The sequence below is a fragment of the Gobio gobio genome (assembly GCF_949357685.1).
Source record: "Gobio gobio genome assembly, chromosome: 9".
In the NCBI taxonomy this organism is placed as follows: Eukaryota; Metazoa; Chordata; class Actinopteri; order Cypriniformes; family Gobionidae; genus Gobio; species Gobio gobio.
Genome location: NC_137115.1, coordinates 8,990,092 through 9,134,270, shown reverse-complemented (window position 1 = coordinate 9,134,270; position 144,179 = coordinate 8,990,092). Strand labels below are relative to the sequence as shown.

Sequence of the window (144,179 nt, the reverse complement as noted above, 5' to 3'; positions counted from 1 at the left end):
ATTAAGCTTTTTAAACCTTCTAAATGAACACTTGATGTTTCTATCTATCTATCTATCTATCTATCTATCTATCTATCTATCTATCTATCTATCTATCTATTTACTGTGTAGCCTTTTGGTCAATATGCTTTGTAAATGGCTCAACATTTTTTTTGTAGGAGTCGAATGGCCTCTGTTGTTACAGTGAAGACAGAGAAGCGTCCTTCCCCTGACTCTGAGGATGGCGACACAGTGTCTAAGAAGGCCAGGTATGAAAACAGCAAATTCTTTCATATTTCATATTCATGTCAGACAGTTTCGAGTCTTGCTTTGCTGCCAGCAGCACATTCCCAAGGCGAGCCAAGTATTCTTCACGCAGCCATTCCCTGTTTGCAGATCTGCTCTGGCAAACTGTTTTTTCGAAGAACCTCCTGATAAGGATGATTTCACCTGGACCTTTTTGTCATATTCGGTTACACTTAATAAAGTTTCATTAGTTAAAGGTGCAGTAAGCGATTTTCTGAGAATAGCAGTTGAAAGTGGGTTGGACCAAGCCGCAGTAGGGCCCGTGTACACTCATAATGGGGGAGGAGAGAAAGTGAGCAAGAGGGAGATGTGAAAAAAGACTGTAGAAAGCGAGATGGCTGAGAGACATTACTAAAAAGAAAAGGTTAGAGGAATGTAATTGGTAGAAGGATTATGATCAGGCAAGAGCTTTAGGACAAGGGATTGGACGATTACCGGTTTCATGATAAACCACAATAAAAAGGTTAGTATTATCGTTTAAAATTTAATTATCATTAAAACCGTGTTTGATTATCGCAAAATAGCGGAAGGCAGTGACATTGGTCGGGAGATTCTTCAGACTTCTAAAAGGACCAAATCTGAGGTGCGGTCATATTTTGGCTTATACAAAAGTCCTGAGGGAAACTTAATCGAGGATGGTCACCCTGTCTGCACAACATGCAAAAAGAAAGTCGCAGCAATAGGGGGAAACGCAAATATGCCAGTCGTCTTCATGACCATCATCTCCTACTGTTGTATAGCGAACGCAAGGCAAGTGGACTTTGACCTCAATACCAAAACTACGACTGGAAAATAATAGAACATGAAACGTTTTTTTTGTTTAGTTGTTGAAATATTTTATCTCACTCACTTGAAATTAACGTGAAGCTTCCACTAAGAAAAGTTTGCAGCAAGTGTCTTTGCACCAAAGACGAACAAACAAGTTCAGACAAGACTATTAAGGGTGATATTTAAGGGATAATAATGGATATTCATTGTACACTTATTACACTTTTTTTTTTTTATTTTTTTTTTACCACATAAATAAATACGGGGACATAATGAATTGAGATTAATGTTTTAAATCTTATCTGTTTATAAATAAATGTTGTACAGTGTACAAAATAATCGTCCAGAAAAGAAGATCAGAACAATATTATAGTAGTATTAATAGTGAAGTCCTCTGATTTTATTTTCAATACAATCAAAAACGGAGACGCAAGACGGCAAGTTGCATTCGAATGAAAAGAGAGAGTGCGTCCATTGTCATACATGGATGTGTGCTGTTATAATGCATTGCTATTGACGATGGTCATTATGAGGATGGAAATGCCACAGAATAGAAGCTTAAAAAGTGCATAGAGCTGCTTGTTTTATTTGTTGTTTGTTGATTTTCAAATATAAAACTTGTTGAAATGTTTTCAGTGTGTGCATCTGTTCTTTTTGAACACTTTCATCTCATTTGAACAAAACCGTGATAATATTGATAATCGTGATAATTTGGGTCTCTATAATTGTGATATGAAATTGTCACACCGTCCCATCCCTATTTAGGACCCGTGTTAATATTAAGCTTTCCAGCGCTGGAGAAAGGCAGACCGAGCCTCCCCAAACAGACGAGGTGTTTATACTTGACGCGCTTGCTGTTGTACTATTCTTTCAAACAACAGAGGGCGACTCGGAGTAATTGTTACATAAACCATTAGGCGAGAAGTAAGGTACACACTAGGGGTTGAACGACTTTCGATTTTTTTCAAGTCGACATTTATGTGATGAAAGTCGAGTCGACGTCGACTAGTCGCCGATGACATCATTAATAAACGAATAACCCTGAACCTTGAGCTGACGCGAACACGAGTTTTCTTGTGCACTGGACAGCTATGGCATATGTCACAGCGCTGATAATAAGGTTATTGCTCCTACTACAACAGCTTTTGTCTTTGGGTCGTTATATTTCTCATAGATTTCTGCTCGTTCTGAATCAGATACAGATAAAGTAGCACAATAAAGATTACATGTATATGAATGCATTAGTGGAGCGATTGCGTGTGAATTAATTCTACTTGCCAGCGTCTCTCTACTAATAGTGAAGCTGTGAGTTTTAGTTACTAAGAAATATGTTATAACTTTTCAGTTTCTAAGCTATTTTAGTGATAAATCACAGAACAGTGTTGATAGATTTATGCGCTATTGAATGGTTTTGTGTAAGGCGCGATCTCCGCGTGATGTGCGAGCTATGTGTGTGTGTGTTACAATGCAGCACGCATTTAGAACGGTGATTAACTGACCTGTACAATAAGCGTGCATTCTCCCGCTCAATTTTGAGCTTCCAGATGCTATAATCAAGCATGTCTTGTGGAGAGCTCTCTGAGTATGTATTTATTTGTCATTTTTAACTGTTGGAAACAGAGCCTGTCAGGAAATGGCTTATCCTGTTGCGCCCTCTATTCATAGTTTTCACGTGTCGTCACGCTTATAGGAACGCCCACCTGGAGGGTAAAACAAGGCTCTCCTCCATTGCCCGCTAGTCATTTTTACCAGGATTGTAGTCAGTATTAATGCAGTAAGACAGTGATATTAAAATACCAAATTCAATATACATCTTATTGATGTTGCATACTTTGTACAGGAAAGCAAATGAACGCAGAATATTAGTGCAACACAAGGTTTCTCGTTAGGTTTTTTCCCCATCGAAACCCATTATAAAGAAAACATGTTGCATTCATATTCTTGCCTCATCTACTCGCCTGTATATAGTATGCATCATCAAAAAGGTGTAAACTGAATTTGATCTCTTAATATCACTGTTTTAGTACATTACAGCACTTTAAGGGTGGGTTGCACTAATGATTCTTTAGCCTGTCGTCAGTTCACCCTCCGCCTTCTGCTTGATCAGCTCTATAACGTTTTACTGCGTAATTAATCTGTGTTTAAAATGAAGTAGTGCAACAACTCGATTTAAAATAAAACCCATATCAACAAATGCTTTAAACTTTGCTTAATTTAATCCTTATTGGTGCAGCTCACCCTATAGTGTTTTTCACGTTAAGCGTTTTAAAAAACGTCCCGCTGTTTTCAGTGTTTGAAATACTGCAGCAGGTGCTGTATATGGATCATAAGTGCCCAAAACGTGCATCTTGTTCACATATTTTTGTTTGAAGATGGAAATTTGTCAGGCTTGTGCTGTAGTTCTATGGAGTTCTATGGCGGTTTTGCCCTCCAAGGCTCCGCGACAGTCACGTGACTGAAAACTATGGATAGGCCAGCGACTAGTCGACGTCTTAAGCTTAAAGCGTCATGGCAGAGCATTAAAGTCGACTAGTCGGTGCAACCCCTAGTACACACGTGATGTTTATTTTAGTACACTTCACCAAACACATTGCAAAAGAATCGGCTAAAACCCAGGAAACCTTGAGATTATTACTTGTGACATTAGAACAAAATATTGATAGGAGAACATGGATACAACTAAATTAACGATTTCTTAAATATTTTCACCAATTTAAATTAGTTTCATGAAAATTTTTATTGAACATGGATCTTTATTTTCATTAAAAGGGCTCATTTCTGCTTTTGTAGGCTCATTTGGTAAACATAAGCAACTAATTTAGACGTGCAAACTGGGTGCCAGTGTGGAGAGCTGTACTGCTCGGCTAGATTTGCCTCGAAGTCGTGCATCTTCGGATGCGGAGCCGCACACAAAGTTACAAAGTTTGCACCTTCGCGCTAGTGCGGACACGCCGAGTTAAACCCAGCTTAAGCGGGAAGGCCTGAAGTTAAGTTGTTTCTGCCCCATACATGAGTTACATTGGTTACGAGAGTGTTCAAATTGCTGACTGCATTAATCGAGCTCAAACTTTCAACCCTATTACACAAATAAAACTTATTTAACAAATGTTTTTTGTTATTTTATGGGACATATAAGTTTCAACATCAGTAACAACAATACCACATTTGGTCCCAAATTAAATGTTCCCTTCTGAGTGACAGCTGAACGTAGGACAACATTTGCAACCTATAACATGCATTTACAAAATGGATTGGGAGAATTTTAATTTCCTGCTGACTTTAATTTTTATTCAATCGCACAAACCTGGGTTTTTAATTGTATTCTGATAAGTCCAACAATAATCGCAAGCATAGAGAATGAATTGAAAATAAAATGACTCATGAGGTTAATGGACCACCTTTTACTGAAATATTTTTTTCAGGTCCTATTTTTTTAAGTCAGTTTAAGCCATGCATTTGCATACAGCTCTGCTGCGTAGTTTGGTCCATATGCATGTTTCCTCTGACCTGATTACATTTCCTCCATCTCTGCTGACTATAGGAAGTTGTTGCCTAGCCTGAAGACCAAACGTGCCCCTGAGCTGGTGCTGGTAATCGGCACAGGGGTGAGTTCAGCCGTAGCTCCTCAGGTGCCCGCACTTCGCTCCTGGAAAGGTCTGATCCAGGCGCTGTTAGATGCTGCCAATGACTTTGATCTGCTTGAGGAGGAAGAGAGCCGCCGCTTCCAAAAAAGTCTGCAAGAGGACAAGAACCTGGTGCACGTTGCTCATGACCTTATTCAGAAACTTTCACCGGTAAGAATCTTTCACCAGTTTTTCTTATATGTGTTAAATAAAGAGTTAAACTTAAAGGGATAGTTCACCCAAAAATTAAAATAATAATTTACTCACCCTCAGGTTGTTCCAAACCTGGCTGAGTTTCTTTGTTCTGCTGAACATAAAAGAAGATATTTTGAAGAATGTTTGTAACAAAGCAGAGAGAAGCAACCATTGACTACCATAGTAAGGAAAAAATACTATGGTAGTCAATGTTTGTTCTATTTGCTTTGTTACAAACATTCTTCAAAATAGGAGGGTGAGTAAATGATGACAGAATTTTCAATTTTGGGTGAACTATCCCTTTAAGTTTTTAAGTTTGAAGTGTTCATGGACATGGTGCATTTATATACATGCGTTTGGCTAAAGAACCTGATCAGTTTTTGCATTCTCTGGGAATCAAAGCCATAACCCTGCTGTTGTTAGTGCTATACTCTATTTTTGAGCTACAGTACTGTTATATAGGTTAGGGATGCACCGGTTGACCGGCCAAAAACCGGAACCGGCCAAGAAACGGTTTTCTTTTTCCGATTTATCTGGAAGTGCGCCCGCGTGCACATACGCCTATATTGCAATCATTCACGAACATGTCACTTGTGTGTTACAAACGGAACCTGGAGAACTGAGGGAAGAGACGAGATACGCTGAAGGGAATGAAGAGCCGCTTTCCTGCGCGAGCTGAAGTTGCGCGAGCTTACCTCTCCACGCCCTGCACAAGCGCAGATAGTGAGCGTTTGTTTAGCTCAGCTTCTCACGTGTTAGATCGGATGAGAACGAAACAGACTAACTTGTGAAAAAGCCGAAATACTTCTTTTTGTAGCCTAAAGAAGAACATCCATGCACTTTAGAAATGAAATACTATTAGTTCTGTAGCCTGTAGGATGATCATTTATATTTGGTAACACTTTAGAATAATGGTCATTAGTTAACATTAGTTAACTACATTAGTTAACCTTAACCAATAATGAACTGCACTTATAAAGCGTTTATTAATCTTTGTTAATGTTAATTTCAACATTTACTAATGAGAGATTACTGCATTATTAAAATCTAGTTAACATGCACTGTGAACTAACATGAACAGCTGTATTTATATTAACTAACGTTAACAAAGATGAACAAATACAGTAACAAATGTACTGCTCATAGTTAGTTCATGTTAGTTAATACATTAACTAATGTTAACTAATGACCATTATTCTAAAGTGTTACCTTTTTTTTTACCTTAAAATTACATTGACTTAATTTGATTTAAAAAGCACCTGCTGTAGCATCTTAGTTTTTTTCGTTGCACTAAACATTATTTGATTTAACATTTTGGAACAATTATATACTTTGGTTTTATTGAATTTCACTGGTAAAGACTTTTTTTCTTTACACTGAATTTAAAAACAAATGCTGATTTAATTAACATCTTTGTTTGGATTGCAGAATATGCAGTTGTTGCCTTTCATTTCACCTTTCAGCCTTTTAATTTCCAATCAAATTTCCTGTTAATTTCCGATTGCGGACTTGTTTTCATTAGCCAAAAGCCAATTTAGCCTGTTAAATACCAAATAAACATCTTGTTCATGTATACTTTCATTATTTTATTGTGTAAAAAAAAATCGGAAATCGGTATCGGAATCGGCCAGTTTTCTTGAAAAAAATCGGTATCGAATCGGCCATGTAAAATCATGATCGGTGCATCACTAATATAGGTCTGTTAATTAATGTAGATTTTTATTAGGGCTTATTTTATTGACACAGATTTCACAAATTGATTTTATTTAGACAAGCTTTTTATTTGATTCAATTCCAATACAATACAATTCAAATCCAATATCAATTTAAAGGGATAGTTCCATAGGCGTCGATTTCGGGGGGGGCGGGGGGGACGCGTACCCACCAGATTTCGTCATGAGTCCTTTTGTACCCACCACTTTTTTTTTTTTTTTTTTAAACCTCGAGTTCAATTTTGCGGTGAAGCATTACATCTTTTCTCATAATAACGAGATCTTATGCCGTTTTAACGACATCTTTTGTTGTAAAAACGTTTGAAAAGCAGAAGCAAGCTCCGTAAAATAGGCTCTTCCGCTGCCTGTATCAGTGGCAGTGCCCATAACACGAAATTGTTGTAATGGATTGATGTAGCCTATACAGTTCTTAACAGCCATGGGTAGCAGGTGCCATGGACCGCTCATGATTTAGCGTAATGACGGACCCCGGTGCAGCCACAAATATCATAATTATCTATAGGCTAGGCCTACTGTAATTGAGACATTCAAGAAATGTATTAAAAAGAAAGACGCTTTCAGCCTTACTCAAAGTAGAGCCCTACATTTCTGCCCGAGCCCGACGGGCCCCGACTTTTTTACGCCCTAGGGCTGGGCTTCGGGCCAATTTTCCAGTCATAGCCTACCTCAGACGCGGGCCGGGCTTCGGGCTTTTTTAGGCTATAGGACGGCGCTATGCAACACGCATCGCCGCAAATGAGTAAAGCAAGCCAACACGCAAACTGCCACAAGTGAAACTGAAAATAAGCTAAGTTTTAGATGCTCAAAAGCACAATCATCTTCATTAAAATTAATGAGACTAAATGCTCTTACCAGTGTTTAGGTCGCTCGTTCTCATAATGCGGTCTTTGATGTTGAAATGAGCTGATGAATAAAATGCTCATATCGGTTGATTTCGTTGACATGAACTCCGTTATAGCACGGGAATTGAAGATCGTATATATATTCATTTCGCGGAGAGGTGTAGCCTAAGGTAAGACATGTTTTTTATTTTTAATTATTTGTTTAGATTGTGTAGCCCGTTTTGTTTGCGCGCGCCGTTGCGATCTGCCTGCCTCATCTTGTCAAAAATGCCTTTTTACTGTGATGGTGGTGATAATAGGCTAAACGTTTAAACGATGCTTTAAGTGTTTTTTATGGATTTAATAAGCAAGACAAGTCAAGTGTTGATTTCAGAGGCTAAAGTGTTGGGTTAACTCACTGTCGGCCGCTGGCCGCTTGGTCGTCACTTTAAAAAGCAAAAACTTTAGTTTAACAAACATTAAATGCTTTAAACATTTTTCTAAATTAACTTAATAAAGAAACAAAACGAAATATATCTACTTTGACATTAAAAACAAAACTGAACTATTTTAATGGCTGTAACTAATGTGTAATAGGGAGGATAAAAAAAACACGGGCTCCAGTGGGACTCTGATAATGAAGTGGTAAAAAAAATTGCAAAAATGAAAAATATTAAAGAATTCGCGGGGCGCTTTCGTCGGCATGAGTAAGATAGGCTATAAGACCCGCAAAATGTCTCTCATCTGACATTTTTATTTATTTAGGCTACATTAGTAAGCTGCTTTCAAAACATGACCTGCGCGAAAGAGAAAAAAAAATGTACCCAGCACTTCTGAAAATGCACTTCTGAATGCGTCTCTGTCCCCAGCACATTTCAAACCAAACTGACGGCCATGGATAGTTCACCCAAAAATTATCCCATAATTTACTCTCCCTCAAGTCATCCTAGGTGTATATGACATTTTTCTTTCAGACGATTACAATCAGAGTTTTATATAAAAAAAAATGTCCTGGCTCTTCCAAGCTTTATAAAGGAAGTAAATGGCAGCCCAAAATTTGAAGCCCCAAAAAGTGCATCCATCCATTGTAAAAGTAATCCACACGGCTCTGCGGTGGTTAATAAAGGGCTAATAAAACTTGAACGACACATTGTGAGACACTGTTTATGATTTGTGGGGAATATAAAAAAAGGAGTGGGTGGATTTTAACCATTATAGGGTGGTTGTGTACACACACTGCCGTCACACATTTATGTTCAAACACTATAAAAGTGAATTTTGCATAATACCGTATAATATTGAAGGTTAAAATTAACAACAATCCAAATTAAATTGGTATTTATTTTAAGAAATATTCAGCACTCAAATATAAACGTAAAGTTTAATTTAAATCGTTGCATTTAATGATGTAATTATGTTTCTATATTTCGTGCGATAGCCTAACTAGTAGTAAAGCGGAAGAGATGATCGGGTCACGTCTGCTTCTTGCTGCTGCTTGATCTGATGCGGCTACAGTGATCTGTCACGCCACATTAAACGGCAAATTTGTTTCAAATTTCGTGATAAAATTGACAATTTGAAAACTAGGACTTTTTTCCTATCAAAAGTAACAAAGCACCAAGCTTATTGCGATTTATTGGATGTCAGGCGTACTACAAAGAATGTTTTGTTTACGCAACAACAGAAAACAACATAGATTAAAAAAATCGATCTTGGGATTTAATAATCAATATCAGTTCATAAAAAAAAAGATGTGTATTGTCTGTATTGTCAACCCAGCACTATATTTTATGGCTTATGTACCATAAAAAATATGGGGTCAGTGAAAATGTTGGCATGGCAAGGAAAATCCTTATTTTAGAGCCCTGAAAAACATGGATCATGAGCACAATGCTAGGCAGTGCATGGAAGAGCACAACTTTGAGTTTTTCCCGTCATTAGTCTGTTCCTTTCTCTCCGGCCAGAATGAGGCATAGAGCCACATGCCACCTGTGTTGTTGTGTAAAAACAGCTCTCAGTGATTTATCCCTGTTTTTCATTGTCAAGCCCCTGTATCAATTGCAACCAAACCCACCAGTGTCACTAGAGGATTTAGATGGCATTAGGCCTGTCAAAGGGAGTTAGGTAATGAATTTCAGCACCAATGCTGGTGTTTCATTGCCTGGAATGGTTGTAGCTGAACAATCCACATCAACAAATCAACTCTCCTAGAAAAACATCAGCAATCACGATCACATAAAGTACCCAGTAAATTTCTAAACTCTCCAATGTTCTGGAACAAAGGCTAGGAAAGCCTAGCAATAGCAAGCTAGCTTTGAAAACATAAGATCCAACCCTCCCTTTCAGAGCGTCTCCAATGCCACACCTCCGCCAGAACACATGAATGTGCACAGCCAGAGAAGTCTGCAAAGCGCCACAAGTGACTGCGTTAAATTACCTCATGTCTCAAAGCACATAACATTACAATAATAATGAACCTAAACAACTTGCAGAGCTCTGACTTGTACCACCTGATTGCTGCAGATTCAGGTCCTGTTTACACTAGTGCGTTTTTAAGAAACGATCTCTGTCTACACTGCACGACCAAAAACGCATGTCACATGACCGCTCATGCACGTACAAGTGTAAACAGTTGGCTATTGTGCATGTAGGCAGCTGCAGTATTATACAATACAGCGTTTAACTGAACAATGGCTGCTAAAAGGACCACAAAGACAGCAAGTTTTTTGTAGTGTTAACAAGCGTAACCGTACCAAAACTTATGCGCTGATTCATTTCGGCTTAGAATGTTATGCCATAAAAAACGTATAAATCCGAGTCTGAGAACGTGAACAGCTCCAGGTAGAACGTCGTGGGTAGTCATCTTGTAATTCACCCTTCGCCGTGAGTTTGATTGACAGGCGATCTGACCAATCACATCGCCAAATCTGCTGTTTTGTCCGACAAAGCAGTCAGGAGAGTTAGTAATGTCGGTGGACTTGAACTTGAAAAACGGTGTGTACTGACGTCTCTCCGCGGTTGAAACGACATTTCTTTTAGTGTTCATACATGTTAATTTGATGCTTATCAATGAAGGAGGAGAACTAGAAGGAAGAGATGATCGGTCGAGGTGCTACAGCGACCACGACACATTAAAGGGCCATAAAACAGTATTTGTTGTTTAAATTTCTTAAAAAAAAAAAAAGACAATTTTAAAGTTGAGACTTTGTTTCATATCAAAAGTAGCTTGCTCTGTCCTGTCTGTCGGCATGTTGTCAGTATCCTCTTTGTTCTGCGATGTATTTTCTCTACGTGAGAACGTGTGTGGTGTGAGAAAGCCAAGGCTTGTCGGACATAGCAACAGTAACTAAAGTGGGCGGGTCTTTGTGAACGGTCAATTACGGTTACGACATGGCGTCAACTGTAAAGGTGGCTGCTGTTTGTTTATAGCTGGGTGACTGTGTGTCTACAACTCTGCATAGCCTCATTGTACGCGCTGATGACGTGGGATGTTTGCGCGAGCAGGGTTTGCGAGAGGATGGAAATATGCATGTTGACAGGCAAGTAGGACATTGGACGAACAATTTTGATCCTGAGACTTGATCCTGACACAAAAGATATATACATTTAATATTTAGACCTTGGATTATTGATTGCTAGGAGGATGTGAAGAGAGTTTCAGCCAGTATAACAAAAAGTGTATATGTAAAACATTGCCTACCCTACCTTTTAAGGTCTCCACAGGTCTTTTAATGGTTTAACCTACGTGAGTTTTGAGCCTTACGTGAGCAGAGCAGGCCTCTGTAGATCAAATGACCCGTTGGAGATCGGTGCAAAAAAATGAGGCTAATCTGAACATGCATCCAGGATTCACACCTCCAGAACAACATGCCATTAGCTAGACGATAATCCAGTCAGCTTTGGCGTTAAATATTTCCTTAGTTATGCATACTTTGTAATGTTCTCTGCAAGTCGGAGGATGCCAGTCAAAATAAACATTCACATGTTTGAGCATGAAAGTATGCCTGAGACATTCAAACTTCTGTTTTGATTCAGACATCAAAGTTTTTGAGTTCCTGCATGTTGATAAGCACAAAAAAAGTCAAAACCTTCCAATTATGATTTGAGTGAGTGTTCATCTAATTTCTCAGTGCTTGTTGTTCAATTCCATTATTAGAGTACCCAAATCAATTTTACATGGATGAAACAAGGCTGTGATAGATTTACAGTCTTTATAATGCATGTGCTGTATCCTAGATCACGTCATTTAAAAAACTTTTTTGGAAAGATGTTTCATCAGATGAACAATCTGTATATTGTTAAACAACAGTACAATCCATTGAACAAACTGTACTTCTATCCGTCAGCTTCATTTTCATTGCTGTCCATAATTAAATATGCCCTACACTGACTAAGGTCATGTAAAAAACAAACAGCTGCTGATTTTTGCACCATAAGAATAAACTTGCGTTTTACATGTTTTGACCACTTACAATCATCAAGTGTCAACATTTCATTCATTTCTTTCCACTGAAACTTCTCACTTTATCATGTCAACACAAAAAAATTATGTCATGGGCAACTCTATACAGAACTCATAAAAGACATCACATACATTTATATTGCCTGGAGCCCTGCAAATCTCGTTTGAGTGGTTTATATCTGTATTTAGCACTGACCACATGTGATCAGATGCCCGAGACAGATGTTAAAGGGTTAGTTCATCCCAAAATGACTAACACCCAAAAAATTATCCCATCATCATCCCAGAGGTTACATTTCCACTGGAACTAAACTCGCGTATGGCCGTTACTGGAAGCCAGTGATTATAGTTCATAAAGTTAGAAATATGTACATTTCTCTTTTAAAAAAATGCCTGGCTTCTTAACACCCTGGGAGCCAAATGGATTACTTTTATGATGGATGGATAGATTTTGGGCTTCAAAATCCATAAACCCATTATAAAGCTTGGGAGAGCCAGGATATTTTATAATTTAACTCTGATTGGGTTTGGCTGAAAGAGGAAAGTCATACACACCTCGGATGGCTTGAGGGTGAGTAAATTGTGGGATCATTTTTGGGTGAACTAACCCTTTAATACCAGGTGTAAACAGTTGAAAGGCACCTACACCTCTAAGTTCAGAGGCATTAGTTCACAGCAGGTGTGGAGGTGCTGATAATTAGCCTCTTCCTGAGAAAGTGGATTCTGCAAGCTATTCATAGCAGCCTCTCTCTCTCTCTGGTTTTCCATGTGCCTCGGCCAAGCTCAGAGAATGAATTCAGCTCAGTGTAATGAGATTGAGTCTGACCAGGACAAGGGCATTGCTGTCAGAACGACTCTATTCTCAGCAATCTCGCCACGATCTCTCACATACTTTCCAGTGTTTGAAATCAAATCATGTACAGTGTCTAATGAACACTTCCAGACTGAAATGTAAGTCACTTTAATGACTGAAGTACTTCTATTTCTTATGAGATTCCTGCTATCAGAAGCTTGCATGGATGAACCACCACAGAAAAAGTAAAAAGCAAGCTAATTTAATTGCCTACAATTTTATTAGTGCCCGGCCGATATGGGTTTTTGGGGGCCGATACCAATATTAGGGAGTAAAAAAAGTCAGATATCGCTATATTGGCTGATATTCTTTATGTGTATATTACAGTACAGTACCAGTCAAAAGTTTGGACACACTTTCCCATTGTTGTGTCCAAACTTTTGACTGGTACTGTGTATATATATATATAATACAATATATACATAATATACATACATTGTTCATAAATACAACCAAACAAACATACAAATGAAAAAAATATATTTTCAGGTTTTTCATGTATGTCTAAACTAGATTTCAGGTAGGCTACAGAAGTAATCAAATATCACTTCATAGTGTTCACTGTATAAACCTATATTAAAGTTATTCAGTCAAGAACAGTGACTGATTTCTTTTTTCTTCTGTCTTTTGTTATGTTGTCTTCCCTGCCATTGACGAGATTTTCCGGCTCGCCGTGTCTTCACTGTTCAATAACGCGATCATCAACATTAAACAGCATATAAATCAAAACGGCTATATTAATGAATGAAATATCGACCCAGGACGAGCTGTAGGACTGTGCAAGCATTTGGGGTGTTGATGGACTCGATCTACTCCATCTGTGTTTTCACCGTTCTGAATCCCATCTGGAGTAGTCTTTGACAAAAATGTTCTCAGCTTTTTGGTTGTTGCTTTCTTTCATGAAACTTAAGCACATTCACATTCAACATTCTAATGTTGATAAAAGCTCTATGCAAAAAGCTCCGGCGCACTCGCATCATTATTCCTTGTGTCTGATTTACATGTTTCGCGGTTGAGCAGCACGCGTCGCGCATGAGCCTGATTAATCGATGATCGATAGGTTTTACCAAAGAAATGTATTTTCGACAATCAATCGATCATCGATTAATCATTAACATCCCTTGTGTCCATACTGTATGTATGTGCATTTGAGTAGGAGAGGGAGCAGTAGAAAGAGAGTATTTACTTCCTGTACATAATAAAACGTAATTTTGTGGCAAAAACATGGAAATAATTTGTTGTTTTTATCCTATTGTTTACTATATTTATTTGCTTGTTCAGTGTCGCTGTGGGTTTTGGTTCTTTTGCTGTTGTAGGCTGTAAAGACCTTTGAAATGGCTGAAATGATTTGGGGAAGTGATACAGAACTGTAATGTGGTCAAAACCTGCTTGGAACTACTTTAGCCACACATTTCCCTTAAATATAATTGCACACCTTATAATATTCGTTAACCAATCAGAATCCAGCATTCAACTGCCCTGTAGTATAAGTACTTAATTACCTTTAATGTGTTCCTTAGAGCACAGATGTTTATATTCCCTTCTAGAAATGCTATGGTTCACTCTTTGTGACATTGCCGTACACTCCCAAAAGAGTTATTTAAATACTCCTGAAGTAAATCTCAGATTTCTTTCTTTTCACCCGTAGCGGACGGGAAATGTACGCTCCACCTTTTTTAAAGACTGCCTCTACGAGGTGTTTGATGACCTGGAGTGTAAGATGGAGAACGCTGGGAAGCATCTCCTCCGCTCTGTGCTGCAGCTGATGGAGAGTGGTGCTCTGGTCCTCACCACCAACTTTGACAACCTGTTAGAGATCTTCGCTGCCCACCAAGGGACCAAGCTGGAGTCTTTGGATCTCACAGACGAGAAGAAGGTACCTGCTATGTTTCCTAATGAACTCAATATAAATTAGGTCATTTAGCATTACAGTTAAAACTACCTTATCATGCGCTTGCAATGTTTTATATTTGAATAGTGAAGGAGGTGCAACTTTTTGATTTGGATTCGGTCAATGCATAAATGTAGCATCAATGAAAGAAGATACTGTAATAATGTAAACGTCTAAAGACGTTTGCTTTCTGAAGCAATGATATTAAGTAAGGGCTTAGTTCAAAATCGTGTAAATAGTATAAATTAACCTGTCAAAATCATGATTATTATTACATAATACAACTGAGACGGTAATCATTATAATAATGATAAATTACTATTAAGTTGTTGTATAATTTATAATGGTAATTAGTTCATTTTCAACCGCACCGAGATATACCGGTATTAACAATAACCGTGTTATAAAAAAGCTAAATATCGTTTTTGACAAGCAGGACGGGCGAGAGCCGTCACCTGCGCGTCACAATCGTTATTGTGTTAATTGTGGCAATATACTGCTATTGCCGATATCCCTGTTATTTCAAATGAATAGTACATGTATTGTAATATGGCTTTTTATATTAAAAAAATGACAAGGAAATGCAGTTTTTACATATGTAAATCGTAATTCTAATTCTAGTTTTGTTAGGTCATTGGGATCTCAAAGTCCATCAGCAATGTAACATCATATAGGGCGCAATTATTTAGTCTATGATTGAATTGCATTGTTTATGTTGCATTGTGTGATTCCCCTTCGGAGTTATAACAGTCCCTGACAGATACAGAACTGCATAGAAGAAGAGACCATAAGGACTTTTACAAAAATACTTGTCTTCAGATCAGTTGCTTTAAACTTCAAAATAATGACACAAATTTGTGAAATGATGTTCTTCAGATGTTCAGGGCACTGGGTTCATCTCTGTTTGCTTTGGCCATAAATTTCCTTCTGCACAAAGCAGTGAAAGCTTCAGCTATTAGTCATAAAATTAGTCTTATGGTCCCCGACCAAGCGTCATGTAGTGCATTAGTGCATGTAAGCTCTACAGCAGCTCACCTGAAGGGCCCTCTGAAACACAAGTGACTGCATGTTCAGTTCTCTGTGTCTTTATTAATCAGGCCGTGTGTGGTTTTCCATAGTGTGGCCTTTAGGCTGGGTGTTTATGCACCTTTTCCATCGAATGCCTCTTGATTAGAACCCACAGTCATTAAAAGCAGCTGGACCTAGTGGGAACCGGATTGGGCTCAGTGGAGTATGAAATGCGTCTGTGTGCATGTGTGTGCAGGTTCTGGAGTGGGCTCAGGAGAAGAGAAGACTAAGTGTACTCCATATTCACGGCGTTTACACCAACCCCAGCGGTATCGTACTGCATCCTGCTGGCTACCAGAATGTTCTGAGGAACACAGAAGTCATGGTGAGTAAAGGTTTTTTTCTCTCAGGAGAAAATGTAGTCACCACTGGAAGTTGATAATTCCCTGGGGTGAAGGACACAGTGAAGCAAAGCATTCTGGCCCGAAGAGACTCCCTTTTGTAGCAGTTTTTGTTGCTCTCTGTTCAGTCCTTGAACAAACTGTTAGGACCGCATTATCAACATGAAGCTGATAAAAGCTTCACAAAATAATGTTATGATGGTCCTTCACGTACTGCATTTTTTTGTCTGGATCAGTTGATTTGTAAAAGAAAAAAAAGCACAAAATAAACAATTCATACAGTCATTTGAATACACCTCTTCTATGATGTGCATGTATTAATTTAGACATTTGTTTTGAGGGAGCATAAAGTCAACATTTTTTTATTTAATTAAATATATGCACTGCGTGTTCCGGAGAGAAGCATGACTCTGTTCTTACACAATGATAGCGGCTCGGTTCACAGGAGGGATGTGACAGTGACGATATTTTCCCACCATCGATGTGTGACAACGCATCGCTTATTTGAAAGCGAAAGTAAAATGTGCACGTCCGCACAGGCATTCATAACGGGTGCGTGTTTAATTAATTCCTAAAGAAGTTGAGCTTCCTTGAGAAAGAACTGAAAACACTCGCTCTTCTCACTCAGCGCCAGTGGACGTGCACCGTTATGAATGCCTGTGAGTTTGAAAAACTTTTGTCCACCAAATCAGTAATGTGTTGAGACTAACTTGCATAATAAAATAATAAAACAGGAAATTCTATCATAGAGACCCCTGCAGACTGTCATGACTGCATCAAGGTTAATAAGTCTATAAAAATATCAGATTATTTGACCTTTTATGACAAGTTAAGGTCAGTTCAGATTGTAAAATGTCATGTGGTGTGACTCCCAAAAACTGAATGGTAGTTATCAAAATTCATGATGTATGTAAAAAATATGTATTACCTTGAAAGCTATACACTATATTGCCACAAGTTTTTGGACGTCTGCCTTTACATTCAAATGAACTTTAATGACATCCCATTCTTAATCCATAGGGTTTAATGTGGAGTTGGCCCAGGCTTTGCAGCTATAACAGCTTCAACTCTCCTAGAAGGCTTTCCACAAGGTTTAGGGGTGTGTTTATGGGAATTTTTGACCATTCGTCTAGAAGCGCATTTGTGAGGTCAGACACTGATGTTTGACGAGAAGGCCTGTCTCACAGTCTCCGCTCTAATTCATCCCAAAGGTGTTCTATCAGGTTGAGGTCAGGACTCTGTGCAGGCCAGTCAAGTTCCTCCAAACCAAACTCGCTCATCCATGTCTTTATGGACCGACGCTTTGTGCACTGGTGCGCAGTCATGATGGAACTGTTCACACAAAGTTGGGAGCATGAAATTGTCCAAAATGTCTTCCTTTCACTGGAACTAAGGGGCCAAGCCCAACCCCTGAAAAACAACCCCACACCATAATCCCCCCTCCACCAAACTTTACACTTGGCACAATGCAGTCAGGCAAGTGCAGTTCTCCTGGACTCAGACTCATCCATCGGATTGCCAGACAGAGAATCGTGATCCGTTACTCCAGAGAACACGTCTCCACTGCTCTAGAGTCCAGTGGCGGCGTGCTTTACCCCACTGAATCCCACGCTTTGCATTGCACTTGGTGATGTAAGGCTTGGATGAGCTGCTCAGCCATGGAAACCCAATCCATGAAGCTCTCTACACACTGTTCTTGAGCTAATCTGAAGGCCACATGAAGTTTGGAGGTCTGTAGCTCTTGACTCTGCAGAAAGTTGGCAGCTTCTGCCCACTGTGCGCCTCAGCATGCGCTGACCCCTCTCTGGGATTTTACATGGCCTACCACTTCGTGGCTGAATTGCTGTTGTTCCCAACTGCTTCCACTTTGTTATAATACCACTAACAGTTGACCGTGGAATATTTAGTAGTGAGGATGAGGAACTTATTGCACAGGTGGCAACCTATCACAGCACCACGCTTGAATTCACTGAGCTCCTGAGAGCGACCCATTCTTACACAAATGTTTGTAGAAGTGACTGCATGTCTAGGTGCTTGATTTTATACACCTGTGGTCATGGAAGTGATTGGAACACCTGAATTCAGTGATTTGGAAGGGTGTCCCAATATAGTGGTTTTTAATGGTTTTTTGAAAATAAAATCAGGTGTTTACGCTTTTATTGAAAATGCTATAAGTTTTTCAAAACCATATGAAATCAACAGTAACTTGTTTTAAATTAGAAGTAACTTGTTTTATTTCTCAGTGATCCATAAAATGTATCTGCCATCACTCCAGTTATGTTGTTTTTGCAGCGGGAGATCCAGAAACTCTACGAAACCAAGTCTTTTGTGTTCCTGGGCTGCGGGAGGACAGTGGACGACACCACCTTCCAGGCACTGTTTCTCGAGGCGGTCAAGCACAAGTCCGACCTCGAGCATTTCATGCTGGTGCGGCGAGAGGACGTGGGCGAATTCAAAAAGCTTCGAGATAACATGCTGGACAAGGGCATTAAGGTCATCTCGTACGGCAACGAATACTCTGACCTGCCTGAGTACTTTGAGCGGCTGGCCAATGAGATTTGCAACCGGGAAGTGGACCGGGACGTAGTGACCAATGGTTGGGGTAAGCTCTGGCTTTACTATTTAGACACATCACATACAACAGTTGGCGTTTTTCACCCATTCATTTGCTTGATTTGTTCAGGATCTCCCATCTCACAAGGCGAAGAAAGTCTAAATGGTTTTACGACCCAGAAAAACCTCCTGCAAGGTTAGGACTGCTTTCGTGTTGTCGGCCGCTTGCATGCTAAAGGCAATTTGGGCATTTGACTGAAGCATGTCGACGGCTTTCTTTCTCCTTTTCCCTTTCTTTCCTTCAATGCATGCTTCTAGAACGCTAGACTCGTAGACCTGAACGCAGCACAAGGGCTTCTGTCGTTGTTTTAAACTCGCTGCACCTTTCCACTGTACTCTTCTGCTCCTGACCCCATGTGCGCTGTGGCTTCCCGTGATGAAATCTTCCTGTTTTAACGAGATCTTAATTGTAGCTCTTCCTGTCTCTCTGTCCAGACTACCACTCGTGACACAAGTGGCAGTCTGAGAACATTTCCACAGCTCGGCCGACCCCCTTCCACTCGGGTCTGGTATGACCAGATCTTCACGCACAACAGACTCGTTTCTCATACTTGAACCGAGCGCCATCAGTACCGGTTCGCCTCACACGGGAAAGGCGTCTGTAAAAACACCACCAAGCAAACTGTGAACTCCTGCAACTCGGAAAATGTTTATGAAACTCTTCATGTGAGTGAAGGAGAAATTTGTGGAATTTTTTTCAAATGTGGTAATTGAAGCGTGGACCAAGAATGATGTTCAGGGCCAGTCTGATCTTAAACATGAGCTGTCACATGTAGTAGTTTCTCGCGTCTCATTTTTCACATCAGCAAATGCACCAGCAGTATTTCAATAATGTGTGAACCAACAAAATACATGTCCTGGGTATGTTTCACCCCAAAATTAAAAGGGAAAAATAGAAAATGCATTTTGAATAAAGACCATTAACGTGGTACACACACACACATACGAAGTCTCATGCACAACAAGGCTTTTATTTTTTATAAAAAATATAGTCAAATATGATTACAATTTAAAAGAACTGTTTTTGTATTGTAATATATTTTATAATTTATTCCTGAATTTTCAGCATCATTACTCTTGAGTGTCACATGATTCCGCAAGGATGCATTAAAGAGCACCTATTATGGCATTTAAAATGTTCCAAATATTGTTTTAGAAGTCCCAAACAACAGTTTTGCATGCATGCAATGACAAAAAAGACTTTAGTTTTCTTATAATATGCATTTATTTTTACCTGTTTTGACAGCGATTCTCAAATGATTCCTTTAGTGATTCACTTTTCAAAACCCCGCCTTTACGTGACACTAATCTGCAGTGATTGGTCCGATGACCCAGTCAGTTGTGATTGGTATAGTCTGTGCAGATATTTTCGGAAACGGAACGCCCATCACCATAAATGGTTTTCGGTTTAACCTCTTTACTGGATTGGATTGACATTCGTCCTCAAGCTTTATTTGTTTAAATTAGCTCAAATGACTGTCAGATGTAAGTAATTACCATGACAATCTATACATCATTTAAAAGATCTAAGAGTCAAGCTTCCATTTTTTACCTCTGTTTTAGGGCGTTTTCACACCTGAAAGTCCGCACCAAGGTCCGAACCGAAGTTCATGTTTTGATACTTTTTATATATTCGGTTAGTTTTGGTTTGGTTTCACATTGCAATTATGTGAGCGGACTAAAGAACTTTACATGACGCACTTGCGTCCACTCGTCATCATCTATGTGGGCGGCATCTGGACATTGATTGGTTTGTAAACGGACGTGCGTCTGACGTCAGCGTCTTTGACAAGTTGAATGAACGGACGCATATCGTTGCCACTATTGAACAGTGCGCATTGCTTGACTATTTTTTTATTCGTTACGTTTAAAAAATGACATTTCAAGCTTTATATACACATATTTCTCATGTTTGTGAGGCAAGTAGCCTGCTGAGTTTCGGTTTATTTGAGACCCGCTCCAGTTCATGTGCAAAGCATGTGATCGCTCCCGTGATTATTGCTATAGACTATTTGCTTCTTATTTATTAAATCCAGGCAATTATCTGATTAAACGTTGATTAAAATTAAGATACAATTTATACAGAACGAAATTCCCATTAAAGAAATGCTTTCTAAGCAAAATCATACAAAATTTAGTTTCAAAATTATTTCTGACTTTCTGTCTACTGACATATTGCGCATCTTTTCACTTTTCATAATCAATGTAGCCTAGATTGAATTTTAAAATAACGTTATAATATTTAAACATAAACAGGAACTTCCTGTAAATGGTCTGAAAGTCCGAACCATACAGAAAATGCTTTCACACTAGAAACGAACCGAACCTTTGTTCAGTTTGATCCGGACCGAGACTACCTCTTTTCGTCGGACCAAATTTCGTCTGTTTGGTCCGGACCGTGGTACGGGGGAGGTTTCACACCTGCAATTTTGATTCGGACCAAACTGAAAAGTCCGAAAATCCGGATCAAACAAGGTAGGTGTGAAAACGCCCTTATTCTCAAAGTCTTATAGTGACAGTAATTTGTTAATATGTGTCAGGAGTTATGAATATGAAAACCGCGTCGGTACCGTTTGATTGTAATATGAGCCTCAGCTGATCTCATTCATAAAAAAACTCCTCTATTCTCCTCACGAAGACTCGCGACAAATCAACATCCCTCAGGGCTTTTAGTTCAAAAATGTGCAGATGAGGAGAAATATTGATAGATTCTCATATATCTGTGTCAAATTTCTAAACAGGAGTATTTTTTTATTCAATACTTCCTCAAAATGCACAGATGTAGCCTAAACATGAGCGATTGAGTCTCTTATGTGTTGTTTTCAATTCATACTGGCAGCCAGAGGGCGCTCTGTGCACATGTAGTCCATATATGGTACAGACAGACGAAGAAGAACCATGTGCCATAATAGAAGTCAATAATAAAAGCTTCCTGAGATCGCGAAACATGCAAATAGAGACATTTGAAGACTAATAAACACACAATCGCGACGATGTATGGTTTTCTTCAAGCCACTTAGTCTTCAAATGCTCATCCTTGGGTAGAGGAAAAAAAGTTTGCTTTTGAGTCGCACTTCAGAACACAGCGTCTCGTCTCCATGATGTTTTCTAGTTTTCACTGGCGTCTTGGAGCGCAATAAGTGGGCTTATCGTATTCAAATAACTTGACAAGTTGACGTCATCTAGTCAGAGAAAAAGCTTCGGTCTTCTAACGATTCTTAAAAATGACTCCGAGTCGACTCTTACTTTTGAAAGAAAATAACTATATATACAGTGCACTGTCATATTTCAAACTTTGCAGGATGTTTTCGTTCACTTAGATCGATGTTACACACTACATGAAAGGTACATTTTAAAATTCCATGATAGGTGCTCTTTAAATTGATCAAAAGTGATAGTAAATACATTTATAATGCTACAAAACATTTATATTTGAAATAAATGCTGTTCTTTTAAACTTTCTACTCATAAAGGAATCCTGAAAATGTTATTGTTTTCCACAAAAATATTAAGCAGCACTGTTTTCAACTTTGATAATAAACCATTATTAATAATCACATACCAATAATTGAGTATATTATGACAAGTTCTGAAGGATCAAGTGACTCCGAAAACTGGAATAACAATGCTGAAAATTCAGCTTTGCGTGAATTAATAAATTACATTTGAATATATATTCAAATAGAAGTTATTTTAAATTGTAATATTTCACAATATTACTGTATTTTTCATCAATACAAATATAGCCTTGGTGAGCATCATATTTCCGAAACATTACAAAACTGTAGCGTGTACACACATACACACTTTTTATTCTATTAATTGGTTGAAATATAACTCGGGACATTTCTGTTACAACTAAATCTGGCCTGTAAGAAGAATGAACTGCAGTGAACACATTGTAAAGGGGGACTGAGGTGGGAATCAAAATGCTTGTGGTTTCTCAGGCTTCGAAGCATCTCCGCTTCCACGAATCTACTTGAACTGATATAATGCCATCATTCCTCCTCTCGAGCCACACAACTTTCAATACATTGTATTGCACTTGGACCGTTCCCATTTATAGTCTTAAATGCTTGGCCAGTAATGCTTTAAAAGAGATACGTAAACAGTTGTTTATAAACCTTTTGTATTTGAACTCCAGTGGTCCACTGTTTTATCATCTCTGTCCACAAATGTCTTTTAGGTATTTATATGCTATTTTAAAATAAAACATCTGTTTGGTACCAAACGTGTTGTTGTCATTACTACATGCAAATAGAAGCTTTGAGGAATTACATCCATCTATCTTATTTTGAACATAAGAGTGTATGAGGCCATTAGTAACTTGCTTCCTGTGCTTCCTGTGTCCTGTGCTTCCGAGCAGAAATTAGATGTAAAGCTCTCTGCTTGCAGTATGTCAGTGACGCTCACCAGGAAAATGAGTGAAACTCACACACACACATTTTTATAAAATCATACGTCATTAATAGCGGTTCACTTCCACGATTTAGTACGATTGCGTTCACATCAGCAGCAACACCCTTTTTAAGCGGACCCGCGGGTGCGCACGATTCTAAGGGCCCACACACTTTTGGGGCCCCCAGAGATTGGTTTATTAGTAGTAACAGTACTAGTTGTAATGTATTATAAATGTATAATCTACCAAAGAGTTACAAATATAAAAAAAGATGGCTTATTTCTGCATTTCCGGCAAAATCCAGCAAAATGCTCCACTCGTGAACTGTTTACGCTCAAATCCCACTCCGACATGAAGTTTCTCTGTACTATAATTGTTGCAGCCATTAAGGTATTTATTTTTACATTTATGTTGAAATATTATAATTTAAATTTTTTATGTCCATGTTGACAATCTGTGTCGATTATGAAAAGTGAACAGCATGAGATGGGACACATCATAAGATGCGCAATGCAAGGAGACATGGAGTGGGTCAGACATGATTGTGACGTCTTCATTAAGTTTTGTTTTGTAAAAATTGTATCTTAATTTTAATCAGTGTTTCATCAGCCAATTGGGGCATTCTGGGTTGAGCAAGCAGAGCTTAAAAATACACTGTGTGATATTTTCCCCCATCTAGCTATCCACCCATCCCCCATCTAAGGTATATGACCATCCAGTGAATATTAGTTTCTGTTCCTCTCAATTCTGATTTCGTTTTAACTCCTACGGTGGCCGATTTTGTCCAAGATTAACATGGCTTCCAGTTCGACCTCGTCCACATTCGACACGGTGCCATCGAGTGTTAAAACGCGAAAGGCGAAGCTTGAATTTACGGGTATGTCCCTCTTTGGCTAATGTACTTTCAAGATGGAGGGGCAACATGGCAACATTCGAACCCCTCACCCGTATGTATTTTCAATGGCATATTATAAACTTACGAGAATACTTTATTACTTGAAAGAAGTAAATATACATTAATGAGCACATATATTTTTGAAAGAACTAAGTGTTTTTAGCTAAGAATAAACTAAAAAAAGTTACACCGTGTAGCTTTAAACGGTCAGTATTATTAAATTGCAGACAGATTTTGGATAGCTAGGTTGGTGTGGTAGAGGGCCCAAAATCATATTCTTTCATAGGGCCCAAAATTGCTAGCAGCTCCTCTGGTACAAACAGACATTTTTATTTGAAAAATGTATAACTGCTCTGTCACAAACATCCAGTCAGATTGTCTCAATGACCACCCTGATGGATTTGCCGAATATAACGGTAATTGATAACTTGTGAGTTTGTGAATCTTTTTGACTGATATATAAGAACCGGTAGCCTGACCCACATCAAGATGTTGGGTCTGGAAACTCACCATTGACAGGCCTCAATCCGAGGGGCGGGGCAAACGGTTGTCTTTCAAATTCCCTCTGCATGCAATTGGATAGCGCCATGACCGCCACAACCAACCAGAGGAAAGAAGAAGGTGAAGCCGAGCTAACGTTAGTTGATATACTTTGCCGTTTCCGGTCGGCAAAACTTTGAACATATCTTTTCTCAAAAAAAAAAAAAGCTTAACTCCAAGTCTTCCAGAGTCGCGGCCAAAGCCGATTCAAAAGACCGCTGTTTGTCAGCTTTGTTTACGAGTAGCACGCAGAACCTCCGCAACTCTGCCGTGACGTGCCGTCATTATGTTGAGCCCGCCCACCGACTCTACACACACTGTGATTGGCCTGACCAGAGTTTGGTTTTTCCAGCTCTCAGGTCTACCGAGAGTTGCTAGGCTACACTCGCGGCAAAATACATTTTCTGCCGGTAGGGCGCGTCTAGATTTCTAGGCTAAAGAACCGGTCTATAATAGTTAAGATTTAGGGAATCGGACTCCATCGGTCATGTTAATTTTTACAAGGCAACAGGCATTTCTATTTGTATTATTTCTTTAGAAATGAAACGCAGTGGTGAAAATACCAGTACTGTACAGGAAACAAACTACTAGTGTGCTACCAATCAAAACAGGTCATTACCGGCTATTATAGCAGCTTTATTTAAGAAATATTACACATTCTCAAAGTACAACATTTTCTCGATGGAGCTCTCCAGTCTTGCATTTGTGCTACCGCAAATTAATATGAGAATTAAGACCTGACTTTGTTCTAAAATAAAGCATGAAGGGATCTGAAAGAAAAGAAAAATGACAGTACGGTTACTAATGAATTAAAACAAACCATGTAAATTTGCAGGGATTCAGATAGTTTGGTATACGCAGCATTTTCGAACTCTTTGCTGAGGTGCCTTCACTCAGACCTCGGCCTTCAACCCTCAAGCACCAAATCTTTCCATACCTTTTAATAACTTTCATATCCAGTGACATGAAAAGCCTGAGTAAAAAAGGAAGCATGAGGAAAGGCAGCATTTGTACGGAATTGTTTTGGGAGAACTGAATGTAATGAGCTGAGGCACTATGGTAGTGAATTCATGAGACCGTTTGGGTTGCGGGCCATCTTCTGAATGTACCTACGTTAATCAAATAAAAAGTAGACAAAATACATTTAGAATATATTATATTTCTTTTATAACATTTGAATGACACCTCAAATCCATCTTCTTTTTGTTTGTTTGTGGGGAAGTACGTATGAGAACACTTGATCGTAGCGAAGAGAGGCAGAAAAGTGCAAAAATACTTTCCTCATCTCATCTTGAATAAAAAGATCTAAATGAAAGCGTTTGTAGCTGCTGCTCTCTGATTGGCTGTGTAGCATATCAATCAAAAATGGTTGCTGAGGTGAGATCAAGTCAAATGTTATTCCTTCCACTCATTAAACTGAATCAAACACTTTTTCTTCCTAGAACAAAACACAAGAGGGATCCTAAATATGAACTGAATTTCAGTTAGACCTGTAGTAAACCAAAAAACACCTATCATTTGAACACACAGGCATGTCTGCATTCACGGGACGCTGAGAGGGGTCACGGGGTCTCATATCTAGCTGTAGTGAAACCGTGAAAGTGGCTCAGGCCTTCATGAGCGTGCTGACCACAGCCCTGGCGTTGAGGCTGCGAAGATCGCTGTATGTCTGCCCGGTGCCCACAAACACGATGGGCTGTCCCGTGATGTAGGTCATGGAGATGGCAGCGCCCACCTACAGGAGACATGGGTACGTTTCTCTTAACCAAGGTTCATTTCACAAGAGGGCCATGAACAATGGGTTCAGACAGTCATACCTTGTCATCGATGGTGTCAAACTTGGTGAGCACGATGCCATCGATAAGCCTGGGTTTGTCGGTCTTGGAATGATCAGCCAGGGCTTGATTAAATTTAACCTAAAGAAATGCAGCAAACATCCATGCATTACACACTGAATATTAATATTAACAGACCTGAAATATTCGTTATGAAGGGCAGGACTGGTTTCTTGCATCGATTTCCAAAATTCAAATCGATACAATAGAAACAGAATGGTAAACGGCATGTATGAGGATGACCGGAAACTGGGTGGGGCTTAGAAGCCCAGACGCTGTTTTTAATTGGTTGAATTATCCTGCTTTAACTTTTCCTTGTGTATGTTCAATTTAATTCGTTATTAAATACCTTTCTCGAGGCGGTAAAGATGGACCAATCACATTATTGTAAATATATATAATTTAGATTTTTAAAAAATGTTTTTGATGTTTGATCACTAAGGCTGCCTTTATTTGATCAAAAATACAGCAATATTGTGAAATATTCTTTACACTTTAACCAGTGTTTCCCCTACCATTGTTTTGGGGGGCGCCCCGCCCTCCAAACGACCCCCGCCCCCTGAATGAATGACAAAAAATATTTGTCATTACGGTCGACAATAAGAATTGCCCGATGGTTCAGTGCCAGCGTGAAAGACACTCGGGCCAAAGCTGCATCTTCACGGAAACTGATCATTTGCGCTTTTTTAAGCCTTGCCAATTTAAATATTCAAGCGCTCATAGACGAGAAAGTGTGTCTCTCAGTTTGCTCGTCGCGAAGGGCAGCAACACACCCCCCACACACACACACGCCCACGCGTCTCAGTGCGCGAATATTCACACAAAATTATATCAAAATGACTGTCTTGTTGAGTATCATCGTAAACATAGTCGGTTAGGTCTTTTAAAATGAACGTAAACATGAAATTTGCCAGTCACCGCCAGCATTTATGGTCATTTTCACAAGTTTTAATGGTCCACAGAATATCTAAACATGCAATATATCAAAGAAAGAACAGACCCACTGTTTTATTCCAGCTTCATATATTATTTTTTTAATCAACACTTGAATGTTGCAAGTTTCATGAAAAAGCAACATTTTGAGCATAAAGCTGAAAAAAATAAGTTTTTGTAAAAGACTAACGTTACGTCTGAACGATGAACAAAACACAGATGTTGTAGATGGAGTCCATCAACAGCCCAAAGCTTGACAAGTCCTATAATTCGTCCTGGGTTGACATTTCATTCAATAACATTAGGCAGTTTTGATTTATATGCTGTTTAATGGTGATGATCGCGTTATATTACATATGCATCTGCTTACACATGATATCGCACGTTGCTTCTTCGGCATTGTTTTGATCAGGAGATTCTGTTCTCGTGCAGGAAATGCGCTACAGCGCCCCCTAAAGTATAACAGTGAAAACATGGAAAGCCGGAAAATATCGTCATTGGCTATATAAATATTGAGATAACAAAAGACAAAAAAAAAATCACTCACTGCTCTTGACTGAATAACTTTTAATAAGGGTTAATCTGTATTTATATGCAGTGGCATATCATTTTATGCAGATTATGCAGTTATATTTTACATTTGATTACTATTTTTGTACCTGACAATCTAGTTTAGACCTACATGAAAATAACTGTTTATTTAATTTGTATATGTTTGTTCTGCTTTATTTATTTGTGCTTTTGCTCATAATTTGATTATTTGTTCTTATTTTATTACTGACGGTCTTTAACAATATAAAAAAAATATATGAGTTAGGATTTTAGTTTTTAGAGTCATAACCTTATTTATTAAGCTTATATGGCTCAAAAACAATACTAGGCCCATTTTATTTTATTTGTCTTTTTTTTGTGGTGGGGTCAGTGAAAATTCTGACAGGGCAAGTAAAAATTTGAACCCCTGAAAAATATCCTTAGCATTGAGCCCTGAAATATAGTATATATATTGTTTATATTTATTTACCAAATTAATTAATTTATTGTCTATGGCAACACCACGTATCCGTAACACTCCCGCTCCGCGACACTGGTAGTTTCGGGAGGTCCCCCCCCCCAAAGCTGTAAACCTAGGGGAAACACTGTTAACAATAATAGAATTTAAAAAAAAATGTTTTTAACCCTCTCCTTGAACTGTCACCTTATCGTGGTGGAGAGGTTTGAGTACCCGAATGATCCTGGGAGCTATGTTGTCTGGGGCTATATGCCCCTGGTAGGGTCACCCAAGGCAAACAGGTCCTTGGTGATGGGCCAGACTAAGAACAGTTCACAAACCCTTATGCTCACAATCACATCAAGGACCGTGACGTCGCCCGGCATGGCGCAGCCGGGGCCCCACCCTGGAGCCAGGCCCGGGGTTGGGGCTCGTATGAGAGCGCCTGGTGGCCGGGCCTTCCCCCATGGGGTCCGGCCGGGCTCAGCCCGAAGGAGTGACATGGGGCCGCCCTCCTGTGGGCTCACCACCTGCAGGAGGGAGCGTAAGGGGCCGGTGCATAGCGAATCGGGCGGCAGTCGAGGGCGAGGCCCCCGACGATCCGATCTCTGGACACGGAATCTGGCTTTAGGGACGTGGAATGTCACCTCATTGGCGGGGCAGGAGCCTGAGCTTGTGCGGGAGGTACCGACTAGAGATAGTCGGGCTCACCTCCACGCACAGCTTGGGCTCTGGAACCACACTTCTCGAGAGAGGCTGGACTCTCTACCACTCTGGAGTTGCCCATGGTGAGAGGCGGAGGGCTGGAGTGGGTTTGCTTATAGCCCCCCAGCTCAGCTGCCATGTGTTGGAGTTCACCCCGGTGAATGAGAGGGTCGCTTCCCTGCGCCTTCGAGTCGGGGATAGGTCTCTCACTGTCGTGTGTGCCTATGGCCCAAATGGCAGTGCGGAGTACCCGGCCCTCTTGGAGTCTCTGGGAGGGGTGCTGGAAAGTGCTCCGACTGGAGACTCCGTCGTTCTACTGGGGGACTTCAACGCCCACGTGGGCAGTGACAGTGACACCTGGAGGGGCGTGATTGGGAGGAACGCCCCCCCTGATCTGAACACGAGCGGTGTTCTGTTATTGGACTTCTGTGCTAGCCACAGCTTGTCCATGACGAACACCATGTTCAAGCATAAGGGTGTCCATCAGTGCACGTGGCACCAGGACACCCTAGGCCGGAGGTCGATGATCGACTTTGTGGTCGTGTCATCAGACCTTCGGCCATATGTCTTGGACACTCGGGTGAAGAGAGGGGCGGAGCTGTCAACTGATCACCACCTGGTGGTGAGTTGGATCCGATGGCGGGGGAGGAAGCTGGACAGACCCGGCAGACCCAAACGTACTGTGAGGGTCTGTTGGGAACATTTGGCCGAGTCTCCTGTCAGAGAGATCTTCAACTCCCACCTCCGGCGAAGCTTCGACCAGATCCCGAGGGAGTCTGGAGATATTGAGTCCGGGTGGACCATGTTCTCCACCTCCATTGTCGCTGCGGCCGCTCGGAGATGTGGCCGTAAGGTCTCCGGTGCCTGTCGAGGCGGCAATCCCCGAACCCGGTGGTGGACACCGGAAGTAAGGGATGCCGTCAAGCTGAAGAAGGAGTCCTATCGGGCCTGGATGGCTTGTGGGACTCCTGAGGCAGCTGACCGGTACCGGCAGGCCAAGCGGACTGCAGCCCGGGTGGTTGTGGAGGCAAAAAATCGGGCCTGGGAGGAGTTTGGTGAGGCCATGGAGAAAGACTATCAGTCGGCCTCGAAGAGATTCTGGCAAACCGTTCGACGCCTCAGGAGGGGGAAGCAGTGCCCTACCAACACTGTTTACAGTGGAGATGGGCACCTGTTGACCTCAACTGGGGATATCGTCGGGCGGTGGAAGGAATACTTCGAGGATCTCCTCAATCCCACCGACATGTCTTCCGTTGAGGAAGCAGTGGCTGGGGACTCAGAGGTGGACTCGTCCATCACCCGGGCTGAAGTCATCGAGGTGGTTAAAAAGCTCCTCGGTGGCAAGGCACCGGGGTTGGATGAGATCCGCCCTGAGTACCTCAAGTCTCTGGATGTTGTGGGGCTGTCTTGGCTGACACGCCTCTGCAACATTGCATGGCGGCCGGGGACAGTACCTCTGGACTGGCAGACCGGGGTGGTGGTCCCTCTTTTCAAGAAGGGGGACCGGAGAGTGTGTTCCAACTACAGGGGGATCACACTTCTCAGCCTCCCCGGGAAAGTCTATGCCAGGGTACTGGAGAGGAGAATTCGGGCTGATAGTGGAACCTCGGATTCAGGAGGAACAGTGTGGTTTTCGTCCCGGTCGTGGAACACTGGACCAGCTCTATACCCTTTCCAGGGTGCTGGGGGGTTCATGGGAGTTTGCCCAACCAGTCCACATGTGTTTTGTGGATTTGGAGAAGGCATTCGACTGTGTTCCTCGTGGCATCCTGTGGAGGGTGCTCTGGGAGTATGGGGTCGGCGGCCCCCTGCTTAGGGCTGTTCGGTCCCTGTACGACCAGAGCAGGAGCTTGGTCTGCATTGCCGGCAGTAAGTCAGACTTGTTCCCGGTGCATGTTGGACTCCGGCAGGGCTGCCCTTTGTCACCGGTTCTGTTCATAATTTTTATGGACAGAATTTCTAGGCGCAGCCAAGGGCCGGAGAGTGTCCGGTTTGGGGACCACGCGATTTCGTCACTGCTTTTTGCGGATGACGTTGTCGTGTTGGCCTCCTCGAGCCAGGACCTTCAGCATGCACTGGGACGGTTTGCGGCCGAGTGTGAAGCGGCTGGGATGAGAATCAGCACCTCCAAGTCCGAGGCCATGGTTCTCAGTCGGAAAAGGGTGGCTTGCCCACTTCAGGTGGGTGGAGAGTTCCTGCCTCAAGTGGAGGAGTTCAGGTGTCTTGGGGTCTTGTTCACGAGTGAGGGAAGGATGGAACGGGAGATTGACAGACGGATCGTTGCAGCTTCTGTAAAAATTCGGTCGATGTACCGGTCTGTCGTGGTAAAGAAGGAGCTGAGCTGCAAGGCAAAGCTCTCGATTTACCGGTCAATCTACGTTCCTACTCTCACCTATGGTCATGAGCTGTGGGTCATGACCGAAAGGACAAGATCCCGGATACAGGCGGCCGAAATGAGCTTTCTCCGTAGGGTGGCTGGGCGCTCCCTTAGAGATAGGGTGAGGAGCTCAGTCACTCGGGAGGAACTCGGAGTAGAGCCGCTGCTCCTCCACATCGAGAGGAGCCAGCTGAGGTGGCTCGGGCATCTTTTTCGGATGCCTCCTGGACGCCTTCCCAGGGAGGTGTTCCAGGCACGTCCCACCGGGAGGAGGCCCCGGGGAAGACCTAGGACACGCTGGAGGGACTATGTCTCCCGGCTGGCCTGGGAACGCCTCGGGGTACCCCAGAAGAGCTGGAGGAAGTGGCTAGGGAGAGGGAAGTCTGGGCGTCTCTGCTTAGACTGTTGCCCCCGCGACCCGGCCCCGGATAAGCGGAAGATGATGGATGGGTGGAATTTGTTTAACATTTCTCATTTTTATTTAGTTGAACTAGATGTACTAAAATAAATCACTGAAATAAAAACAGACATTTAAACTAATAAAAAAACTAAAATTACTAAAACTTTCAAATTACAAAACAGGAAATATAAAAATAAAATCTACAATTGTATCTCAAAATAGCGTCACATGATAAAATGTGTCACATGATCCTTCAGAAATCATTCTAATATGCTGATTATCATCAATGTTGAAAAGAGTTGTGCCGTTTTTCTGAAAACAATTTTTTCAAGTTTCTTTGAGGAATAGGAAGTTCAAAAGAACAGTATTTATTTAAAATAGAAAACTTTAGTGACATAAGTCTTTACTGTCACTTTTGATCTATTTAATGCATCCTTGCTGAATAAAAAGTACTAATTTCTATAAAAAAAGAAAACCTTTACAATGTAATAAAAGTGGCAAAAAAAATCAGCGATAATTCACTGAAATACTTTGCTCCATCCAGTGAGCCATTAAAGGGTTAGTTCACCCAAAAATGAAAATTATCCCATGATTTACTCCCCCTCAAGTCATCCTAGGTGTATATGACATTCTTCTTTCAGACGAATACAATCAGAGTTATATTAAAAAATGTCCTGGCTCTTCCAAGCTTTATAATGGCAGTGACTTGTAGGTTTGTTTATGAAGTCCATAAAAGTGTATCTATCCATCATATAACTGCTCCACACGGCTCCGGGGGGTTAATAAAGGCCTTCTGAAGTGAAGTGGCGCGTTTGTGTAAGAAAAATATCCATATTTAAAACTTTATAGACTAAAATAACTAGCTTCCGGCGGTCAAATGGCGAAATGGCGGAGAATTTCGATATAAGAGAAGAGGGGCTTGAGTTTGTTGGCCAGCACTATCCGCGAGAGGCGTCAAAGCTTGCGATGCTCCTGTAATCGCGCCAGGGGTTACTCTTTCGCCGTAAGTCGACCTGATGACTGCCAGAAGCTCGTTATTTTAGTCTATAAGGTTTTAAATATGGATATTTTTCTTACACAAATGCGCCACTTCACTTCAGAAGGCCTTTATTTAAAGGAACACGCCGACTTTTTGGGACTTCACCGTATCCCCCAGAGTTAGAGAAGTCCATAAATACCATTCTCATCTCCGTGCGTGCCATAACTCTGTCTGACGCACCCACCGCTAGCCTAGCTTAGCACAAAGACTGGAGGTAAACGGCTCCAGCTAGCCTACTGCTCAATAAGTGACAAAATAATGGCAACATTTTCCTATTTACATGTTGTGATGTGTATAGTTACATCATGTATTAAGACCGACGGAAAATTAAAAGTTGTGATTTTCTAGACCGATATGGCTAGGAACTATACTCTCATTCCAGCGTAATAATCATGGAACTTTGCTTCCGTACCATGAGTGCAGCGGCGCAATATTACACAGCGCCTGAAAATAGGCTGACTTCCAACAACATAACCAACGTGACAACCTGCTTGCACAGAGAGCGTGCTGGGGGCTATTTTCAGGTGCTCCGTAATATCATGTAAATAGGAGAATGTTGGCGTTATTTTGTCACTTATTGAGCAGTAGGCTAGCTGGAGCCGTTTACCTTACATGTCTGCCTGCTGTGTCTGTTGCTCTGTAGAGCCTTGCTTACCTTTGAATCTTTATTTTGATATTTCCTCTTTCTTCTACTGCTAAATATAACTTACTCATCACCATACATTGTTTAAAAATAAAAATAAAAAAACCGCAACTTGATCCTACAGATTTAGTCAATTATAGACCAATCTCAAATCTACCCTTTCTGTCAAAAATACTTGAAAAGGCAGTGTCTTCACAATTATGTTCCTTTTTAGAAAGAAATGGTATCTGTGAGTAGCCTGGCGTGGCCATACTCAATTCTAGTCAGAATATGAGTCTGGTACCGCTCCATTGAGCTTTGATTATGGGGCGTGTTTCAACCGAGCCAGGAAAGACCTCAATTGGATAGACACACAACCAATCAGAGCAACGGAGCGACGCGTAACGTTAGTTGTCAAATGTCAACAGAACTCAACTGCACTGTGTTGCCAAATCCGTGTTTTTCTCCATGTCCGCGGGTTGAAGCGACCCCAATTATGTGACAATATAAACCCAAGAAAGCGAATTTTAGCAGGCAACCTTGCCAAAATAACATATTTTGCCAACCAAACGCCATTTTTTTCTGGAGAACCCCCCGGAAAGTTATTGTTTTGGGCTATAGTTTTGAGTAGCAATTGTGCGCGACATTGCAAAAACACTTGGCAACCCTGTCTCCACGCACGCTGGATTAAGTAACGTTACAAGAAAAAGATGAGTGTAAACGATCTTTGCCAGTAATAAAATAATTTAAGGATACACAGAGTACTTACCAACACGATCATCGTTTCTGAGAGAAATAGTGAAGGTGAATGCATATACAACAAGTTCTCCGTTTAGGATAAGAGCAAATTCAACCCAAGAGCCTTCAATGACGTGGATGATTACGTTACTTTTGATCATCTGTCCATCATCGTCTAAAGCCCGCCCTGACAATTTCATTGGTCCGAACAGTTTCTGTTCGGGCATAATTACTCCTCTATGGAGCGAGTCCAGACCGAATTGCCCGAGCAAAACATTTTGTGGGCGGGGCTAAATTCGGCTGGCATCCAGGCTAATCTGTGAGGATTTCCAGTCAGGATTTAGACCGTATCATAGCACTGAGACTGCTCTCATCAGAGTTACAAATGATTTACTCTTATCATCCGATCGTGGCTGTATCTCTCTATTAGTGTTACTCGATCTTAGTGCTGCATTTGATACTAGCGACCACAACATTCTTTTGAATAGACTCGAAAATTATGTAGGTATTAGTGGAATTGCATTATCATGGTTTAAATCATACCTATGCGACCGTTATCAGTTTGTAGTAGTAAATGAAGATATGTCACACCGATCGCAAGTTCAGTATGGAGTACCACAAGACTCAGTGCTAGGACAGCTACTCTTCACCCTGTACATGCTACCAATGGGAGATATCATTAGGAAGCATGGCGTTAGTTTTCATTATGCTGACGATACTCAGCTCTATATTTCTTCACGCCCTGAAGAAACTTACCAATTCACAAGATTAACGGAATGCATAGCTGATATAAAATATTGGATGACTGGTAATTTCCTGCAACTCAATTCAGAAAAAACAGAATTTTTAATTATTGGACAAAAAAGCTCCACAAGTAGTAACCTAGAATACTGTCTAACACTTGATGGCTGTCCTGTCAAGTCCTCGTCGTCAGTGAGGAACCTGGGTGTGCTCTTTGATACCAATCTTTCGTTTGAAAGCCACGTTTCTAGCATCTGTAAAACTGCTTTCTACCATCTTAAAAATATATCTAAATTACGGCACATGCTCTCAATGCAAAATGCTGAACAGTTAGTTCATGCGTTCATGACCTCAAGGCTAGATTATTGTAATGCTCTACTGGGTGGTTGCCCTGCTCGCTTAATAAATAAACTCCAGCTGGTCCAAAACGCAGCAGCTCGAGTTCTTACTAGAACCAGGAAGTATGACCATATTAGCCCAGTTCTGTCAACACTGCACTGGCTGCCTATTAAACATCGCATAAATTTTAAAATCTTACTTATTACTTACAAAGCACTAAATGGTTTAGCTCCCCAATACTTGAGCGAGCTCTTAACATATTATACTCCATCACGTCTACTGCGGTCTCAAAATTCTGGCCAGTTGATCATACCGAGAATATCCAAATCAACTGCAGGCGGTCGATCGTTTTCCTATTTAGCACCTAAACTCTGGAACAGTCTTCCTAACATTCTTCGGGAAGCAGACACACTCTGTCAGTTTAAATCTAGACTAAAAACACATCTCTTTACTGTGGCATACACATAAAACACTTTTTCAATGAAATGATTGTTAGGCTGCATTAACTAGGTCAGCCGGAACCGGGAACACTTCCCATAACACCAAATGTACTCGTTACATCATCAGAAGAATGGCATCTACGCTAATGATAGTCTCTCTGTTTTATCCCGAGGTTTACTGCAGTCAGCCGGATCCGGGCCGTATCCAGTTCAGATGGTGGACCTGCGCCCAAAGAAGACCAACACAGGACCCCGAAGTGTCTGCAGAGACCGTGATTAGACTCCCCCTGCAACTGCCTCATCGACACGGCATCTCAATAAACCCGTCTCCGGCGTGTTGACTCAGATTGTTCGAATATTACAATTAAATAATACTTAAATCGATATGTCATCCTCAATACACCCGTCTCCAGCGTGTTGCCTCCGATCATTCGAATATTGCACTTTAATAATTATTTAATCAACATCATCCTCAATAAACCCGTCTCCAGCATGTTGCCCCCGGTCCCTCGAATATTCTGATCTATTATGACCTCCGAGCTGTAAAGCTGCCAGAATAATAATAATAATAATAATAATACGCTGTTTGTTAATTGGCCAGAGGAGAACTGGCACCCCGACTGAGCCTGGTTTCTCCCAAGGTTTATTTTTCTCCATTAGGTCACCTGATGGGGTTTTGGTTTCCTTGCCACTGTTGCCTCTGGCTTGGCTTGCTCAGTTGGGGACACAAAATTTTTCAACTAAACATCGAAATAAATCTAAATAATAAACTAAATTAACCATTTAAACTAAATTACTGATCGAATTATTGATCTAAAGCCCACACTGTCACTGTATGATAATTGAAATGAACTGATGACATCAGCGTTTTTTCCAGAATGGCTAAACAGCTGAATAAAATTATGCTGCATTATTTTCCTGTTTAACACTGTAAAGCTGCTTTGAAACAATCTACATTGTTAAAAGCGCTATATAAATAAAGTTGACTTGACTTGACCTCCAGTCTTTGTGCTAAGCTAGGCTAGCGGTGGGTGCGTTAGAGTTATGGCACACACGGAGATGAGAATGGTATGTATGGACTAATCTAACTCTGGGATATACGGTGAAAAAGCTAAAGTCCCAAAAAGTTGACGTGTTCCTTTAACCCCCCGGAGCAGTGTGGAGCAGTTATATGATGGACAGATGCACTTTTATGGACTTCATCAAGTCACTGCCATTATGAAGCTTGGAAGAGCCAGGACTTTAATATAACTCTGATTGTATTCGTCTGAAAGAAGAATGTCATATACACCTAGGATGACTTGAGGCTGAGTAAATCATGGGCTAATTTCATTTTTGGCCTTTAACTGTTGCAATGTACTATTTCAGAACCATCAATCGCTCCCTAGTGCAAGACCACTTTTTGTCTCACAGTTATTGACCAGAAACATACAATTTGAATACACTATAAAACAGCGCCATCTATAGACTATATCTGGCATAACACCTGAGCAAAACCTACCAGCTGATCCACAGCCTCATTGCCCACAAGTGCTTCTCCCACAAACAAGACCAGGTCCGGGGTGTTGACCGCAATCAGCTTAGCCAGAGCCGTCATCAGAGGGGCGTTATCCTGCATACGGCCAGCTGTATCGATCAACACCACTTCAAAACCCTGGTTACGAGCTGTAGAAAGACGGATGCGTTAACCAATGAATCCTCTGAACGTTTCATTTCCTTTAAAATCACGTGCATCTTACCAAAGGCAATAGCTTCCATGGCGATCCCAGCAGCATCCTTGCCGTAGCCCTTCTCGAAGAGTTGTACGGCCGGGCGTCCGCCGTGCTTCTCCGGGGGGTGCAGAGAGTTCAGACGGCGCTGGTGAGTCCTCAGCTGCTCCACGGCACCCGCGCGGAACGTGTCACAGGCGGCGATGAGCACGGAGAACCCGTTCTCAATCAGCCAATAAGAGATCTGCATGAAAAGAAGTCACACGGCCTTTATATTATATTCATTATGCTGATTTACTGCTCAAGAAACATTTATTATCATTAAGCAAAAACTGCTTTCAATATTGTTAATGTTTTTACAGAAACCATGATACACTACTATTCAATAAAAATAAAAAAAAGTAATACTTTTATTCAGCAAGGATGCATTAAATTGATTAAAACTGACAGTAAAGACATTTATAATGTTGCAAAATATTTTATTTTAAATAAATGCTGTTAATTGAACTTTCTATTCAAAGAATCCTGAGAATGTTTTTATTGTGGTTTCTACAAAAATATTAAGCTGTTACTTTATTATTAATACTAATATAATAATTAGTGCTGTCAAATAGATCAAGAATAACATTATGACCGGTGAAGTGAATAATACTGATTATCTCTTCATCACGGCACCTGTTAGTGGGTGGGATATATTAGGCAGCAACATTTTGTCCTCAAAGTTGATGTGTTAGAAGCAGGAAAAATGGGCAAGTGTAAGGATTTTAAGCGAGTTGGACACATATTGTGATGGCTAGACGACTGGGTCAGAGCATCTCCAAAACTGCAGCTCTTGTGGGGTGTTTCCAGTCTGCAGTGGTCAGTATCTATCAAAAGTGGTCCAAGGAAGGAACAGTGGTGAACCGGCGACAGGGTCACGGGCGGCCAATATGGGTGAAGGCTGGCCCGTGTGGTCCGATCAAACAGACGAGCTACTGTAGCTCAAATTGCTTAAGAAATTAATGCTGGTTCTGATAGAAAGCTGTCAGAATACACACTGCATCTCAGTTTGTTGCTTATGGGGCGGCATAGCCGCAGACCAGTGAGGGTGCCCATGCTGACCCCTGTCCACCGCCGAAAGCGGCAACAGTGGGCACGTGAGCATCAGAATTGGACCATGGAGGAGTGAAAGAAGGTGGCCTGGTCTGATGAATCATGTTTTCTTTTACATCACGTGGATGGCCGGGTGCATCGCTTCCCTGGGGAACTCATGGCACCAGGATGCACTATGGGAAGAAGGCAAGCCGGTGGAGGCAGTGATGCTTTGGGCAATGTTCTGCTGGGAAACCTTGGGTCCTGCCATCCATGTGGATGTTACTTTGACACGTACCACCTACCTAAGCATTGTTGCAGACCATGTACACCCTTTCATGGAAACGGTATTCCCTGGAGCTATGGCCTCTTTCAGCAGATAATGCGCCTGACACAAAGCAAAAATGGTTCAGGAATGGTTCGAGGAGCACAACAACGAGTTTGAGGTGTTGACTTGGCCTCCAAATTCCCCAGATCTCAATCCAATCGAGCATCTGTGGGATGAGCTGAACAAACAAGATCCATGGAGGCCCCACCTCACAACCTACAGGACTTAAAGGATCTGTTGCTAACATCTTGGTGCCAGATCCCACAGCACACCTCCAGGGGTCTAGTGGAGTCCAAGCCTCGACAGGTCAGGGCTGTTTTGGCAGCAAAAGGGGGACCAACACAATATTGTTATGCCTCATCGGTAAATAATATGTATGTGTGTATATGTGTCACACACACACACACACACACACACACACACACACACACACACACACACACACACACACACACACACACACACACACACACACACACACACACACACACACACACACACACACACACACACACACACACACACACACACACACACACACACACACACACACACACACACACACACACACACACACACACACACACACACACACACACACACACACACACACACACACACACACACACACACACACACACACACACACACACACACACACTTATGTTAAATGTGATTAATCTATTTAACAGCACTAATAATAATTATAATCATAATAATTTTTACTTTTCAACATTGATAATAATAAAAACTATTATTAATAATTGAACACCAATAATAATTGAGCAGCAAATCAGCATATTAGAATGATTTCTGAAGGAACATGTGACACTAGATACTGGAGTAATGATGCTGAAAATTCAGCTTTAATAATAATAATTTGTTACATTTATATAGCGCTTTTCTCTGCATTCAAAGCGCTATACACATGGAAGGGGGGAATCTCCTCAACCACCACCAATGTGCAGCACCACCTGGATGATGCGACGGCAGCCATATTGCGCCAGAACGCCCACAACACACCAGCTTTGATCACAGGAATAAATGACATTTTAAAATGTATTCAAATAGAAATCTGTTCTTTTAAATTGTAATTATATTTCACAATATTACTATTTCTATTGTATTTTTAAATCAAATAAATGCCTCCTTGGTGAGCAGAACATTAAGAAATCGTGGTATATTTGTTTATTGTGCATGCAAACCACATACACATTCCTTTTTAATTTCAAGCACTTTAACAAAACAAGTTTTTCAGATATTCCAGACCTTACATTTCTAGAAGCACTTTTTTTTTTTCAAACGAACTTACCTTGGCGAGGTTGGTGGACTTGCCGACGCCGTTGACCCCACAGAAGGTGATGACGAAGGGTTTGCGCAGAGAACGAGCATCTAGCACGTCCCTCAAGATGTCCACACGGCGCTTGGGCTGCAAGATCTGCACCAGAGAGTCCTGCAGAGCCTGCTTCACCGTAGAGGCCACAGCTGGACAGAAGAAACCACAGGACGATTTAGAAGAGCAAAATCCAGGAAGGCCAGAAAAGACATGCACTCGATGTTCTGGGCGTGAGAACATGCACATGTCTGTGGGAAGGCTCTTGTTTGGACGGGCTGTTCAGCAGGTGTGTGCTGTACTCACTGGTGAAAGTGCCCATGACTTTGCCTTCCAGTTTCTTGGCCACAGACTCACAGAGCTGGGAGGCTATTTCAGCTGCTACATTCTTGGCTAGAAAAAGAAGAGACAAAATTCATAATATAGGCTGGGTTACACTTCATATTAAGGTGTCCTTGTTACAGAGTCATTAAGAGTTAGGGGTTGGTTTAGGGTTAGTTGCATGTAATTATGTAGAATGTACTGTTATTACATGTAACGTGTAACAAGCACACTAAAATAAAGTTTAACCATAGGCTGTAATGGACAGCATATCCGTTTCTACAAATTTGTATTTATCTGATTCTTCAAGCATTTTGATTTAGCCCAATTCACTTATTAATCATTTAGACTGATTTGTGAGAAAAAAAATATTCGCTCATGAATCAAACAACATTCAATTGTACAAATTATACAAGTTTCACTTTCCACAAGAGCAATATCTAGCTCAGGTGTTTTCAAACTTTTAGATGCCATGGACCCCCTATTATGATCATCCTCGTGCGAGGGATCCCATCTTCAAATCGAAAAGGCAGCTATATTTTTCATGAATAAAGACCCAATTTATACTGTGAAAAAATAATACTAAATGTGTTAAATATAATATGGAAAATCTTTTGTTTCTATTATGCTTTTTTCTATCAATAATACATTTATTTATTTATTTTAAAAGTGCACTATGTAACTCTTTTGTATTCAAAATCGACTAAAATGAGTACATCATGAATCCATCTTCCAAACAGTGTTTTTGGAAGATGTGATTAATATACTTTATTTATGATTAAATATACTTTAATTATATTTTTATGAAACCCCCCCCCCCCCACCTTTTCAACCTGTGTTCTACTTGTTAAATGTATTATTTATTTGTATATTTTTTATTAATTTATTTAAATCCATTTAACTTTTTATTAATTTATTTAATATATTTTCTTTTTTAATTTTACTAAAATTTTATTATCCTTTTTCTACGTATAGTACTGGTTTTAGATATAAATATTAATATAAATGCATATAAATATTTATTTATATCCATTTATTAATTTAATCTTTTCTAATCCAATTTTTTATTACTTTTTGCCATTTGTAAGATGTATTTATCATATCAATTTTAAATGTATTTTTATTTACTTTAATCATATAAAAATTGTTTACTACTTTTTCAACCTATATTCTATATAGATGTATTATTAATATTTTTTTTCCCCTTTAAATTTAATAATTTTTTTATTTTTTATTCTAGTCGTTAATATTTTTTACACGGATTCCCTACCACACCTTCGCGTCCTCTTGACAATCTTTTTTTGTTTTTTTGACAAAAAACAATCTTAAAACTCCTAAATATTTACAGCTTGACTGTAGGAACCCTGTAAAATTTCATTAAAAACTAATTGAAAAAATGTACACAAAAGTGTATTGAATGAGGTGCCATGGAGCAAGAGCGATGTCATACCAATGAGGTGGTCCCTCATCTTGTCCAGAACTGGCTCCATGTCTTCCTGAGTCAGATTCTTAGATCCCACCAGGCCTTTCAGCATCCCAAACATTCCCCCAAAACCACCTTTTTTAGCTCTGCAGAGAAAACACAGAATGTGGCATCTCCATATCTAAGGATTCAAATGAAGACACATTCAGCAAGTTCAGATGAAGAAAATCAATGTTTTGAGGCAGTGTTGAAAGGACAGAATAGAGATTTTCAAATGTTACCCTTTCTTGCTAAGGTTTGGCACCACAACCCTCTCCTCCTCCTCCTCCTCCTCTTCCTCCACTTCTTCATCCTCTTCTTCTGAGGACTCATAATCGACACCACGCAGGTCACCTTTCATTGAATCCACCTGGATCAGCTGAGAGGAACACAGAAAATGTAAAGCCATTATTGAATATGAAGAATCTGTGCATGCTAGAATAAAGATGCTGCAGTGAATTTGAAGACTTTTTAGTAGCAGTAAAGGGCCTTTCACACTAGACGCTATTTAGCCACACGGATGTGTCACAATGACGCTCTTAAATCAAAACAATAGATCCCTATGGAGCTATTCACACCGGACGCAATCAATCGCAGCGCGAAAAAAGCTAGATTTTTTCCAACCAGTGGGCCGATTTTTCCCCCCGTCGCCATGTGATGAAACGAGCCGTCCAATTAGATTTGTGCTTACCCGAGCCGCTACTGTTGCACAAGTGTGAGAGTGGTGGCGCTGTTTTGAAAGCCTGTGTAATTATTGAAGAAAAGTATTCCGGAAGAGAGAAGAGAATGGATGTTGAGTGTTATCATTTATTCTTGCACGTTCTTTATACAGATTATCATTTCTATTCATTTTCCACTGAATTATGCGATCTGAAGATCTTGAAATAGCGTACAGAGCGCTTTTTTCCGTGCGTGTCTGTTATGAGAGAGCTCATTCACTCTAGAGCTGTCAATCATATAATGTGATCATAACTCCTGCCCTTCCGAATGACGATGTTGTGTTCATTTCCTCATTCTGAGTTCTGCATGGTTCCTCACAAACAACTGAGAGAAACATTTCTACAGATGAAGCATGAAGCCAAAAAAATACCATTACGACGATACATGTTCTGTATGTGTTTTTCATGCTGCTCGGGGTATTTTTATAACAATAAAGAATGAGAAAACACTACAAATAACAATTTACTGTAGTATGTTGTTCAGTGGACGAGGTTAAAGCCATATGGGAAAACCTAAGAGATACATACAGTACATGACGAAAAATGTATTCTCGGTAAGCGCCACCTATCACGCAGGCGTGAATTAGCTGAAGGCAATCAATTGTTTCAGTGAAAGCTCCTTTCATCGGCAATTCGCTTAGCTTTATCGCGTCAGGTGAGGGACTTAAAGCCTATTCTACACAATTCTCGGCACGCAATTTTTGTCATCAGGACGGATAGCCGTATTTGAGTCTGCTCAGACTGCTTTTTTGCGCACAAAAACTATTGTCGTCGCATCGTAAAATTATTGTAGTCACTGTGGTGAGATGGACTTTGTAACGACGTTTTAAGTGCCTTTTAAGCGTCTTGGGAGTGTAAATGTACTGAATGCCAATGGAGGCCTATCTGAAGCCTTTCTCAGCCATCAGCTTTCAACAAAAATATCTTAATTTGTGTTCCGAATATGAACGGAGGTCTTACGGGTGTCGAACGACATGAGGGTGAGTAATTAATGACAGAATTTTAATTTTTGGGTGAACTAACCCTTTAAGTGTGCCATATGCATCAGATGTTCAGCCAACGGTCAGTGGGCGTGACATCTGAGGCAGAGACTAGGGTCCACTAGGTGCAGTATTTTACTCAAATTTTTCATTACTTTTATCATATATTTATGACAATTTTCTGCAGTTGAGTATACTTTGAAAGCTGTGCGGACACGTTTGTGTGCAAGTACACGTTTGCGAACGTTGTGTGAAGTACACCCGGGCCTTAAAGCTGGACTGCTCACCGGTTCAGCTGAGGCCTCATGGTCTTGGGTCTGTGCGTCACCGCTGTTGCCATTGCTTCCACTGTAATCCAGATCTCCAGTGTTCCTCCCACCCATATCCCACACCCGGTTTGCCTTCCCCTTTGGCTTCTGGTTCTGGGGTTTAGGGGACTTACTGTGCAATACAAAAATGTAAAAATGTAACTTCAAACAACCTTCTGTTGCCAAAATAATCAGATGGAATAATGTAGTCTAGAACTCAGGGTTAAAGCTGAAGTCATTTAGAGATCTGTGACACCTGTGTGATCAAAAGTGGCTCCATGAAAGAGGCATTTTCACATAATTCATAATGTCTCCTACCTGGTCTTCTCCACTTTTACGCCACCCAACTGCTTGCTGATGAACTTGGCACGGTTCCTCTCAATAATCTCCTCTGGGGTCAGACCATTGTTTCCATTCTCCACAGCCTTTTTGGAGGCGGTCTGTGATGCAGCTTTAGTCTGATCTCCTCCTGAGACACCCGAGAAGAGGTGAAAAAGACTAATTTGTTAGTGTCACACAAGAGATGCACGATACAAAATTTATCTGCCAATACCGATACCAATAGTTTGCTTTTCTTAAGGAATAAAAAAAACTCTCCCAAATAATGCTGCAAACTATACAGGGAACCATCTAATTTAAAACATTACTATAATATCAGAGGTTAAAATTAACAACAAAGCTATTATGGTAAATGGTAAATGGTAAATGGACTGCATTTATATAGCGCTTTTAACAGACCTACGGCCATCCAAAGCGCTTTACATTTTGCCTCACATTCACCCATTCATACACCGACGGCGGTGTCTGCCATGCAAGGCGCCATCCAGCTCGTCGGGAGCAGCTGGGGTTAGGTGTCTTGCTCATGGACACCTCGACACTTGGTCAGGTGGAACCGGGGATCGAACCACCAACCTTCCGGTTTGTAGACAACCTACATGAACCACTGAGCCACTGCCGCCCCTAGCCACTGCCGCCCCTATATTATATTTAACTATTATATTCAACTGCGATTTATTTTCAGATGCACCGAAATGAAAATTCTTGGCCGAAGCCGAATAATAATAAATACTTGGCCGAATGCCTAAGCCGAATACCGAACACTTTTTTTAAATTTATATTTTTTCCATTTATTTTGCCAATTTTTTCACATTAGCATAAATTAAATTGTAAAAATGTGCTTTTTACTATTTTGTCTTGCTTTAAAAAAAGAAAAGAAAAATCTATTTATTTTTTTAGCATTCCAGCAGACATTATACAAACAAAGCACTAAATAACAAAATAAACCTAAAAAAAATTTCATTTGGCCATCTTATCTTAGGCCTATTATGGTCTCATAATCAAATCACTGAGGGTGCTCTAGTAAAGTGCAGATGTAGGCTAAGCAACGGCTCCTCCACAGCACTAAGTGTACAGAGAGACATTTAAGATTATTTAGAACTTAAAAAATATTTTGCAACTAATATTTTTCTATTAATCTATTAGTCTGCCTCCACACTGCTTTAACGCGTTTCAATTTCACTATGTCACTGCCGAAATTTGCAGCGTGCAATTGGCCATTAATCCTTTTGCAACATGAAAAACACTAGTTTTATTCAATGGATTATATAGACTGTAGTCTCAAAAGGGAGACAAGACCACTCCATTTACGATCACGAAACGCTGTCACATGTCAGTTCATCGCGATCTCGCAAAGTTCAGTGAAGCTGCTAACAATGCACAATAAATATCTTACTTGCGTTGATTCGTGTCTACACTTTGTTTGTTTGTTCATGAGAGGTTTTGCGAGCCTGTCACCGCTGCAGAAACACGTTGTAAATGGATACATTTGACGTTCTACAGACACAAATATGCACTGGAGCATTTGCCAATATATTATTACAGTATCAACTGAGGGTGCTCTTGCTTGCATTTGAGGGTGCTTAGACAGTGTCATCAAACGGCCATTTCTGCGTCTATCTCGGACACTTTAATGCTTCCACACTTCCGACATGTTTGCTCTCTCTCACACGCTGGTTGCTATATTTGATTGCGTCATCAAAAATGTCATTGTTCGGTTAAATTTATTCAGTCTTTTCACTTATTCGGCCGAACACCGAAAGTGCAATTTTTGCTATTTTCAGCCGAATAATTACGGTTGCCAACATTCGGTGCATCCCGAAACTACATTCAAATATTTTAAAGTGTGTATGCAACTAGATTGCACAGGTAGTTTACATAAATTACACAAAAAAGTTACACTTGTCTCCATGACAAATTTATTCAAACATACATATATAATTAACATTAAATCTCTAGTCTTTTTGACAGCTAACTAAAGAACTGTGAACACAGGATAACTTCCCTGAGGTAAATTTTATTGCCGTCCTTCCGCGATTGAAACACTGATTAAGCGATTACATGTAACGTGATTCATTTCAGTAAGTTGTACAATATCTTTCGACATACCTTCTGATGTTCATGCATGTTTTTTGAGAAATAACTTCCGCTTACACTGCGGCATTACAGCGATCCGTCACGTCACATTTAAGACCATCAAAACTAGTGCTGGACGATATACCGGTTCATACCGAATACCGGTTTTTATTTTTGTTATGATATGAATTTTGATGATACCGCAATACCGGTATGTGTCACGTTCGGAACACGGCACAGCGCGTCACTGTTCGAGGGGTCACGTTGTTGCACTGTAATGAGAGCACAACTGAGATCGCATCACAGCCTATGGTAAGTACGAAATCCCCCCTAAAGCCTCATTCACTATTATTCCCTATGTTATCCACTTATATTGTTCACTTGAAGGAGTGGATGAAAACGAGTGAGTGAATTCGGACAGCCGTTGTGTGTGCATCAGCTGTACACTAGGGTTGGGCCGGTTACCGCATTACCGCAATACCGCGGTCACGTGACGCCTACCGCGGGTCTGAGATTGTCACCGCCATCACCGCAAAAAAAAAAAAAAACCTTGGCCTGCCCATGTGTGCACGTTGTGTCTAATTCCATGGATTAATTGATTCTAATGACATGGATTGTGTCTAATGACGTGTGTCTTATATGGATTCAAGGTTTTCTAAACAAAACCTAATCAAAAGATGGAGCAAATCCGACCTTTCGCGAGTTGGGGAGCGCAATGTTCCATTATAACATTCCATTTGTACCTGTGTAATGTCTTTTAGCCTATAATTTGCATTTAATTTTACTAAAGCATAACATACAGGCGCATAAGCAGGACGTGCACGTTTTAATTGCACGTGCTTAACACAATTCTCTCACATGGTTGCGCAGCCGACAATAGCGGGTAGGTAGATAGAAGTCATGAACGCAGAAGAAGAACGCACCGCCCGGGCCATGGGTTTGTGTCGAACGCTGACCGATTTCTCCCATAGCTGGCAAAAAAAAAAAAAAAAACACGGCTTCAGAAAGAACAAACTGAGCTGGACCTGCCTTAGTACTGGTAAGTTTTAACTCTCTTCCAACTCCGTTTGGGAAAGATTGACTACAAATAAGCTGTGCCTGCGAAATTTCATTCGATATAATCAATAAATAATCTATTGTAGGCAATTAAATATAAGTTGGCTATGTGATTCTGAAATTCCAATTTCATTAAAAGGCTATCGAAAAAGATATCCGTCTGGCAGGCTTACAAGCAGTGTGCGACACTTTGCTAAATTAAATAGCCTTCGTTAAATATTTGAACCACTGAGACAAAAGCGCACACGAGATATATAAATTAATATGAATATTTAAACATATATAATATAAATATATACAATCACGGTAGGCTAGTGTGAGCAGCGACACTTTGTTAAATTAAATAGCCTTCGTTAAATAGCACCACTGAGACAAAAGCGCACACGAGAGGCATATAGCCTATATATAAATTAATATAAATATGTAAAATATGCCTAATATAATATGTAAAAAATATTTATGTAGGCTTATATAAATAACAAATATAAATAATTATATATATATATATAGGTATAGCCTAGGCCTATATAATTATTTATGTAATATAAATAACATGTATAGGCCGAGATATATATATATATATATATATATATATATAATATATATATATATATATATATATATATATATATATATATGTATGTATGTATGTACCAAGCGGCAACCTCCCGCAGTTTCTCTTGAAGCCAATACGGAAGTGCCTCAAACTGCAATTCATCGACTGGCCGCTAGGGACAGGATCCAGAAGGGAGCAGAATCTCATTGAGCCCCATGTTAAAATGGTCAACTTTAGAGCAGAATAAAACATGTTTACAGCCTGGTACAAATTGTGCTTTTGGTCTATACGGCTCATTTTGCCCTTCATGACAACTGTGAGGGGGGTGAATTTTTTTATAGCTCATTCGTTTACATTATATAAAGCCTTAAAGTTCTGCATAATTAAGGGCGTGGCCACTTCGAGTGACTGGTGGATAGCCATTTATCTGCTGTCTGTTAGTCATCGCGTCACTTAAGCTCCGCCCACGTCCCGCCTTTTTGCCCATTTTCTGTTATCCGGGAGTGACGCGCGATGACACGCTGCCAAGATGGCAACGGCCACCATTGCGCTTCAGAACGGCTCATCAGAATCCTATGGGTGACGTCACGGACACTACGTCCATATTTTTTTACAGTCTATGGTATGTACAAAAGTATTCGTTAAATAGCCTTGAACCACTGAGACAAAAGCGCACACCACACGAGATACGTAAAATAATATATGTAAATGTTATAAAATATAAAAAATAAATATAAATAATAAATGTAGCATAATATACAATCAAGGTAGTGTGAGCAGCGAGTGACTACACTTTGTTAAATTAAATAGCCTTGAGCCTTCGTTATTCTTCATTACCACTGAGACAAAAGCGCACACGAGATGTAAATTGTAAATGTAAATTAATAGCCTGAATATTTAAAAATATGTAGGCCTAATATAAAAATATAAATACTATAAATATAAATAATATATTATATGGGCGGGTGTGCGCGCGAAAGTCATTATAGTTTAAGTGATTGTTTGATGACGACGACTGTAATCTGAAATTAAAAATATTGGAAATAAATAAACAAATAAATATATATTACTGATCAATACCGATAAATAAAAATGTGTTTGTTTGTCTTTGTTTATGCTGTTCCATCTTCAGATCTGTCAGTCGTGATCTGATCTGCTCTCTCAGCAAAATATGAAGGCTGGGATGTAAACCATGGTCTAGTCTAGATTTCGTTTTGCCAGCACTTTTTTTCAGATATCATTCCATTTCTGTTCTAATTGTTCCTGTTCTAAACGTGAAAAAATAAATGTAAAATAAACATGTTCCTTATTATGTTCAATTGCCTGCGCTGGTGTGTGCGGCTGTGCGCGAAAGTCGAGCGGGAGCCGTTTAAAGCGGTTTACCGCTGAACCGCGGGAATTTCTTGCTTTTCAACCGCGGTAAGAAAAAATCCATACCGTCCCAGCCCTACTGTACACTTGATATTGCGGTGCAATGTGAGATTGAATGAGTGCACTCAATAACGTCCACTATGGTTTCAGACACCACTAAAAATGGCTGTCGCCTCAAATAATGCCCTATTTGAGTTTATAGGGGGCAATTTCAAATTCAGCCCTTGAGGACAGCGGATAATTACATGCGCCGCGCGAGAGAGAGCAGTTTCTGCGCGGAGTTGAGATAAACGTTCTCCACATGGATCATATTATAGCACATATAGACCGGAGTGAGCGCGTTTAAGTTTTTTATGGACATATTTCATATACTCTAGAGCTCTAAACATAAACCGGCAGCGTGTATGCGCATATATTTCATCACGTCTTCTTCAAATGAAATGTAACGTTATGCAAAGGACACTGAACGTCTGATCACGACAGCGAAGACACGATGGGTTATTCTGCTACACGGAAGACGATGTAAGTTAATAAATAGACTGACAATTCAGAGAAAAATGGGCAAAAATGTAACTGTCTCCCATGTTAAATGTTAAACTGACGTGTGTCGTTTGTTCAGAGACTGTAGTACTTGCAAATGCATTGCATATATCCTTCGACCTTTTAAATGTTCTTCCTTGTTTCTCCCTCGTTTTGTCAATTTGTTGATATATAGGGTTAGATTTTTAAAATGCTTAAAGGGTTAGTTCACCCAAAAATGAAAATTCTGTCATTAATTACTCACCCTCATGTCGTTGGACACCCGTAAGACCTCCGTTCATATTCGGAACACAAATGAAGATATTTTTGTTGAAAGCTGATGGCTGAGAAAGGCTTCAGATAGGCCTCCATTGGCATTCAGTACACTTATACTCCCAAGACGGATAAAAGGCACTCAAAACATCGTTACAAAGTCCATCTCACCACAGTGACTCTACAATAATCTTACGATGCGACGACAATAGTTTTTGTGCGCAAAAAAAAAATCAAAATAACACCTTTATCCAGCTTGTTATTGCCTTCCGTGTGTGCCTCCACGACGCATGCGCGAGAATATGACGTAGCGCCGGGGTTCGGGAATCTATGAAATGCACACTTTAGCCCCATTTTGAGAACTACGCCGAGACCTAAAGCACGATCAATGTAGAATCCAACAGCTGAGATACGCGCGTCTTCCTCTGATTGTAAACAAATCACTTCTGGGTCATCTGTCCGAACGCCGGATCTGCGTCATATTCTCGCGCATGCGTCGTGGAGGCACACACGGAGGGCAGTAACAAGTTGGAAAAAGGTGTTATTTTTATTTTTTTTGCGCACAAAAACTATTGTCGTCGCATTGTAAGATTATTGTAGAGTCACTGTGGTGAGATGGACTTTGTAACGATGTTTTGAGTGCCTTTTATCCGTCTTGGGAGTATAAGTGTACTGAATGCCAATGGAGGCCTATCTGAAGCTTTTCTCAGCCATCAGCTTCCAACAAAAATATCTTCATTTGTGTTCCGAATATGAATGGAGGTCTTACGGGTCTCAAACGACGTGAGGGTGAGTAATTAATGACAGAATTTTCATTTTTGGGTGAACTAACCCTTTAAGGTGCCCTCAACTCTTTTTTTCTATCTCCATGGTCATATTTTCATAAGCATGTCTGTAATGAGTGTGTTTTATTGGTTGTTGTCTCCCCACAGCATCATTTTCTGGTGCTTTGTAAACCTGTAGGCCTAGTAATTCTAGTGTGAAAATGTTCTACAATATTCACTCGTCATGACAGTAAAATAGGGCATTCTAGTCAATCTACTGCAGTATTTTCTCTCTCAATCAGTAGAAAATGTTGTTAACACCCGGTCATGCATAGGGGAAAAAAATACCTTCATATACCGTGAAACCGATATAATTTTGAAAAATACTGTGATATACATTTTTGGTCATACCGCCCAGCACTAATCAAAACTGCATTTATTGTTTAAATTTCATGATAAAATGGACAGAATTTGAAAGCGGAGACTTTGTTTCTTATCAGAAGTAACAAAGCTCTTTGCAATTATTGGATGGGAGGCGCACTGGTGTAGGGAAAACTGCAGACCTGGCAACCTGGGCTTGAACTACAGGTGATTCATGGGATCAAATAGAGCCTGCTTTTAAGTAGCTATTTTTTAACTGTTAAAGCGTTATTGTCTCGTTTAACACTGCAACTGCAACTCTGACAAGTTTTTCCATACCCTTTTGACTGACAGGATACCATCGGCCCTGATCTTCGGCTGTTTTTAAGTGAAAATAATTGTTTCTACCAGCCGATGCCAATTATTGGCCGATACATAAGTGCATCTCTACTTATAAAGCACTGAAAGCACTCTTCTCTCACCTTCCTTTTTGGCATTTTTACTTTTCTTGCCTCCCTGCTCCTTGCTTTTGTCTCCATCCTTTGTCTCAATCATAGACTTCACAGTTTTCTGGGATTTCTGGGACTCTTTGAAAGGCCTCATAGAGACGGGGGCCTTGGCTTTGCTGCTGTCCTCCGCCTCCCTGCAACAAAAAAATTAATTGTAATCTTTTATGTAAATTATTTCCTTTTTTTTTTCCAAACTAAAAATTTGGGAAATACTATTTGGGCAAGCCATAATAATGTACCTGCAGGAACTGTATGCATACACTACCTTTAAATAGTTTGAATGGTAGTGTCTTCTGCTCTTGTCGGCTGCATTTATTTTTAATCAAAAATACAGTAAAAACTGTAATTTTGTGACCATATAAAGTCACTGTTTTCTATTTGAATATATTTGAAAATTCTTATTATCAATGTGGAAAACAGTTCTGCGGCTTCATATTTTTGTGGAAGTAAAAATATGAAACTTTAATTTTAAATTTAAAATATTTACATTTTTACCAAACTTTTGAATGGTAGTGTATTTATAACTGGATAATAATTGGATTTTAAAATGTGATATACAGCTAAAGAATATTTGAACCCACTTTATATTAGGTGGCCTTAACTACTATGTACAAACATTTTAATGAATCATTTGATACGATGCACTTATTGTGTACATTATACATAAATGTTTTTACATTGTACTTACATTTAAAAATGACCTGCATATAATTACATCTGTAATTCATTTCTGTAGTTACATTTGTAATTACACAGTTGACACTTCCCTTACACCTAACCCTACCCTTAAACTTACCCATAACACCACACCTGTCCCTAACCCTACCCTTAAACTTACCCATACCACCACACCTGTCCCTAACCCTACCCTTAAACTTACCCATAACACCACACCTGTCCCTAACCCTACCCTTAAACTTACCCATAACACCACACCTGTCCCTAACCCTACCCTTAAACTTACCCATAACACCACACCTGTCCCTAACCCTACCCTTAAACTTACCCATACCACCACACCTGTCCCTAACCCTACCCTTAAACTTACCCACACCAACACACCTGTCCCTAACCCTACCCTTAAACTTACCCACACCAACACACCTGTCCCTAACCCTACCCTTAAACTTACCCATAACACCACACCTGTCCCTAACCCTACCCTTAAACTTACCCATAACACCACACCTGTCCCTAACCCTACCCTTAAACTTACCCACACCAACACACCTGTCCCTAACCCTACCCTTAAACTTACCCATAACACCACACCTGTCCCTAACCCTACCCTTAAACTTACCCACACCAACACACCTGTCCCTAACCCTACCCTTAAACTTACCCATAACACCACACCTGTCCCTAACCCTACCCTTAAACTTACCCATAACACCACACCTGTCCCTAACCCTACCCTTAAACTTACCCATAACACCACACCTGTCCCTAACCCTACCCTTAAACTTACCCATATCACCACACCTGTCCCTAACCCTACCCTTAAACTTACCCATAACACCACACCTGTCCCTAACCCTACCCTTAAACTTACCCATATCACCACACCTGTCCCTAACCCTACCCTTAAACTTACCCATAACACCACACCTGTCCCTAACCCTACCCTTAAACTTACCCATAACACCACACCTGTCCCTAACCCTACCCTTAAACTTACCCATATCACCACACCTGTCCCTAACCCTACCCTTAAACTTACCCATATCACCACACCTGTCCCTAACCCTACCCTTAAACTTACCCATAACACCACACCTGTCCCTAACTTGACCAATATCCCACCTCAATATCAGCAAAAGTGTTTTGCAATACAATATGAAAACAATAAGTACATTGTTCTTATTTTTTGATGTAAGTACATAGTAGTTAAGGCCACCTAATATAAAGTGGGGTCGAATATTTTGATCCAAAGTTTTCCTCTTAAGTGTGTGAATTTAGTTTTGCAGACAAAAATACATTTTGTATTCATACACTTTCGAAAATTCTGACAGCCATTCGTATTTTATCAACTCAGGTCTAGCTCACCGCAAAAGACTGTGGAAGTCCTCTCCAAACTCAAAATTATTGAGCAGAAACTTTAGGGCGCCTCTCTGCTCCAGCTCATTCTTGTATCGATCTCTGAAGTGAAGCTGGACATCATCCATGAACTTATCCACATACGTCAGCGTCAGGATCTTTTGAAAACCCACCTGGGAAACAAAAGCACATGATCAGACACATGGACGCTTGAGAAACAGGACACCGGAAGATCTGATCATCATATTATCATGTACTGAAAAAGGAAAATAAACACTCACCACAAACACAAGCTCAAACTCATTGTCCAGCTTGTATTTAAGACTGAGGGCATTGTGGTTGAAAGAGTTATTCCCAGTCCTCTCCTGCAAACAGAGAGCAAAAAAAACACATTCAACTTCAAATATGTCTCTTCTAAATCTGATACTCTTTCATCAAGTTAACTGTTGGATGGAGATGAGAAGGCTGGAGAGACCAAAATCATTGTTTTAAAGGGATGGATATTAGTGATACAGACTCTTGCCCCTGGTTTCTCAGACAATGTTTAATCTAGTCCCAGACTAAAATGCATGTTTGAGCGGTTTTAACTGAAAGAAACTTGCACGGACAGATCTTAAAATATGTCAGTGCCTTTGTATTGCCTCAAGATACACACCAGTAAAAAAATGTGTTTCCTAAGGCACTACTTAAACTACTTAAATATCCTAAATGACCTAAAGCCTAATCCTGGCTTAATCTAAACCCTGTCTGTGAAACCAGACCATATTTAATTGTCATGCTACGATCATTTTAAATTAGATAACAAATATATGTAACATTAATGGAATGTGGCTTTTAATGTTAAATTTAGATTTTTTATTTTATTTTACTGTCTTTGAGCTAACAGCTACCGTTGCATGCAATCATAAACTTTGACTAAACATTTTTATAATAATGATAAATATTCTTTTCTTTTGCAATAAAGAATACAACATTTACAAGCAAAAATACGATACACTAATTATTCTAAGGGGGGGTTGCAATACATTAAATTCTGAGATTAACTAAAGTGTATTATATTATGATATAAGTTTTACACCTTAGAAGATTCCAACTAACACTTGAATTTATTTATTCATTTTTTCTTAAGTTTTAAATAAAAATTAAGATTTTTTTTACATTTATGAATGTAAAATTTTGCAAGGAATCATAATAAAATAAACTAAACATTTAAAGGGTCTATATTGAGCTCTCTGTCAGTCTCAGCTGGCACGTGCAGTATTACGCAACGCATTTGACTGTCCAACATGCCTAATCCAAACCTGCGATTCAGATGCCAACTAATGCATCAATATTAGTGCTATTTTACTTCATCCAACATAGTTCCCATAGTAACCTACATTATTACACCCTCTCACAGCCTAACTAACCCATGTGTTCGCTGGGCTAAGCTGCCTATACACTGAATAACACAATAATAATAATCCCCAGCAGGCCGAGCAGGGACTGTACCTGGAGGATGACGGAGCGGATGAGAGCGTTGACGGGCCCGGTAAAGGATTCAGTGACTCCGGCGCCCTGAAAACACCACAACACGATCCCCCCTTTACTGAAGATGGCGAAGAAGTCCAGCATCTTTGCCAAACACGGACGAACCCAATTCTAGGTAGGACAGAACAGACAGCGGTCAACAAAAAACGACACCGAGTAAAAAATAAATAAATAAGAGCCTCAAAGTTACCCTGCGCTTGAGTAAATGTGCGCAGTGCTGCCTGCCGTCAGAATCAACACTCAACTCACGATCAGACACGTCAGTGGCATAATGAGGAAGTGACGCAACTTCCGGTGGAGCGCCTTAGGATTTTACGTTAGTAATATTTGGTTTCTTAAATTGTAATAAAAGTTTGGAAAACGAGGCATACATTATTATTACTTATGTTTATGTTACTTATATTGTTATATATGTATACATATGTTTTATATTTGTCGCTGTAAATTTAGTAATCAGAAACTTATTTTTCCCTTGTGGTGCTTAAGGAAGTATACAATTAAATAGTTATAATAGCATATAATATAGTTATATAACAATGTATAGTTATAATAGTGATCATATATAGTATTTTTATATTTATATATACACCGTAGTTTGACAAAAAAATGTTTTTCAAATATTTGGTTTCTAAAATTATGATAAAAGTTTGGAAAACGAGGCATACATTATTCATATTTTGATTATACTTCTTATGTTTCATATTCATCGCTGTAAATGTAGTAATCAGAAATCTATTTTTCCCCTGTGGTAATGGAAGTATACAATTAAATAGTTCTAATAGCATATAATATAGTTGTATAACAATGTATAGTTATAATAGTGATCATGTATAATATTTTTATGTTTATATGTACACCATTGTAGTTCGACAACTTTTTTTTCAAATATTTGGTTTCTTAAATTATGATAAAAGTTTGGAAATAGAGGCATACATTATACATTTTTTGATTATACTTCTTATGTGTCATATTCATCGCTGTAAATTTAGCATATAATATAGTTATATAACAATGTATAGTTATAATAGTGATCATATATAGGATTTTTTATATTTATATGTACACCATTGGTAGTTCCACAATTTTTTTTTTTTTTCAAATATTTGGTTTCTTAAATTATGATTAAAGTTCGGAAAACAAGGCATACATTATTATTCTTTTGATTATACTTCTTATGTTTCATATTCATCGCTGTAAATTCAGTAATCAGAATTTGTTCCCCCCTGTGGTGCTTAAGGAAGTAGGTTATACAATTAAGTAGTTATAAATAGCATATAATATAGTTATATAACAATGTGTAGTTATAATATTTATCATATATATATATTATTTTTGTATTTATATGTACACCATTTGTTATGTAATTGTTGTTTTTGCATTAATAAAAAATCAGGGATTTAAGTTGCATTCTTAATTTTACATTACATAGATATTAGATTAAAAAAAATCATATTTTTGTAATTAATCAATTAATTCCTTTTATAATAAAATGTTGTATTTATAAATGCAGATTTCTCTAACACTGCATATTTCTAAAAGTAGCTTTTCCCTATACTGATGCTCCAGTTTTTGTTTTTGTATTATTATTTATATATTATACGAACTGTCTGTTATACATGTGTTTTCACTCATAGTATATGCGACATTTTCTGTGACATTTAGTTTGTTAATGGTCTTCAAAAGCGTTTGTCTCAAAGGACTTGTGTTTTTTCGGAAACATCACTTCCGCCTGGTCTTTCCTCTCTAGTTTCTGTTTTCACTCTGCTCAGTTGGCAAGATGGCGTCGGAACCGAACAAGACAGAAATTCTCACCATTTTTAAACGTTTGCGCTCTGTACCTACAAACAAGGTAACACTCGAGGTCTTATTGAAACCTACATGTGACTGTTTTCATTGTGGGTCGAACCTATTCTGAGGCATCCTTATGTGTGTTTCATGTGGGATTACGTGTCATTTGTTTGTCGCTAAGCCGGTGCTGATGGGGCCTCAGTGCCGTCCAACACATACATGTTTACAGACCAGCGCTAAACTATCAAACACTAAAGACTTTGTATTAACGAGATATTAGGGCTAAATTAGCTGTATCAAAAAATAAATAATTTGAGTGCAGGTTTACGGGCTCTATCTGTTATATGAGAATGACGCAGTGGCGATGGAAAATGACTCATCCTGTAATAATCTTCCTCAAAATCCACGGAATTGCCTGTCTGTACTTTCCCAAAGATGGATCAAACTCATTCATATAGTAAAATCTGTATATTGGAGCATGGAATCGTGAATTATTGTACGCTCAGATTGGATGGTTAGAAGATCTTTTAAGTTTACAAGATGTTTTGGACTAATTGCTAAAAGTTAAGGTGAAGTTTTTGTACATTCCTTAATATTCCTGATTTTCCGTAAATACATATTACTGATATTTTATGAACATCTGGTTTAAACCAGATGTTGAAACCCTTTGTCTGTCTGCAACTATTTAATAGCAGGGTAGCACCACTGTAGTTTACAGAGGTTTATTTATAAAAGGTATTATTTAAAAAATATATATATTTAATAAAACGTTTTGTGTCTAGGCCTGCTTTGACTGCTCTGCTAAGAACCCGAGTTGGGCCAGTATTTCATATGGAGTATTTCTGTGCATCGACTGTTCTGGGATCCATCGCTCCTTGGGAGTGCACTTGAGCTTTATCAGGTTTGTCTGACTATTGTTTTTCTACTTAATTATATTATGCTGTCATGCGAATGTCTGTTAAAGGTTTTATTCACCCGTGGTGTTCCACAATGCCACATTCATTTGTTAATAACAAGGCAAGTGTTGAGGTGTAGAGTATTGTCTTTTCAGATCCACAGAGCTGGACTCCAACTGGAGCTGGTTTCAGCTGAGATGTATGCAAGTTGGAGGAAATGCCAACGCGGTTAGTTATTTTTTTCCATACCCTATAATATAAACCTAGCCTCTTAAAGGGTTAGCTCACCCAAAAATTAAAATTGGCATCATTAATCACCCTCAAGTTCCAAGCCTGTATGAGTAAATGACAGCATTTTCATTTTTGGGTGAACTGTCCCTTTAATATAGCTATTTGCGTGAGCCTATATTGTTACATCACTTTTTCTTTATGCACAGATGGGTTTTTTCCGCCAACATGGCTGTACCACCAATGACACCAATGCAAAGTATAACAGTCGTGCGGCTCAGATGTACAGAGAAAAGATTCGACAGCTTGCCAACGCTGCACTCTCCAAGTATGGCACCGATGTGAGTATACAAACCTCATTCTGTTCCAGCATTATCACTGCCTAGAAAGTGAACTATGCTCCTTGGGTTTGTTGTCAGCATTATTTAATAAAGGAGATATTTTACTGCCATGCTGTTAACATGCTCTAAAAGCAGGGCCTTCCAACCGGCTTTGCTTCAAGACCCAGATTTGACATCATGTGGCAACCCAACACTATACTAAATTAAATCGTTCCTTAATAAAAGGCATGTTTTTATGAGGCGTCTAAATGTTAAGGTTCTAAATGCTAATAATTCACAGAACTGCACATATTGTGCATATCACAAACCATGTTTTATCTCTATTGCAAGGGAACTTGTTTAATGTAGTCTGGGCTGTATATTCTTTTTCATAGATGAGTTTGATTCCATGCTTTTATTTGATTACTTTTATGGTTAAAATTTTCCCTTACTTACTGTAAAGCTATAATAACAGATGTGCAACCTACTAATTGTTAACCACTTTTTATTTTTTATTTGGATTATTTTATATATTTTTGGTAGCACTTTACAATAAGGTCTCATTTGTTAACATTAGTTAATGTATTAAAAGTGTTAGTTCACCCCAAAATGAAAATTATCCCATGATTTACTCGCCCTCAAACCATCCTGTGTATATGACATTCTTCTTTCAGACGAATACAATCAGAGTTATATTGAAAAACGTCTTGGCTCTTCCAAGCTTAATAATGGCAGCCCAAAATTTGAAGACCAAAAATATGCATCCGTCCATTATAAAAGTAATCCAAACGACTCTGAGGGGTTAATAAAGGCCTTCTGAAGCGAATCGATGGGCTTGTGAAAGAAAAATATCCATATATATATATTTGTTGAACACTTTGTTTATTGAAATGTAACATTATGCCAGTATATTACAAATAAAAAATAGTTAGATCTCTTTTACATAATATAAATAATAGTAAACAACAGCAAAAACAAATAGCAAAAACAAAAAAATTAAAGAAAGAAAAGGTACAGCTACACATTAAGAAGAGTTGGAAATAGTCATGCATACAAGAGGAGCAAATCATGATATTAAAATGGGTCATGTAGAATAAACAGTCAATTATTAAATGACTAATGGTTTAGTAATGAAATGTGGGTGAAGATAGGGTGACAATCAAGCTATTAATCTCTTTCTACCTCATTCATTATATTACTAAAATCAGATTTTGAAATAAAGGACATAAAGGGTTTCCAAATATTCTCAAATAAAATATATACCTTTCAAAATATATGTAATATTTTCATCGACAAACAAAAGGACATATTATTCATCCACTGTACGATAGATGGCCTTTCCACTTTATTCCAATACATAGCTATTAGACGCTTTGCTTGAAGTTTACAAGTGTCAATGAGTTTACGCGTGCTGCTACATTTTACAATTTTCTCAGGAAAAATCCCCAAAATATACATTTCTGGTTTCAGTGGGAAAAAATATCCTTATATGACTTTATCAAGTAAAATATCTAGCTTCCGCGAGAACGCCTTCTGTATTCAACTGCCGCAAAAAGTGTAACGCTTCTCGCAGTGAAAAAAATGTCATCGTTACGCTTTTTCCATAAGTTGAATACGAAAGGCAGTCCGCCAGAAGCTAGATATTTAACTTTATAAAGTGTTAAATATGGATATTTTTCTTACAAAACCCATTGATTCGCTTCAGAAGGCCTTTATTAACCCCCCAGACCCATTTAGATTACTTTTATAATGGATGGATGCACTTTTTTGGGCTTCGAATTTTGGGCTGCCATTATAAAGCTTGGAAGAGCCAGGACATTTTTTAATAAAACTCTGTTTGTATTCGTCTGAAAGAAGAAAGTCATATACACCTAGGATGGTTTGAGGGTGAGTAAATCATGGGCTAATTTTCATTTTTGGGTGAACTATCCCTTAAACTAACATGAAATAACAATGAGTGCATTTGTTACAGTATTTATTCATCTTTGTTAATGTTAGTTAATATAAATACAGTAGTTTGTGTTCGTTCACAGTGCATTAACTAATGTTATCCAATTCAACTTTTGATTTGAATAATGTATTAATAAATGTTGAAATGAACATTTAACTAAGATAAATAAATGCTAAGTTCATTCTTAGGTCATGTTAACTAATGGAACCTTATTGTAAAGTGATACTATTTTTTTTACTTTAAATATATTTTAATAGTTCTTTGTGGTCTTTTAATTATGTAATGCAAAAAGAGATCTGGATCTGCAAATTTTTTTATATGCAGCTGTTATGTTTGTGATATTGAATAAACTTTGAGCTTGAGTCACTGAACAAACTCCACGTTCCAGCAGTGTTTTTGTTAGCTTTATCTTCCCAGACTCACTGGTTATGAAAGCACACCTGATGTCCAGTGTGTCTGGAGACTAGAGCTGCATTCAGAGCATTCATTCTGCTTTCTGAACCCTTTTTTTTCTTTTCTTTTCTTCTCACTGTTTAGCTGTGGATTGACAGCTCAGGCTGTGCTCAGCCGTCACCTGTAGAGAAGAGAGAGACTGACTTCTTTGACGAGCACACACAGGTAGGACACACACGCTGCATATGAAATCGCATACTTTCTTGAATAGGTACTTGTCTTACTTTGCGGCTGTTAAAAAAGTATGTTCTGAATGGTATAAATGTTATCCAGATGTGCTACATTCGCCATGTTGTCATTATCATGTGACCTACCAGCATCAGTTGCGTCACTTCACTGCCATTCACAAACTCTCCCCTGTGACCTCATGGGATAGTAAAGTGTAGTAAAGCAATAGGTCATCCAGGTACTTTTTGCCTACTGTTTTATGAGTACTACATACTATTCTTGTCTCATACTGTTTTTCGCCATATATAGATATAGATAGTAGGGAAGTCTGAGTAGTGAGTAGTGCATTTTGACTAGTTTTACATGTCTAAAGGAACTTTTCATTTATGCTTAAAAAGAGTTTTACTGACCATTTAGTTGACCATTGCAAGGTCAGAGGGGACCAGTTTATCTTTTTGATATTGTGTGTGCCAGAAACAGGATTTCTTGGAAACCTGGAAATATCAGGGAAATATTCAGGGAAAGAATAAAATATTTTAATTTAATAATTTTCTCTAAAATATTTGATCAGTAATGGCATTTTGTGAGTGATAAGATATTTAAAATTCCTTATTCTGTAATTGTGAACAAATGAAAATTGTCAATGTTCAGTTTCACTCTCTCTTTAAGTTTTGTGCTCATGCATATATGCCATTATTATTATGACTTGTTGATATGTAAAATATAATCATTGTGTTCTCGTACCTGCAGCCTGCCAACAGTTGGGACATGGCGTCCCCTTCCCTTACAGATCAGAACGGAGCCATAATCGTTAGCCCTCAGCTGGAGCAGAGCAATCCTAAGAGTTCAGAGACTACCAGCACTCGTGAGTGTAGTGCATCACACACCATAACGCATGCATTTAAACAACATCATTGTCAGTACTTTTACATGTAAACATTACTTTTCCATGTGATCCAGAGTCTGAAGAGGGTCCAAGCATTGAAGGACTGAGCACTAGTCCTAAAGCCACAATAGGTAAGTGTTTGTTTGCTGGTTTGTGTGTGTGTAGAAGTGCTCAGGCAGAATGTACATTATCATCAGAACATCACCATGTGTCTATTTCTCCCTTCACCATCCATTTCCCCATATTATTTTTGAAGTGAGATCATATCACCAAACAGTAATTAACCCCATAAGCAAGTCAAGCTCCAGGACCTGTATATCAACATTTTTATGGACAACAGCAAATAATGAAAACAAAAAAAATGCTGTGGTACTAAAACACCATATTTTACAAATATTATAATGACATGAACATATGCCTATGTACTTAAGTCTTTTTAAAATCATATCTATATGTAATAACAAGTGAGTAAATGTAGTTCTGCTCCATTTATTGCAATTGAATTCAGAGTCTGCTGTCTGTTCTGTCAATGTAGAGAACTCAATGAGATTGGCGTCTGAAGAGTGTCAAACTTCTGAAGGTGATTTGAATGATTTTGAAATGCCTATTGGCTGATCAGAAAGAAGCAGCATGGTTCTGCGCTTGACTGACACTTAATTTGAGTGTGTGTGTGTGTGTGCCGCTTTGGCTCCACCCCTTCCTCTTTATCATATTATTACTGCAAAGCTAATTTTTTCATATTTAAAAATTGCCTTTACTGCTTTAAAAAAGAAATACATCTTCTTACTGCTTCAAATCTATTGAGGGTGTCATCAGGGGCAGTGTATATATTGCACCGACACAATTGTTGGCTGGGATTACATTTTTTTTTTTAAATTGAGATATTCTGTGCTAATCAACATTATGAAACAAATGCTGTTGATAGAGCTTAAAGCCCGAGGTATTCTTCAGCCGTCTATTGTTGTTGCCATCCCATGTTATTGTTGTCATTTTTTCGAATGCTGCCTGTTATTGCCAACATTTGAACAACCTAATTAGTGCAAAAGAAATTCAAGGAAATTATGGAAAAATATGGCTGCTCGCATACAGTACGTGCATACTATGATGATGAGAATTTGTCACATGCACTGTAAATATACCGTAATATACACACAACCTGCAGCAAACTTTGCGCTTCACTTCTTTTGTACCTGGAACAATGCTTGGAATTGATCATTTTAATGAGTCAAACTAAAAAAATTGCTAGAACGTGATTTCCCTAGTATTGTATGTAAAAGCACAACTAATATATAGGCTATAAAACTCTTCTTATTCACAAAGTATTTGTCAATTCATATTCCTAAAGTGTGGTAAGTTGTCACTGGACTGCTTTTTGTGGCCCTTAGGCCATGTGTCCACCAAAGCGATTGAGAGCACTCTTCGATGGTGCAGATTTTTTTCTGTTGAGGCGCTTTGGTTGCTATTATACATAATATCCGCAGAAGTGTTACTAGCAGGGCTTGAAATGAACACCCGTCAAATGTGGGTGGATTTCAGCGTTGGTGTGTAACGCAGTCACTCACACTTTGGATGGTTGAATTTTATAAATATTTGTATACATTTTTTTCAATTGTAGTCTTTTAAAAAGGCATCTGAAATAAGCTAAGTGCATACATATTGATACTGAAATATCTGAAACTCTTCCAATACTCATTTTCCGCAGCACGTTGACACACAAACCCACCTCCCCTCACTCATTTCATTTGCTCCAGATTAATATTTTTGGTGTGACTGGGCTTGAATTTCGGCGTGGGATTGCATGTTTTGCGCATAATTTTACTCATCCCTACAGATTTTATGCTCACACCCAAAGTCTGCACACATAAAGCCGCCTCTCAGTACTAAATTAAGTTATTTTCGCTGCTTCTTGCACTTAAACAGTCATATACACACAAAATGATGCAGTCAAATACACACAAAATAATGTCAAAATGCCAGTCTTGGCAAGTATTCACATAAACACAGTCAGTTATGTTTTAAGTGAACATAAACAGTTGAGAAAGAAAACGCATGTGTAACAGTATAACAGTGCGTCAGGTCTTAAAATGATGTGATTTTTTAAGAATATCTATATGGCAGTTTTTCCCCATGGTATCGATGTCAAAATTGTGGCCAGTGAAAATGCTGAGTGTCTGGTAAGTTTGGAAAACCACTACCCACAGTGGCTGGTGAGCAAAAAAGTTAATGTCAATCCCTGGTTACTAGTATCTGATTTCACAGATAGAAATAGACGCTCAGTGCCTTGTCGCGCTGCTGGCGTTATGTGGCTCTCCCATTGAAAACATTTGAAAAATACACTGTCCTTAGGAAAAGACGCTTTGGTGGACACACAGCCTTAGTTATTGATGCTACCTTTTTAATTTAATCCTTGATGCATTCACTTTTTTTTTTATCAATCTCATTTCTGCAATTTAACAAAAGTGAAGCCATATGTTGCCAGTGTGTAAAGTCACTCACTGACCCAAAAGGTATAATAGGGTTTTCTGATCTCATAAATGGCTCTCAGACACTTCTGGACACAGAAATTATGATGTGGTATTTCTGATGTGCACTTCCGGTCTGGATTGATATATGCCCTGGAATGAGATTGGAGTGGCTTTTCATTGATCAGGAAGCTGTGGGTCTAAATCTAAAGACCAATTTCAGCATTCGTCTTAGTACAAAGCTTCCAGTCGCCCCAATGTTCAATTTGTTTGTTGCTCATTGGTACAGTTTGCAATAATAAAGCATGAATGTTCACATGTACACTTTCAACACACTCTTGCTCTTATAATCTAATTGATTGTGTGTTGGTGTAACCTCTTGCCTTTCCTCAGGCTTTGCCGGCATGATATTTCTCAGGTCCTTGTTGGCCGTGGCCTCTATCGCCATGCACTAATGTTCCAGAGAAGTTGTGCTCTCTGGAATAATCTAGGAGGAAATGCTAGTTTACTTTTTTCTAACTGTGCTGTCCGTTTTCAGATGTGAAACCCTCCATCATTGGAAAAAAGAAGCCAACCACTGCAAAGAAAGGGGTAGGTGAACAATCAGTGCTCTCGGTCACTTCCTATTCGGGGAATTGTGTTTCCTGATCTTGCGGTGTTCAGTTTTTGTCAGTAGGTGTCAGACTTGTACAGAATCTAGAACTGTGGCTCTGCCTCCAGCTAAAGAAGAGAACCAATAATCAATGCAGACGTGCAAGTAATGGCAGAATCTGAATGTCAATTCTTCTAATAAATGTTAGACTAATGTAATGTTTGTTTTACCCTATTCAGTTTTTCAGATTTTTTTATTTGATTTATTTAGTATGGTGTTTTAAGCATTGAATCAATTAATGTCACAACCTGTCAACATCTGTATTGGTCATATTTCATCTCGGAATCAAATAGGATATTATATTTTACTTCAAGGATTATCATTTTCATAATTAAGCATTATTGTGTAGTTGTCATTAATGAGAATGAGACTTTTTTTTTTGCATTGTTGTACTGTAATATTGACTTTGTGTTAATTTAGATAAAATCAGTAGTATTTATTGTACTGCTTTTAAGGGGATAAATGTACTTAGTCGACATGAAACGTGAGTTGCGATAGTCTTTTCTTCCCTATTGTGAGTATTGTGACGTGTTGGGTGGGAGTTTTTTTGTCTATCGGTAATTGATTGGACAGTTGTTGTTTGCTATTGGTGGATCTCATCTCATGTGAGTGACAGGTTGTCCTGCCCTCTTGCCAGTAAACAGGCCATCAGGGAAGAAAAGAGATGTTGCTGCAAGAGGGGGAAGTTATTTTGATTAAAGATTACAAAGGCACATGAATTTTTATAAAATGAGCACCGATAAATCATTTATAATAAACATTGCAATATTCCCTAAAAAGGAAGAATTGTCTATTCCGTCTGCAGAAGTATACACTATCATTTAACCTCAAAGCTCATGGTTATCTTTGCAGGTGGTAATTTGAATAATTGTCTTTATTTTTTAGCTTGGAGTTAAAAAGGGTCTTGGTGCCCAGAAGGTGAGCAGCAAGAACTTCACTGAGGTGGAAAAACAAGCCCAGGTGGCAGAGAAAATGAGAGAGGAACAGGTCGCTGAGGCCAAGAAACAAGCCGAAGAGTCCATGTGAGTCTCCAGATTCAACAAATTCAAAATCTGTCTGATTAGAATTGTTGGAAAGGTGTTGAAAAACTGAGGCCCTGTCCACACGAACATGGGTATTTTCAAAACCGCAGCTTTTACTGTGTGGTTTGGCCATTCGTCCACACGCAAACGCAGTCCGGACACTGATTGGCCAACATTGGCTTTACGGTTAGGGTTATTTTGACACCTGTTGGTTTGGCATGCGCTTAAAGGGTAACTTCAGTGGTTTAGCATTAGGCTGTGTATCAGTAGAAACCCGGTAGTATATTCAAATTATGGTACTTTCCCCCCTCATATCCCCCTGAGACGAGAGAATTATGCATTTTATTTCTGGAAAAATTCCTCCGATGACACAAATATCGTCATTTTGCGTCATCTGAGGATTTTTTGGCCAGAGGCAAAGACTACAGTCACTAGATGGAGCTGTTCCGCATGTTATCAACCCACCCACAGGGGAGAGATCTCACGCACAGAATGTAGACAGACGACCGCACAGACAATCATAATAACGGATCGATGCAGAGCAAAGTGAGTGTTTCAACTTTTCAATGAATTCCTGTGATAGTTTAGCTTCCATATGCGATCTGAAAACGTGCCAGACTGGCGCTTAACGTTACCTCAGCTTTGCTCAGCTCTTCGTGTGAATGAAATCTGACACTGCTGCATCTGTGCCGTGACTTTCGTTCAGCTCACTCACACTTTATTGAAAACACATGTTCAGTTTTTAATTGTAGTGTTTATTCTCTAACTGAACGAAATTATTGTATTACCATGAAGATCAAAACGACGGTGTACGGAGTGGCCTCATAGGGCAGCGAAGCAAGTGCATTCTGGGAGTTGTTGTCTTTCATCCACATGAGAGAAAAAATACATTTTGTCTTTTCTCAGTCTAGAAGGCACCAAATTCAAAAATGATTTCACATTTCTACTACATAAATGACCCAGTTTAAATACAAAGCTTAATGCTAAATCACTGAAGGTACCCTTTAACAGCGCTTCATACCATGTTTTTGTGTTTTCATGTGGATGGAGGAAAAAAATTTTTTTTTTATAAAATACCTGTGTATACACTAATGCACTCTTGCTCTATATGGAGCAAATGAGCTGTTCCACTGGGTCCTAAAGTCAGTTTCTGTTCAGTATGCATTCAGATACACATTTTTTTGGTATTTTTAGTTTGAATTCTGAGCATTTTTTGTTTTGTCTACTGAAGCATTCCTCGCAATACATTCGTTCTTATGGGGGTCAAATTGGATTTGTTACTTTCTATAAATTTCAACCACAAAACTCCTTGAATTTGTGCATTCGTGGTTTAAGTGTGACAAAAGTCCTAGGGTCTTGGACCACTCCGATGAATTCTCAATAAATAAATAAAAAAATAAAAAACAATTATATATATATATATATATATGTATGTATATATATGTTATAGTTATAGTTATAGTTTCAGGTCAAAATGACCCGAGGGAGGATGAGGGCTAAAAGTGAAGTACTTCACTAGTGGCACCTAGCAGAATAATAAAAAGAAAAGAACAAAAGAAGCATATTTTTAAACAGCCTTGCAAGCGTCTCGTTTATGCGTCGCACCTCCCCCATAACTGAAACCTGACGGTTGCTCGTGAAGTCCTCTTTCAGCCCTTTAAAGTAGGCTACTTCCAATAAAAGGTCCAATATATTAGGAATACTTTTAGCTGTTTTGCAGTGTGTCATGAGTAAGCAACTGAGTTGGCTAACACATTCAATGTAACATAACCCATCAATGTACACTCTGATCCGGCTTTCATTTCCACCGCTAACAGTACTCTTACTTCATAGGTTTAATTAAATTTAAAATTAATTAAATACATACATTTTTGAAGGTGGATTTTGTCTTGCATTTCTGTAAACAAAGCCAAATTTCTTCAACCGTGATGGATCAATAGTAGCTAAACACTCTCTGACTCCGCCTGCTACAGTAGCCACGCCAAAGCTCTCGTTATAGGCTGAACTGAAAGACATTGACAGATCTGAGCGGACCACTCTTAATGTTTAGCTGGTGCCTCGTGGGCTCAATGTTTACACCTTTGGGGAAGATAAACCCATGAATGGCATATTAGTAGTAGTCAATGATCAATAAGTTGGGTTAAGAGAATGTATTTTAACATGAAAAATCTTACATGCTTCACCTTTAAAGATTTTGCCCTGTCTTTAAACTGTTGAATTCTCAAGCATATGTTTGAGGAGGATAGTGCCTCTTCTAACAGTGTAATCGGAGCTATAGCTTTAGCATTTTTTTTTTCCTGATTGCTTTCCCCCTTATCTCACAGGGTGGCCTCGATGCGACTGGCCTACAAAGAGCTGGAGATTGACAGGAAGATGGAGGAGAAGAAAATGCAGAACCTAGAGGGGAAGAAGAAGCAACAGGCGGAGAGGCTGGGCATGGGATTCGGTAACAGGAGGTAAAGACACAGCGGCAACCTCGATTAAACCACTGTCACATTAATTTCATCACTCCCCTCAAGCATGACATCACCGTCTTCAGCAGATTAATAACCCAGAACAGACTGATGTGTTTGTGTGTTTGTTCGTTCTGTTAATGTGATGTTCATCTGATGCTGTCCTTGATTTTCTGCAGTGCCGTGTCTCATTCCGTGATGTCTGAGATGCAAGTGATCGAGCAGGAGACCCCAGTGGGAGTCAAATCCTCCTCTCGCTCCAAGCTGGACATGTTTGATGAGCCTGGCTTTGCCTCGGGACCGCCAAAGTATGTTTGTGACGGACAGCATTTTTGTGTGTGTGTTTGTTTGCATGTGTAATTTGTATCATTCATTGTGATCTCAGGTACAAGGACAACCCGTTCACATCTGGAGACAGCTTTGGGGCGCGGTGGGACAACGATGGAGGATCATCATTCTCATCCTGGGCTCTGGAGAAGGATGAACCTAAAGACAGTGAGGTCACCATCTCAAGCATCCAGCCAATCGGAGAAAGGTTGGTCTGTCTGAGTCCGTGTAGTCCGTGATTTGATTTGTGGCCGGTTTTATGACTGTTGACACAATGTATGTCAGGTTACCCAGCCGACGAAAGCCCGATGTGTCCGTTCCAGCCGCAGAGTCTAGCGAAGCACGACAGAAGTTTGCCAATGCTAAAGCGATCTCATCGGACATGTTCTTCGGCCGTGAGAGCAACCCAGAGGTACTATAGGCCACTAGACCTTCAGTACATTCAGTTTTATGACTCTGACTGATGTTGTTGCCATTCATTTTGACACAAACTGGACACTTTGGTGAAACTTTGGTGTTTAGGTGTTCATAACATTATCATTCGATTATTACAATAATTGAACACCTAAACACCAAAGTGTATTAAATCATAGTACACAATTTTATGTAAATGTATTTTATCATGTCTATTTTAACATGTGTAATTCACTGCCCGGCCAAACAAAGCTGCTGTTTGAATTTAAATAGGCAAATGCTTAAGAGTCTGATTTATGGAAGCTTGTTTCTGCCACAGAATAACACATTTTAAAAGATGATTGTGACTTTTTATCTCTCAATTGTGACTTTTTAACTTGCGATTGCGACTTTGTCATGCAATTTTGAGAAAAAGTCAGAATTGCGAGAAAAAAGTTATTACTTTTTTAAAAATCATTCTGTGGGTTAAACAAGCTTCCATAATGATTGGATTATTATTGCTATTATGTTTTTAGCATGTTATATGTAGGGCTGCCCCTGACTAAATATTTTTCTAGTCGACTGGTAGTCGTTCATTGAAGCCATTATTCGACTAATCGCACGTTTATATTAATTGAATTACTTAAATATATACTGAGGGCGGAATATGCCTATTCCGCGCTCAAGGGCACACACAACTCTTGCCGCAAAATAAATGATTATCAAAAAAAAAAAAGAAAAATTATCAAGAGACAATTTAATTGTTTATTAATAAACTGGTGTTTTCTGAGTCCGTGTCGGTTGCAAAGATGTTGACGATGCTGATTCAAACACTCGTATAGATGCACCTTTCATAAGGATTACATAATCAGAGTATTTATTTTCGATTCAAATTGGTTTGTTTAAAAGTAGACATTTCAAGCTTTCTATAGATACACTTGTCTGTGAGACAAGTAGCCTATCTGCTGAGTTTCGGTTCATTTATGTGACTCGCTGCAGTTCAGGGAGACTGAGACAGCAGAAAGTGTATCTGGTTTGTTTTCTTTATTGTACAAAAGCACGTTTTGTTGTTGCAAGTGTACACAAATAAAGTTTGGAATGATGTGTTACTCTTATCTGTATGACCAAAAATGTAGTATTTTAAGTTGAACATGCAGCGTTGCTAATACTTTAGCTGCTACACTCCGCACGAACACTTGGATATGCACCTAATAATAGCGCATATTTACCTAGGTTAACGTTTCAAATGATAAGCCATATTTGAGTTTGATGGATGATGGGCGAATGTTTGAATTTCCTGCCCAACACACTGTAATTACCACAAGGACCCGCCGTTAATGATCTGTCCCTCACGGACTGCATGACTTTGCCACTTCCTGTGGAGTTTTTTTTTTCTTCTGCGACTAACAGACTAATAAAATCTTGGTCGACTAAGCTAGAGCCCTGCGCAGGACTTTTTTCTTAAACCCGCTCCCGCTGAATGTATGACCAGGACTGCCCGCTCCCACAACCTATGTGTTCCATGCTCGTGTCCATTCCCGCGGACTTTATCTGACAGCAAGGTTATTTTCGTAAACGAAAACTAAAACTATTGGTCAAAAAACATTTTCGTAAACTGAAAAAAAAAAAAAAAAAAACATAATAATGAAAAACTTAAACTAAACTAACAACTCTTACTGAAAAACTAACTGAAATAAAATAATAATTAGCAAAAATAAATATTAGTTTTCGTAATTTATAAGCTCTCTGTGGCGGAGAATCTGACCTGTGGCGGTTGAGGATGTGTCTGTATATGGCGCTACTGCGCGTGATCTGAGTATGGGGAGATATGAGATTTAACCTGTGACGCGACGCATGCAGTGAACACACATCGCTAGTCCTAAACGGCTGCTCACACAGAATCCGTTCGTGGCAGTGAAATGGGAAATTACACAAGGTAATGCGACGCACGTTAAACTCCTTTTAACCTCGGCTCACTGCTTTTAGAACGCCGTTTCATACGCGATGAGAGACACAGGTGCAACCGCAACTACTAGTAAAGTTACTACTGTGTGTTTGAGATTTCATGTTTGCGGAATATTGACAGGCTCAAAGGTGTTATCATTGTTTTTACAAATCATTTACTACTAATAATATTATTATCCGTGTGGATACATTTCCCCACAAAGTAAGGAATACCAGGACACACACACACAGCTTATAACGTTAATTGTTTAACAATATTTCATCTTTAATATGAATTTATCATTTTTACTTTTATATTTTTACATTGCATTTATTTGGTTCTTTGTTCAATCTCAGACGATTGTTTGACGTATAGGTCATAGTTTGACTCTTAAAGGTGAAGACCCAACTTTATGCATGTTTTGTAGATTCCCCTCTCCGTTAAACATGTTTTGTTGGACTGTCCTGGGTTAAAACAAGAATGCTCTTTTGTCAAGTTATTTCACTTAAGGACTTATTTAGTAAGATTATGCATGAAAAGGTTTTGGATTTTTTAAAATCATAAATTGATTTAAAAAATCTTGTATAATATGACTTGTTGTGTTGGTTTGCTTGATTTTATTGTAATTATGTGATATATGTATTTTTGTTATTGAATTTTGCCATGAATATAGCCTTAGATGCTGACATGGCATTAAATAAAACAATCTGTATTCCATTATTTTATTTGTATTATTAAGATGTCTGCATAAGAGTAAACTCTAATCTGTGCAAACATTAAAGTTTGCTGAAATTAAAAATCTTGATTTGGTCTCTACACTTCGTTCTGGTAACTCTGCTAAACTATAATTACTAAAACGAAATATATAAAAACTAAATAGAAATGTGTTTACAAAATAAATGCTAAACAAAAACTAGCAAAACAATTTTTAAAACTTAACTGAAATTTGCAGAAAAATTGAAAACGATAATAAAATAAAAACTTGCAAAATGCAAAACTATAATAACCTTATCTGCCAGCTTGTGAAAAATGTACAGATATACTCGAGACTAAATATTTGTTCAAGTTAACATCCAGAATAACAGACTTTAAACATGAATGTGTTTAAATAAGATGAAGTAACCAATGCTAAACCAAAGCACCACACATGACAAAAACATCCTGTTTTTTTTTTTATTAGCGTTTAAAACATTAACCGTTAAAACAAAACCGCAACTAGCGGTGCCTCAGTTTTAGGCTACTGCATACACACTCACCAAACGAGTAACTTGGAAATAACTAACCCTGACCTAACACAGAGAACTTTGAAAATAGGCTATAGGCCTATTATTTTAACAAATTAAATACAAAACTAAATAAATAGAATGCCTAAAAGAAATTCACATTATAGCTTGCTCAACAGGCTAATGCAAAAAGGAAAATAAATAATTCTTAAAAATAACGTAGACTACTTAACAAACAAATGAATTTGATCACCGGGCCTTGCTTTGCTTCATATTACTATGAAGGGAAAGCATATTGCTGACTGACTCAGTCTGCGTCTGTCTTCCAAGATCCGCCCACACACACTGAATGCCCTCTCTGACGGCGCACTAGATGCTTTTGTCAAGTAAACAGCCGCTCTAATTTTCTTTCTTCTTGTGTGGACTCCATTTCTACTACACGCCAAATCCCACCGTTCCCTGCGGATCTCCCACTATACCGCCCACTCCTACGAGATTTGCGTTGTCCCGCGGGAGCCCAAACCCAATGCAGCCCTCTAGACTAAGCCTCTTCTAGTCAATTAACATTTAGTCGACTATTAGGGGCTATACACTCACCTAAATGATTATTAGGAACACCTGTTAAATTTCTCATTAATGCAATTATCTAATCAACCAATCACATGGCAGTTGCTTCAATGCATTTAGGGGTGTGGTCCTGGTCAAGACAATCTCCTGAACTCCAAACTGAATGTCAGAATGGGAAAGAAAGGTGATTTAAGCAATTTTGAGCGTGGCATGGTTATTGGTGCCAGACGGGCCGGTCTGAGTATTTCACAATCTGCTCAGTTACTGGGATTTTCACGCACAACCATTTCTAGGGTTTACAAAGAATGGTGTGAAAAGGGAAAAACATCCAGTGTGCGGCAGTCCTGTGGGCGAAAATGCCTTGTTGATGCTAGAGGTCAGAGGAGAATGGGCGACTGATTCAAGCTGATAGAAGAGCAACTTTGACTGAAATAACCACTCGTTACAACCGAGGTTTGCAGCAAAGCATTTGTGAAGCCACAACACGCACAACCTTGAGGTGGATGGGCTACAACAGCAGAAGACCCCACCGGGTACCACTCATCTCCACTACAAATAGGAAAAAGAGGCTACAATTTGCACAAGCTCACCAAAATTGGACAGTTGAAGACTGGAAAAATGTTGCCTGGTCTGATGAGTCTCGATTTGTGTTGAGACATTCAGATGGTAGAGTCAGAATTTGGTGTAAACAGAATGAGAACATGGATCCATCATGCCTTGTTACCACTGTGCAGGCTGGTGGTGGTGGTGTAATGGTGTGGGGGATGTTTTCTTTAGGCCCCTTAGTGCCAATTGGGCATTGTTTAAATGCCACGGCCTACCTGAGCATTGTTTCTGACCATGTCCATCCCTTTATGACCACCATGTCCCCTTTCTCTGATGGCTACTTCCAGCAGGATAATACACCATGTCACAAAGCTCGAATTATTTCAAATTGGTTTCTTTAACATGACAATGAGTTCACTGTACTAAAATGGCCCCCACAGTCACCAGATCTCAACCCAATAGAGCATCTTTGGGATGTGGTGGAACGGGAGCTTTGTGCCCTGGATGTGCATCCCACAAATCTCCATCAACTGCAAGATGCTATCCTATCAATATAGGCCAACATTTCTAAAGAACGCTTTCAGCACCTTGTTGAATCAATGCCACGTAGAATTAAGGCAGTTCTGAAGGTGAAAGGGGGTCAAACACAGTATTAGTATGGTGTTCCTAATAATCCTTTAGGTGAGTGTATGTTTGCCAACAGTTCTTCTAACCCTAATACATGTGTAGCTTTTCATTTCTTAAATGGGAGGTTGACCCAAGGTCTGTTTCTAACCGTGTCCTTTTTTTTTTTTTTTTTTACCATTTCTGCGCGTGCTCTCTCTCTTTTTCTTAGTTACAAAACCGAACCCGACCTGAACCCGAGGCTGTTCATTAAACATTAGCCCGAACCCGACCCGAAACCCACAAGTGACATCACTAACCCTGAAATTGACATAAACTCCGCCCCCAGGAACACGCAAACCAAAGGGGTGGGATTATCATGACAGAATATGCTAATCAATGACATGAAGATAGTTAACTACACATCATCTACATAAATTAATCAACTAACCATTCAGGAACATCTTGTTGCATTCTACATGTAGTGTAGTCAATCAGCTTCCTAGCTCAGTAGTCAGGGCACTGATCAGGACATAAGTCAATGGGCTGACTCCCTGATCAGTGCCCTGACTACTGAACTAGGGGGCTGATTAAGACGCACCCTTAGTCTCTCCATCATTGTCCGACTCCGGTTTGAACATAAAAGGATTGAAGTGTTCCGCCCCATGAGCAGCTTGTTCTTGAAGCTCCGCCCCATGAGCAGCAGCTCATTTGCATGTAAAGGGACACACAAAAACTGCACATTTTTGCTCGCCCTCAAAAAGTGACAGTTTTAACATGCTATAAGAATGATGTGTGGGGTATTTTAAGCTAAAAGTTCGCATACACACTCTGGGGACTTATTTTACATCTTGTAAAAAGGGGCATTATATGACCCCTTTAAACAACCATATTCCAATATGACAATGTCAACATTCATCAGGCTCAAATTGATAGTTTTTTTGGCCGAGCAGTGTATATTTACCGTTTTACACATTTTAGAGAGAGAGAAACTTTTTTTAAAAAAACAATTATTTTTATACATTATATTTACATTGTTGATATAAATGTAATTGTTCTCTACTAGTATGAAGCAAAGACTCGTCTCGAGGGCATGTCTGGAAGTACCTCCATCAGCTCTGCTGACCTGTTTGGTGACGGCAGTGTGCGTTCCTCCGGTAAACACATGCCTCTTTATCTCTCCATGTTGCCTTAGTACATTGTGTATCTGAGACTTTGACTGTGACCCTCACTGCGTGCGGTACGTTCATGTGTGTTGTCCCCGTAGGCTCAGCAGGATTTGATAGCGTGCTTCCCTCTGGTCCAGACATTGCCCAGTTCAAGCAAGGTGTGAAGACTGTTGCAGGCAAGATGGCAGTGCTGGCTAATGGGGTTATGAACACCATTCAGGTGAATGCACGCATTTGCTTTATATTTCACCGCACGCTTCTACGGCAGCTGTGTTAACTCTCTCCGATCACGTTTCAGGATCGCTACGGATCTTACTGAAAGGACTGCGTTAGACTGAAATGGAAGTCGCATCAAACAGGACACACCTCACTGCTGATTGGATCTGGTCGGTCTTTCCTACATGAACACACATCAGAGCGAGCGAGAGAGAAAGACGAAGACTTGTGGAAAGACCTGGGAACTCTCGACCTCTCCCCAGACCACTGTAGACACTCTTGCTGACAGTATTTTAATTTCTTTTTGAGGACTCGCGTTTTATTTTCAGATAACAACAGAAGCACTGGACAGAGTGTAAAGTTTGTTTTCAGAGTCGCAGTGATTTGTTTGAACTAACGGTCCCTGTTTTCTATGCCATGTATTGGTCTTTGATTTCAAATGGTTATGTATTTGAAAAGTATTCTGTCTGGAATTAAATGTATAACTGAACTTATAGCGCTAAAATATTCTCACGGCTTTCTTTTTTGTATATTAACGCTCTCCGAAGACCTCAGTGCATTCAGTAAACAAGGAAAGGGAACCCCGTATGGTATATTTATAAATTGAGCCCATTTCCTAAATACAATCGTTAAGATTTTGATGCATTGTCATAATTTTACATTATTAGTAATTATGATGACGTTTGAGTGACTAAGTGATAAAATTACAGTAATATTGTGCAATATGTTCTCGCTTGTCAGGGACGAGTTCTTGAGGTTTTTTTGTGGATGTGTGAGTGACACCTGGAGTTTCAGGACGGATGATTTTAAACCGAACCGTGTTTGTTTTGCATGCCAGCATAAGCCGAAGTCACCGGTGCTGTACAACGAGGCAGATTTCCAGCATTCACTCGACGTATTTACAGATCGAATTCTCAAGAAACCAAACTGACTGAGGAGGTTTATAGTGACGTGATTTAATCAACCTTTTAAACGAGACTTCCCTCAGTGTAGATGATAAAATGACAGCTGACGAAATAGGTTTTTATTTCAAATTAACCCACTGAAGTGATGTCGTCCGTTTTCTGGTAATGTGCATGTACAGTACCGTTTTCTTGTACATGCATTACAGCCTTTCTTTCTTTTTCTTTTGGGTTTAAGCCAGACTGGGAACTGGTGAATGGTATTTGTCTGCCTGTCAGCTAAATTTGAAAATAAAGAACAATCCAACAACCGCCTGGAATAAAAGCTTTTTATTGTGGCCTGTTGAGAAGAACCTATTGAAATGTGTGTGAATAAAGAATGAAATTCCCCCTACAACAGTTGTTTAAGACTTTGATTCAGTCCACAAAATCATTTTATGACATAAGCGTTACAGATAAAGTGCAAAACAAACGAGTGGTAGTAATGTAGTTAATTCAGACAAGAGTACAAAGAGTAGGTTTTGACCCTTTAACCCTAATCAAAAAGACATCAGGACGTTAACCCTATAAATCCCACTGTATCGTCTGATATGCACATTTTTAAGGCATCATGATCAACTTAAAGTAACATTCCTTTCAGTGTGATTGTAAAAACCTCCACCTTCAGGTGGTTACATGTGTCTTTTTGCTGTGAAACTTTCACTGATTTTAGGCAACCATAATACATAACATTTTACAATAAGGTTCACTAGTAAACATTAGTTAAAGGGTTAGTTCACCCAAAAATGAAAATAATGTAATTTATTCCTCGCCCTCATGCCGTTCCACACCTGTAAGACCTCCGTTCATCTTCGGAACACAAATGAAGATATTCGTGTTGAAATCTGATGGCTCAGTGAGGCCTGCATAGCCAACAATGACATTTCCTCTCTCAAGATCCATTAATGTACTGAAAACATATTTAAATCAGTTCATGTGAGTACAGTGGTTCAACATTAATATTATAAAGCGACAAGAATATTTTTGGTGCAACTTATATAGTGATGGCCGATTTCAAAACACCGCTTAATGAGGCTTACAGAGCGTATCGAATCAGCGTGTTGAATCATGATTCGGATTGCGTGTCAAACCCATAGACTGTAAAAAAAAACATATGGACGTATTGTCCGTGACGTCACCCATAGGATTCTGAAGGACCGTTTTGAAGTGTAAAGTATGGGCGAGCTGGCCGTTGCCGTCTTGCCAGTGCGTCATCGCGCGTCACTCCCGGATAATAGAAAATGAGCGAAGAGGCGGGACGTGGGCGGAGCTGAGGTGATGGCGGGACGTGGGTGGAGCTGAGGTGATGTGATGACTAACAGACAGCAGATAAATGACTATCCACCTGTCACTCAAAGTGGCCACGCCCTTAATTATGCAGAACTTTATATAATGTAAACGAATGAGTTATAAAAAAAATCACCCCCTCACACTTGTCATGAAGGGCAAAACTAGCCGTATAGACCAAAACCACAATTTGTACCAGGCTGTAAACATGTGTTTTTCTGCTTTAAAGTTGGGCATTTTAACATGGGGCTCAATGAGATTCTGCTCCCTTCTGGAGCCTGTCGATGAATTGCAGTTTAAGTCACTTCCGTATTGGCTTCAAGAGAAACTGGGGGTGGTTGCCGCTTGGTCAAACCGCCAAACTGCTGAAATCACACGACTTTGGCGCTCCGTGCCGCTGATTCATAACGCTCCGAAGCGGTGTTTTGAAATCGGCCATCACTGTATAAGTCGTTATTTAGTATATCAAAAATATTCTCGTCGCTTTATAATATTAATATTGAACCACTGTACTCACATGAACTGATTTAAATATGTTTTCAGTACATTAATGGATCTTGAGAGAGGAAATGTCATTGTTGGCTATGCAGGCCTCACTGAGCCATCAGATTTCAATACAAATATCTTCATTTGTGTTCTGAAGATGAACGGAGGTCTTACAGGTGTGGAACGGCATGAGGGTGAGGAATAAATCACATTATTTTCATTTTTGGGTGAACTAACCCTTTAACTACATTAGTTGACATGAACTAATAATGAACTGCACTTATAAAGCATTTATTTATCTTTGTCAATGTTAATTTCAACATTTACTGATGCATTATTAAAATCTTGGTAGCATTAGTTAATGCACTGTGAACTAACATAAACAAACCATGAAGAGCTGGATTTTTATGAACTAACGTTAACAAAGATGAACTAAAGCTGAACAGAGGTGATGTTCATGGTTAGTTCATGTTAACTAATGCATTAACTAATGTGAACTAATACAACCTCATTGTAAAGTGTTACCAATAAATCTTACATTGTTAGTAATATTTAGTAATAAGGCGACCACTTGCTGCACTGAAGCAACTTAGGTTTACTTTATGTTAAAATGTTCCAAATATGATACAACAGTCTTTAGAAGAATGTTATTTTGTACATCCCAATTATCATTGATTGTTTTGTCCACCACAATAATATCTACAGAGCTTTGATCATAAAACTAAGCAATCTTGTTAAGACATATTATGAGATAACGGATAACAACTGATATTTATATGCATTTTATGCAAGTAGTCTGTTACTCTTATAAAGATCTCATTATTTACATTATAAACTATCAGAATTGAATCTTACATTTTGGGCACATAAGCAGCAACTGCACCAAATAGCATATTTTTGCTCAGTTTGGGCCTCTGAATAAAATTAGTTTTTTCTCCTATATCATGTAAGCCATAAAGCCTTTTGTATCAAATATATGATGCTCAACTTATGATACGGTTTCATTTAAAGGTACACTATGTAATTTTTTTTGTTGAAAATGTAATTTAGATGATGAGTCAATACTCCATCAATCCTTCCAAAACGTGTTTTTGCGTAGCCTACGCCGTACCCTGATGTGCACCTCTCCAAAAATGTAACAACGCGTCAATTCTACGCGGACTGCAAGCGCTGTGATTGGTCTGCTAGAACCCCTCCCTCAGGGGTACACATGCTCCATCTGCATGTGTAACTACACGTCGACGCGGACAAGGACGCAGAAGTATAAATGAAAATTGACGCGTAGTATAAATCAGCCTTTAAGAGTGTTGATATTTTAGATCGGGTGGGATGTTTTTTTGGGGAAATTGCGCGCATATGTCACTCGCCATATCCGTAAATAGAATAAAGTTGCTCAGGGCTACTTTGACGAGTATGGTGTTGGACTGGCACGGATTGGTTGTCACAACGAGCGAGAAAGGTTTATAGTGTTAAAAAAAATGTCAGGGTCAGGGCTTTCACGTGCTCCCATTCAGCAGACACCTTTCATCCTGTTGTACAGGGGCAGGGCGACCTATGACCTCTCCATTCATTCAGCCATGCCAGGCAAATGGGGCTGTTTAATAAAACACAACTGTTCCTGGATCAGATTTAGTTTGATAGCGCTCCAGGTGGTGTGATGTTCCTGATGCCGCAGGCCTTAATTCCAAAGTCTGTTCAGGAGTGGTAAAAGACCCTTTGATCACCGGTACAAAAACACACATAAACGTCACCTTCTGTTACAGCAACATCTACCTACAAACAAAAGATCAATGTAGCCGTACGTCCTCCTTCGGTCTTATTTGCATAGCAGTTAAATTAAAAGAGGGCGATCAGAGAGCCGCATTATCCCTTTGTAGGCCATCATTGTGTCCCTGGCTTCTCATCCATGTCAAAGCTTTGGATTTGCTTAGTCACACAATCAAAGAATAACAGGTTTGAAAGCAGCAGACTGGCTGTTTTCGGAAAAATTTGAGAATGGAGACGATTAGTGTAACAAACAAACAAACAAGGAAAAACCTGAATAATGGGGATTTATGGCTCAAAACAGCCTTCGGATTCGCTCATTCAAATGCACATTCAGACTCACTCAGTCAATTCAATTCCCTTCTTAGCTCGTAGCAAAATTAAACTCAGAAGTTCTTCGTTCACAGCTCAGATGATGGAATGATAGAACGACAGAAGATGATAGAGATATAGATGGAATGATTGATAGAACGACAGAAGATGATAGAGATAGATAGATAGATGGATGGATAGAACGACAGATGATAGAGATAGATGGATGGAATGATAGAACAACAGAAGATTATAGAAATAGATGGATGGATGGATAGATAGAATGACAGAAGATGATAGAGATTGATGGATAGAACGACAGAAGATGAAAGAGATAGATAGATGGATGGAATGATAGAACGACAGAAGATGATAGAGATAGATGGATGGAATGATAGATGATAGATAGATAGATGGATGGAATGATAGAATGACAAAAGATGATAGAGATAGATAGATGGATAGATAGAATGACAGAAGATGATAGAGATGGAAAGATAGAACGACAGAAGATGATAGAGATAGATAGATGGATGGAATGATAGATGATAGAGATAGATAGATGGATGGAATGATAGAACGACAAAAGATGATAGAGATAGATAGATGGATAGATAGAGAGACAGACAGACATATATAGATTGATAATTTCTCTTTATCCCTAAACAGATAATATAGATTATGCCTTTCATTTTGTCCCCAAAATAAAAGACATTGATGCACAGTAAGAAAAAATAGCCCATAATTTGGTCTTAAAAATTTGATAATAAATGTTGAAATTCACATTGTGGTCTCTAACTTTGTAGAATTTGTTATAGTGTCAAATCTGAGCACAATCTGAGATACATTTCCAGATTATAAATATCTGAGTCTCCATTTGAGTTTGAATTGATCTCATTGCGCTCTCTAGGAGAAAGAATGAAGACAGTGAAGAGATCTCTGCGATTTTGCTTTCATATGGAAATATTTTCCTGGAGGTGCAAGCAACTGCACAGAATTCAGCCCACGCTCTGCAAAGTCTTATAAATGTGTCAATACTGTATAATCACACACAGTGAAGCCTTGCTCGTGTCACACAGATGAAGATGCAGTGGATGGGTCGATACAACCAGTGATGATGATGATGAGGCTCAGTTGATCCAGGCGTATGAGTAGAAGTGGTTCTGCTCCCACAGGTCACACCTCTCTCTAGAGTAGCTCGTTACGAAAGAAGCGTTCTCGTCCAGCAGGGCGACGTGTGAGGGGAACTCCGGCCACTCCTCTGGCATCATGCCTGTGAGATTATAAAGAGTAACAGAGTGTGAATAGAGTGACTGCCTAAGGCTACCGAAAGGTTAAATATGAAGCCTTATGTCTACTTCTAATTTATTACTTTCAACAGTTCAACTAATCAAAAAAATATTTGTGTGTGTATATTACATGATACAAATGTTGTATTATTGACCAGTTTTAAAATTTTATTAAATTTCTGTTTCTGAAATCCATCCTTCTGCTGGGATCAGAATAATCCAGATTTTTTTAGATCAAAGGTATTCTAATCTTACTAAAAAGTTTTGAACAACACAAACTTATGATTTGAGCCAGATCAAAACCAAGATTGGATTTTGTGATCTAACCTGATTTCAGAAACCTTTTTTTCTTTGAACTATTTCCAAGATTTGATCCAGCCGAAATCTGATCAGATTACTCTTGAACAACTGGCCCCTGGTGGGATCCAACATTCCTGCTCTTGGCAGCAGGATTTAACATTCTGGTGAATGAACTAGTCATCCCATGATGCATTGCGAATGACAATCGAATCAGAAACAACAGTACAATACAAAAAAAGTTTAGCTGCAAGCAGTGTTGGGGGTAACGCATTACAAGTAACTTGAGTTACGTAATAATATTACTTTTTCCAAGTAACTAGTTAAGTAACGCATTACTTTTCACATTTCCAACAAAACATCTGAGTTACTTTTTCAGAAAAGTAACGCAAGTTACTTTTTCACATTAATTTGACTGACAGCTCTCCTGCCCCCATGTTGAGAAAAATAAGTGCAGAGGCGTTGTGTATGAACATGAGGGTTATTGTAGTTCTAGACTAAATGTGAGCATTTATTCATCTCACAATAAAGATTCTGTACTCCTCAAAATGAATAAAATCAGTCAAATGCAAAATCAGAGTACTATGCAAACCTCCAATAATTAAATAAATGTTAAATAAAACAACAATTTTTGTGCATAATCTACCTTTATATTTAATTTACCAATGTCTGCTGCTGACCTTTGATGATGATTACTAGATTTTGTTTTTTTTGGGTAAAAAAATGTTCTCCTGCGTCCTACTCTTCCATTATCCAGAATGGCAGCACAGCAGAGCTGCACCCTCTACTGTTCATGCGGGAATCTGCATTTTTACCTCAGCCTGGGGCTTATTATTCCAATTTTGGGTATGAAGAGGTCTTTACCGTTGCACAAAAATATAACTTTTTTGTTATAAAAAAAACAAAAAAACAAGCCCAGCCCAGGTGAGAAAAAGTAACGCAAAAGTAACGTAACGCATTACTTTTCTTAAAAAGTAACTAAATAAATCAATTAGTTACTTTTTAAGGGAGTAACGCAATATTGTCATGCATTACTTTTCAAAGTAATTTTCCCCAACACTTGCTGCAAGTCAGTATAATAAAAGTATAAAATGCATATAGAATATTTCACAGTGATTGTGTAACATTAGAGCTCATTAGTGCTCAAGGTTTACACTGCATAAATAAAAATATGTTCTCTAATGAGAAAATAAATAGGATTTTTCTATATTCCACAACCCTATAATTTTGGCCTTAGACCAAAAACAGCATTTATTTGAAATAAAAATCCTTTGCAATATTATAAATGTTTTACTGTCACTTTTGATCAATTTAATTTGCCCTTGCTAATCCAAAAGATTTATTTTAGAGATGCACCGATGTATTGGCCGATTTTTTATCAATTTAAAACCATCTGCATTTCGGCTATTGCATAAAAAAAAGGCTGTTACCGACGGTTTGATTAAACAACAAAAGACAAAAAAAACAACAACTTTCTCTCTCTCTCTCTCTCTCTCTCTCTCTCTCTCTCTCTCTCTCTCTCTCTCTCTCTCTCTCTCTCTCTCTCTCTCTCTCTCTCTCTCTCTCTCTCTCTCTCTCTCTCTCTCTCTCTCTCTCTCTCTCTCTCTCTCTCTATATATATATATATATATATATATATATATATATATATACACACATACACACACACACCGATCAGGCTTAACAAAATGACCACCTTCCTAATATTGTGTTGGTCCCCCTTTTGCTGCCAAAACAGCCCTGACCTGTCGAGGCGTGTTCCCCAGGTAATCCACGTGATTCATCAGACCAGGCCACCTTTTTCCATTGCTCTGTGGTCCAGTTCTGATGCTCAGTGGTGGACAGGGGTCAGCATGGGCACTCTGACTGGTCTGAGGCTATGCAGCCCCATAAGCAACAAACTGTGATGCACTGTGTATTCTGACACCTTTCTATCAGAACCAGCATTAACTTCTTGAGCAATTTGAGCTACAGTAGCTCGACTGTTTGATCGGACCACACGGGCCAGTCTTCGCTCCCCACGTGCATCAATGAGCCTTGGCCGCCCATGACCCTGTCTCCGGTTCACCACTGTTCCTTCCTTGGAGCACTTTTGATAGATACAGGTTTGAAAACCACTGGTCTAGCCATCACAATTTGGTCCTTGTTAAACTCGCTCAAATCCTTATACTTGCCCATTTTTCCTGCTTCTTACACATCAACTTTGAGGACAAAATGTTCACTTGCTGCCTAATATATTCTACCCACTAACAGGTACCGTCATTAAGTGGTCATAATGTTATGCCTGATTGGTGTATATATATATTGATACATATATATTGATTACTTTATTCATTTTCTATTTCTATATGAAATAAAAGCAGTGTTTATTTCATATATATCTTTGTTCTGTTGTATTTATGTTGGTCTGTTAAATGTTAAATGGATCCACTCCATGTTCAGTGAAGATGCAGCAATAAACTAGCAAGTATACATATTTGAACTTTGCTCATTTAAAACATGATCAAAACAGTAATCTATTTTAATGACAAAAGTTAACATCGATAATAATAATCTATTTAAAAAACAAAACAAAAAACATACTGACTCCAAACCTTTAAACAGTAGTATACTGTTATCTATATATTTATATATATTTACATATAGAAATATATAGACATATTTATATATATATATATATATAATATATATATATTTCAAGTGTATGCTATTAGTATGGAAAATATCACATTAAGCTTACCCTCTTTAGCAAAATGTACAAAATACTTGGTGATCATTTCCTGGAAGTTCATATCAGCTGGTGACAGGGTCCCTAGTACCATTTCAAGGCCCCTGAAGAAGGCCAGGCTGTCTAGAAGATGAAAGGCAAAGCGACTGGGGAAGGGAAGCCAGCTGGAGGCGTTTGCCTGTTTTGATGGAGTGTAAGTCACCAGATAACGGTATACTGGGCTCTTTAAAGCACCTGGAATACATGTGACATCATTGAAAAGAATTAGGTTTAACTGACTATGGAAAACATAGTTAAGGAAAATGTACAGTCAGTGGCAGAGGGGCCTTGTATCATCCTGAAGGAGTTTATTTAGCAATAATGACTACCCTGTTCTGCTTATTACACAGCCACTTACCATGAAATATTTATTGGAGCTCACAAATTATAAAATATTCAGAGTGCTGATAAAGCTCAATTCCTTTTAATTGTGAAATGAAAAATTCATTTGAACCTGCAGCTCTCTTAGCCAGGTCGTTCCTGGGGCAGGTGGCCTTCATGTCAGAGACCATGGTGGTGAAGAGCCTCTCTGGACACCGATCAGATGTCGGACACGGAGCTGAGCTATCATACAGCCTCAGCGCCTGATCGGTCAGGTTCTTTCCGAAAGGGGTCAGTTTGTCTGTATGAAGGAGATAACAGACGTGGTGAGGAAAAACACCAAAGACTCTTATTCATAATGTTCTTTTTTAAATGTCTCTTTATGAGCGACTTACTTGTCACAATCCACCGATAGTCCCCCCATGTCCATGTAGAGATGTTTTCATATGGAGGACTAGAGTATGAAAATATATGATGTCATGTTCTTGTTCACAATATAATTTCCATGCTTAGGCAAAATCAGAATGTAATGAACTGGTTTTCTAAAATGAATTTGAATTGAACTGGCCACACACCACAGGATGTTGAATCAGAATTTGAATAGAATTTAATTTCATCTATCTACCTACCTATCAGATATATTATTATTTTTATATAATATTTTTATTTTTGTATAGATTTTTTATCATTCTAATACATTTAAGTGCTGTCAAAACGATTAATCGCATCCAAAATAAAAGTTAATGTTGACATAATATGTGTGTACTGTGTATAAATATTATGTATATATAAATACACACACACGCATGTATATTTAAGATTTTTATAAATTATATCAATATATATACAGTATATACATACAAATATATATATAATATATATATAATATTTTTCGTATTATGTTATCATTATTATAATATAATAATATATTATATCATTTTATAGATTATAATTCTAAATAAATAATTATAATAAAATTATATTTTTTGATGAATGAATAGTTAAAAATTAAAATGAAAAGATTTACATATTTCTTTGATACTTTGAAAATTCACAAACTCAATTGGAATTTAAAGACGTTCTCAGTCCACACATTCCTGACAGTATTTTCATTTTACAACTTATAACGGAAAATCAAACAAAGCAGGTTACCCAAAATCAGTCTCCTGTTCAGTTGTTCCAACCACATATGGGACATCATTATAGGCTCCACCCTTCTCCCAGGTCTCAAACGGAGGAGCTTTGAGAACATGGCCGTCAACTACTGCAACTGGACCAACAAATATACCTTTGACTGGAAGATCGACTAAGTCATCGGCTGCCCATGATGGGTACTCCTGCCACGGGATTGCCTGAGTCAGATACAAATTACTGACATTAATTCAACCACAGATCCATTACTGATATATTACTGCCATTTAGAGAAATTAAACCCCTTCCTCTCATGTTCATTGGGAATTCATTGAGCGTTCGATGAGTTCTGGCAGGCGGTCGAGGTTTGATGATTTATTAAAGAGAGTTTTCGGATGAAGAAGCCAACAGGTTGAGGCTGTTGTTAATCAGCCGTGACTCTGCTGTGGAAGGTTACAAGTTCGGCCATAAATTTCTCACCTGAAGGACTTGAGCGATGTTTAGTCCTCTCAGGCAGATGGCGTCCTTGCAGCCAGTTCTCTTCAGGAATTCTAAGTTGTCTTTTTCTGCTGACTCCAGGGAAGCGTTATACACATACGAGCCGCTCATGTCAATCGCACTATGAAAGAGTCCTTTGGCTAGTGGAGACATCATCAAGGTCCAAACCGAAGTTCCACCTCATGATCACACAGTGAGAGAGATACTTATTATACATAAAGCTAACTCTTGTGAAAAAGAAGTGCAATTAATTATATTGAATGTGCACTTAATGTATACTTAAAATATATATAAAAAACTGTACTTGCATTAATATGTTGAAATAAAAGGACAAGTGAATTTAAAAGAGAACATTTTCATTAACACACTTAAGTACACTTTTAAAAATATGTCAAATTAAATTATATATTTTAAATAAACAAGCATACTAAAGCATATGTGAATTACTTGATTGTAATTTAATCTGTAGTGTGTTGTTTGATATTACGTTTAAAATATGTAATTAAATTATTCATTACAAATGTTCATATAGGCCTATTTGTTAAAAAAGCGCATAGAGAGTAAAAATTGCTCATATCATTTATACTCAAAGTAAAAAGTGGCCAAAAAGAAACTTAAAGGCAGGGTAGGCGATTTATTCCAGAAACATTTTTTTGTCATATTGGTTGAAAGTAGGGCTGAAACGATTCATCGAGTTACTCGATTAACTCGATTACAAAAATTTCTCGTGGCAAAAATTCTGCCTCGAAGCCTCATTAAATTCCTATGACGCGCACTATACGCGCAGGAATCTGATTCACACACACCCATAGCGCGTGATACATTTTTAATTTAGTTTAGATTCTAGATGCCCAGAATCACTATAGCAACTGCATGTTTTACACAGTTTATGTAAGTTGATTACCGCTCTTATAGCTGCCACACACACACACACACACACACAGTGCGCGCAAGCCCCGAAGCCAGATCGCTTTCACTTTTGTCCTCATAAAGTTTGTCAAGTAAATGCTTTTAAAGCCTTGCCAGTTTGAACATTGAAGCGACTGTGCACTATTCAAAAACAACAATATGGAAAACTTATCCATTCAGTGCTCAGCTTTTTTCTGTGACAGAGAGCCGAGCCGAGCCGTGTGGCGTCTTTGACAACGAGCGCGCGCCCTGAAGGCAGACCTCTTTCTGCGTGAAGATCGTGCGCGGAGAGCAGCGCAGAAACGCAGTGTCAACGCCGTCCTGTGACTAAAGTAAAGTCACTAAAGTAGCTTAGAAACTCAACTCAACCGTTATAGGGATTTGAATACCTTTGAAGTAATTACAAACCACAGCTTCATAATGAATAGAGACGGAATGAGTAATTCACACACGCAATCACTCTCTCATTAATGCATCCAAATAAATGTAATGTAGGTCTACTACTGTGTTAATGTATCTGTATCTGATGTACAACAAACATAAATCTGCCCCACAGACATCAATAACTGCTGAAAGTTAACCGTTTCCTTCAAGTATTTTAAAATCACAAAGAAATGCACTTTTTGCATTTGTTGGAAAAATTACAACTTTAATAGTAGAATATCAGTAACACACACACACGCATGCACCCTCCTCTCTCTCGCGCCAGTCAGACCAATCGTGGCAATGCATCACATATGCTTAAACTTTTATGTAGCCACGCAACAATAATTTCAGCATTCACTGTATACACCGGGACGTGATGTTGTGACGCAATTTTTCGAACGGATGCTTCACCTAAAATGCACCGCAATGCAAGTGATGCAAGCCAAATGCAGCGTTCTATTGAAAATGAATGTATGTATGCCGTACCAAACTGTAATGAAGCCTCACGCACACGCACACACACACAGGTTGCTAGGTTACCATAGGCTCACCCCAGAAATGATATATTATTTGTTAGTAGCCTAATGGTAAATGCTGCAGGTGTAGAACTCTACATAAAAGATATTTACTTTGATGTCAGGGCTAGATTACAGCATGAAACCTGTTGTGCATATTAATAAAATAAGTTGCTTTTCCTCTTCATTTTCGTTATGCATTATTTGTTTTGGTTGTTTAAAAACACAGATTTTTTTATCCGATTAATCGATCGATTAAAGGGTTAGTTCACCCAAAAATGAAAATTCTGTCATTAATTACTCACCCTTATGTCGTTCGAGACCCGTAAGACCTCCGTTCATATTCGGAACACAAATGAAGATATTTTTGTTGAAAGCTGATGCTGAGAAAGGCTTCAGATAGGCCTCCATTGGCATTCAGTACACTTATACTCCCAAGACCGATAAAAGGCACTTAAAATGTCATTACAAAGTCCATCTCACCACAGTGGCTCTACAATAATCTTACGATGCGACGACAATAGTTTTTGTGCGCAAAAAAAATCAAAATAACACCTTTATCCAGCTTGTTATTCCCTTCCGCGTGTGCCTCCACGACGCATGCGCGAGAATATGACGTAGCGCCGGGGTTTGGGAATCCATGAAATGCACGCTCTAACCCCATTTTGAGCACTACGCCGAGACCTAAAGCACGATCAATGTAGAATCCAACAGCTGAGATACGCGCGTCTTCCTCTGCTTGTAAACAAATCACTTCTGGGTCATCTGTCCGAACGCCGGATCTGCGTCATATTCTCGCGCATGCGTCGTGGAGGCACACACGGAAGGCAGTAACAAGCTGGATAAAGGTGTTATTTAGATTTTTTTTGTGCACAAAAACTATTGTCGTCGCATCGTAAGATTATTGTAGAGTCACTGTGGTGAGATGGGCTTTGTAACGACGTTTTAAGTGCCTTTTATCCGTCTTGGGAGTATAAATGTACTGAATGCCAATGGAGGCCTGTCTGAAGCCTTTCTCAGCATCAGCTTTCAACAAAAATATCTTCATTTGTGTTCCGAATATGAACGGAGGTCTTACGGGTCTCGAACGACGTGAGGGTGAGTAATTAATGACAGAATTTTCATTTTTGGGTGAACTAACCCTTTAAGTGCTAGATTAATCGATTACAAAAAGAATCGATAGCTGCAGCCCTAGTTGAAAGTCTCTTCACATCCTGATAGCAGTCACGAAGTTAAGAGGTCTAAATGTACTTATATGTATAAGGGTGCTTTCACACCTGCCTCATTTAGTTCGGTTGAATCGTACTAGAGTTCGTTTTCCCCTTTGGTGCGGTTCGTTTGGTCAGGTGTGAAAGCAGCAATCGCACTCGGATGCGCACCAAAAGCGGACCAAGGAGAACTGGCACCCCGACTGAGCCTGGTTTCTCCCAATGTTTTTATTTTTCTCCATTAGGTCACCTGATGGGGTTTTGGTTTCCTTGCCACTGTTGCCTCTGGCTTGGCTTGCTCAGTTGGGGACACTACATTTTTCAACTAAATATCCAAATAAATCTAATTATTAAACTAAATTAACCATATAAACTAAATTACTGATCTAATTACTGATCTAAAGCCCACACTGTCACTGTATGATAATTGAAATGAACTGATGACATAACCGTTTTCTCCAGAATGGCTATACGGCTGAATAAAATTATGCTGCATTATTTTCCTGTTTAACACTGTAAAGCTGCTTTGAAACAATCTGCATTGTTAAAAGCACTATATAAATAAAGTTGACTTGACTTGACCAAACAAGCGTACCGGTACGCTTTCAAACAAACTCTGGAGCGGTTCGTTTGTGGTGAGAACGTGATCCGACCTCGAACAGACCCAACTGCAAAATGTACTGATAATTTTTGGACTAAACCAGCCGCCGTAGTCAGCTGCATTGTGCATTATGTGATGAGGAAGTGTTTGTTGACAGTTTGCACTTTAGCATTGCAACTCGCGGACAAACTCGGAGTAGTGAGGAGGGGCGGAGCCTCATAGAAATTTGGTCTGATGACCATATTAGGTCCCAACTTTCGAAAACTCACAAGAACAGGCTTTTTGCAGTGCATTAGAACATTGTTTTCAAGCCGCATCCGCGCTTCATTATAGAAATGTATTGTTTGCATATTGTGGTGTATACAAACAATGTAATAGATTATGGCCAGGGACAAAACGGCCCGCGCAGTCGCAGTTTAGGAAATACGCCATGGCCAATGAGTGATGTGGATGTTGTCATGTGACCGCATTTTGTTTCGTTTCAACTGGTTCGGACCAAAGCAATCAGTGTGGTATGAAAAGGAACCAAAAAAGCAGAAAAATGCTACAATGTATAATTCACGAGTTCACACTTACATATAATTTATAGAGAGTAAATTTAAATGCATATTTGGCGTGCTGTCCGGGGGGGGGGGGCTTCGAGCTCGGACTTGGCCCGAACCCAGAGTACCCCCGTGTATGTAAGTGGTTAGGACTAATAATAATTTGAAAAAAAGAGAGAAGGTGGAGAAGGGGTGGTGGAGGGATGCTGATAAACTGTCAACAAAACGGAGGCAAGATTACTGCGTATATATACACCTTTTTGTTGATTAGCTGAGTGCTCTCCACCTGTGTCAATTATCTGAGTTTCTCCACCTGTGTCAATTATCTGAAATTGCTCCTCCCGAACCTTTGTTAATAACATCATTTGTTTTCCCTTGGTTTCGGACCAAAGGAACCGAACTAGAGATGTGAAAGCACCCTAAGGCATAGATAGGACCATAAAATGTTTGTCTAATCATTACATTCGGTCCGAACGTAATGTCCTACCTGCCTGTCAGCTTATGTATTTCCATACCTCTGTGAAATTTCCTCTCTGAATGAGCTTTCTAGAATGTTCTGTATTCACAGAGACTAGAGCAGGGGTGTCCAATCCTGATCCTGGAGGGCCAATGTCCTGCAAAGTTTAGCTCCAACCCCAATTAAACACACCTGAACGAGCTAATCAAGGTCTTATTAGGCATACTAGAAACTTCCAGACAGGTGTTGAGGCAAGTAAGAACTAAACTCTGCAGGACAGTGGCCCTCCAGGACCGAGTTTGGTCACCCCTGGACTAGAGCTATGTCACAAGTTTTATCCTGAAAACGCTCACTGTCTGCGTAATTCATATACGGATGTTTATTATGCATTGTATAGTCAGTTGATGGACGCGTTACGTTCCCACACGAGCACAACAATTTATAGATTAACACATGGGCGTCGGAACCATTGTATGTGGGTGGGACAAGACCCACCCACTTTTTACGATCAATGATATTGGATCCACTCACTTTTATCATCTCTAACATTCAGCACATGTCTGTTTACCTACCCCTAATCGATAAACACTTATTATTAAACACATGTTAGACGCTTTATGTCCACTTTTCTAATATTTTCTTAATTTTTATTGAAAATAAATGCCTTTCCGATCTGATATGTGATGGGAAAAGGGAGAAAATTGAGCTCGGCAAAAGGCGGACTCGAACCGCGGGTCGATTTGTGTCACAACTAGATGCCGCGCGTCTTACCCCTACACTACTGACGCTCTCAATGATATGGCGATTTCCGTAATTTTGTCTTTCCGAACGATACGTTTAGTAAGCAAAGCGGTATATTTGTACTTAATGTAATTGGCATCTACTTCAGTAAAAAAATTCTGAGGACCCACCCACATTTTTTTTGCTTCCGACGCCCATGGATTAAGTTGACGGTACATGCTAATTGATGAGTTGAATCAACGTAACTCCACAACAACTAACATTACATAAATGTATTCACTAACCATTCAGCAACGTCCAGCTGCAGTCTGATGCAACATCTTCCTGAATCTCTCATCTGTGTCCGACTCCAGTTCAAACATGCAAGGCTGCACTCCACAACTGCTTATTTCTGACATTTTGGCTGAGTGAGATTCGTTTTGTTGTTGACATTGTATCCGAAGCTCATGTAAAGGAGCCGCTGGAAGGGGGGCGGGAGCTGCAGCTCATTCGCATTTAAAGGGACACACAAAAACGGCGTGTTTTGGCTCACACCCAAATTGGCGCAAATTTGACAAGCTATAATAAATGATCTGGGGGGTATTTTGAGCTGAAACTTCACAGACAAATCTGGGGACACCAGAGATTTATATTAGATCTTGTGAAAAGGGGCATAATATGCCCCCTTTAATAGTAGTTACGAGAGTGCTAATAATGCGTTACTCATTTGTTCCTGTGAAGTTAATCGTTAATGCTGGAACGTATTTTAAAGTGTTACAGAAATATATCACAAACTTATTTAATTTTAGAAACATGTTGTCCTTAAAATACCACATTCTCAAAAAGTAAAGGGTACAGGGGATTTTTCAATGACATAATTTATGTGTCCGAATAACTTTGTTGTACCTGAGCTTTGACCAAATATGGTAACTCTCCCTGCATCACCACCGAAGTTATGGATATTCTGCTGGATCCACTGAAGTGCTTGGATCTGGTCCATGAAGCCATAATTCCCTTTGACAAAAAAAAAAAAAACTGCTAGATGACATGTGATAAATTTCAATATGATGTAGTGACAAGCAGAGAGCTAACAGAGTCCATAAGGAAATAGATTTTTAACAATCACTTATAAATCTTTAAAGACTGCGAGATCTGTGGTTGTTAATCGATGGTATATGCTTTTGTTGATGCAGTAAAATAATCGCGTTTAAAAGCTGAATTTGTGGTGAAAAACATAATTTCCCACGATAACCTTGTACGTGGCTTGAGTCAGATGGATCTGCTTGATTCTGATCTTCTCTGATGAGTCCAGTTTTCAGCTGTGCCCAACACCTGGTCCTCTAATGGTTACACAGAGACCTGGAGAGACCCACAAACCAGAGTGTCTCGTACCCACTATGAAATTTAGTGGAGGATTGGTGATGATCTGGGGGTTGTTCTTCAGTATGGCTGGAATCGGGCAGATCCATCTTTGTGAAGGAAGCATGACTCAAGTCACGCACAGTACAAGGTAAGCCTGGAAGAAAAATGGCTTCCTTCTGCTCTGACAATGTTCCCCAATTAGAAAGATTGGGTTTTCCCATAGCCACAGCCAGGCCAATAAAGGTCAAGACCTTGTCATGGCCAGACCTGAACCCCATTGAAAACCTCTGGAATGTGACCAAGAGGAAGGACACAAGATCACAAGCCATCAAACAAGAAATGCTTGAATCTTTGTGCCAGAAGTGGCATAAAGTCGCCCAGCAGCAATGTGAAGGACTGGTAGAGAGGCGCAAGACGCATGAAAACTGTGATTGGATATCAAGGTTTTTCCACCACATCCTGATTTCTAAAATTGTCTGATGTTAAAACATTAGTATGATGTTGTTTAAAAATGAATATAAACTAGTTTTCTTTGCATTATTCAAAGTCTGAAAACGTGGCGTGTTTGTTATCTTGAACAGTTGTCATTTTCTGTGCTCTAAATCAGGGGTTTTCAAACTGGGGTCCGGGGACTCCCAGGGGTCCTCCAGAAGGTTCTAAGGGGTCCCCAGGAAGTTTCAGGGAATAAAAAGACAAAGCAAAAATGGTTAAAGTCTACTGAACATTATAACTGAATTTAAGAATTGTATATGTTTGCTTTGTTTTTCTCACTATAGTCCCCTTTATCTATTGAACTCACTGGGGTTGTAAGGCAGTTTTTTTAACACAGTACGTGAGCTGCTAACATACATTTATTATGAAAGTTGCTTATAATAATAATAAATATGATCATTTTTAAATGAAAATGTTCTTCAGGTTTTTACATCCAACATTAAGTATAGCCAATTTAAGTTTGGAAACAATATGTTGTATTTATAATGTCATACTTACTATTTATCTAACAGTTTAAATGTTTTTTTCATACATAAAAGTATGTGACCTTGGAGCACAAAACCAGTCATAAGTCTCATGGGCATATCTGTAGCAATAGCCAACACTACATTGTATGGGTCAAAATTATACATTTTTCTTTTATGCCAAATCAATAGGATATTAAGTAAAGATCATGTTTCATGAAGATATATGTATAAATCTTTATTTAAAAAAAATTGACCCTTATGGTTTTGTGGTCCAGGGTCACATAGCTATATAGAAGGATTTTAGGAAGGGGGTCCCTCATAAAAGGTTTATCATATTTGGGGGTCCTTGGCAACATTAAGTTTGGAAACCCCTGCTCTAAATGACAACAATTTGGAAGAAATGTTGTCACTGTCATGATTTTATTGAACAAAAGCGTCCAAGATGGACAGCAAGTGAACTGGACAGGGACAGGGCCTTACCTGAGGAGTTGGTGGGAGAGCCTTCTCTAAGCACTTTTAGGGCCATGAAGCCAAAAGCATTGAGCCTGTAATTCAGACTGACGTACACCATCTGTGTGCGGGCCGCCAGCTCTTCAGTGGGAGAGTAGCCTCTCTCCTGGCCGCTCAGCATGTGGAGGTACCCTCCGTGGATCCACACCATGACGGGCAGGGGTTTTGCCGGCTGTAGACTCGGAGTCCACACGCTGAGATGCAGGCAGTCCTCCTGTCCCATGACCTGCCCGTCTTTTCGGAGGGGTTGCACCTGTGCACAGATGCTGCGGAATCGAGTAGCATCATACACGCCAGGCCAACACTTTCCCGCCTTCGCTAGATCCACCGGAGGTTTCCAACGGTGTTCACCCACTGGCGGTACAGCGTACGGGATGCCCTTGAAAGAGTATGCCCCGTCTCTCCAGCTCCCACGCAGCAAACCGCACTCCGTCTGCACCTCTGCCACACCTGGAGGTGGAGTCTCAGCCACATAAGCCAGGTATCCCGCGAGAAAGAGGAGACTGATCACCCCACAGCCAATGAGGAACATGCATCTGCGTGACAACACCAGGAATGGACTGATGTAGTGGCGACGGACGTACTGTATCTGTTCCTCCTCTTCGTCCTGCACTAGATAACGATACTCTGTCCCCTCAGGGACCTCATACACATCCTCACTCATCTTCTTTCTTCTGTGTGAGAGAGAGTGAGAGAAAATACAAGTGAAAGTCAAGACTTATCAGATGGGAGGGAAAAAAACATGCAAATATTTTCTGTTAAGCTTGTATTTATAAAGCATTTTTCATAATTCCATATAATACACATTGCAATCCATTATACATTTGAACTGTTACAGTACAATATTGTGTATGATCATATTAAACTTTACTTATATTCATGACTGCACCTGTGGAAAATTGGTCTGATGTATCCTAACACAACACATGAAATATAATGATGATCGTGTATTTTATTGCACAATACTCCAAATGGTACAATAAGTATAGTTACGGGCATTAGTGTGCATATAGACGTACATTAACCATTGTGAATGGATATGTAATGTATCATAATGTGTTATGCCTGTGGTTACATAACTATAAAGCATTATAATGCATTAGACGCAGACTTCACAGTGTGCAGCTGTGTGGTTGTTTGTGTTAGTTTATTCTCAGCATGAAGTGTGTGTGCTGTCGTGACAGACGCAGGATGAAGTGAATAATCAGCGGAAACCGCCAAATGACCCACAACGAAGCCAAACTTTCCCATTTTATGCCGACTTATAATCTATGAGGTGAAAGTTAAAATATTACCTCACAAATAAACGTATCCCATTATATTACGCTAAAGAAAAACATGTTTAAACTTGTTAACTGTGTGGAAAAACTGGTTTCGACCCCAGATTAGACGAGGAACTTCTTTTAGCACTGCGCAGCAAACATATAAGTGTACTTTAAACCTAAAAATATAACAAAAATAACTGATATCTAACGTTACCTCAAAACGTTTTGCCCTGCTAACGTCGATACAACGTTACAACTACGACGCAAGCACTCGGGAGACATTTTCATCTCGATTTACTAAACCATAATAGATTTTCTCCCCTGTTTAATAGCCTGTGTTTAATGCAAAAAGCAAAAAAGGTCACAAAATGACGCATGTAATATACTTACTATGACATTAGAGCTCGTGCACGCGTGTACTGAAGGCTATCAGACAAAACAACCCAGTTCGAGCTATCTCCTGTCCTGACTCCTGCTCCGCCCATAACTAGTTTTACATGGCTGCTTTACCAAACATAGCAGTATGTCAGGGGTTTTCAAACTTTATGATGCTAAGGACCACAAATATGATGAACCTTTATGGGGGACTCCGTCCTAAAATCCAACTATATATTTTTATTTATGAAAAAACATTTTAAAGTGTTATATAAATAGTATTGACATTATAAATACAACACATTGTTTCCAAACTTAAATTGGCTATACTTAATGTTGGATGTATAAACCTGAAGAAGAACATTTTCAATTAAAAATTATTTGTATAAGCAACTGTCACAATAAATGTATGTAAGCAGCTTATGTACTGCCTTAAGAATAGCTACTACAACCCCAGTGAGCAAGACAAAGGGCACTATAGTGAGAAAAACTCACTAGAAAGACTTAAAGCAAACATACATATGTATACGGCACGAAACGAGAGAAACATTTAGAATGTTCGGTAGACTTTATCCATTTTTGCTTCGTCTTTTTATTCTCTGACATTTTCTGGGGACCCCTCAGAGGCTTCTGGAGGACCCCTGGGGGTCCCCGGACCCTGAAAAACCCTGGTCTATGTAACTACCACCACTAATTCAAAAGAATAAAGTAACCATTATTAAAGCATACATTATGATTTACAAAATTATATACCAGTGCTTACCTTTCATCATAATAATGTTAAATTTAGAATATGTATATCAATCATTTGAAAAGCAAAAAGATAGATTTCAAGAGATTTTAAACGTTTTGGCATTTTTCTTTCTTTCTTAGAAATAAACTATTAAAAGTAAAAAGGAATTGGAAATGTCAGCTCAAATGAAATTTAATAAATGTTCATATATTTAATATTTTATTGCATATTCATGCTTATATTGATTTTTTTATAAAAACAACAATATGTATTAAGTGTTTTATTAAAGCTGCTGAAAATTATTAAAACATGTAAATAAATAAATAAACACATTGACAGACAGAGAGACAGACAGACAGATAGATAGATAGATAGATAGATAGATAGATAGATAGATAGATAGATAGATAGATAGATAGATAGATAGATAGATAGATAGATAGATAGATAGATAGATAGATAGATAGATAGATAGATAGATAGATAGATAGATAGATAGATAGATAGATAGATAGATAGATAGATAGATAGATAGATGATGGATGGATGGATGGATGGATGGATGGATGGATGGATGGATGGATGGATGGATGGATGGATGGATGGATGGATGGATGGATGGATGGATGGATGGATGGATGGATGGATGGATGGATGGATAGATAGATAGATAGATAGATAGATAGATAGATAGATAGATAGATAGATAGATAGATAGATAGATAGATAGATAGATAGATAGATAGATAGATAGATAGATAGATAGATAGATAGATAGATAGATAGATAGATAGATAGATAGATAGATAGATAGATAGATAGATAGATAGATAGATAGATAGATAGATAGATAGATAGATAGATAGATAGATTGATAGATAGATAGATAGATAGATCACACCGTTACTCCAACCCACTTGCCTTTTTTTTGGAAAACACTCATTTACCCTTTAATGCTTCTGGAACCTCTTTTGGCATTTTTTTATTGACTCTATGAAACAATTTGGAGTTACAGTTTTGAAATTACTTTATGGATTGTTTTGGAATTACTTTCTGGACTAATTAAAGAGACATTAAGTGTATTCCCTGACTGAGCTCTCATTTCTGCAACTGGGTTCTCAGCTCTCACAGCTTTAACCCCGGTCCTAACAGACAGACAGACAGACAGACAGACAGACAGACAGACAGAGACAGACAGACAGACAGACAGACAGACAGACAGACAGACAGACAGACAGACAGACAGACAGATAGATAGATAGATAGATAGATAGATAGATAGATAGATAGATAGATAGATAGATAGATAGATAGATAGATAGATAGATAGATAGATAGATAGATAGATAGATAGATAGATAGATAGATAGATAGATAGATAGATAGATAGATAGATAGATAGATAGATAGATAGATAGATAGATAGATAGATTATAGATAGAATAATTTGAGTTTTTTTGTTACAGATTTCTGATATAAGGGTTTATACATTCTGATATCTATAATCAGTGTTGGGTTACTTGAGTTACGTAAACAGATTACTTTTCAAGTAACTAGTAAAGTAACGCATTACTTTTAAAAGTTACAACAAAATATCTGAGTTACTTTTTCACATTTATTTGACTGACAGCTCTCCTGTCCTCATGTTGAGAAAAATCGAGAGTAAGTGCAGAGGTGTTGTGTGTAAACGTGTTATTGTAGTTCTAGACTAAATGTGAGCATTTATTCATCTCACTTGCACAATAAAGATTCAGTACTCCTCGAAATGAATAAAATCAGTCAAATGCAAAATCAGAATACTATGCAAACCTCCAATAATTAAATGTTAAATAAAACAAAAAATGTTATGCATTTAATCTACCTTTATTGACCAATGTCTTGCTGTTAACCTTCGTTGATTCAGTTAAACCATAAGCAAAAATTACTTTATATTTTTTGTTTTTATTGGTAAAACGTTTTTCACCTGCGTCCTATTCTTCCATTATCCAGAATGGCAGCACAGTTGAAAGGTTTGCTTGAGCTGCCCCCTTTACTGTACATGCGTGAATTTGCATTTTTACCCCAGACTGAGGCTTATTATTTAAATTTTGGTGTGAAGAGGTCTTTACATTTGCACAAAAATATAACTTTTTTGTTATTAAAAAAAATAAAAAATAAAACAAGTCCAGCCCATGTGAGAAAACGCAATGCAAAAGTAACGTAAAGCATTACATTTCTTAAAAAGTAACTAAGTAACTCAATTAGTAAATTTTTAAGGGAATAACGCAATATTGTAATGCATTACTTTTCAAAGTAACTTTTCCCTTGTGAAAGTAGTCACATTTTGCTGCCTTATGTTAAACTAACAAAATTACCTTTTTTCACATCAACCTACAAGTCATACACTTATGGTATACTTATGGTGGCATGCAGCATAAGCACCTTTCTGTCTCTTTTTGCATATGATACGACAAGCTTTGCAAGTTTGCATACCTGCATTTGGTGTTTTTTTTAGTTTTTTTTGCCATTCTTCTCCTCAGATCCGCTCAAGATCAGTCAGGTTGGATGGGGACTGTCAGTGGACTGCCATTTTTAGGTTCCTCCTGAGATGTTCGATTGGGTTCAAGTCCGGTCTCTGGCTGGGCCACTCAAGGACATTCACAGAGTTGTTGATAAGCCACTCTTGCATAGCTTCTACATTTCCCCGTCCCTGCCAATGTTGGGGTAACGCATTACAAGTAACTTGAGTTACGTAATCAGATTACTTTTTCAAGTAACTGTAAAGTAACACATTACTTTTAACTTAAATTTATAACAAAATATCTGAGTTATTTTTTCAAATAAGTAACAAAAGTAACTTTATTTTCCCATTTATTAACTGAACGCTCTCTTGTCCCAATGTTGTGAAAAATCCTATGTGCAGAGGCTTTGTGTGTAAACATGAATAAATGTGAGCATGCATTTACTCATCTCACTTTCACAAAAAGGATTCAGTATTCCTCAAAATGAATAAAATCAGGCAAATGCAAAATCAGAATACTATGCAAACCTCCAATAATTAAATAAAACAAACAGTTGAATGCATTTAATCTCACTTTATAGACCAACGTCTTGCTGCTGACTATGTTTCAGTTAATCCAAGCAAAATACTATATATTTTTTAAATTGTGAAGTGAGTGTTAAACTTTTTTCTTCTGCGTCCGTCATCCAGAATGGCAGCACAAGTGAAAGGTTTGTTTGAGCACATGTGAATTTGCATTTCCTTCAGCTTTTTATTTCAATTTTGGTGTGAAAGGGTCTTTACACTTGCCCAAAAATTGAACTTTTTTGTTAAATAAAAAAACTAAAAAAACCCACTTGAAAAACAATTACGCAAAAGTAACGCAGTGCATTACTTTTCTTAAAAAATAACTAAGTATCGCAATACGATACTTAGTTACTTTTTAAGGGAGTAACACAATATTGTAATGCATTACTTTTCAAAGTAACTATCCCCAACACTGGTCCCTGCGGCTGAAAAACACCCCCACAGCATGATGCTGCTCCACCACCACACTTTACTGCTGGGATGGTAATGTGCGGGAGATGAGCAGTGGTTTCCTCCATACATGACGCTTGGAACTGAGGTTCATCAGACCAGAGAATCTTGTTTCTCACATTCTGAGAGAGTCCCTAAGGTGCATTTTTGCAAATTAAAAGTGGGTTTGTTCATGTGTCTTCACTGAGGAGAGGCTTGAGTCTGGCCATACTGCCATAAAGCCCAGACCGGTGGAGTGTTGCAGTGATGTTTGTCTGCATATATGACCATAGAGCTAACTAGAGTGACCATCAGCTTCTTGGTCACCCCTCTTACCAAAGCCCTTCTCTATTGATTGCTCAGTTTGGCCAGGAGGTCAGAAAGAGTCCAAACTTGTTCCAAACTTCTTTCATTAAGGATGTTTCTGTGAATCTCCAATGCAATGTTTTGGTTCCACTTTATTTTAAGGTGACGTAGTTACATTGTACTTCTTTAAGTACTGAGTAATATTAATTAACTTACACTCTAAAAAAAAGGTTCTATATGGCACCAAAATGTTTTTTGGCTCGTAATCATAGGGGAACCTTTTTAGTGCTATATAGAACCAATTTTGGTGCTTCAGCGGTTCTTTGACTAAGGTGCTATATAGCACCTCTGAAGAACCACTGAAGCACCAAAATTGGTGCTCTATAGCACTAAAAAAGGTTCCCTTATGATTACGAGCCAAGAACCATTTTTGGTGCCATATAGAACCTTTTTTTTTAGAGTGCACTTAAATATTAATGTACTTACTATAGAGTTATGGTTAGGTTTGGTTTAGTTTTTTTTTGTAGTCTTCCCCATATATGTGTCTTCTTGACACAATCCTGTCTCCGAGCTCTAAAGGCAGTTCTTTTGGCTTGGTTTTTGCTCGGGACATTTTATTGAGAGGTGTGAGTCTTTGCAAATCATACCCATTCAATTGAATTTGCACAGATTAACTCCACTCGAAGTGTAATAACATCTACAAGCGAAATTGGAATGCTAAATTTCGAGTGTCCCAGAAAATGGTACAAATACTTATGCAAAGAAATAATTTTAATACATTTATAAAGTTTTTTTTGCTTTGTCATTATGGTGTGTGAATGTAGATTGTTATGGAAAAAAGTCATTTAAATCAGTTTAGCATAAGTCTGCAACATAACAAAATGTGAAAAAAGGCACATTCACAAGGCACTATATATACCGACAAGCCTGTGTGTTACTTTACATGTATTAATTTGCGTCAATAAAATAATTTATAGGGAACACAACAAAAGCAAATGCATTTGATCAGGAAATCAATTCTAGGCGTGATTAATGAACTCTATAAAGGTTTAATTGTTTTTAAATTGATTTAGATATTGATCCCTTCCCAACATGGAAGGTAATTTGCTGGTGGTGAAAAGGCTTTACAATTTGATATACTAATTGCAGTATACAGTGGTTAGACAGGATACATGACTATGTTATGTGCAGTCTTACAAAACCACCAGTGGATCAGGAAAGTCCCAAAATATACACACACAGCACGAAGTTAAAAGAGTGAAAGAGATAGATAAATTGCAATGGGGAGCTAGTGAGTATCTAGGGGCACAATTCAAGAGAGATGTCTTTTTTAACCCCACAGGGATGTATAATGGATAGCTTGGCTGTTCCTGAATCTGAGGTCCACGAGGACATTTTTTTGCCTTCCCTCCGGAAGCAGTTTATCATCTTCAGCATTGCTGATACTGTAGTTCAGGGATTTTTTTCATGAGCGTACACACTACAGCACAGTGAGGGGGTTGCTGGGACTCCATGAATCTGTAGGACATACATCACATTTATGTTTAATTCAAACATTGATTTGAAAAGCTGAACGAAAACACTGTGAGATCAGACTTTGAGTTATGGTTCATATGTGTAGAGTAGCTCTTAGCAGCATAATAAATTCTGCTCTCTGATGGAAAACACTTGAGGCATGAGGGCTCTTATTATTTAAAGATTTATTAAATGCATGGAAGTATATACAAAACCAATTATCCAATTTCACACTTTAAGCATTTCAAAACAGTCATGCTTTTCATTTTTCCTCCAGGTCTTTCAATCAAAATAATGATGGCCTTTCAAACCGAGACTCGATTGAGTTTATTTCACACAGTGAAAAAAACACGCTCATAATGTTGGTTTAGGTACCAACGTCTCATTGGCGTTGTGTGAAACAACAGGAGACCTTTATCATTGATGGAATATTCCATTTAATGAGCAACGATTAAAAGTATCAGATTTAGCTTCATCCCATCCATGCCACAAAACTCTTGAGGATGAACCAGAAGACTGTCTAATTCACTTCATTTCAGCCAGTCAATTACTGTGTTCAATAAAACCCTAGAAATAAACATCTAAATTAAAAGGAAGGCATTCATGTTGATTTACAGATTACGGGATACGAGAGCTTGAAGTTTGGCCAAAATTCATTTGACAGCAGATGTTTACAAGTGCAAAAAACGTGGTGGAAAAAGGCTCAGATGCATAAAATGATGTGAAAGCTAAAAGAGATCAGAAAAACAGCAATCGGAAAATCACTATCCAGATATATATTCTCAGAGAGCAGCAGTGCGTCTGCAAAACTCCTCAATAAAAGTGGTAATGTTCTGGCACAGGTGTGATTTGAGTCCATGTGTCACTGTAGCATCCTCTAAATGGCTTCCTCTCATTCTACTAACATTTTGGCGGCGCAGACCTCAAAGATTCACTTCGACATCAGCCCCAGTTATAAAAGTAGATCTTCTGCCAAATGGGCAAGTACTCCATCAGTGGACCTGAGAGGACAGGAAAAGAAATCCAGTCAGCACATATCTCGGAGCTTTTTTAAAGCTTTTAGTGTGACAGCATTGGGCGAGATGGATACACCACTTACGCGCAACCAAACCAACTCCGGGAACGTAATCTGCCAAGAAGCGAAGGAGGAAGAGAATCTTCGTCCTGTGAGTGTAAAAGAGACATTAGATCTGGGAACAAAAAGCCCCATTATGCAATAAAAGTGTGCGTTGTGAAATCTAGATAGATCACTTGTAAAAATTCATTTTTAATTTATGTTTTCTGGAGAAAAAAAATGCATGTGCAAAGCTGGCTGTCATGGTGAACAAAACGGCGTGACGTCATTTTGAACAAAATCAGCCTCGGAAGTTCGAAACAGCTTGCCGAAGTAAACTTTCTGGGAAAGTTCACTGGCTGATAAACACCTTCAAACTATCATCGATCCATGGCTGGACTGCTTTATAGTAGAAATTAAAGTTGTAAATCTAACTGAAAGCTACAATTACACTGTTTTTCATGTTTAATACTGTAAAGCTGCTTGTTATAAAGCAGTCTATTGTATAAAGTGACATGACATGACTGGAGTGCTGAACTGCAGAGCTGGTGCATATCCACCTCAACATGATCAGATGCTTACTTAACTGCTGTTTTCTCACCGCTGTCATTTTTGTTGTGTGTTTATTTTTTTATTGAGAGGAAAGTGCGCAGCTAAATCTCAGCTCTCAGCAGCGTGTCTGGCTTCGGGATGTTTTCAAACAGTATATCGCTGCAAAGTTATCACATGCAAACTTATATTTAACCCCAAGCAAAGAACAAAAACTTTGCGGTTAGTATATCAGGCCTTCATCGGTTGCTAGGGTGTTCCGAGTGGTTGCTAAGCCTATATCTAGAGATGCACCAATCGGCCAGGGACCAGAATCAAGCCATTTTTCCACATGATTGGCACGGACCGGTTCGCTCCAGTTTAATAGTGCATGTATTGCACATCATTTTAGCTAATCCTGCAGGTTTTGCGCTCACACCACTGATCTATATAAGTGGAGTGCACATACAAATGCCTCTCAAACAGCTTGTGAGTTGCAAGTACCAAAATGAGTGGCTTACTGTGCTTAAATGGTCAAATACACACAAAATTATATCAAAATGCAATTCTTGGGGAGTATTCAGTTAAACAGTCAGTTTTGGTATGTAAATAGTTGAGAAAGATAACGCATGTTGTGTAACAGTACACTGCAGGGCCGTATCCACCATAGACATGTCCCGGACAAGTCCCCCCCCAATAATTAGACATGGCCAAATTGTCCCCCCAAATATTTGAAATTCTTGCCCTGCTCTCCTGCACCATTACCCAGTGCTCTGTATGTTAGGAAGACAAAAAGGTTCAAAAGTTACATTTTTAGTCTGGTCTGCCTCAGCAGTCTAACGGCGCTCGTCAATGTCAAAATGATTGAGATGGCCAATCAAATCAAAGTAGGCGGGGTTTAAGTTCTCTTTTGGCTCGTTCACAGTCTTCACACAGACTCTATGTATTTATTCACTAACGCGAAGAATCTTGGGACTAATAATATATTTGACGCGAATTAATGCAAATAATATTTGCAAATAGTCCCAAAATGATTATTTCCCAACTAGAAATAGACCTAGCATTTTGTTCACTGTTCTATTTCTTTATGCTTTATACATTTTTTTTTTTTTAATTGCCCCAAAGTTCAAGACATGGTTACGGCCCTGGTACACTGGATCCGTTCATACGCTCTTAAAGTGACAGTAATCTAATATTCCGGCTTCGGCATGTCATGTTAATCAAAGAACAAAAGACAATAAATAACTCTTGACTGAATAACTTTTGTAAGTAATTGTAAGCATTAATCTGTATTTTTTGTCATTTCTGTAGTATTTATTACCTGGATATACTGTATACCCACCTGAAAAAACTTAAAGCTGTTTATTTCATATCTTATTTTATTGCATTTATTTGTGCTGTTGTTTGAATTTGTTGTACTTGTTCTTATTTTTTTGTCTTTTTACTTGCTTTTTATGAAAATACAATTTTTGCATTGAAGAAAAGTCGATTTTTGGACCACACTTTATATTAAGTGTCCTTAACTATGTACTAACATTGAAATTAATAATTTTGATACAATTGTATTATTGTATATATATATATATATATATATATATATATATATATATATATATATATATATAATTGACTTATTGTATATGTTTTTACATTGTACTTATAATTTAAAAATACCTGCATTTAATTACACCTGTAATTACTTTCTGTAATTACATATATAACACCACTATTGACCCTTCCCTTAAACCTCAACCCACCCTTAAACCGACCCATACCAACAAACCTGTCCCTAACCTTACCAGTATCCCACCTCAATAGCAGAAAAAGTGTTTAGCAATACAATATGAACACAATAAGTATATTGTACTTTTTGATGTAAATACATAGTAGTTAAGGACACTTAATATAAAGTGGGACCGATTTTTGTTTGTATATGCTGTCAATCATAGTTCTTAGAAAGAATATTGGATATCGGCAGGTCACGTTTACAAAAAAAAAATAATAATAATTCTGAATTGGCTAAGAAAATTGCAATCAGTGCATCTCTACCTATATCAGATTTTATTTTACCAATTGAATTGCCTGACAAGTGAAAATATTAGCTCATTGCTTAAAAAAGCAGCACCTCCTCTAAAACACTGCACAATTTGAGGTATCATTCATGTTCGTAGCACAAATTGTGCATGCTGAGTTTCTCACCAAGATTAATACTCCAGCTTATGGATTTGAACGAAACACTACCAGAAGCACATCACATGAGAAGACTGCACAAATATATTGGGTGCTATAAAGGAGACACTGACTCAGAGTATCGGTCATAGAAGGGGGAGCGGAGCAGGTAGTAGAGGAGAAGGAATGCCCGTCTCCTCATCTCAGCGCGCTCTCTGCGGTTCAGCGCCTTGGTGTCACTCAACAAACTGAAACTGGACAGAAAACAGCATCAGATTGAACTTCTTTAAATATTTACTGGCAGACTGAGAAACTTAAGCACTCTGTACCTGGTTATCTCTAAGAGACCAGAGATGATCCAAGGCTTCCAGGAACGTTTTCCGCAAATCCCAAGACTGGTCACTTACAAATGTTAAGGATGATGGTAGAAATTAAATTCATGAAATCAAAATTCTGATTTTGACAATTCTTGTTTTTTTTATGAAATATTACAGTATTACAAAGTTCCCACACCTTGGTTAAGTTCAAATTCATGGACCTTTCAAGGACTTTCCAGGTCCAATACCTTCAAATTCATCATTCAAATATCTTGAAACTTGCATTGTCCAGGCATCACGTTTCAGTGGTTTCAGCCTATTTTTTGCAATGTTTCACACATCTGTGAAACGTTGAGGTACCATTGTAGTAGTTTTGTGCGCGCGTGAACGTCATGGCAACGTACAACACAAAGTATCTCACACAGGAAACACTTTACGTAACGCGTCAATCCATGTAACTAGCGTAAATCAAGCAAGCTAGTATGCATAGGCCACGAAGTGTAACACATAATAACACATTAGCGGACCTGAGGGAATAAAGTGACATTTTTTCCAGAAAACTTCTTGCACAAAATAAATTCAAGCACTTTCAAGGACCTGTATCTATGTATGTTTATTTTCAAAAACAGTCCAGGGCCTTGTTTTTTTTTTTTTTTTCAGATTAACAAACTTTCAAGGACTTCAAGAACCCGTGGGAACCCTGTTATTAAATGATTTATCCGTGCACATTATTTTTTTAAATTTCATGTGCTCTTCGTAATCTTTAATAAAAATATCTTCCCCATCTCTTCTCCTCTCTGATGACATGTTTAGTGGTGCAAGGGTGGGACAACTTGTCAATCACATGAAATCGACCAATAGCAAACCACAACCATCCAATCAATTCCATATGGACAAGTCCTGCACTACATTTTTTCTTCTGCGAGAAGCCGTTTCACTCGAATACACGTCACAGTAGGGAAAGAAAAGACTATCGCAACTTTCGTTTCATGCCGACTTGTTTATTTTGTTTAAACATGCTGTAAAGATAATGTGTCGGTCTAGTGTTAATTTTGTCACCTATTTAAAATTTAGTCTTAGTCTTAGTCTTGTGCCAAATGTCCTTGTTAGTTTTAGTCATATTTAGTCATTCACATATCTTTTTTTGTTAGTCAAGTTTTATTCGACTAAAAGTCTCGTCATTTTAGTCTAGTTTTAGTCAAAAGACAACTCAATATATTGTGTGGCAAAATAAGTTACATAAAATAAATATAACCTGCATAATGTATGTGCCACAACACCATAGCTAACTGGTTGATTTACAGCGTTCCTAAAATCAGCATTAGCTTATGAGACGATGGGAAAAAATATCGATTTCGATCTTGATTCAGTATTTTCATATGTATATATAGTCTACTGTACATAAGGAAAAATGTTTGTCTTTTAGCAATTTTGTTTTACTTTTTTGGGGTTAGATTATATTTGCTTGCATTCTTTACTATTCACTATTATTAACATTTTAAAATTTCACAAATAATAAGCAGTTTTGATCTGCAATACTTTTTTTAGCAACTAGACTGCATGTACATTTATTAAAGAGCCATACAGGCACCAGTGGGTAATGGCATTACAAGTGAAGACTTGTATTTTTCCAGCCACAAAATGACTTCTCTTTGCATTGGAATTCTCCATTATAACCTTTATTACTACACTAATTATAATATAAATAATACAAATATTAGAAGAAAAATATTTTAAGTGGTCATTATTGGACCATACTTATTGCACAAATAGTATTTAGTACCAAAAGATCTGCTCAAAATATTCAATAAATATTATTGAACTAAAATATAAGCTATTTATGTGTATGAGACCTGTACATGAGCAACAGCGCGAACTCATTCAGAATATTTTGAACGGCTGAATATTCTATCTCATGATGAAAAAGTAGAGACGATTGAAGATGAAAATGAAGAGAGATTTTATCTTAGTTTTTATTTTATGCAAAACATTTTAGTCTCGTACTTTTTCGTCAACAATAATGCATGTTAATTTAGTCTTAGTCAGCGTTTTTGGACATTGGTGCAGTCTCGTCATCGTCATGGAAAAAAAGGTTGTCTCGTCTCGTCTGACGAAATTAACACTAATAATATAAGTGTAATATATATCTATATAAGTGGAGTGCACATAAAGCCGCCTCTCAAACAGCTTCTAAATACCAAAATGAGTGGCTTATTGTGCTTAAACGGTCAAATAAACACAAAATTATGTCAAAATGCCCGTCTTGGCGAGTATTCAGTTAAACAGTCAGTTTTGGAACATAAATAGTTGAGAAAGATATTGTGTAACAGTACACTGGATCCGTGCATAAGCTCTAAAAGTGACAGAAGTCTAATATTCCTGCTGCTGTCTGTCATGTTAATTAATAATCGGTCATGTTAAGTAGTAATCTTACAATAGCTAATTCTATTCGGCTATCCTGGGATAATATTACACTGATATTGTTGCGAAAATGGTCATAAAAGAGATTTAGAAGAAAGGATACAATGAACAAGCGGGCGTGCGATGTACAGGGACTCTGCGATGGTTTCCTGCAGACCCAGAAGAGTCGGGCTTGTGTGAAGCTCCTCTTCCTGATTCCTACTTGTTTTCATTTTCCGAGGGAGACCCCAAAGACGAGACTGTAATGATGGAGCTAGAAAAAAATGGAAACAATACCTTTCTATAAGAGCACAGAACTTTTTCATACACTGGAAAAGGATAAAGTGAAAAGGGAAACACAATTTAGAAGAGATTGCTAGTGCCAAGTCTTACTGCTTCCCAGTGGTCGGACCACTCTTCCTGAACGCTGCCCCACGAAAGAAGTGTCCTCATCATCTTCTTCTGTATTGTTCTCTGTGTAGGGAGATCAATGTATGAGCGGTGTGCAGGAAATCACTTTACGACATAGAGAGCCCACAGGACACTGACTGCAGGAACAGACACTTCCCTTTGAGTCTCCCGGTGTTAGGTTCAAGGGCAAACTGCAGTAACTCAATGGGCTCTTACTCAGCCCTACATAATGACAGCCCTACACAATGACAGTTTATCTGCACAGGCCATACACTGCTCTTATTGTCTCACACGCTGTTTGTTTATTGTCATCGGTGGGAGTGTTTTTGTACGTATTGTTGTGCGTTAATTGTTTGTTATGACTGTGCTAAATGCCCTGCATGGCGGCTTCCAGAGACACTTCAATTGGTTTCACTTCCTGTCATGCAGTGGAAAAATAACAATAAATTAACTCTGACTTTTGAGTTTGAAACCTCTGTGTTAGTATATATAGATTTTTTGCAGTTGGCTCACTTTTATTCACATGTATGCATTTTATATTTTCAGAATGTGATATTTGATAACTGGATAACACTGATTATCTCTTCATCACGGCACCTGTTAGTGGGTAGGATATATTAGGCAGCAAGTGAACATTTTGTCCACAAAGTTGATGAATGGGCAAGCGTAAGGATTTGAGCAAGTTTGACAAGGGCCAAAATGTGATGGCTAGACGACTGGGTCAGAGCATCTCCAAAACTGCAGCTCTTGTCGGGTGTTCCCAGTCTGCAGTGGTCAGTATCTCTTTAGAAAGTGGTCCAAGGTAGGAACAGTGGTGAAGCGGAGACAGGGAGTCAAGGGAGTCAACGGAGTCCAAGGCTCATTGATGCACGTGGGGAGCAAAGGCCGGCCCGTGTGGTCCGATCAAACAGACGAGCTACTGTAGCTCAGATTGCTCAAGAAGTTAATGCTGGTTCTGATAGAAAGGTGTCAGAATACACAGTGCATCGCAGTTTGTTGTGTATGGGACTGCATAGCAGCAGACCAGTGAGGGTGCCCATGCTGACCCCTGTCCACCACCGAAAGCAGCAGCAGTGGGCACGTGAGCATCAGAACTGGACGAAGGTGGCCTGGTCTGATGAATCACGTTTTCCTTTACATCACATGGATGGCCGAGGTGTGTGTGCAATGTTTGCCTGGGGAACACATGGCGCCAGGATGCACTATGGGAAGAAGGCAAGCCAGCAGAGGCAGTGTGATGCTTTGGGCAATGTTCTGCTGGGAAACCTTGGGTCCTGCCATCCATGTGGATGTTACTTTGACACGTACCACCAATCTAAGCGTTGTTGCAGACCATGAACACCCTTTCATGGAAACGGTATTCCCTGGTGGCTGTGGCAGATAATGCGCCCTGCCACAAAGCAAAAATGGTTCAGGAATGGTTTGAGGATTACAACAACGAGTTTGAGGTGTTGACTTGGTCTCCAAATCCCCCAGATCTCAATCCAATCGAGCATTAAAAGGATCTGCTGCTAACATCTTGGTACCAGACACCACAGCACACCTTCAGGGGTCTAGTGGAGTCCATACCTTGACGGATCAGGGCTGTTTTGGCAGCAAAAGGGGGACCAAAACAATATTAGGAAGGTGGAAGAAGTCATAATGTTATGCCTGATTGGTGCCTGGTCGGTGTGTGCGTGTATATATATTATTTATATATTATTATATATATATATATATATATATATATATATATATATATATATATATATATATATATATATATATATATATATATATATATATATATATATATATATATATATATATATATATATATATATATATATATATATATATATATATATATAAAATAGGGGAGTTACTGTACACAAAACTGACAACTCTTACAAAAAAAACCTTGGTTTTGAAGTCACGGTTCGGTACGGGTTCGGTACAGCAGTTTTACAAAATTGCTTTTTATTTATTTTTATTAAACAGTGGTTAACTGAAAAAAAAAAAAAAAAAAACCCTGTCCTTAAATTAATTAAATTATAACTAAAAGTTAATTGAAGATATTGCTGTAAACTATATAGGGAGCCCTTACTTGCACATTACTATTAAAGGTTAACAACAGAGCACAAACTATTAGACTAAATTCAGTTGCTATTTATTTTTAGGTATAATCAACACTCAAATAACACATGTAAACTTCACATTAGGCAGTTTTTGCAATAACTTCTAAATCTAATTATAAAATAGTGTTTTTTCTCCAATTCGTTGTGGAAATATAATCATTTATACACAGCGTCTTTCATTTTCATGACAGGTTTATTTAAACGTACATGAAATAATCAAGACATCACTAAAAGGTTCAGTAGAATAATATATAGGCTAATATAGTGCAAATATTTAGTGAAAGAGTTGATTTCTCTATAGTGAATAAAATTCTGTGGACACTGAATGACTGCCTGAGGTAAATGTGAAGCTACATGACATTGTTTAGTTTACAAGCAGTTATATTGAGGTCTTTCCGCTGTTGAAACACTGACTGAGCGATTACACCACATTTGATACGTGACAGTAAGTTGTAATGGATCCTCAACATACCTTCAGATGTTCATTCATGTTTATTCTTTAGGAAGAGATGATTGATCGCGCTCACAGATAGGGATGAAACGGTATGGAAATTTAACATCACGATTATAGTGACCCAAATTATCACGGTTTTCAATATTATCACGGTTTTGTTCAAATGAGATGAAAGTGTTCAAAAACAACAGATGCACACACTTAAAACATTTCAACAAGTTTTATATTTGAAAATCAACAAACCACAAATAAATCAAGCAGCTCTTTGCACTTTTTAAAGCTAGATTCTATTCTGTGGGATTTCCTTCCTTATAATGGCCGTCGTCAATAGCAACGCATAACGCATAAATAATAATAATTTGTCGTAAATATAATCTCTAATATTATCTCTGTAAATATATTCTCAAGCAATATTCTCATCAGTGTTCAGCAATGATGCATTTATATCTAGCATATTTTGTGTAAGAGCCCAAACAGTATCCTAGTGAAATAATGCATATCCATAATCCCATATGATTTGACAGTTTATTTTATTAAATATCAAAAAGGCGTGCATCATACCAGACAGCTAGATGATCACTTTACAGTCAGTTTTATGACTGTCATTCTCATTAAATGCTATTGAAGTCAGAAACATGTATAACGTTACCAATGTTGTAAGTAACTTTAGAGACGGTCCCTAAATTCGCCAACGTCAAGCCGACTTTATGCCAGTCATATCAAATGCGCTGTGGTTCTGCTGTGTTTGTTTGAAACCATTTACGCTGCTGAAATAGAACAAAAACAGTCAACCACTGTATGATGAGTGAATCTCCTGCGTACATCTCACGTTTATCTCCGCTTTGAGTGCAGATTTGAGCGAGTGAGAGTCGCTCTTAACTAGGGATGCGCGGTATACCAGTACTGGAAAAATACCGGTATATATTTTATTTCAAACGGTACGATATCATGATTTTGCTCATTTCGGTATATGCTGCTGTTCCGAAGTACACCGCTAGGTGGCAGCGCGCTACCCAAACTGACGTGAAACCGGCAAATGTGGCAACAGAACAAGATGAATACAGCAGTTGAATCTCACTCAACACGCACAAAACTCATTAAAAAAAGACAGGAGTAGACGTGAAACTTGGAATTACTTTGCTTATAAAACTGCTGAAGAACCATCAAACCTTGCCAAGCATCGGTCACTTCATTCCTGACTTGTAAGACATTATGAGATCGACAGGTGAGTGCATAATTCTAACGATCTAATTTAGACATTTTTCTTTTAACACTGATTAACGCACATACATAAGATCGTATCGTTTAAATATAATGAAATCTCCAGCGTTCGTTTCAACCAGTGACGTTACTTTAGACGCATACTATTGCACTATTTACACCCGCGAAAGACATACCCAACTCTGTTTATGTGACTACTCACTAAAGATTGACATTTTTGACATAATTTTGTGTGTATTTGACTGAGGAAAAACAATTTAATTTGGAATGAGCGAGCTCTTAAGGCCTGTGTGTGTGTGTGTGTGTGTGTGTGTGTGTGTGTGTGTGTGTGTTTGTTGTTGGCATGAGCGCAAAGCTCATCCCATATGTATTACGAAATGCTATAAAATCGCTTGCATGTTCAAATTGGCGAGGTTTAAAAAGACGTGGGCAGTGATTTCCGTCAGCTGTCCCGCAACGGAAGCGAAAGTGTTGAATCTGAGCGCGCAGACTGCTTTTATAGTCCATGCATGATGTCTTTTGAAGCCAGAAGCAATTTGCTCATTTTGAGAGAATGGAGACGCGCAGTAATGCTGAAATTACTTACAAAAAAGTTTCCAAATGACTGATTAATGTGATAATCTTTGTTGATTAATTTAATAATAAACATTTGCGGTAATTTCCTGCTTCATAAACCCAAAACTTGCGAGAGTGAGTAAAATTATGCGCAATACCCGCATCAAAATTCAGACCCTGTATGGTATCGATTTAATATCGGTACTTCGGTATTAGATTGTGGTACCGTACTGAAGCCAAAATTGTGGTATCGAGCCATCCCTACTCTGAACAAAACTCCGGCTAATCTGAACGCCTCTGATTATGAGACATTGCATTCATAAACTCAATAGAAAAACGTGTGAGTGGTTATAATGCGCAACGCGATTATAACAGATGGCTTTTGAGAAGACTATAATAAGGTCAACCGCCAGAGTGGCTAGTGTGCAGCCGAAATAACGTTACACCCGCAAATGGCGGTTGTTAATGTCAAGCCCTGATAATTATCCCTTAAATGTCACCCTAGTCTTGTCTGAATTTGTTCGTTCGCTTCACGTTATTATTTCCCAGACGTAGTAAGTTTGGTATTGAGGTCAAAGTCCACTTGCCTTGCGTTTGTAGTTTTGAAGTGTTTCCCTTATTACAGCGACTTTCTTCTGGCATGTTCTGCAGACAGGGTGACCATCTTCGATTAAGTTTCCTTCAGGACTTTTGTAAAAGCCAAAATATGACCACGCCTCAGATTTGGTCCTTTTAGAAGTCTGAAAAATCTCCCGGCGCTGTCACTGCCTTCTGCCATTTCTTCTGAATCAAAAAACAGTGTTGTGCGGTGCGCAGCGCCAGACTGACGCTGACTGGACAAGATTTACAGCGAGTTTTCACAATCATGATAATCACACACGGTTTTAATGATAATTAAATTTTATACGATATTACTAACCGTCACTAAATTTTATCATGGTTTATCGTGAAACCGGTAATCGTTTCATCCCTATTGACAGATGATCGCGTTCACATGCGCGTCGCGCTGCCACTTGAACTGTGATCAGTCACGCCACATTAAAGAGCGTAAAAATGCCATTTAGCGTTTGAATTTCGTGATAAAATGGACTGAATACTTAATATGTTCGTGTGGGAACTCAGATTGAAGTGTGTTCCGCGCAAAACAAGCTGTTAAAGATTGCATTCGGAAACCGTACACACGTGCACCGAACCGAAAGCCCCGTACCGAAACGGTTCGCTCCATGTATATGTAGTATATATACATCTATTGATATATAAAAAAATATAAGACTACCGAAGGTTAAAGTTTCATACAAGGCTTTGTTGAGTCAAATGTTTGTCTTGAACTTTCTAGTTATTTTCGCAAACCTCTGTTCTTGTCCATCTCACCTTGACTACAGAGTTGAGAATCCCTGTCCAGAGGAATTAAAGGTGGTGATGTCTGGATGCCTGATTTATACCAGAAAAGCAGGAGACAGCGCAGAATCGCTCTGAAAACACAGAAGAGAATGCTAATTGGGGTGACAAAAATGAGGATACAGCAATAATTATCAGGTTACTGTAAGTGATCAATGAGAGCTACAGCAGAGGGATATTCATAAAATAACACCTTAAATATTTGTGTTTTGCGCCAAGCTATTGTATGGCTTCAGAAAACTTGGTGTAGGAGTCATAAGGACTATTTTAAAGATACTTTAATGACCATTTTTGAACTTGTTTGGAGTGCATGTCCCCATTCACTTCCAATGTATGGAAAAGAGCACCAAGGACATTCAGATAACCATTTTACATCCCACAGAAAAGAGAAAGTCATACATGAAATTACATGATGGTGCATAAACTATGAAGATATGTCCTTTTGGTGAACAACTCCTTTAAGCATACTACCTCTGAAACAGGGTCCTTACTTGGCAATCTGAATAAGAGCAATAACAAGCCAACGTCCAGCCTCCCCCCACAGCTTGGCGGCTCCCATCTCAGTAAAAACCTCCACATACTCCAGTACTGACAACCAGGTTAACAGCTTCTGTTGAGAAAGAGACTACACACACACACACACACACACACACACACACACACACACACACACACACACACACACACACACACACACACACACGCATAAGATCAGGATAAAATGCAGATAAATGTTTAGTATTTCTCCGTTCAATTTGGTCCAAAGGGAAAGAGGTTAGTCGTACTGCAGTCTAAGTCTTTGTGCTTAATTATTAAAATTCATCCTCTTTAATATTGTGGTTTAATCCATTTTAGATTAAAGTGATAGTTCACCCAAAAATGAAAATTCTGTCATTAATTACTCACCCTCATGTCATTCCAAACCCATAAGACTTTCATCCATCGAAAAACAAATGAAGATCTTTTTAACAAAATCTTGAGAGATTTCTATTCCTCCACTGAAAATCTGTTCACCCAAAACTCTTGACGCTTCAAAACATTCATTGTAAAACTGAATTAAATTGAGCAGTTTAATCCAAGTCTTCTGAAGAGACACGAATCACCTGATCACTAAATATATATGTACACATTTGATTTAGTATGTTTGTTTTTCAGCAAACTCAAATTTGGTAAACAGGAGCTCAAGCATGCATGCTGATGCTCGAGAACCAATGAGGTTTGTTCTCGTATGCCACACAAATACAGTTGAGCTTTCGATACCATTTTTGAGTCTTCTATGCATGTTTGCTTATCAATGTTTTTGTGAGAATAAAAGCCTAAATTAAATGTATTCATCATGTAAGGGAAAATGGATATCCAGTTGGTTCTTATCGCAGAATGAACCCTGACAGGGAGATCTTGACATTGAAGCGAAGCGTTGCCACATAAGTAAATAATTAGCCATGAAATATTGATCTGAGTCAAAATATTTTGTCCGCGCTTTCCACAGAGAAAGTAGTTGCTAGCAAGCGGCAAGTTCAAACTAGCCAGAGATTTAAAGGTGCATTGTGTACATTTTAGCGGCATCTAGTGGTGAGGTTGTGAATTGCAATCGCCCACCGCTAACCCCTCCCTGTCGAAGCACATGTGGCCGAAGCTACGGTGGCCGACACAGGACAAAAAATGTCATCGTCGGAGAGAGTGACTAGCGCTCTGTAGAGAAGTTTGTCCATTTAGGGCTACTGTAGAAACATGATGGCGCAAAATGGAGATTTCACTGTAAGGGGACCCGCGGTGTACGCAGATAGAAATGGCTCATTCCAAAATAATAAAAACATAACGGTTCATTATGTAAGGTCTTTATACACAACTCAAAACATAGTTTTGTATATTATATTACATTTCTGTTAATAGATCCCAGTGTTGTAGTCGAGTCACCAACTGTCGAGTCCGAGTCGAGTCTCGAGTCCCAGTGTTCCGAGTCCGAGTCACCAAAGAAGAGTCCGAGTCGAGTCCAAGTCGAGTCACCATTACCTGAGTTCGAGTCCGAGTCGAGTCCCGTGTTCGAGAATACAGAAAAAATACAGAAGAAAAATGTAATATTGTGATATATTATTACAATTTACAATATTTGGTTTTCAATTTATTATACTTTAAATTATCATTTATTTATGTGATGCAAAGCCGAATTTTCAGGATCATTACTCCAGTCTTCAGTGTCACATGATCCTTCAGAAATCATTCTAATATTCTGATTTATTAAGAGTGTTGGAAACAGTTTTGCTGCTTAATATTTTTTCATAACCTGTGATACTTTTTTAGGATACTTTGATAAATAAAAAGTAAAAAAAAAAAAAAGAAGCAAATGTTTTAAAAATAGAAATCTTTTGTAACAACAATATACACTACTGGTCAGTAATTTGGGGTCAGTCATTTTTTTTCTTTCTTTTTTTGAAATAAATCAATAATTTTATTCAGCAAGGATGTGTTAAATTGATAAAAAGTGATAGTAAAGGAGATTTATATTATTTGAAAATATGTTTTTATTTTGAATAAATGCAGTTCTTTTGAACCTTTTATTCATCAAATATATTAAAGAGCACCTATCATGGAATTTTGAAATGTACCTTTCATGTAGTGTGTAACATAGATCTAAGTGAACAAAAACATCCTGCAAAGTTTGAAATATGACAGTGCACCGTATATATAGTTATTTTCTTTCAAAAGTAAGAGTCGACTCTGAGTCATTTTTAAGAATCGTTAGAAGACCGAAGCTTTTTCTCTGACTAGATGACGTCAACTTGTCAAGTTATTTGAATACGATACGCCCACTTATTGCGCTCCAAGACGCCAGTGAAAACTAGAAAACATCATGGCCACGAGACGCTGTGTTCTGAAGAGCGACTCAAAAGCAAACTTTTTTCATCTGCCCAAGGATGAGCATTTGAAGACTAAGTGGCTTGAAGACAAACCATACATTGTCGCGATTGTGTGTTTATTTAATCGTCAAATGTCTCTATTTGCATGTTTCGCGATCTCAGGAAGCTTTTATTATGGACTTCTATTATGGCACATGGTTCTTCTTCGTCTGTCTGTACATGGACTACATGTGCACAGAGCGCCCTCTGGCTGCCAGGATGAATTGAAAACAACACATAAGAGACTCAATCGCTCATGATTAGGCTATATCTGCGCATTTTGAGGAAGTATTGAATAAAAAATACTCCTGTTTAGAAATTTGACACAGACATATGAGAATCTATCAATATGTCTCCTCATCTGCACACTTTTGAACTAAAAGCCCTGAGGGATGTTGATTTGTCGCGAGTCTTCGTGAGGAGAATAGAGGAGTTTTTTTATGAATGAGATCAGCTGAGGCTCATATTCCAATCAAACGGTACCGACGCGGTTTTCATATTCATAACTCCTGACACATATTAACAAATTACTGTCACTATAAGACTTTGATGGGCGTTCAGTTTCCGAAAATATCTGCACAGACTATACCAATCACAACTGACTGGGTCATCGGACCAATCACCGCAGATTAGCGTCACGTAAAGGCGGGGTTTTGAAAAGTGAATCACTAAAGGAATCATTTGAGAATCGCTGTCTAAACAGGTAAAAATAAATGCATATTATAAGAAAACTAAAGTCTTTTTTGTCATTGCATGCATGCAAAACTGTTGTTTGGGACTTCTAAAACAATATTTGGAACATTTTAAATGCCATGATAGGTGCTCTTTAAGCAGCAGAACTGTTACCAACACTCATAATAAATCAGAATATTAGAATGATTTCTGAAGGATCATGTGACATTGTGACAAATTCTGCTTTGCATCACAGAAATAAATTATAATTTAAAGTATAATAAATTGAAAACCAAATATTTTAAATTGTAATAATATATCACAATTATACATTTTGTTTCTGTATTTTTGATCAAATAAATGCAGGCTTGATGAGCAGAAGAAATTTCTTTCAAAAACATTACAAATAGTAATGTGTCCAAACTTTTGGCCTGTAGTGTATGTCATGTCGGCAAATATATTTGAAAGGATTGTTTATTGCTGCTTCCATAGACACCATTGTGAATTTTACAAACTATAAATGTATTGTTTTGCTATAAATTATATGTATTTAAATATCTGAAATCTAAAATAAACATAAGCGGGATTAAGCTCCGAGCGCGTCCATCTTTGGCTCAGCGCCAGACATTGCAGAAAGCACAGTTTGAATCTGGTAGTTATTGTCACGTCACTGTACATTCGCTTCACTGTACATCGTCGACGTCTGATGCCAAATAGGCAGACATCGCCCAACCCTAGCTTCCTCTGTTTATCATATATGCATTAGGCAATAATAGTTTTTTTAAAGCTAATGTTAGCCAATGGAAAGCATTTTACTTACTTTTCTGGGTGCATCCGTGACAGATGTCTGTTAAAGTTTGAAGTTGTCCCAGTCTTTTCCTCAATTGTGCGATTACACACACAACATTTAGCGCTGCTCTCTTCAGCATTAGATGCAAAATCCGTGTAGGCGAACTTCACAACAAATGTCAACATTTAGCCCGCGAATAATGCACAAGAATGCGGCGTAAAGTGAGTGACGTCAGTCAGTGAGTGTGTTGTCAAGCAAGGAGAGCGAGCGGTAGCAGTGTCTGTGAGGGAAAAAATAGATCACGGCCGGTCTTGGGAGCCCGAAACAGGAAAAGTGTAACAACTTATATCAAATTTTGATAACCTATTTAGTCAGAAACAACGTAATTAATTTGATGAATGCCCAAGTGCGATTTTATATATGCTCGAGACTCGAGTCCAAGTACGAGTCATCAGTCCGCGAGTCCAAGTCGAGTCACGAGTCCAGAGAACGGAGTCTCGAGTCGGACTCGAGTCCGAGTCCAGGACTCGAGTACTCCATCACTGATAGATCCTCATAAATAATACACACTGCACCTTTAAGGGATACAGTCAGTACAGTCATACCACTTATTACATGTTATTTCACCACATAAATAATTATAAGGATAAGAAATATTGATCTGAGATTAAAGTTTTAAAATCGTACCTGATTATTATCTTATAATCCATAAAAAAAAAATGTCAACAGCTGATTTTTCTTATAAGAATGCCAAGATATGAGAATGTAACAAGTACATAACAGGAACAATAAAAAAATCATGACATATAACAAGAAAATATAAAATAGCCAGAGGGGGGAAATAAATAAATAAATAAATAGGTTAAACATTGAAATCAATGTTTGACTTTTCAAAGATTTTTTCGTTTTTTATGCCCATCAAAGACAAAACATGAATTATAGTCTACCAGGAAAATTGACCGTAGCAGGATCTTGGCCAAAAATTTGCATTTGTGAATAAAACATTTGCCAAGTATCATGAACAGATAAACAATGTACTGAATATGAGACTGAATTAGAATTTGGATAAAGAAAAATAATATTAAAGGTGTTAATACATATTCTGACATTCGTTTTTTCTGAGGCGCCTGCGTTTGTATGACATAAAAGAGAGCATGTCAGTCATAACGAATGACAACATTAACTAACTGTACACAAAATAATGATTTGAGTTTTAATATTTTATTAGCTCAAACGCAAAACTTCCACCTAGAAAACACGATCCTAGCAAACGCCGACTTCAGTTATCCGGATGAGCCGGTGTTAATTAATTTCAGGATTAACATACCGCTGGATGGCGCGATTGACCAATCAGAATCAAGTATTCCACAAAGCCATGCAATAAATAAAGTGAATGGGATAGGGTTAGGCTCTGAAGACTGAAGGATTAAACCACTCGATTCGTATGGATTTATTTTACAAATCTCTTTATGAACGTTTTGAAGTGTCACGAGTTTTGGGTTAATGACTTTCATTGGAAGGACAGAAATCTCTCAGATTTCATTGAAAATATCTTCTTTTTTTTTGAAGATGAACAAAGTCTTAAAGGTTTGGAATGACACGCGACACGAGTGAGTAGTTGATGATAAAATTTTCTTTTGTGAACTAACCCTTTAACCCACCCCTAAATGGAACAAAAGGAACTGTGGCTGGGCTCGTTACATGTATGTCTCTTCCTGTCTAAGCTGGTTCTTGGCTAGAATAAGCCAGAATGAGAATGAGGACTAGACGTTATGCCGTTTACTCTGGCTGGAGACTAGTTGGACTATCACAAACTCAATATAAAGTCAAACAGCCTCTGAGGAGGTCCATTAAGGTCACTGCTCAAATGCCCATGGCTGAAAACGCAAACTCATTCTTCTTGTCCCCGTGGCTGAGCTGCTCTGAAAGTAGCTGTCTTTAAATGTGTTTATTCCTGTGCACTGCCAAAGGAGCCCGCAAAGCCAAATATGTCTCTCAAGTACAAACATGAAGGAAAAAAAACAATGAAGGAGCTTTGTAGGCTGTGCTTGTTGAAAGGGGTCAGGCGTGTTTCACAAGCTGCCCATTTCAAAGCCATCTGCGGTGACACAAGGCTGTCATCAGTCGGGGCGAAAATGGTGATAACAACAAGTCTATTGCAGAACAGTGACAGAGTTGGGGCAAAAGACTGGGGAAATAAATTATTTGACGAAGTGCAGTCAAAGAAAGCAGTGAGCTGTAACTTTGAACAAATAAATCTTGCCACAACTTTGAATCTTCTCTTTTGAAGCAGACACAGACTGTGCTGTTTCACAATAGACAACTCTCATTCGTAGATATCTTTTTGGTGGTTGCCATGCCAACTGCACAAGCACATATCAGTCCCTTATGCAAGTGTGATGATTAAGAAGAGAGAGAAAGAGAAACTGCCTAAGAAGAGACATTTTATGAGAACTTTTAAATCGATAAAAGAGCTTGATGTACCATGAAAACATAATGTAACTGTCAGATAGGAGTGTCTGATATTGTTTTAACGATGTGGAAGCTGATGTGCAGAAGCAGAGGTGTGTGCGTTCATCTGAGCCTCATTGGTCTGTCATCGCTCGTCAATGTCAAAATATTCGAGAAAACCAATCCAATCAGAGTAGGCGGGCTTTATGTTCACACAGAATCTGCGAGGCTAAACGCAAATTTTAGCAGCACGACTCGATGTCAAGTGTGAGAAATGTAAGCTAAGACTCTGCTTCTTTAAGTCAGAAATGTTAAACAAAGACAAAAATATTCAGGCAAATGAATAGCCTACACTTTTGTCTAATTTCGCCAATTTGAATTGAAAATAGTCCAATGTGATTCATAATGTAATTAACAAACAAGAAATATTAACAAATCCGTTTTCTTCAGATTAGGCATAATATTAATAATGAATGTGTATATTGTAAATTAATATTATTCCATTTGTAGCCTTCAGTAAATAAATAAAAAAGCTCAGCTATTTCAGCCTGTATTGGGCATAAGATCGGTAATGAATGTGTTTATTTTGTGAATTAATTTAATAAACTTAAAACTTTAATAAACAGTAAATTAACGTGTCTAAGAAAAGTATTCATAAAACATATAAATATCAGTATGTTAATATGTTATTTTTTGACTTTTGACTTTTTGACTATGTTATTCAATTTGAACCCTAAAATACCATCACTGGGGGCTAAGCCCCCCTAAAATGAAAATCCTAGAACCGCCCCTGTTACAGCCTATAATTTCTCATTATTCTAACTTGTTGATTAAATGCAAACATTTGACGTGAAAAAGATGATGCATACATCTAGTAAGGTTAGAACAAAAAATGGCCCATTATGAAGGTCAAAATACCCCTCGAAATCAATTTAAGGTGGCAAAAAAAAAATCACCCCTTAATTAAAAAGTACATTTCAGTCCCTGCTGTGAACTAACTAGCGCACAGAACATTAAAAATATTAAAAGCTTTGTGAGTCAACTAACAGGCCCAAAAAAGTCAAGGTACCAGCACAAAAAAATAAAAACCATTAAGCAAAATATTGTCTAATTATCATGATAATTTTTTGTCAGTATCGCACACCCCTACTGTCAGAACTCAACTTAGTCTCCGGTTCAAAAAGAGCATTTAAAACTACACTAGGAAAAAACATTCTAATGTCAAAGAGCGGTTGAAGTTTACTTTTAGCAAGGCCGTTAATTTCAGTCTGACTAATTATTTGTGCAATGTCATACAAGGTGAATCTTTTACGCGTCAACGTGAGTGGACCATTCCATGTGCAAATGGGGCACTTTCTAAAATGGGTCATTGGATGCTAAATTCACTTTTATATGGTGTTTTTGCATTTAAATGTCTTTGCAATGTGTGGTCACAATCACCCTACAATGATATAAATCCATTCACTCCTTTTTTTTAATTCTCAAAAAGCCTAAACACACTCAATAATCAAGCCGTTTTCATTTTCCGAGCAATATGATGTCAGGACTGACGGACTGCCCCCTATTAGCATATTTCCGCCCTTCACGCCCCACGGAAGAGAGGGGTGGGGTGAGCAGTAGCTCATTATCATTTAAAAAGACATACACCGACACAGTAAGCTATTTTTGAGGAGGTAAAAACATTGTGAAATTCACCAAAGTATGTTACAGCCTTTACTTGAAGACCCTAACGAATCATACCAACTTGTGGAAAATGGACATCCGATGACCCCTTAAAGGCACAGCAACAAAAAAGGACCTTTTTTTTTCAGGTCAGAGAGGAGGTGGATTTAACGGAAATGCTTACCACAGGCAATGTCCGAGAGAGATTCTTCCTCAAGATACCATCATTCAGCAGCACTAGTAGGTTAGACGCGGAGTAGACTGCAAATCAAAGTGAGAAACACATAAAACACAACAGAATTTATTGAAGGGCATGCTCTTACATCATCATTAATACAACAATAAAACAAAAAGATTTATATAAAGCAGTGAATCCTACCCAACTCTGAGATTTCATGAGAGTCTGAGAAGCGTCCTGTAATGAAGAAAATACATTGAAGTCATAATTCTATGTGATCAAAAATTCACTTAAAACTTTCTAGAGCTATAATATAGAGGGTGGTTACTTTGAAGAAGTTCAAACATAAAAATATATATATATTTAAACGGATTTGCCTATTTAAACATTTTATTCAATTTTCATCCTCCAATGTCTGTTATTTCATAGTTTTTATGACTTTTATTCTACAATGTGGAACATAGTAGCTAATAATAAAGAATGAGTAGGTGTGTCCAGACATTTGACTAGTAAATACGTTATAAATTAAACGGTTAGTTCGCATGACAAGTCAAACGTTATGGTTTCTAACGTTATATTGTGGCATGACAAACTTAATCTAAACATATTCTGCATTTTTATATCTCATGTTAATTAGTCTACATGAAATAATTGTATTTATAGAAATGTGCACAAGGCATGAAAATTATACATTCGATGAATTATGTCATGTTTTTAACTAAAAACAAGTACCCAAATACAGAAGATAACAACACAATACAGACAACTGCAGAATAACGGAATAAACATGCATCTAGCTTCAGTCTTGCTCTTCACAATTGTACAAGACGTGAGAGAGAATGTTTACTTTCGCTTTGACAGACATCTACCAGTGTCTCACCTGCGATCAGGTAACTCAGCGCGCGCACGCCGCTCTCCAGATGAGACGCGGCCGAGGGATTTGTCCTTACATACTCCCGATATCGCTCATAAACACGACTTAATTTATCCATGTAGAGCACCGACATCACAATCAAAGCAATAAATTCTCAATCACATACAACACATCGCAGAAAACACACGGAGACTGACACTTCCGCAGATGCAGAGCCTTTTCCTTTGACGACACTTCCTGTTCGGCGAGAGCGCGCCCCATTTAAAGACGCAGTAACCTGTTTTAAACGCTATTTCGCGGATGCGTGTGTACGGCTGTATGAAGACATTTGTTCATGATACACAGACGTAAGTGTGTCTATATACTTTTAGAAAGTTAACATTGTCAGTGGAAGGTACACAAATGTCAGGAGATCTGAAAATAAGTGATTTGAATGAAATTTCCCATCATTACTTGTGCAGGTTGCCTGATCATTCTGGCTATTCAGGAAAAAGTCGTCATGAAATTTTTGCATTTTTGCACCCGCAAACTGAGGGTATGTACAATGGATGAAAAAAATAACAATAATAAAAATAAATAAATAAATAAATATATATATATATATATATATATATATATATATATATATATATATATATATATATATATATATATATATATATATATATATATATATATATATATATATATATATATATATATATATATTTGGGTGATTCTCCCAACTGCAGGCACTTTAGTGTCCTTGGCCTTTTTTTGTAAATAAGTAAACAAATGCACAAATACATTGTCATTATGAAGTTCATGCTCCAACATCCTAGTAACCACCAAATATTGCCCCTGTTTTCTTTTAAAAATGCTTTTGCAAGGCTGTTTATTAGCAGATTTTGCAGTTTGATGCTTGTCCCCAACCCAGACTGGCCCTCTTTGAATGTTACAAATTAATATTAAAGGATCGATTTAAAAATATTTTTTGACATGTTTGTCTTAAGGACAAATCAAATAATATCACACCATCGAAATTCCATATGTATATCACAATTAAAAAAATTTTTTTTGAATAAAATAAGTCTGTCCCCAGGTTTTCTGTCATTTCCACCTCCCATGGAAATATTTGTGAAGAAGATGAAACTTCCGGCACATGTGCTCTTTACCTTGAAGGTGCACCATTAATCAAGGTAACGCAAGCTTTTATACAGAGTATTTTTATTCAGCGTCATTTCCACGTTGGCTGTAGTTCGGTTGAATTATGTACAACAAATATGAAAATAATGTATTTATGTTTATTATGAGTAAACAGCATGCTAAGTCCAAAAGTAGCTTAGCATGACATGAGGGTATGCTAATATTGCAGAAAACTGCTAAAATGTCATTATTACCTCCGTCATTTCCACCTCTGAGAAATTACAGGCGTAGCTTTGGACATGATATATATGCCGTTTTTGTGTGCTATTTGCGTGTTTTCGTGACAAATTTGTGCTTTTGGACTGAGAACTTTATATATCACCTTTTCAGTATACTGTAGCGTCTTAGGGTTACATATATATTTAAATAAAAAATTAGCTCAATAGGGAATTATGGGTATTAATATTTAGGGATTTATGATTAATCATAATGGGTTATAATCTAATCACAAATCTCCAAAATCACCCAAAAGCGGAATACCTAACCTCGGTATTTTATGCAATACATAATATATATATGGTTAACAACAAATTATTGCAATTAACTACAGATATATCTATATTAAATAATCACGGAATAACCTAGGGAGCTGATTCAAAATTCCTCTCCGTTCCGTTTAAAGAACGAGCGGAGATTCTTTATCCACTCACCAGGTCTATTCTTTCTACCCAATTTTCGGGAAGTTTATCCCTCTGGCCACAAAGGACAAACTTTCCGAGTTATGGTATTAATTAAAGCATTCAACGATGCTTATAAGAGCTGGTAGCTTAGATCTGACATTAAAGGGACTCGTGTTCCGTGAGCAAAACAATGACAATCAAAACGTGAATATCATGGTTTTAATAAAGACTAATACTACGATTACATATGACTACATAAAGAATACATGTATTTACAGAATAGTGGAAAGTAAAGAGGAGGATGAGGGGGAAGGGAAAGGAAGGAGGGTATGATCGTGTCCGATCCGACACCTTCCCAGACATAACCATTGGAGCCAGCAAGAACTATATCACCTTAAACAGGGGTACAATCTTAAAACGCATCTAAATTTCGGTAGAATTGATACTTGCATGGTTGGCGTTTCTCAGAGTGTTCGTGCGCTGAGCTCTCTCCGTTTGGTTCTTCCGGAGCTTCGTTGGTCCGCGGGAGTTTTAAAGGTGTTTGGGAAGGGAGCGTCTTGGAAGGGAAAGTTCATCTCGTCCAGCTGAGTTCCTCGTCTGGTGGAACGCGCCGCTGACTGCGTCGCGGAGCGCGTCGATCTTCAAAGGAAACAACAGCTTGGCTGGACCGCGCCGGCTCGCAGGTCGAAGCCCGCGAGCTGCGCTGATGAGATGGGAGGAAAAGGAAATTTGTCTCGTCGGGGTCCTTGCAAGTTGACTGAGCAACAATGTGTGGGTGTTTCTGTCCTTTAAAGTCCATTAACTACGCCCATTTTCCCTGAGACGACCAATCGTTGGTGTGAATTTCAGTCGGGAGAGACTTTCTTTGTTCGGACTTTATTACTCAATGGAATGTTCTTGCTGGAAGCCAGAATTAGTAAAGTTTCACTCCAAAGACCTAACCATACTAGTGGTACATCTCATAATCATATACTTTGTACCATTGACTAAGACAGAGAAAAAGGAACATTTAGACATCAGACCAGGGCCGGCCCTGACCAATTTGCTGCCCTAGGCCAGATTTTACTTGGTGCCCCTTGTATCAAGGTTTAGCACTACAAGTTATCAGTCTAAGTTGTGGAAACACTCGCACTGTTTTATTTTTGTAATGCATTGATGTTTTATTTTTTTTTATTGTTGTTGTTTTATATGATGTCCAGTCCATTCTACCCCGTCATTATGTTCATGATATTATTATTATTTTTTATTTTTTAAAGGCTGATGATAGTAAAACTGTACAAAAATTGCACCTATGCCACATTACAGCCTAAAAACAAAGAGCAAGAGTGCATCTAACATTCATGCACAAACTATTCATTGAGAACTAGCAAAAGTGTTTGTTTTCCAGTAGATGGCAGCAATCTTCCACTAAACTATGAGCATTCATGTTTTCACCAGGAATTAAACTGAGAAATTTTGATATTTAATGTGAATTTTACATAAAATGTTGCTATTTTAAATAAACCTGTATATAAATATCATTACTAATTTCGGCAAATAAATTTTAAAATTTCTATACACCCCCTTAAAACTGCACAACTGCAGAGTAAAAACATTAGGCTATTAAAAAAGTGATATTACATGCGTTTAATATTTTTATATTATTTATTTTTTACAAAATCACACTGGCTGTGGCCTCTGGAGAACCCAGAACAGCTGCTTGCATAAAGTTTAAAAATAACTGGAATTAATTAGCAAACATTAGTATTTTACTACTATGCAATTAAATAAACTGTTCATTAATTTGCCTACATCACTTTACTTCTGTCTTTACACTGCAAAAAATGCTCTTCTTATTTAGAATCTTTTTCTTGTTTCCAGTCCAAATATCTAAAAACTCTTAAATCAAGGTGCATTTACTAGATGAGTAAAATGACTGAAGACATTTTTCTTGTTTACTTGAAAATAAAATAAAAATGAAGAGAGTTTTTGCTTAAAACAAGCAAAATTATCTGCCAATGGGGTGAGAAAAATAATCTTATTTCTGTTTGGGACAGAAACAAGATTTCAATCAGAAACAAGATTATTTTTCTCACTCCATTGGCAGATAATTTTGCTTGTTTTAAGCAAAAACTCACTTCATTTTGATTTTATTTTCAAGAAAACAAGAAAAATATCTTCTGTCATTTTACTTATCTAGTAAATGCACCTTGATTTAAGAATTTTTAGATATTTAGACTAGAAACAAGACACAAATACTAAGTAAGAAGAGCAGTGTATCCCTTATCTTCCGTGCATCAGAGGCTTCTGTCTTTTTTGACACTTCAATTCGGCCATCCGTCATAAATATTCAGGCAACTTTAACTGTGTCGACACCTGGCGCGAGCGGCCAAGCACCCTAAAAAATGAAAGCAATCCTGTCTGCGTTGGATGCGGCGAGAGGCGACGCGACACAACAAATTGATCGCACGTTATATTTCTGACGCACTTCAAGTAGCTCGGCGGGGGGAGATTGATGAGGCGGACCGGGAAGAGGCGGGGACTTTTACGTTTTTTTTGTTGCGCTTTAATTGGTAATATTTAAAAAAAAATATTAATAAAATAGTATCGGTAATACATTTTGGCGCCCCTATGGATGAGTGGCGCCCCTAGCATTTGCCTATTCCGCCTATGCCACGGGCCGGCCCTGCATCAGACATGCCTTGGTTTACAGACATGAAGGCAGTGCATCTTCTATACAGAGCAATTTGGAGCGTTTAAGATAGCTCTTACATCATGCAAGCATAAGAAATATAGGGAGCATGCATACACTTAAGAAATCATCATATATGTAATTTCTGGGATAGTTTAATTAAAGGCTAAATAGAGGGGAATGCTTGTGTGTGTGTGTGTGTGTGTGTGTGTGTGTGTTTGTGTGTGTGTGTTTGTGTTAGAGTCAACCCCCCATGGCCCCTCCAGACTGAAGGGTGAGGGAACTGTTCTGGCTGATTAAAATCTGATTGAAGTTCAGAAAGGGCCATCGCTAGTATCTTCTGGTCATCTTCTAGCTGGCCATTAAACAGTCGGAGGTGCCATTTGACTCAGACCCGCCGGAGCCAGTGGGGCAGAAATTTAATTAAGCTGTTTGGAGGAAAGCATCTCTGATCACTTTGATCCTAGTTGAGAGACACTCCAGACGCTACAATACTCTATATTTATTTTTATTTATCTATATTTATATTTAAGATGCCAAAGTCGGTGGCCAAGAAGTCACAAGAATACAGGGGCAGAATAAAAGCTGATCCAGTTAAATATCAACAGAAATTAGAAAAATACAGGGAAAGATATCGTGATAAAGTTACCTGTGTTTTTAACTGTTCATGATGGTAGCATTTTAATGTCTAATGCACACAACGTGATTGATAAGCTAGGGCATTCCATGCATTTTTATGTTTCATGCACATAGACACTATGACACTACATTCCGTCTCTCTATCTCACACACACACACACACACACACACACACACACACACACACACACACACACACACACACACACACACACTCACGCACGCACGCACGCACGCACGCACACACACACACAGACACACACACAGACACACACACACATTTTGAATGAAATTAAGGTTTTGAGCAGGTTCATATAATTTGCATATAATTTGTAATCATTATTTTTAAAACTATTAGGTATACTGTTCAATTTATATATGTTAAATAATAAAATACATGGTTGAAAATATTTTGGACTGGCAATTTAAGTAAAAATTAACAGAAACAATCTTTCCACCATAACCCGTCATTTCCACCACTACACAGTTTTTAAGGAGATAAAAAAGAATAACCAATGATGTGGATCTAAATGTATTTTAAATCAAGTATTAATAGTTTATTACTTACTTACTTATAGTTTATGTGTGAGTGACTTTAAAAAATAAACGTAGACCTGAGCAAAAATGAAATGCTGTAGGCAAAAATCCCAACTCATGGCATTTAGCAACTTTAAATAAAAATGTATTAAGTTAATGAAGTATTAAGATTTATTTTTTACATGATTAGGTAGCCACTGATGTTGTTGACTGATACATAATCTTATGTAATCAGTTTTACAATATTATATTATAATAAAATACATAAATTGAAAAGTGGTGGAAATTACATCCTTGAAAGCGCTCTTCAGAAAAACTGTTAAAAATAACAATATTCCATGCAATTCTAAAACTGCCCACAGATATATTGTGTTAGAAGACAAATTAATGAAGCTAGGAAGATTGTTTTTAGTGTGTTTTAAGAGAGTGAATTTTCCATAAGTTCAAAGTGCCAAAAGTGCTCCTAGTTGGAGAATCACCCATATATATATATATATATATATATATATATATATATATATATATATATATATATATATATATATATATATATATATATATATATATTATAATATAATATAATATAATATAATATAATATATATATATATATATATATATATATATATATATATATATATATATATATATATATAATATAATATAATATAATATAATATAATATAATATAATATAATATAATATATATATATATATATATATATATATATATATATATATATATATATATATATATAATATATATAATATATCCCTACAAACCTCAAAGAAATGAAGAAACGTTGTAAAGAAGGGTGGGCAAAAGAAAAATCCTCCAGGAAGATGTGAGAGACTGATAAAGCCATACAGAAAATGATTATTATTCACACAGAGAAATAGGGTGTCAAAATTGTACCTTTAGGGGTACAACAACTTGTCGCTGGGGCAGTACCCTTAAAAGGACATATTTGTACCTGTTTTACTCCTAAAAGGTGCATATTAGTACCTTAGAGTACAAATACGCACCTTAAGGTCCTAATATGAACCTTTTTGTGGTAAAAAAGGTACAAACGTGTCCTTTTAAGGGTACTGCCCCGGCGACAAGCTGTTGTACCCCTAAAGGTACAATTTTGACACCCTATTTCTCTGTGTGTTGCTGCTAAAGGTGGTTCTACAAGCAATTGTATCATGCTTAGTTCATCACCCATGGCTTCTCCATTTTGGCTTTATTTTTGTTAAATAAATGTCATGAGTTGTTGTTCACCTGATGTTGTATTTACCTCCTTTTAAAACCTGCTAAAGACGCGATAATGGTTAAAAATAGCAGTACATACACACAGAGACCACACTACATGTAATACTGTATCCCTGTCTGCACTGTCCAATTAGCTAATAACAGATAACCATGATTGTTACTTTTGTTACTACTTTTGATTGATCTGCCATGTTTCACATAACACATTTTCTTTATGCATGAAATACCCTGATGATCTGTACAGTAGTACCCCAGCTAACAAATACATGTTTTGCTAATGAAGAAAAATGTTAGATGAATGTCAAACTAAAATGTTTCAGAACCTTCCATGAACAATGTATAATTTTTTTTGTGCTTGCGTTTTGAGAACATTATTAAAGACTAGATAACTTTAAATGAATATAGTAACGTTACTGGAGGAACGTTTGAGAGGACCTTGCCAGAACGTTAGCCAAAGTTCTTAGATATATAAAGTTGTGATCCCTATTCCTACTATCACGATGAGCATGATGTGCTCAGCTTGATCATTTTTAGTGTGATGATTGATCTGCCTTACATAATGACAACAGTATACTACTGTTTTAAATGTTAAATGTATTTCACATACAATTTCTAAGAGTACAACAGTTAGTTTTGCAGTGTTTACACCAGTAGTATTTGCTCTCTTTGAACCAGTAATCTTCTAAAACCTCGTCTACGGGTCAACAGCGCAGACAGGGATTAGAAAACCTCTAGATGCATGACCCAAAATTGAATATAGCCCACAACCATCATCAGAGCTTTCAAATGAACTAGAATTAATTGAGCATATGCGTTTATAGAAGCAATCCACTTTCATTTCTTTTAAAAGGTTAATGATCCATTTCTCGCTTTATGCTAATAACTGAACACTAGAGGTTGCAAAATCTCACAAGTAAGTTCAAGTCTGTGTTTATTGGCCATCTGGCACTGGTGGGCATCCTGAGATGGGCAAGTGGGCACACATGAATACACACACACTGTAGATCAGAGAGAATGAGACCACATCTTATTTATAGGCATGGATTCGGTTTAAATGTAGATCAAATCTGTGTTATCCCCTGGCTTTGATATAAATCTGAATATGATTCTAGTATGGTATAATAATAATTCTGGTAAGAGATTTTAAAGAGATATACTTCACCACATGAAACCATTATACCTCATTAGTATTCATATTTTAATTACTAGGAAAACTAGCTAAAATGTTATTTTTTTAAAAACAGCCTCCCGTCACAGACGGGAACAAAGACGAGGAAAACAGTCTTTAATATTAAATCCAACTCTGAAATATTCAGGAGATCATAGGAATAAGTGAAATAACACAACAACATTTACACGGACAACATGAAACAATGAACAGACAGAACTCGGGGTTTAAAAAACAACAGGGAAAATAACAATTTTGCCTTTTTTTTTATTTCAAAAAAGCAGTTTAGTATGTTTTAGTATGTTTTTTATGTTTTTAGTATTTGGTGTTAACACAAGAAGTGCCTCATAAACCATGTTCACCTTGTAATACCCATGTCATTATACACATTTGTGTCCTTATAACCACAGAGCTACATAACACAAACACACACATATTGTGTTGAAAAAAAATCTGTAGTAACATGCAAATGACGTTACGGTGAGCAAATGAAGACAGAACCTTCATTTGTGGGTGAACTATGCCTTTAAGTCTTGTTCATTAGGTCTCTGTGTGCAAAAATAGTTTGAAGCTATATTTACTAAAGGACATGATTCTTGAACCGCCTGTTTCTGAATGTCATGGTTAATTATGAGTGTTGACAATATATTGAAGGCATTCTGGGAGATAACGTGATGTGACAGGACACAGTTAGAAGAGGCTGATTCACTTTGCACATGTTCATTGATGATATTGTCGTTTACTTAAGCTGGCATGGCTCTCTCTCTCTCTCTCTCTCTCTCTCTCTCTCTCAAACCTCCAAGGTAGGGTTCAGTGTGTGTTTTTAAAATACACACTCCTTTCTGAATTCAATTTTAATATCTTGCGTCCTCTTGATCGAATTTGAATTTGATTGGCACATGGTTCACCATTGTCCTTGCGATGATTAATTCAGTCTTAATCAAGAGCACAGATTTAATTTAGTATTTGATCCCTCTGTTATATCCCCTGTGCATATATACTGAGAGAATAAAGATGTCATTTTAAATGCTGGAGCAGATCTGGGTCAGGATGTTTTTTATTATTATTGATGATTTTACAATGTCATTGCAAATAAAAAAAATAAAAATAAAAAATGTATTTATCAGTGTGGGTCAATGTTGTTCATTTAATTGTGCATGCACGTTTCTAAGAAGATATTAAAATTAATATCCAGTTTTCATACTGTACATTATAATTTTGTGATGCCTAAATTCAAATGATTGTTATGTGATTTACACAATTGCCTAAATTCAGCATTTAAAATGTTTTTTGTGTGTGTGTGTGTGTGTATTTATTACAAAATAGGGTAAGACTTTACAAAAAGGTTTCATTAAAGCAGTCCGTAACTTTTTTTGGTCTAAAATGATCCAAAATACATTTTTGATCAAGTACATAACCAGCCAGTGTTCAAAACTATCTCCTTACCTTGCCCGATTCACAATGGTAAGCTTGTAATAATGTGTAATAATTTGAGTGGTACTGGTGGATTTCCGCGGGGCATGGCAAGCATGGCACAATTCATCTTTGCGTCATTACGTCACGTCTGTAAACATAAAGCAGTCCAGCTAGTAGTAGTATCGTGTGTGAGGATGCTGCAGGTGGCGGATCGTTTATAGCCTTTTCTCACAGCAGCTGGAATAATTAAACATATCATTTTGATGGCGGATTGTAATCCAAAAAGGTCCAAATGACAATCATCAGTGACAGCTGGAGATTCATCTGTAGTCAAACGCAAAAGATTAGACTGTACAAAAAATTGAAATCAACAGGTAACGCTAATACACACTAAATCATCGTAGTCACGCAATGCTGATGTTCTTAACATTAACAATTTGAGAACAAAGTATAGCAATTATAATAATTTGCACGGTTTGATGTGATATGAGCTAAGCGATCGTTGGATTCGATCACCGATTTATTGTAACGCTTTTTTCTCAGTTGGTCAGAACATAAGTGGCAGACATGTTACTCAATTTCTCAGATCATTTTCTTATTTTGGTCATACTTCCAAGATGTAGAATCTGTGATTCCGAAGCACAGTATCCACACCGGTGTGGTGAATGAATGACAGTACAATGCACACACCCAGGTAAAGATGATAATCCCACAAATAACTGCAATTGCAGATTTCAAACAGAGATGACGACAAAGAGGCTTTAACATTAGTTATCTACTTTAGATAGCGAACTAAGAATGAACATTTCTTCTACAGCATATATTAATTTTAGTTAATGTTAATTTCAACATTTATTAATACATTATTAAGATTAAAAGTTGTATTAACTTAACATTAGATAATGCACTGTGAACTAACAAAAACAATGAACGACTGCATTAACTAACATTAGCAAAGATTTATAAATGCTATAACAAATGTTTTGCTCATTGTTAGTTCATGTTACTTAAAGGACAACTCCGGTGAAAAATGAACCTAGGGGTAATTAACACATGGTTACCGAGTAGATCGTTCTCTGGGATGCGTTTTCATAAAAATCGAATGTAAAGAGTTTTATCTCTAAAAACAAATTAGCTTATAACGCTAGTCTATGGGGCATAGAATAAGTTAAATTAAATCGCTTGTTAATACCACTAACAAGGCTCAAAATAGCCTCACACTAACACGGTAGCATAATGAGGGTCCCTACATGCAAACCGAAGCATTGAGAAAATTGTAAGTGTACAAACAGTTTAATAAGAAGATACTTTATAAAGACAGTACATTACATGTATACAGACAGGAGACATCTTGGAAAACAGTCTCGACGAATCGAGCCACGAACGCTGTGCTAAGTGAGCTGGTCGATAGGAATTAAAGGACAACTCCGGTGAAAAATGAACCTAGGGGTAATTAACAATTCATGCATTTCCATGTAATTCGATTTCACAAACTTAATTCCTATCGACCAGCTCACTTAGCACAACGTTCGTGGCTCGACTCGTCGAGACTGTTTTCCAAGATGTCTCCTGTCTGTATACGCGCAATGTACTGTCTTTATAAAGTATCTTCTTATTAAACTCTTTGTACAGTTACAAAGTTCTCAATGCTTCGGTTTGCATGTAGGGACCCTCATTATGCTACCGTGTTTGTGTGAGGCTATTTTGAGCATTGTTAGTGGACTAGCGATTTAAATTTACTTATTCTATGCCCCATAGACTAGTGTTATAAGATAATCTGTTTTTAGAGATAAAACTCTTTACATTCGATTTTCATGAAAACGCACCCCAGAGAACGATCTACTCGATAACCATGTGTTAATTACCCCAAGGTTCATTTTTCACCAGAGTTGTCCTTTAACTAATGCTAACAAATGAGAACTTATTGTAAAGTGTCACCCGAAACAGTAGGCTATAGAATTTATCAGAATTTATCGTTTTTCATTTAGAACATGAAAATAATTGTCAACTTTTGCAAGAACTTTAATATGCATGCCTAATAAAAAAATAGACTAAACTAAATCTAATTAAAACTACCAACATGTCCTCACACCAATATGCCTATATAGGTCGTTTGTCACTTCCCTGAAATATGACCCATAGGAGCGTTTACTAAAGTTGCGCCTCTATCGACAACAGAACCCTTTCATTCAATGCTTTGTTTTATTTGCGTCATATTTCGGGTTTTGCGTATCTCAATTGATAGAGCATTTCAAAATACAACATCATGTAATCATGTGATCATGCAATCGTGGGTTCGATCCTCGTGAACGCATGTGCTCATAAAGTGTATATGCACTATAAATCACTGGTAGGTTTAGGGGTGAGGTGGGTGTAGTTGTTGTATAAATTATTTTTGCTAAATGGAAATATGACAAATGGTGGTAAAAATTCCACACATTGCATTTAAATGAACATGCATTTTGATTGGTAACGACAGTCAAACGTCATTTCGACAAACGTAACACGACACTGTCATTATTTTTACGCCAGCTAGAGGGCGCATGACTTTAAAACGTAAATAAAGGTCGTAATAAGGTGCTTGAAAAACGACCTATAGAGTCGTTGTTTTTTTTGGAGGACAGTCTGAAAACTACTCTGTCAGAAGCCAAAACTTCTTTTGTTGCTTTATTGATTCAGCTTCGCTTGACGAATTTTGCTACATCAACACTGTTTTTGAACTGAATTGAATCAACGTTAAACTGACTCAAAGTGAATAACAACACTGTCTTCTGTAGAACTGCTTAACTGAACTGAACTTATTACATAATTGATAGAACTGAATTGTTAAACTGAACTGAATCGACACTGAACTGACTTAAGCTGAATGACACTATACTGTCTTTTTTAGAGTTGCTTTACAGCAAAATTGAATTCTGTTTGCATCATTGATCATTATTTTCCTGTTTATAACTGTGAAGCTGCTTTAAAACATTCTGTATTGTATAAAGCGCTATATAAAGGTGACCTGACTTTTCCAAGTCCAAAAAGAGCATTTATCAGAAATCAAATAATATAATATATACAATAAAACCCCATGATTTTCAAATGAAAAGACTGGATTCAAAACTAAGAGCTGTCTGTTTCTCTGTTGAAATAAATGACTATCTGTCTTTAGATCACATGAAAGGGACAGGTCCATCATTACCTCTTGGAGGGAAAGGAAACACTTTAACAGACGCTTCCCGGGAAGATTAGAGGGGTCAAAAATCTAATTTTTCTTATCTAAAATAGTGAATGCCATGAACCCAGGACTTTCCCCTGGAGCTCCCGTTAGCCTGTGGTCTGCAGATTTGAAGGTGAGCGATGGTGCTCATGATTTAGCACAGCAGTTTGATGACATCTCTGTCCCACCGGCGCTCCGTTGAGGGTCATTTGTCAGACATGAGTGATGCTTATGAAGGGAACGAGTGTGGATTAGACATCCCTCTCTCCACTCAATACCTCACGCTACCCTGGATCTTTTCTCTTCAGTGTTGGTGTGGGCAAGCACTCCTTACATTTTCTTTAGAAGATCTTTCTTTACTTTATTCTCGGTCTTCTTTGCCATCTTTATTCACGGCTTTGCATTGTTCTTTGAGAACTGTCAACCAGTGAGTTCAAAGCAGAAGTCATAAAATAAATAAAACATTTTTTGTTTTCTCTCTAGCCCTGTGCAGACTGTGTCATGGTCAAGTGTGCAAATCAGTGTCCCAATACATACTTGAAAATCTAGTATTTTATGTTGTTTTTAATATGCTTTAAGACAAACCATGTGCAAATTCACAAGGCAACACCATTGCTGAGTATTTTCTCCTTAAAACTGCAGTGAAACAGTTTTGAAACTATACAATCATCATCCCCGCGCAAACCCCAAAAAAGGCAAATCCGTGAAAACCGCGACGGCATGTACTCAAGCATTACGTGTTCAGCCTATAGGCAAGCGTGTTTGAATACGTATGTGTGCATGTGTGTTTTTATCTGTACAGAAGAGGCCTTCACAGGATATAGTCTAGTTGACACTGTCTCTGTTTACACTTCAGGGCTGCATGGGTCATGTCTAGGAGCAGGTCCACCACATGATGGACAAAAAACGTACACACTAAAAAATGCTGTGTTAAAAACAACCCAAGTTGGGTTGAAAATGGACAAACCTAGCAATTGGGTTGTTTTAACCCAGCGGTTGGGTTAAATCAGAGCCGGCCCAAAGAATAAGCGAACTAAGCGGCTGCTTAGGGCACCAAAAGCACATGGAATTACTTGCTGCATGTTGCTTTATTGAAATCGTGAAATGGCCTTAAACAATTACTAGATAAACTGCACTTTTTTTGATAAAAGTTTTCTAATATGCACGGATTGATTCTGACAGCGCTGCACGAGCTTGCAGCACCATTGGGTGGACACTATTAGCTTGTTAGCCGGGGTTCAAAGTCCAAAGTGCGAGAAAAATCAGCGATGAAACGGTGCTACGTCAGTTGCCCGATAACCTTTTTTTTAATGGATGGATTTGAGAATGTGATATGGTTTAGTGCGAATATCTTATCTGACGTGTTGCATGTTTTGGACAGAGTAGACAGCATAGCTTTCAGTTTCTGTTCGCAGTAAATGCTTCTCTGCAAGTAGGCTACTATATGTTTGAGTCGCTCAAAATGATAATTTGGGAACGCAACATGCAGCAAACATCTTCCCAAATTCGTAATGAGAATCATTTATAAATTAATAAAAGGTCTTCCTGCGAGTTTCTGCCAAAATAAAAGCTGTTTAACGTTTTAAAGAAATCCATCAACATTTCTTGTTTTTAAAAGAAGTCTCTTCTGCTCACCAAGGCAAAAATACAGTAAAAACGGACTGTAATATTGTGAAATATTATTGCAATTTAAAATAGCTGTTTTCTATGTGAATATAAATAGTAAAGTGTAATTTATTCCTGTGATCAAAACTGAATTTATTATCATTACTTCAGTCTTCAGTGTCACATGATCCTTCACAAATCATTCTAATATGAGGATTTGATGATCAAGAAACATTTATGATTATTATCAGTGTTGAAAACAGTTGCGTAAAAAAATAGTTTTTAGGATTTTTTTGAAAGCTTTCTATTTCAGATAAATATTTCTTTTGAACTTTCTATTCATCAAATAAGTCTGGGGCAAAAATTTCAGCATGAATTCAGTCATATTCAGCATAAGAGGCTTCTTTAAAAAAAAAAAAAACATATATTTACATATCCCAGTCTGAACTGTAGTACTGTAAGACTTTGAATATTAAAGTGCAAGTTAACATCTGACCACTCTTGTGGGTTTGCTACTGTCACAAATAAAAACCGTATAAGCGTAAAAACATGACAGCCAGACATGATGTAAGCAACAGAGCTACACCTAATAACATTGATAATGGGTGTGCGAATTATCAAGAACTGAGAATAGTCATATTGGTGGCACCAACTGGCCCCCAAATAAAATTCTGCCTAGGGCCCCATAAAGGCTTGGGTCAGCCCTGGGTTAAATATTTGCTTAAAACAATCCAATTGCTGGGTTAAAACAACCCAATCGCTGGGTTAAAACAACCCAATTGCTAGGTTTGTCCATTTTCAACCTAACTTGGATTGTTTTTAACCCAGCATTTTTTAGAGTGTACCAAGCACAAGGTTCTTTAACCATTCCTGATGCGGATTTCTATCACGCACTCACCACGTTTGCCGTGGTCTTGCGGCTATCAGACCAGAAACGAAAGCTGCTGCTCTCCGTTTGTTTTTCCGTCATCTCCAGGCGCGTTCATATGTAAACTGTGCAAGTTTACTTCATTCATTAGATCGCATTAGAAATGCATTTACCCGCCCATAGACCCTTCCCTCGAAGAAATCAAGACAGAAGTGGTTGAAAGTGGACAAAAGAGGTTCAAACACAACAGGTGTGTGTCTCCCTCGTCTACTTGTGATCCGATCGACCAAAACGCATCTTAAAACCAGGTGTAAACAGGGCCTATGACAGCAGAACTGCAAAAGCAGCTCCTGTGGCAGGTTGAACTTCCTCAGTTGGCGAAGGAAATACAACCTCTGCTGGGCCTTTTTACAATGAAGCCTTTTTGAGTGTCCCATTTCAGGTCCTGAGAGATGGACCTAATTGACTCCACTATTGCCACAGTGCTGTTCATTATGCTGAGTTGGGGGAGTGCTGGGAGGTTTCTCCTGAAGTCCACTATCATCTGCACTGTTTTGAGCGTGTTCAGCTCAAGGTTGTTATAACTGCACCAGATGGCCAGCTCTTTAACCTCCTGTCTGTAAGCAGACTCGTCACCATCCTGGATGAGGCCATAGACCACTGGTTCTTTGGTGAATTGTCAAGAACACTAGATGAGTTTCAAATAAACAAAATTGTGTGAATGGCACAGCAGGATTTTGAACAACTTTGCACTTATGCTTGACCCTCTTTATTCTTAATCATCTGTTTGGCAACTAACACTAATATTCTCTTAATATTCAACGTTAACTTAATACATGAACAATGTGCCGCGCAGCCGCACGCCAAAATAAAGGCTTTTTTCAGTAGGTGGTGAAACTAAAGAAGTAGCAATCTAAATTTTTGGGTGGCCATTAATGCTTGGATAACATGCCAGTGGCGGAGCCAGAGAATAGCTATTCTTTTACATTGCCTGAAAAACCGCCTCATGCGAGGGAAAACTTTTTGCGATATATGGGAGTTATTGCAAAATGTAAGTGTTTCCATTGGGCGTATTTTTTATTTGCACAATTTGAAGGGTAATGGAAACGCAGCTACTGTCAAGTCCAACTGCCATTAATTTAAGAAGATAATTATTTGTTTTACTCCCGTTTTCACAGTTTCCCCTATTAAAGCTAGTCATGTTGCAGGATGTTTTGCCACTCGGCTGAGAGGCGTGTTCCGGTGGAAAAGTGATGTTAATACATACCCTCTATTATATCAGACGTTCTTATATCAGTTCTTATCAGACGTCCTCACGGAAAATTACCTTTCAGTCAGCCTTACGGTCACAGTTATGCATGTCACAGGGCGAAGGAGGATGATGAAGACAGAATTCAGGTTTATATGACAATGTTTAATCGTAGGGAGATGAAGAAAGTAACAGTCGTAGTGACTAGCACATACAAACAATGACTGACGATGAACTGAACAGGGAGTATAAATACACAGAGTGAAGGAGGGAACTAAACAGGCACAGGTGGAAGACAATGAACTAATCAGGGCTGAACGAACACAGGTGCAGACAGAGCCTAATTCTTACATTAGGCCCCTCTCGAAAAGGCACGACCTTAGGCTACGGCTTAGGTGGAGGGCGTGGTGCTGGGGACCGACTGAACCCTGGGGGCGTTGGCACCAGGCGCCATGGTGGCGCAGACGAAGGGAGGAGTCCGGGCAGAGCCCGAACTGACAGGTAGAGTGACACCCGGGCAATGACCGATGGCGGCAGAACCATGGATGGCTGAGGAGCCGAGTGGCTGATGGACCGTGGCGGCATCACGTAACTGGAGGACGGGAGCCGAGCAGCTGGGACGGTATGACCAGGGTGATGCTGTGGTGAGGGAGACCGACGGGGAGATCAGAGTCCAGATCAGCCGAAGGGGTGCAGGGTGAGGGTGCACCCCGAATCCCGGAAGTCCGTGGCTGTAACTGGGCGTCGGCTGCCGAAGGCCGACCTGGAGTGTCGATCGAACCCAGCGGAGCATCCGGGCAGACGGACTGCGGAAGCGGTGAAGGAGTGGTGGGTCGAGGAGCGAGTGACGGGCTGACAGGTCGAGGTGGAGCTGTGGGTCTGGAGTAGGGCTGTAACGATTTGACCAAAAACAAAAACCTTGATTAATTGAACATTTTACCTCGATTACAATTAATGAACGATTATTTTGCTTGTTTTTTTGTTTTGTTTTTTGCCCTCGTAAGGTTTTTGAGTAAGTTCCTGATAAGGTTTGTACTGTAAATATTTTCTACTATTAAAGGTGGAATTTTTTTTTCTAATAAAAAAGTGCATTTCTTTGTGATTTTAAAACACTTGAAGGAAACGGTTCTCTTTCAGCAGTTATTGTCTATGGGGCAGATTTCTGTTTGTTCTACATCAGATACAGATAAATTGACACAGTAGACCTACATTACATGTATTTAAATGCATTGATGAGAGAGTGATTGTGTGTGAATTACTCATACAGTCTCTATACATTATGAAGCTGTGGTTTGTACTTACTTCAAAAGGTATTAAAATATATGCTATAACGGTTAAGTTTCTAAGCTCCTTTAGTGACTTTACTTTAGTCACAGGAAAGCGTTGACACTGCGTTTCTGCGCTGCTCTCTGCGCGCGATCTTCACGTGATGTGCGAGCTTCTGTCTGAGTGTTCGTTTGTCACAATATATCAGGCATTAGTTCAACATAATACACATCTGATGGTCTAAACTCGCTTTAATGTTCAAACTGGCAGGGCGTAAAACATACAAATGACAAAGCTTTGTGAGGACGCAGGTGAAAGAGGTCTGCCTTCAGGGCGCGCGCGTTGTCAGAGACGTGGCTCGGCTCTCTGTGTCACAGAAAGAAGCTGAACACTGAACGGATACGTATTGTTGTTTTTGAATAGTGCACAATCGCTTTAAATGTTGAAACTGGCAAGCCTTTAAACGCATTTACTTGACAAACTTTATGAGCACGAAAGTGAAAGCGATCTGGCTTCGGGGCTTGTCTGTGTGTGTCGGTGGCAGGGCGTATAGGCTATAAGAACGGTGATTAACTGACCTGTATATAAACTGTGTAAAACATGCAGTTACTATAGTGGTTCTGGGCTATCTATAAACACAGATAACCGCTCCTGCATCTGTGTGCCTGCAAACTGCACTTGCTGTGACTGACGGGGCGGAGTCACGTGAAAACCGAAATAACCGACATGGGAAAAATATGTCGGTTAGAGGTTCTGAATGTCGGTTTCAGTTATTTTTCGATTAATTGTACAGCCCTAGTCTGGAGGCCCAAGATGAAGCCTGGGACTCGGCCTCTAGCCAAGCTGGTGGCAGAGAAGCCCGCGGCACACATGGAGAGCCGCATGGAGTTAGTGGCGGTGGAAGAGCCAAGGAGGTTTATGACACCAGTGGTGCCAACGGATCCAAGGGGCTGGCCGGAACCAGCGCTGGAGAAGGGATAAGGAGAGACGGGGATACGGGCAGAAGACTTCCGGACGGAACCGGCAAAGAAGACGATGATGATGATGATGAAAGGGCGGGGACCGGATCCACGGACCATTGATCAATCAGGTTGATGTCTGCTCCTGGCACTATGGTTCGGCGATTACCTCAGCTGGCGCCTCAGGCTTACCAGCTGGGATGGAGAGGCTGAACATCTCGAAACATCCAGGCGAGGTACACCAGGTAAGGTCTGCTCTCCGGGCAGAGAAGGAGGTGCAGTGCGGGTGAGTCCATCTTCTTTTCTCAAGATTTGAGAGGTCAGTTATTCTGTCACGGGGCAAAGGAGGATGATGAAGACAGAATTCAGGTTTATATGACAACGTTTAATCATAGGGAGATGAAGAAAGTAACAGTCGTAGTGACTAGCACATTCAAACAATAACTGAAGGTGAACTGAACAGAACAGGGAGTATAAATACACAGAGTGAAAGAGGGAACTAAACAGGCACAGGTGGAAGACAATGAACAAATCAGGGCTGAACGAACACAGGTGCAGACAGAGCATAATTGTTACAATTCACTTGCATTGTGTGAGTTTTTCATGTGCTGTGACAGAGTCAAGGTACATGCACCCTAGTTTTTAAATTATAGAGAGTATCATATGAATCATTTTGGACGCATAAATAATACATCAAAGCGGATTATAAAAAAAGTGAATTGAAACATCACTCTCAGAGTAATTGTGTTGTAAAGCTCAGATAAAACATGGCTGTGGTGGTGTGTAAATTTCCAGAGGCTTCCTTTAGGACAGCCCTTGAGTGTTAACAGCCCTATTGTTTACATATGATCTACAGCTGCCAGCCAA

At 38.5% G+C, this 144,179-nt stretch overlaps 5 protein-coding genes across 10 annotated transcripts in view; 2 read left to right on the top strand and 3 right to left on the bottom strand.

Moving 5' to 3' along the window:
* The window catches only part of fam118b (family with sequence similarity 118 member B), a 28,101-nt gene extending 5,219 nt beyond the window's left edge, over positions 1-22,882 (top strand). For 2 of the 3 annotated variants that reach the window (XM_079824681.1, XM_079824682.1), the window contains 7 exons: positions 159-248; positions 4,595-4,847; positions 14,389-14,616; positions 15,896-16,024; positions 18,333-18,642; positions 18,724-18,789; positions 19,089-22,882. In XM_079824681.1, the coding sequence (XP_079680807.1) occupies positions 159-248; positions 4,595-4,847; positions 14,389-14,616; positions 15,896-16,024; positions 18,333-18,642; positions 18,724-18,789; positions 19,089-19,102 (1,090 nt within the window). In that variant the 3' untranslated portion in view covers positions 19,103-22,882. The remainder of the gene's footprint in view (positions 1-158; positions 249-4,594; positions 4,848-14,388; positions 14,617-15,895; positions 16,025-18,332; positions 18,643-18,723; positions 18,790-19,088) is intronic. The other variant, XM_079824683.1, reaches the window with a different exon arrangement.
* A 2,225-nt stretch (positions 22,883-25,107) lies between these two features.
* On the bottom strand, positions 25,108-55,533 carry srpra (SRP receptor subunit alpha). Its single transcript, XM_079824680.1, has 15 exons — positions 55,453-55,533; positions 55,224-55,373; positions 54,014-54,097; positions 53,742-53,905; positions 51,669-51,829; positions 44,194-44,344; positions 43,855-44,008; positions 42,111-42,247; positions 41,857-41,975; positions 40,392-40,478; positions 40,065-40,237; positions 37,384-37,597; positions 37,146-37,309; positions 26,305-26,403; positions 25,108-26,222 (listed from the first exon to the last, which is right to left on the bottom strand). Exons 2-15 carry the CDS (start codon positions 55,344-55,346, stop codon positions 26,094-26,096), a joined length of 1,959 nt encoding a protein of 652 aa, XP_079680806.1. The 5' UTR covers positions 55,347-55,373; positions 55,453-55,533; the 3' UTR covers positions 25,108-26,093.
* Positions 55,534-57,020: 1,487 nt separating this feature from the next.
* Positions 57,021-76,827, top strand: arfgap2 (ADP-ribosylation factor GTPase activating protein 2). 2 transcript variants are annotated; one of them, XM_079824678.1, is made up of 17 exons: positions 57,021-57,111; positions 57,833-57,951; positions 58,102-58,174; positions 58,384-58,515; positions 60,983-61,063; positions 61,817-61,931; positions 62,027-62,083; positions 62,488-62,532; positions 64,953-65,005; positions 65,952-66,088; positions 68,413-68,544; positions 68,721-68,849; positions 68,927-69,076; positions 69,154-69,280; positions 75,212-75,302; positions 75,413-75,534; positions 75,613-76,827. In XM_079824678.1, exons 1-17 carry the CDS (start codon positions 57,040-57,042, stop codon positions 75,631-75,633), a joined length of 1,656 nt encoding a protein of 551 aa, XP_079680804.1. In that variant the 5' UTR covers positions 57,021-57,039; the 3' UTR covers positions 75,634-76,827. The 2 variants fall into 2 exon arrangements, with proteins under 2 accessions (XP_079680804.1, XP_079680805.1); XM_079824679.1 differs by lacking the exon at positions 62,488-62,532.
* LOC307131173 (para-nitrobenzyl esterase) lies at positions 76,748-96,576 on the bottom strand. Of its 2 annotated transcripts, none has more exons than XM_079824676.1 (10): positions 96,488-96,576; positions 94,803-95,506; positions 92,908-93,015; positions 86,606-86,802; positions 86,147-86,346; positions 85,390-85,448; positions 85,128-85,295; positions 84,647-84,868; positions 78,455-81,593; positions 76,748-77,262 (listed from the first exon to the last, which is right to left on the bottom strand). In XM_079824676.1, exons 2-9 carry the CDS (start codon positions 95,494-95,496, stop codon positions 81,451-81,453), a joined length of 1,791 nt encoding a protein of 596 aa, XP_079680802.1. In that variant the 5' UTR covers positions 95,497-95,506; positions 96,488-96,576; the 3' UTR covers positions 76,748-77,262; positions 78,455-81,450. The 2 variants fall into 2 exon arrangements, with proteins under 2 accessions (XP_079680802.1, XP_079680803.1); XM_079824677.1 differs by having other exon boundaries at positions 76,748-77,245; positions 78,752-81,593.
* Positions 96,577-102,038: 5,462 nt separating this feature from the next.
* On the bottom strand, positions 102,039-124,913 carry pex16 (peroxisomal biogenesis factor 16). Of its 2 annotated transcripts, XM_079825897.1 has the most exons (12): positions 124,677-124,907; positions 123,998-124,033; positions 123,803-123,879; positions 115,638-115,771; positions 115,120-115,220; positions 109,384-109,464; positions 109,115-109,264; positions 106,603-106,675; positions 106,408-106,527; positions 103,622-103,686; positions 103,428-103,523; positions 102,039-102,525 (listed from the first exon to the last, which is right to left on the bottom strand). In XM_079825897.1, exons 1-11 carry the CDS (start codon positions 124,801-124,803, stop codon positions 103,465-103,467), a joined length of 1,023 nt encoding a protein of 340 aa, XP_079682023.1. In that variant the 5' UTR covers positions 124,804-124,907; the 3' UTR covers positions 102,039-102,525; positions 103,428-103,464. The 2 variants fall into 2 exon arrangements, with proteins under 2 accessions (XP_079682023.1, XP_079682022.1); XM_079825896.1 differs by lacking the exon at positions 102,039-102,525 and having other exon boundaries at positions 102,691-103,523; positions 124,677-124,913.
* Between the last annotated feature and the right edge of the window lie 19,266 nt (positions 124,914-144,179).

Coding starts and splice junctions, on each gene's coding strand:
- srpra (XM_079824680.1), bottom strand. CDS start 55,346: ATGCTGGACTTCTTCGCCATCTTCAGTAAAGGGGGGATCGTGTTGTGG. Junction 41,976..42,110: donor CCAAACCTTAGCAAGAAAGG/GTAACATTTGAA, acceptor TTTTCTCTGCAG/AGCTAAAAAAGGTGGTTTTG. Junction 40,479..41,856: donor GATGAGGGACCACCTCATTG/GTATGACATCGC, acceptor TTCTTTTTCTAG/CCAAGAATGTAGCAGCTGAA.
- arfgap2 (XM_079824678.1), top strand. CDS start 57,040: ATGGCGTCGGAACCGAACAAGACAGAAATTCTCACCATTTTTAAACGT. Junction 57,952..58,101: donor GTGCACTTGAGCTTTATCAG/GTTTGTCTGACT, acceptor TTGTCTTTTCAG/ATCCACAGAGCTGGACTCCA. Junction 69,077..69,153: donor ATCCAGCCAATCGGAGAAAG/GTTGGTCTGTCT, acceptor AATGTATGTCAG/GTTACCCAGCCGACGAAAGC.
- LOC307131173 (XM_079824676.1), bottom strand. CDS start 95,496: ATGAGTGAGGATGTGTATGAGGTCCCTGAGGGGACAGAGTATCGTTAT. Junction 85,449..86,146: donor GAACAGGAGACTGATTTTGG/GTAACCTGCTTT, acceptor TTCATACTCTAG/TCCTCCATATGAAAACATCT. Junction 85,296..85,389: donor CTATCGGTGGATTGTGACAA/GTAAGTCGCTCA, acceptor TCCTTCATACAG/ACAAACTGACCCCTTTCGGA.
- pex16 (XM_079825896.1), bottom strand. CDS start 124,803: ATGTCGGTGCTCTACATGGATAAATTAAGTCGTGTTTATGAGCGATAT. Junction 124,034..124,676: donor GCTGAGTTACCTGATCGCAG/GTGAGACACTGG, acceptor TCTTCATTACAG/GACGCTTCTCAGACTCTCAT. Junction 106,676..109,114: donor CGCACGCCCGCTTGTTCATT/GTATCCTTTCTT, acceptor AACATTTGTAAG/TGACCAGTCTTGGGATTTGC.